The sequence below is a fragment of the Camelus bactrianus genome, chromosome 5 (assembly GCF_048773025.1).
Source record: "Camelus bactrianus isolate YW-2024 breed Bactrian camel chromosome 5, ASM4877302v1, whole genome shotgun sequence".
Classification (NCBI taxonomy): domain Eukaryota; kingdom Metazoa; phylum Chordata; class Mammalia; order Artiodactyla; family Camelidae; genus Camelus; species Camelus bactrianus.
Genome location: NC_133543.1, coordinates 92,904,524 through 93,048,702, shown reverse-complemented (window position 1 = coordinate 93,048,702; position 144,179 = coordinate 92,904,524). Strand labels below are relative to the sequence as shown.

General features: G+C 36.6%; 2 protein-coding genes across 5 annotated transcripts in view; one reads left to right on the top strand and one right to left on the bottom strand.

Annotated features, from left to right (window-relative positions):
• Positions 1-31,386: 31,386 nt before the first annotated feature.
• Positions 31,387-120,574, top strand: CUL3 (cullin 3). 3 transcript variants are annotated; one of them, XM_074364394.1, is made up of 16 exons: positions 31,387-31,828; positions 49,454-49,651; positions 71,090-71,203; positions 89,664-89,824; positions 90,767-90,881; positions 92,601-92,829; positions 96,909-97,054; positions 97,843-98,019; positions 99,211-99,381; positions 100,006-100,113; positions 103,755-103,879; positions 104,469-104,565; positions 105,669-105,803; positions 113,512-113,698; positions 117,418-117,563; positions 120,105-120,574. In XM_074364394.1, the coding sequence occupies exons 1-16, from the start codon at positions 31,763-31,765 to the stop codon at positions 120,234-120,236; spliced, it is 2,307 nt and encodes a 768-aa protein (XP_074220495.1). In that variant the 5' UTR covers positions 31,387-31,762; the 3' UTR covers positions 120,237-120,574. The 3 variants fall into 3 exon arrangements, with proteins under 3 accessions (XP_074220495.1, XP_074220496.1, XP_045368057.1); XM_074364395.1 differs by lacking the exon at positions 49,454-49,651 and having other exon boundaries at positions 31,388-31,828; XM_045512101.2 differs by lacking the exons at positions 31,387-31,828; positions 49,454-49,651 and adding an exon at positions 50,849-50,952.
• A 19,546-nt stretch (positions 120,575-140,120) lies between these two features.
• Positions 140,121-144,179, bottom strand: part of LOC141577750 (uncharacterized) — a 7,559-nt gene continuing 3,500 nt past the window's right edge. For both annotated transcript variants that reach the window (XR_012507188.1, XM_074364393.1), the window contains exon 2: positions 140,121-141,539. Coding sequence is in view for 1 of the 2 variants with exons in the window: in XM_074364393.1 (XP_074220494.1) it covers positions 141,476-141,539 (64 nt within the window). In the remaining variant the exon portion in view is untranslated. The remainder of the gene's footprint in view (positions 141,540-144,179) is intronic.

The following is a 144,179-nucleotide window of genomic DNA, read 5'->3' as shown; positions in this document are numbered from 1 at the left end:
TCACATAACACAAAGCCTACTTTATACATGAAACGTTGACTACTTCACGTAGTTTACTGAATACTATACCGAAAGTGAAAGACAGAATGGTTGCTAGTGTGTCGGTTGTTTACCCCCATGATCACGTGCCTAACTGGGAGCTGTGGTCACTGCCGCAACCTAAAATCGTGAGTGTGTCACACCCTATATCACAAACCCAGGAAAAGATCAAAATTCAAAATTCGAAATATGGTTTCTACTAACAGGGCGTCACGTTTGCACCACCATGAGGTGGAACATCATCAGTCCAACCGTCACAAGTCAGGGACCACCTGGACTGGTGCATGTTACAGCATGGATGAGCCTTGAAAACACTATGCTGACAGAAGCCAGGCACAGAAAGCCACATTTATATGATTCTATTTTTATGAAATTGCCAGAGTAGGTGAATCTACAAAGAGAGAATGTAGATTAGTAGTTACAGGGCTGGGGGGAAAGAGGACAGACTAGGGAGTCACTGCTAATGGGGACAAGGTGATGAAAATGTTTTGATATTAGGTCAATGATGATGGCTGCAAAATTCTATGAATATCCTAGAAACCACTGAATTTTGCACTTTAAAAGGGTAACTTTATGATTGATGAATTATATCTCAATTTTATAAATTATACATTGCTAATATAATATATTAATTCTTAATTTTAATTATTAATATTTATTGTTATTATTATTAAAGATTTAATTATTATTGTCATTATTTAGGAGTCTATTTCAATTAGTGAGTATTTCCCTGTGAATATGCTATAGTTCCTTCCCCCTCTATTCAAAGTTTCTCCCTAAAGTACTTAGAGCTGCCCTACCAGGCTTCTGGACAATAATACAGAAAGTAATTGGTATTTTAAAGAAAGCAGGTGTTGGGGAAAGGGTTGGAGTTCATAAACATGACGTCATAAAAGAGGTGGTCCCAGGGCCAGGTGTGTTGTGACATCACTTTTTATGCACAGTTGCACTTAGTGCTTATTTTGAGCCATTAATTTCACCTGGGTAAAAATGTGTATTTTCAAGAATGTGTGTGTGTGTCTGTGTGTGTGTGTCTGTGTGTGTGTGTATGTGTGTGTGTGTGTGTGTAAGGAAAATATGTGAAGATAGAACACAATTTTACCAGGGCTCTTGTCTTCTTGCCACTAAAGTTCACCAACTTCTTACCATTTCCCATGTTTTGGAATAATTTTTTCTTAATTTCTAGAAATTCTGCATAACCAGTTTTAAAAACTTCTGTCAGTAGATGAATGATGAAAATCTAATTTTAAAATTATATACTCTCATCATCCAAATGTGGCATAACATGTATTTTCTACCCACCAATTATTTTCAAACAAAAGGGAATATAATTTTATTTAGCTTGGTCACTTTTTCAGAACAGCTAGGGAATACACATCACACCAAAATATGTTTTTAGTAAATTCACAACATGAGTTTCATAGAGAATTAATTTGTTGTTGTACTAATTACTTTCACCACCCAAAGAAATAGCATGGAACAATGCATGCAAAAAGAATTCTTTTAAATAACTTCCTTCCGTGTAAAACTATGAATACAAAAGTGAAAGCAAATTAAAAAGCAGCACACGTAAGATGCTCTTGTTTTCTTGTTTGTAGTGCATAAGCGTGAAAAGAAGAGGAAGTGAAGGCTGTTATAGTAGCTGTCTCTGAGCAGATGGATGGCTCATCTGTGTCCTCTGACTTTTCTGTCATAGAGATCTCATAAAAGAGGATGGGACCAAAATGGCAAAGTAGGAAGACCCTGAACTCACCTCCTCCCAGGGACACACTAAAATTACAACTATTTACACAGCAACTATCTGTAAGAAAAACCTGAAGACTGGCAAAAAGAAAAGAATTTCCACAACTAAAGACATACAGAAGGAATCACAAGACAGGCTGGAGGGGCAGAGATGTGATATAGTCAGACCCACATCCCTGGGTCAGTGACTCACAAATGGTGGGACTATCACAACTGTAGAAGCCTTCCCCAGGGAGTGAGGGGTCCAAGTCCAACATCGGGCTCCTCAACCAGGGGCTCCTGCCCTGGGAAGATGGGTCCCCAGATGTCTGGCTTTGAAAACAAGCAGGGCTCATGTTTGGGAGAGCTGGAGGGTTACGGGAAACACCGACTCTACTCCTAAAGGGAGCACACAGAATCTCACATGCCTCAAGTCTAAGCCCAGAGGCAGTACTTTGAAAGGAGCCTGAGTCAGACCCGCTTGCTGATCTTGGGGAGCCTCCTGGAGAGACAGAAGGCAGTGGGGACTCCCCTGAAACACTGGAGGCAAGCACTTCTGGGAGCTGGTTCCAGCACAACAGCAGCAGCATTGTCAAGCACCATTTTGGAATACTCCCTCCAGCCTATCAGCACTGGGGACCCAGCCCCGGCCTCCAGCAGGCTGGCATGAGCATCAGGCCACACAGACAGACCCTACAAGACCTGGCCCCCCACCAGCAGGCTAGCAGCAGTCCCACACCCCCTAGAACTCACAGCCAATTTGTCAGGAAGCCTATCATACCTTACAGCAGGCCTGTTGCCTCCTCAAGAGAGATGGCCTCCCAGTCAACCAGGCCCGGATCCAGCCCCGGGATCCAGCCCCACCTACCAGCACGCTCACAGTTGTCAGCTCCACCACAGCAGAAGAGTGCATCCAGCCCTCATAGGGGGCACCCCTAGAGTATATAGCTCTGGTGACCAGAAGGGAGTGTGCTTCTGGGCCCCATAGGACATCTCCTACATAAGGCCAGTTCTCCAAGATAAGGAAATGTAACTAACCTACCTAACTCATAGATATAAACACAGACAACTAGGCAAATGAGATGACAGAAGAATATGTCCTTAATGAAGGAACAAGAAAAAAACCTCAGAAAAAGAACTAAATGAAGAGGACATAAGAAATCTACCTGATAGGTTAGGTAAGGATCATAAAGATGCTCACAGAACTCGGGAGAAGAATAAACATACCCAGTGACAATTCAAGAAAGAGCTAGAAAATATAAAGAAGAACCAAACAGAGCTAAAGAATGCAATAACCGAAATAAAAAATATACTAGAAGGAATCAACAGTAGATTAGATGACACATAGCAATTAATTGCCCATCTGGAATATAGAGTAGAGGAAATTACTCACTAGAACAAAAAAAAAGAAAAATGTTTTTTCTAAATGAGGATAGTTTGACACTTCTGGAACAACATCAAGCACACTAACATTCATATTATAGGAGTTCTGGAAGGAGAAGAGAGAGAGAAAGGGGCAGAGAATTTATTTGAAGAAATAATGGTTGAAAATTTCTCTAATCTGGGGAAGGAAACAGACATCCAGGTCTAGGAAGCACAGAGTCCTAAACAAGATGAACTCAAAAAGAGTCACATTATAATTAAAATGGCAAAAGTTAAAGATAAATAATCTCAAAAGCAGCAAGAGAAAAGCAACTATTTACATATAAGGGAACTCCCGTAAGAGTCTGAACTGACTTTCCAGCAGAAACTTTGTAGGCCAGAAGGGACTGGCAATGATATAGTCAGAGTGATGAAAGGGAAAAAGCTACAGTCAAGAATATTCTACCCAGCAAGGTTATCACTCAGATTTGACAGAGGAAAAGAGTTTCACAGACAAGCAAAAGCTAAGAGTTCAAGACCACTAAACTGGCTTTAGAAGAAATGTTAAAGGGACTACTCTACACAGGAAGACCAGAACTAGGAATATGAAAATTATGAAGGGAAAAATCGCATTGGTAAAGGCAAATATACAGTAAAGATAGCAAATCACTTACAAAGCCAGCAGCAAGGTTAAAAGACAAAAGTAGGACAATCAGCTATATCTACAATAAGTAGTTCAGGGATATGCAAACAAAGAGATGTGAAACATGCTGTCAGAAACATTAAATGTGGGGAGGACTAGTAAACATGTAGGGTGGTTAGAGTGCATTTGAACTTAGGAGAACATCGACTTAAAATAACCACGTACATATATTGGTTGCTATATATAAACTGCATGGTAACCACAAAACTAAAACCCATAATAAATACACACACAAAAAAAAGAGAAAGGAATCCAAACGTAACGCTAAAGATAGTCATCAGATCACAAGGGATGGAAGCCAAAGATGAAAGGAACAAAAAATAACTACAAAAACAACCAGAAAACAATTAACAAAATGGCAGTAAATGCATACCTATCAATAATTACTTTAAATGTAGAGAGACTAACTGCTCCAATCAAAAGACACAGAGTGGCTGAATGGATTAAAAAAAGAAAGAAATAAAGGAAAAAAGAAGACCAATTTACAGGCTGTTTAAAAGAGACTCATTTCAGATCTAAAGATACATATAAACTGAAAATGAGGAGTTGGTAAAAGGTATTTCACACAGTGGAAACGAGAAGAAAGCTGGGGTAGCGATACTTATATAAGACGAAATGGACTTTAAAACAAAGGCTATAACAAGAGGCAGAGAAGAAAATTACAGTTGTCTCTTGGTATCTTGGGGAGATTTTTCCCAGGAGCTCCTGGATATAGCAGAATTCTCAGATACTCAAGTCCCTCATGTAAAATGGCGAAGTGCAGTGCGCACAGCTGGCCCTCTGTGCCCGCAGATACAAAGCCATTCGGCCCTCCTGTGTCCCCATCCTGCTGTTCACCCTGCAGATCTTGGGATTAGGGTTTGTCAGCCCCCGTGTGTGTGTGTGTGTGTGTGTGTGTGTGTGTGTATAAAACCTATTCGTGCACTTTCTTTGGAGAACCCTGACATACTTACCAGATTACAGAAAATAGGACCCCCAGAGAACCTAAGAAACACAGATCATGCTACTTCCCAACTCTTAAAAGTGGCCTTTCTGGATGAAAAGTGTACTGGGGCTGGAAAATTGGTTTAGACATCCACTCTAATACTTTTACTAGAAACAATACTGAGAAATCGGCCTACATTTGCCCTTTTTTTCATATTTGTTTCACATCATCTTAAAGGAAGCTCAATTTTGACATGTAAAATAGCAGCTAATGTTTACTGTTCCTGTCCATCTGGTACAAATGGTCATGGTGTAAATTGTAGATAAAGGTTTGTTGATAAGTCAGCAGGTTTGCTAGTCCGTGAGAAGAGGCTGGTTTATAACACATCCTTCCAGCTGCGGCATAGAACTGCAACCACAATAAACAACACATGTACTTTTTTGCAGGTGAGTTGTAGATAAAAATACCAGGCAAGCAGCCACTGGGGTAGGTGTGCCAGGACTGGGCATCGTTTTTGCTCAATTCAATTGCATTTGACGAAGGAAGGTTTTTAATAAAATCTCAGAACGTATAGCCACGCCTGGTATTGGACTGGAGGAACAGAAGGATATTATCAAAGGAGTTTTATCACTCATGAGGGAAGCCAAAGACATGAAAATATCTGGGAAATAGGCAATTATTCGAGAGGGAGATTAAGAGCTGAATTTACACTTCCAGAAAAGGAACGATTTGATAATAAAGTCTAATGGAAACATGTAGACAGTGAGTACACATGCAAATAAATGGACAGTGGAGACTTTAACATAGCAGTGCTTTCCTCTATACATGGCTTTATCTGACACTTACATCTCCACGAGAGAAGAGCTACGGTCCTGTTTCACAAAATAAGAAATGGACAGCTTGGAGGAGTCAGTTGTTTTAGAATCCTAGACTCGCAATCAGGGCAACATACCACCTTTCATCCGTGTCCCATAAACGTTCCACTTTCCCCAGCCACTTACTTCATCGCGTTCATTATTTTCTCTGCAGTCCCAAGACAACAGTAACTGTACTTCCCAGTGAAAGTGCATTATTATGAAACTCATGGGGTAGAGTTTTTCTCTTTCTCTTTGTCCCTCTGAGGCATTCGCTGCCTGCAGGATGATTCTTCTGGACTTGAGTAGCCTGTGATGAGGGCTCTGTGTGAGTAGGGAGTAACGAGGAGACAGACAGCCCTCTCATAGACACCGCCTTGAGTGCCTTTGGCTGAAGCGACCTTAAAGCAGACCCCTTAAAGAGTTAATCCAAAGCTTGCAAACAAAACCAGACACAAAACAATTTGGCACACAGGGCAATTTTTTTTTTTTAATTAAGCTAAAAGCCTCTAGGTGAGACATAAACTCACCATAGCCCCGAGCTGTCTTACCCGTGGCTGCCTCTGATATGTGACACCTCTGTGGCCCCGAAAGCCCCTGAAGCAGTTCTTTCCCTCCAGAATAAGTGATGCTTATTCCGAAGCTGCACTGCATAGAGCATGAAGGGACTGAGGGTGGGATCAAATATTGTAGCCCTTGTCTGGATACTCCGTTCTTTAAAACCTCACTGTGGCTAAGATTTCATGTCTCACTTTGCTGGGTGAAGGGATTAACCCCATAACGAAGCATCCAAAGCTTTCAGAGGGTGCCCCCACCCCGAATCCCCCTTGTTTCCTATCTCCAGTCTCCCTTGAACCCCGTCTTCCCCTCTAATATCCCAATCCCTTGATCTTTTCCGGGTGCTTTTCATCCTCTCTAAAGAAATAACCAGGTAAAGTCCACATCCCCAGGCACTGAGAGCCAATGACAACAATCATGATAGTTAACTTGGGTAGAGTTTATACCATGTGCTTTCATACTGTATATAACACTAAGGCAACTGTTAGCCATGTTTTCCCTATGACAAAGTTGAGGCTCCAGGCACAGATTGACATTCTATAGGATCCTAATCTAAATTGCCTGTCCTGGGCCCTTGACCCCAGAATCTCTTCTGCCTTCTCCTCCAGCCATCTGGCACCCTCTGCTCTGAAAAGGAGAGAGCTGGACTTTGACTCAGGCTATGAAAGTCTGCCCCTGGGAAGGGAAGGCAAGGGGAGGGTGGCAGAAGAGAGGGAAGGCAGGAGTCTTTCTTCCAGGCTCCAATCCCACTCCTACCTGCTCTTACACTTCCTTTGCAAAGAAGCAAACCAAACACATCCACCAAGAAGACAAAAACCCATTTCCTTCTGAAACTTCATCTGGGGGATCTAGAATAGAAATTCATACATTCCCCATTAACATAACTTAGACTTTATTTCTTGCAAATTAATGCCCTAATCTTATGAGATCTGGAAAGCAATTGCCTGACTTTTCCTCAGATCACATCATGAAGAATCCATGTAAACTAGACAGTGACTAGTAAAAGGCTCAAATCACCTTTCCCAAGAGAGGAGGCGGGGAAAGGGAAGAAAGAAGTAGAGGAGGGTCTCAGTGTTCCTTTCCTAGTTGAATATATGATAAATTTCCATTAAACGTTGATGCATTTTTAATATGATGTCTTTAAAACTACACAAGAAGAGGAAAAAGGCACCCAGGACCTGCAGTCAGATGCAGAGCCCTCAGGGTCCAGGAGCACCTACAGATCTCAAACCTGGCTCTGTCCCCATGCGTCACAAGAGGCTGGCTTCTTTCAGGGAGGCTGGGCTGTGCAGGTCACCCAGAGAGCCTGCTAAGTGGCCTAAGCCTCCTGTCACCTGGAAGTCCATCCATGTGATGGTCACCTCGGAGGCTTTTTGTGTAAGTTAAATAAATGGATAGGAAAATAAATAAGACATACATGCATTCATACATTTGTAATGTATTCAGGGCAGAAATCCATTCAAAGCTAATTGCTAAGCAAATTAACAGACTAACTGAATTGCCCAGAAATTGTTACTTAGTGTGGGTAACATAATACAGTGTGTTAAATATAAACTATCGTTGACCCTAGAGGAACTTTTATTTAAGAAGAGGAAGAAATTATGCCTTAGAGCCTTCATTTTTTTTAAGCTCTTTACCATCTGTTTGGGTGAAAGACTATATAAAGGCCACTAATCACCATTATCACTAATTATCTGTCACTAGAAATCTTTTTCAGTTTACCATTAGCATTAAATTCTAAGCAAGAAGCAGGCTTATGAAATCCTAGAGTAGATTTTTATTCTCTACAGAGACAAGTAGTTTACAAAACACTTTTGAGATTCTAATGTGGACTCTAAATCCAAAAACAGGGCATCCAAGCCCATTTTACCTTTGTGCAGGGAGCTGCCTATTTGGTGCTCAGACTCAGAGCTGCATAATCCAGGCTCAGTTAGGTTCTGACCCAGTTAGGTTCTAGTCGGTTACCAGGGAGGCTCTGATAGCTGCAGAGGACTAGCAGGGGAGTGGTAGAGGCGACGGCCCTTGGCTTGGATTGCAAAGGCCCTGCAATTCAGTGAGTCTAGGCCCTGAAAGAGACAGGTTGTGTATGTCTACTAGACCATGAGCAAAACCCTCCCTCACTTACCCTGCTCCATTCACGCAACCACTAACACAAAGAGGGACCCGTAGAAGAAGCTTGACAAATGTTAGTTGTCGTTGTTTGTGGTTGTAGTGGAAGGACTCTTGGCTTTTTGGCTTGATTTTCTAATAAGTTGTTTCTAGGGATCAACTAATTTTATTTTAAAAGAGTTGAGATATTAGATAGTCCATCTTTTTCAAGAGCTTACTAAGCAGACTTGAATTCTAGTTTCCATATATCTAGTCATTTCGTGGCTTGATTTCCCTCTCTACACACTTAAAACTGTATTAACCTGCTATCCAACTCTGGAGCCCAGAACTTACCCAGGAACCAAAGAATATTTTCTAGGAAAACATGGCAGCTTTCCTCCATGGTGTGCCCTCCGGGATTACAGACACTCTGGAAAGTCTAAATGCCTCAGTTTATCTCTTATTATCCTTGACAATATGATACCATCCTATATTTCCAGCCCCATTGCCCAATTGTTACCTACATAAACCTTGGTCTATAATAAACTCAGACTATATAATGATCCCTGAACCTCAGAATTTAGTTCATCTAGAAAATTTACTGACCATATACAAAATACCTTTGCTCTGTATCTTTGTTCATGCCATTTTATCTTCCAGTAATTAATTTCTTCCATACTCCACTCACACTTTAAAGTTGTCATAGATAGTTTTTGGAAATTTATCTTCCCAGACTCCCTTTCTTGCCACCTGACACCATCCGCCCCATCCCACTAGGGCTGCTAAAGGAATGGGTTTAGGGGACCGTGTTTTTATCATGGATTCCTATTTCTACTCTCAGCAGAGTGAATCATGTTGGGTGCTTAGCTGACCCAAACTGGACCTATCAGATTCTTTTCTTGGGAATCTAGAAATAACACAGAGTCAATTCAACATAGAAAACTGTGTAAGACTCATCGAGGGTCTATTCTTGAGTCAGTCCCATGTTAACCCAAAGTTACATGCAAAACAAAGTTATGGAGCATTGCAGACCAAGGATAAGCAAACAAAGTCGGTTTGCCATACAGAAGAGAGCATGCCTTGCAAAATTATGCACGGAAGAATTATGCAGCCACTGAAAGGAAAAGCAGCGATGGTCCTTGGCAGCTCCCCAGGGTGCAGCTCCACTCCCAGCTGTATCTCATTTATGTGAGAGCTCCACTTCCTAAATATAAACCTTCTTTTCAATTGGAATTAATTTGAGTGGATTTCCATCCCTTACAACTATTGAGTTTTGCCTTTAAAAAAATACTCTCGCTCAGTTGACAACTCTTCCATGACACTTTTTCGACTTACCTCAGCCGAAACCGTTCTTGCCTTGCTATGCTACCTCGTCATGAGCTCCCTGCTTCTCTATTCTCACTGCCTTTCAGTTGCTGCATGGACCCCCCAGAGGCTTAATCCCCCCCAACCCAAGCCCTAGGATAGATCACGTTTTATTATCTGGGGAAATTGGAGAAACCTTAGTTTAACCACCTCACAGTGCTCTGCTAGGAGTTCGTGCTGTCAAACTTCAGCTTGTTTCTATTATCCAACTCCCATCTTTGTCCCCTGCTTTGATAATTTTGTATATGAGATCTTCCTAAATTGATTCCACCTTGCCCTGACCAGTTGTTTTCTGAAAATCCAGTTCAAAGGCAGGGTCTCTGTTAGTAACCACTTGGTATTGGCAGTGGTTCTCAAGAAGGGGGAATGATTTCGACACATGACCATGTCTGTTATCACAACCTAGGGGGAAGGGGCGTTACTTGCATTTAGTGGATAGAGACCAGAGAAGCTGATAAAATCCTTCAATGCACAGGACACCGTCCCACAAGAAAGAATCATCCAGTCCAAAATGAGAATAACATGAATAAAATACTGAAATTGAGAAACTCTACTTTAGTGGGCAAATAGCCTTGAGCCAGTTATGTAACAGAATTTCCCTCCATAAAATATGGGTATATACTTCCTGTAGGGTTATCATAGTACCTAACACAATGCTTTCAAAGCTTTTGGCACTTTGTCATGATTATGTTTGCACAATGAAAAAAGTTTCTTAAATAATTATGTCATTATCTAAGTATTCCTTCTTTACACCATCTAAACTTTCGGGTTAGAAAAATTCTTGGCAGTGATGGATTCTATGTTTACTTGTCAAATCTCTCGGGATTCTAAAGGCTTTGATCATATTTGTCTGTTGATTTTTTTAAATAAAATTTTTAAATAAAAATTTTTATAATGATAAAATATACATAACGTAAAATTAAAATTTTACCATCCTAACCATTTTTAAGTGTCCAGTTCAGTGGTGTTAAATACATTCACACTGTTGTGTAACCATCATCACCATCCATCTCCAGAAACCTTTCATCTTCCAAGATGGAAACTCTATACCCATTGAACAACCACTCCTCATTTCCTCTTCCCCCACCCCATGGCAATCACCAGTCTACTTTCTGTCTCTATTTGACTACCCTTGGCACTCATGTAAGTGGAATCACACAGTATTTGTCTCTTAGTGACTGGCTTATTGCACTTAGCCTAATACTCTCAAGGTTCAGACATGCCATAGCATGTGTTAGAATTCCATTACTTTTTAAAGGCTGAATGATAGTCTATAGTATGTATATGCCACATTTGGTTTATCTGTTCATCCATCAATGTACACATGGGTTGCTTCCACATTTTAGCTTATTGTGAATAATGCTGCTATGAATATGGATGTACAAATATCTCTTCAAAACCTTTCTTTCAATTCTTTTGGCTACATACCCAAAAGTAGAATTGCTGGATCACTGGTAATTCTATTTTTAATTTAATAAGGAACTGCCATATTGTTTAGCAGAGTGTTGTACAATTTTACATTCCCACCAACAGTACACAAGGGTTCCAATTTCTCCACATTCTCACCAACCTTGTTATATATATATATTTTAATAGTAAGCATCCCAATGGATGTGAGGTAGTGTCTCAGTGTAGTTTTTATTGGCATTTGCATAACTATTAGTGATATTGAGCATATTTCCATCTGATTATTGGTCATTTGTACATCTTCCTTAAAGAAATGTCTATTTAAGTCCCTTTGCCTATTTTTGATTTGAACTCTTTGGTTTTATTCTTGTTGCATTTTAGGAATTCTCTATATAGTCTGTATATTAATCTTTTATCATGTATATGATTTGCAAATATTTTCTCCCATTCTGTGGATTGCCCTTTAATTTGTTAATAGTGTCTTTTGATGCACAAAAATTTTTATTCACATGAAGTCCAATTTGTCTGTTTTTTTCTTTTATTGCCTTTGTCTTTTAGTGTCATGTCCAAGAAATCATTGCCAAATCCAACATCGTGAAGCTTCTGTTCCATGTTTTCTTCTAAGAGTTTGGTAGTTTATTTATATTCTCCTCTTGATTTATTTTTGAGCTTTATTTTTCTAGATAAAGTCTGTAGTCTAAACATGCTCTGGGTAAAATACACACAGATGTCTTACTCATCTATAAAATCTGAAGGTAACTAGCTCTCGTGCCTGCACTTGTGCACATGTGTGTATCCAAGTCCTTGTGCATCTGTGTTAGGGTATCATTGTTGCAAGAAATAGCAAAAGCATTTAACACCAGGACAGGAAAATATGAATCTATTAGATAGGGTAGGCTAATGACTAAACAAACAGACCCCCAAATTGATAGCTATTCAAACAAAATAGAACTTTTTTTTTGTTAATGTAACTTCCAAAGCAAATATTTTTGTTTGATGGCGAGCTTTCCTCAAAGTAATGTTTCAAAGACCCAGGCTCATATGATATCACTTACATATGGAATCTAAAAAAAGCAAACAAACTTATTTACAAAGCAAAAACAGACTCACAGACATAGAAAACAAACTTATGGTTATGGGGGGAAGGGGTGGGAAGGGATAAATTGGGAGTTCAAGATTTGCAGATACTACCTAATATATAAAAAATAGATAAACAACAAATTTATACTGTATAGCACAGGGAACTACATTCAATATCTGGTAGTAATGAGATATGAGAATATGAAAATGAACATATGTATGTTCCTATATGACTGAACTATTATGCTGTACACCAGAAACTTACACAACATTGTAAACTGACTATCCTTCAATAAAATATATATATGTGTAATTTTAAAAAGACCCATGCTCCTTCCTTCTTGTGCCATCTTTAATAAGCTGCATGTCCATTGGCATCAAGCTGGTGAAAAGGGACAGAGAGAGTAAAGAAGCTACATCTGCTTCTTAACTATCTAGAACAGGTTCTCAGGAAAAGGGCACAGGTAGGTTCGCCCAGCAAGTAAAATGTGGAAACACTACACGGGCTTGGCAGCTATCAACAGTCCCCAATTTTTACACTTTAAAGACTGTATTTACTTTGAGGCCTTTTGTAAGGACACTGTGTTGAATAGATGATAAATTTAATCCGAGAGTAATCTATTTAACTCACATCATCACTAAAGAAAACATGTAACTAATCTTTACTTCTGGGGTTTGTACCAGTGCCCAGAAACAGTCAACCTCATTGACAAGGCTTGAATTTTCAGCAGTGTACCTTGGGCTCAATACATACTCATAGAACGTCAGATTTAGCCATAGGACCAGGCTCATGAAATCAGACGCACAAATTATGTGAGGGCACAAAGTTAATAAATGGTGGGATACCCCCCAATATAACTCTCCTGTAGGACTGAAACTTACACATTTTAAAGGCATCCTCTGGAGTTTAAGAAAGGTCTCCAAGTAGCCCCTGTTAGGATATGTGTATATTTGACTTACAGAAATTACCAGATGTGTTTATAGTTTCAGGAAGCATTTATATGCCAGTCACTGTCCTAAATCCTTTATACCATTAACAATTTATCAGAAATGTTTTTTTTTTTCAGATTATTATCTTCCACTTAAGGAATGGCATACAGGGGAGTAACTTTTGTTAAAACGGGATTTGGTTAGCTTCAAAATATGTCCAGGGGCCCTGCACAGCCAGTATGTGCACTGGGATTCTGGCCATCAGGGAGGGAAAAGGAGGTAGGAGATGGTGAGGAAACAGGAGACAGGAGTGTCACCAAACACGCATCCTACCTCCTTTATTTTTCTGATAGAACTTGATTTTGACAATGGCACTCCTTTTGCTGGTCCAATTCCGTGGCCCTACTTTGAGGCTATGACCTTCAAAGTTAGCAAGCGTCTCCTAAGTCTCTGAGATTCTTTTGGACTTGTCTCAGTTCATGGATGACCTTCCAGAAATAAGCTGACATTTCTTGTGGCATTTTTAGGATGCTGAGTGGGGCTGGCTATAAGCTGAGCTGTTCAGGATACATCTTTGCTTTTCACTCTCCTCCAGATCTTACTCAGAATGCAGCGGGCGTGTGGGTCTGCCAGGAGGTGGCCTCCACTCCGCCTGTGCATTGACCATCTCCCACTGGCATAATGACCTACCTCCCAAGAAGCCTAGCCTATTCCTAAGGGGGATACTCTCACCCTTTCACAAGTAGAGGTGGGGTGAACGTGCTCCTGCCAGCTGTGCTCCCCTCTCAGCTTGGAATCCAGGCAAATTCCAGAGGGGGGCATTTTGCCAGGAAGTGGGATGTAGTAACACAAAGAGCTTAGGCATCTTCCACAACTTGTGGATGGTTTGGAGGGCTACGCATAAATCTTGATTGAATCATTGGCCTTGTAATTTATGTAACAGATAGTAGTTCTTAGCTCACGTACTTTCTAGCACATGTTCCTGAAATTAACATCTTGCACGTGTTAGATTGCACATGTTAGATTGCACATGCTAGATTATTAGTTCTATGAACGCAGGGACCACTTCTGTTTCAGTGTCTTGTTTTTCCTTGTGTCCTTAGAGCTAAACACTAATTGAATAAATGAATGAATGGATGAGTGAACAATGAATTTACTAATACTCTTGGTGTTATGTTGTCTATGTTGACTGTGCATCTTTGCAATAGTCATTTTTTCTGGGAAGAATAAGATCTGTTTTAGTTTATTCTGTTTTATCCGGGAACCACTTACTAAAAATTATTTGCTAATAAACAATTGCACAAGAACACCCAGAAATTTGAATTGTAGAAAATAACCCTTTTCTCTAAAGCATGGACTTCTTTTTTCCACTTGCCATGTGAAAATAAAAAATAATGGAAATCACACAGAGATAATAAACAGTATCTGCCCAGAGTTCTGTCATGAAAAAAAAAAAAAACAACTTCACATACCCTGTTTCATTTTATTTTTAGAGCAATTTTCTCCTAAATAGAGCTGGCATTATAATCTGTTTTATTGATAAAAGAGTAGCTGAAGACCCAGATAGTGCGTGTCTCCAATAAAACTAGAGGGGTTGAGATCACTAATTATAACGTGTGGCTTATTTTAACTTTGAAATCTGGGTACAGAATTCTGTCTCAAGTTACAGACACAATTGTAGCCAAAACCCTTATTTCATGTCTTACTCCTACACATCCCTCAGATCCCAATTCAAATGTGTCTTTCCCAAGGAAGTCCTCTCGCTAGTCCCCAGGCTGGGTCCAGTCTCCCTAGGACGTGCTCTCATAGTGCCTGGTAGCTTCATATGCGGTACGTACCAGAGGTGGCTCCTATGGGCTTTTTGGGTGACATTATTTGATTACTATCTTGTCTCATTAACCAGGAAGCATGCCGTTTTAGCACGGTATTCCTGGAGCTAAGCACACAGTAAGCGTTCAGCAAACATCATAGCATTAATAAGTAAAGGAACAAACAAATGTTGACTAAGAAAAGGTAAGCATTTAAATCATTTTCAGAGGATTTGAATTAATGTTTACTTCTCAGAAGAATTCAGAAGAATTTTAAACAGTTAAATAAATGTAGCAAAGAAATTAATTCAGTTATTACTAAGATACATTATTTTTATAGCTGCATATATGCACTAAGACTATTTAAAACATTTAAAACAACTTCTTAACATCCATAAATCTGCAATACAATTTAAACTTATTTTCAACTTGATTTATTTTATGGTTTCTTCCTAAAAGTAGAGGTTAAATTATGAATTTCATTAATTTTTCCTCCATAATGGTCTATTTTTAAGATAAAAATATTTGATTCACATTATTTATAGCAAAACATTTCATTAAAATGATGCTGAGGATGAAAATGGCTAGAAAATGTCAAGAATAAAAATAACATCATAGTACACATGAATCAAATGTATAGGAAATTCTACTCCCTATTTAGAAAAGTTTTATAGGGCAGTGAGATATCAAAAAAAAATTTTAAAGGTGGCTAATGGAAGTAAAGAAAGTTTACAAGTTTTTCTAACTTTCTGGTTCATGATAAAAATAAATGCCATCCAAACAGAATTCAATAAACAAAAAACCAGTAGCTAAAAATAAAACATGTCTCATTAAAACTGTCAAAATTTTAATGTGAAAAACTATGGTTATTTTTCTTTCAGTCTAAATACTGATAAGGTACTTATAGAAAGATTATAATTTTCTTATTTTTTTCATATTTACATATATACACATATATGTTATATTGAGATATCCTCAGATTTAGACAAAAAATAATAATACCTAAGTTAACAACTGCAAAAATGGGAAAAAAAAGGATTTTGGGGGAAACTCTTGAGATAATTTCCTTAATATAAAGACTTAATATAAAAATATATATGTCTAATATAAAGACATAAGTATATATGTTAAGGTGATTGAGTCCTTTAAATTAAGAGATTAAAAGTCAAAGCAGAGTAAGCCAAGAGGACTGTTTGGGCAGAATAAAAGGGAATGAAAGTCAGGAATTTTATTAGAGTGGGAAAGAGGCAGATCTATAGATCTTTAAAGAGATAGTTTCCATAAATATGTCTCTCCCTTAGTAAACTGTAATTTCCTACTCATGTGTTTAGCTTAATAGCAGAATTTTATCTTAATCGAAAGTTAAGTAGGCTTACTAAAATTCTTGAGTGTTTTGTTTTGGTGAATTCCATAGTTACTATGTTGCCAATTCACAGGAATCTGACATAAATAATACATAATGTTAGAAAATTGAGTTTAAAATACATTTCTCTTTTATATTCTCATTCCCATAATAGAAGAATAGAAAATTGAATTTAAAGCTGCTGTGTTACTGACACTTCAAATAAGATTTAATTAGTTTCTCTGACAAAGCTGTAAATCTTTAAATTAAAGAGTTCAGGAGTGCTTAGACCCATACATTCTCTAAAGAAATTTAAATAGGAATAATAAGTTTTAAGCACATCCTTCTTGGTGCTTCCCATGAGGCAGCCAATGTTGGCTCAAATGATAAATATAAATAATACTTGAATCTATAAGAGTCCATCTCAGGCATTTATTTGCTAACACAAGGCTTCTTGATGTTCAGGAATCAGAAGTCAACCTCCAGAATGTCAGAGAATGATATAGATGAAATCGTAAGCAATCAATAAATGTCATCTTCTTTATAACAATAGCCAACATTTACTAAATGCTAAGGAGATGCTATGGCCTACTTAAAGTATTTTACGCTGATTGAATCTTTAATTCTCCCATCAACCCTATGTGGTTGGCGCTATTATGATTCTCATCTTATAGAGGAGGAAACAAGGGCTTAACAGGTTGAGTGACTTCCTAAGAATATACTGATAGAGGATGTCTGTAGCAAACACAGTGGGTGTGCAACTATATTCCCTTGGCCTTATCAATGTAGTGCACACCCAGGCCGTACTTCCCACTGCCAGGGCCTCTGCAGGCCACTTTGTGCTGTATGCAAGACAGGCCAGGCAAACCAGAGCTAGAATCCACCCCAACCTCCTCCCAGGCACCTTCAACCACTGACAGAGGGGATTTGGTCCCTCGCCCCTCAGGTAGGGTAACTCAGAGGCACCTGCTCTATATTGCCTACTAAACTTTTGTCATCCACAAACTTACTTGAAAATTCATCATTTATTGGCTGTCTTCCCTCCCCTTTCTGATTTCCTCAGTCCTTAACAGTGAATTCTGGGATTACCTCCCAAATAAACTGTTTTCTCTCATATCTTTATCTCAGAATTTGTTTCTGGGAGAACCCAAATAACAAAGAGCCCGGACAGTCTGGTCACAGAGTCTAAATGTTTAATTACTATAATATATTGCCCATTCTCCCAAAAAAGATGACATACATTTTGTAAAAATTGTCTCAAGACATGGTAGGAGGAAGAATCTTCCTCTCCTTTTTACATCCCATTCTTGTCAAGGATCTTGTGAAGGGTCTGAGATTTTACTCTTCTTGCAGCAAAGAAATTGGCCAGCCATAGATTCATGAAGGCTGGTGGAAGACATGAGACTCCTGGGTCAGAGACCAGAGACACTGTTAAGCACAGCAATGGCAGTAGCTAAAGAATCAGCACTTGTACCAGCTCCCTGAAGCCCCTTTCCCACTGGGTGACATGGACAAGCCCAGATGGAAAACTGCACAAGCAGTGGATTGTGTTCCAGGAGAGAAACCTTGAGGTTAGGGAACCCAAATTTTTATACAGGACAATAAACTTGGCTGCTCTTTGCCCGAGAGAGAGACACTATCTCTGCTTTTCAAGGCTATTAGTTACACAAAAATCTTTGAAAATGTAGTCCATAATAAAGTCAACCAGTGCCTCACTTGAAAAGTCTGCAGATATGCAAGAGACCCGTGAAGAATCATCTTCTATGCTGTGAAATCAAGAAAGATGTTCACAGTTTCATCACACAAAGGAAAATATAACTATGCCTTACAGAAAATGAAAAAAAAAACAAATGGCGTTGAAAAGTTGTTTATTGCATTGTCTTCAATTTTTATTTATTTATTTGGTTTTCAAGGCATAAACCCATTTTCCTTTGATATCCATGACAATCCTGTCAGGTAAGTATTTTATGGCTGATGGAAAAATGACTCAGAAGACAGGGAACTTCACGGACACTCATCTAGTGAGTGGTGGACCCACAAGTTAAACCTAAGACTTCGTACTGCCAAAGCCACCGAACATTTGACCAATAGCATTGGAGCAGGTGAACGACTACCCAGAACTTAAAACCTAACAGATTTAGTGGGTCTCTTCATTTCTTCAATGCTGTGACACTCCCATGTCAGAATTTAGGGAGCAGAACTGAAGACATGAGTTGAGGTGAAGGGAGGGATGCAAATGGAGGAAAGGGCATAACTATGTCTTCTTTGTTTTTTGATGCTCAGTTTCCCCTTATCTACATTCAGTTTTTTTAAAGGTAGTTTGCACTGTGCAAATCAGTCACTGCTAAAGAAATAAATAAATAAATCCTAGAAACTCATGGTTTTGGAATTGAGCTGTGAAAAAAACTCCGTAATTATCAGAATTATAGCATTTTCACTCAAATAGCTGCAGTATATATTCATTTCAGAATTTTGTGCATTTTCCCCCACCGGGGAAATGTGCACAATTTCAGTGTATTCAAAAGCTCAGGCTAATGTTACATTTTTAGACATACTGTTTATAGCATCAGGGTGCCATTGTTTATGACATGTATGATACCTGAAGAAAAGTATATAGATCAAATTCTACTTTATCAAATTATGGTTGAAGTGCATTATGGAAATTTGTTACTTAAAGGAATCCTATAGTGAATCCTTTTTATGAAAAAACAACTGTATCCAGAGAGACATAATGACCAGTGGCAAAAGCCTTGGCCAAAAAGTAGGAATTCTGAGCTTCTTTGTGTCATTTGTCACAAGGGGTGGGGAAATTGAACTAGATAATCTCTGAATGTCTCCAATTCAGATTCCCCTTTCCTGGAGTGCAGAGATGAATGTGTTCGCTGTAGACGCAGATGGCTGTGGCTTGACTCTCAGCTGTGCTGCTTACGAGACATACACCTTCCTGCAAGTTTTGTAACCTTTTTACACCTTTTCCTAACTTATGAAATAAGGATAATAATATGTACTTCAAACAACACTTGTGAGTATTACATTAAATTAGTTAACACTTACTGCTTCGTACAATGCCTGGCACATACTAAGCATGCAATAAATTGCCATCAGTATCATTACTTCTACATTTTCACGTATCAGATTCATCTACTGTGAGACTTCTTATAGCACAGGCACATCCTGGACTCCTCTTTTCAGTAAAATATAACTATAAGTAATTTAATCCATGCATTCATGTTTTATTCCAACATTTTATTGAAAAATTTCAAACCCACTACAAAGTTGAAAGAACTATGCAGTGAATACCTATCTCCACCACCTAGGTCTTACAATTAACACTTCCCTAGATTTGTGCTGTCACATATCTATCTGCCTACTCCTATTTCCCTCCAGCAAGCCGTCTTTTTTAATACATTCCAGATTCAGTGGAAAACATCAGTACACACCTCTCTCCTAAATGTATCAGCCTGCATGTTGTTAAATAGAGTCCAGAATTTGTTTGAGGGCTTTTTTTTCCCTATTTGGGGTAAAACTTCATGTACAACAAAATTATGCATTTGCTTTTATATTCTGGGGTAATTTGAATATTCCAAACTGACTCTCTGGTGATGATAAATATTTTCAAAATTAAATCACCAATTATATTTGCTGTAACCTGTAACATAATGCATTAAAATGCCTTCAAAGTCCTGGTGCTAAAGGGCAATCTTACCTTACAGGTCAGGTAAACTGCATCGTTTCTCTTTGGTGGTGGTTTTATTTGGGCACATTCCGTTTGATCTTGGTGTCATGTATCCAAATCCATTTGTATATCCATTTGTAAACTATAATAAAAAGAAATTCTACCACCAAAAAAAAAAAATGTGTATCTATGTGTGGTGTTGGGTGTTAACTATTATTGTGGTGGTCATGTCACAATATGTACATATATTGAATCATTATGTTGTACGCCAGAAACACATGTAACGTTATAAGTCAATTGTATCTCATTTTTTAAAAAAAGAAGTAAATAAGTCTATAAATATGTAATAAGAAGACTTCAAAAAATAAGATGAATACCACAAATCAAAAAAATTAGAATGATGACAAAGGTGACGTTCTGGTTCTCCAACTTTTGTTTGATTCTACCACACTGAAGCACTCAAACTCAACAGTTCCCCATGTGTAACACCAAGGGAAGGATGCCTGAAGAGATCTCTTACTGAAGGAAGGGCTTTGGCAATCTCAAGTCTTATTGGGTGTATGGCAAGAAAAAGGATTTCAACAAAATTATACCCTAAAGTGTACCTGCTCAGAGTGAACTATAATTCACACTTACTCCCTTCCCAAGCCTCATAATACTTGAGGTACAAAGTAAACCCTGGGCAGAAAGAAAGTTCCGCTGTAGTTACTGTTAAAAAAAACATCAGTTAATCATAGCTGGGACCTTCAGATATATCTACATGTTCTGGTGAACTAAAGAAATTCATTTAGCTCCAAAATCTTTATTGAAACTTCAGTTCCTTTCTCTACTATGTGAGAAGGACATACTCAGCAAAACTCAATCTTCCCTAGCTAATTTATGGCTTAAAGTACATAGAGATGGTCTTAACGAGTAAAGATCAGAGTAACATGGATAGACTATTATTACATTTTCAGGCCATCACTCAAAATTGCAACACAATACAGTCTTCCCTCGGTATCCTCAGGGGATTGGGCCAAGGACCCCCATGGATACCAAAATCCATGGATGCTCATGTCCCTTATATAAAATGATGTAATATTTGCATATAACCTACACGCATCCCCTGACAAACTTTAAGTCATCTCTAATTTACTCATGATACTTAATACAATGTAAATGCTACGTAAATAGTTATTGGTGCATGGCAAGTTCAAGTTTTGCTTTTTGGAACTTTCCAGAATTTTTTTTCCCAAATATTTTCAACCCTTAGTTGGTTGATGGACTCTTCAGATGGAGAACACACTCAACCTGTCAGTCATTCACCAACATCTACTTAGTGACCCCCTAAGAACAGAGCACTCAGGAAGAAGACCAAAAAAAATTATTTTTGATCCTCAGCTTTTAGGCGGTTCATCCCATTATCCTATGAGGAACAGAGTGTGTGAAATAGATGATTCAGCATGAATACGACATGCTTGTGAAACATGCAGACTCTAGAATTGGATAAACCTGAAATCAGATAAAAGCATTTGAATGCCTCTCTCATGACGACTTACTGATGTGGTGACCTTAGGCAAATTACTTAACCTCTCTCAGGCAAGTCAAGTTACTTATCTCTTTGAGATACGACTTTCTGTAAAATAAGAAAAACAATAAAAGAAGAGCAGGTTTTTACTAAACGCTTATTATTTGCAAGGGGCTTTACGAAGATCATTGAAGGTTCCTTAACCCATTTAATTCTTTAAAGAATTTCATGAGAGTAGTTACTGTCTTTATCCCCTTTTGATATAGGAGCATCCAGGTCATTCAGTTAGTTAGTTTAGTGACAGGGCTTGAACCCAGAGCTCTTCATCATGATGCTAATAATACTGTGCACAGGATTGCTTTAAAGATGAAGCGAGCAAAGTTGAGGCATTAAAGTCAGGTGGTATATGTCCAATCAATGGTAGCCTCCTTTCCTTTGCAATGGTACCCAAATAAGAACACTTAGAAATTGTACTTTAGATGTTTTCTTATTTATTTATTATTTACTCATTTACTCATTTATTGAATTCAAGTATAGTTGATGTACAATATTATATAAGTTATGGATGTATAATATAGTGATTCACAATTTTTTAAGGTTAGGTATTTTCTTACTTTTAGGAATTTAGTGAATGTAAAAGCAAGCAAAACAATAATACGTTAAGACTAGATCTGACCTAAATATAAAATACTAACTTCTATTCCCAAAGGAAAATTTCCATGTTTCGCCAGCTCTTCACATCTTTGGGAGACAAACACCTCTGCTACCAAACAGCAAAGACAGAATCAAGAGCTGTAAGGGTTCCAGGATGGTTAATAAATGTTTTGGCATCAGTCAGGTATAAACATCTCTGAGCTAAACATCTGAACACAAAGTTCTCACAAAGCTACTCACTCCCTTGAGGAGGGTCTAAAATGAACCCAAGGTCATACTTCATTCTTGGGAGACATCTGGATTAATTTCCACTGTAACGTGGACAGGAGCCAATTGCTTACCAACAAGCAGGAAGTGAAATAAAGAGCGAATCCCAGGATTCCCCTCAGGAGCCAAACCAGGAGAAGAGGATATCCCAGAGAACCACACAGCCCTGCTCCCGAGAGCCCAAGTTCCTGGTATCTTCATCATATATACTGGCTCAAGTAGGGTACACGTTTGAACCTCATTGTCACATTATTTTCCCCTAGGGTTTATACAGACATGTTTTTCTTGTTGAAAATCTAAGCAGAATGATAAAGAAGTTGCTTTTACCTTTTTAAAGATCCTGCCCATCTAGGGAATTTGCTTGTTTCCAGGCACACTGAGCATCTATGATGTAATAATTAATGCTAAAGTGTTGGTGGCTTCATGTAGTCTTCTTCCCACAAGCATTTACTTTAGAAAAAAACTTTAGACATGCTTTATCCAAGAATGGAACTGGTGGCTTTGGGGCTCAGAGTGGAGTGCTCTGGGGTTGGGAGAGACAGCACTGAGCTCATAGCCAACAATCTTGCCCACCTCAGCAGATGGCTAGTTCGATCTCTCTGTGTTTTTGTGCATTTGGTTTCCTTTTTTTTAAAAAAAAATATGTATATTTTATGATTTGTTTTTTACATTTTTTGGAGGAAGGTAATTAGTTTGATTTATTTATTTATTTATATTTAATGGGGTACTGGGGATTGAACCCAAGAGCTCATGCATGCTAAGCACACACCCTACAGCTGAGCTATATCCTCTCCCTGGTTTGCTTTGTTTTGTTTTTAGAGGGGAGCATTTTGGAGGGAAAAGAGGTCTCCTCATTTCCTGTCAAGTTGCTCTATGTAGACATCCACCTTTGCCTCATTTGCCTGGTCTACAGAGCCCATGAAAGCAGAATATGGGCTTCTTCAGCACCTTTGAGAGACAAGCCTGTGACCCCCTGAAAGAAGTGTGCAGGTGTCTGTACAAATGTGCATACCCATAGTATCCTTTGAAATACGCCACACCTTTCTGTGGGTCCCTGGTGGTGATGCACTGCTCTTTGATCTCCTTATCTGTGTTTGAGAGCTACCTTTTCATTGTAGTTTGGGGCCTGAGATCATGCCTCTTCATTAGCCAAACAACCTTTTATTCACACACAAACACAGATAAACAAACTTACTAATTTCCATGTAAAATCTCTTCACACTGAGATACATAAATGTGCTCTGTACTAATAGATGGCAGTAGTTGACCCTCCAAATCTCTTCTACTCCAATGATTAGTGTAAACTATGCTCATGTCCCTTGCCACTGAGTGGGTTAAAACAGACATGTAACCTCGTCTTGGCCAATGAGCCTTGAGAGAGTCTCCTGGGACTGCTTCTGGGAACTGTTTCCTAGCTCGTTACACGGAGCCAAAAGAAACAGACAATCTCTCTTTTTCCTCTAGTCTGGACTTTGTTGTGTCTGTAAGTGATACCTGCACCGACTACAGCCACCTCCCCAGCAGCCCAGGGCCGGGGCCAGGAAGACTGCCTGCCATAAACCTGGGCTGGAGCCCTGATGTACCACGCCCAGAACTCATGCTAACTCTGGACTTCTTGTTATGTGAGATAACAGCCTTGATTGTTGTGTATGACAATTTGAGTTGGGTTTTCTGTTACCTGCCACAAAAAGTAATTTAGCTGATTCACGTGCACTATTTTTACGGACAACCTGAACTGTTCTCTTGCTTTGATAACTTCTGTTTGATTTGATAACTGCTAATATTCTTTGTCCAGACTACGTGCCAGGTGTTTATATAAAGGAGAGTCTGCTGGGTTGTTTTGAAATGTGATACTGCTTAGAATGCATTCATTTGTAATCCTTCTCTATCCCTACCCATGGTCACTTGTTACCACACTGGTTAGGTGCTAAATGTGTAAATTCACCAAAAACTGATGGTGAATGTGTTGATCAAACCAGAGCCACATAGATCTTTTTTTTTTTTTTTTTTACTTCTACAAGTGTGGACACAATTATGAAAAGAACTGCTTTCTTATCAATAGATATAAAAAATTCAGATAATATAGGATCATATTTTCAATCAAAATCTTAGGGATGAATTTAATTCACCGTGTACTTTTGTATGTTTTGTATGTTTTGGAAAGAAAGGACACATAAGACGGATCATGACAAGGGACAGTCAGGTTACATTGCTTCATGTGTTTATTTTTTAAAGTTTATTGTTTAACCTTAAAATAAGCATAATAGATTCAAAGTTTTAACCCTAGAATTGTGGTGAACCCACATCTTAAACTACAGAGAGAACATCTTAACAATTTAAAGCTTGTCAAAGATTTTGACATGGCTTGAAAGTCAAAGCCATCATTGTTTCTTCTTTTCAGTTGCTTTTAGGAGCCTTGCTGCTCCTGAGTCTCTCTGGGAGGACAGATAACTTGCGAGTATCCTCCACAGATAAGAGACAGCTAGTAAATAGGCCTGGGGAAGCAAAAGTGGCAGCGAAAATGAATGTTGATTGGAAAGTGATGTGATTGAGAGGATGAAAGTGTAGGTAGTGGATACAGATGACAGGAAGTCCATCAATTAAGGGGGTGATGGGACTGCTGTGGCGGCTGCAGGAATGAAAGACCAAAGAATGGTTTTAGAAATTAACCACAAAATAATTGTTAGTGTTCTCTGAGTTCAAACTGCATGCCAGGTGTTGTTCTAAATACTTCATCTCCACTGTTTCATTTAATCCTCACACTAGCTGTGTGATGTTGGCATTATTACTAACCTCATTTCACTGATGAGAATACATGGGGCTCACTTGATACACTGCAGAACTCAGATTAGAATCCAGGTAGTCTGGTCCCAGAGCAGGCACGCTTAACCACGGTGCTATACTATGTCATGGTTTAAAATATTAGCATACTGGCAATGCTCAGCCACTACTCATCTATATGATGGTTTTAATGCAAATTAGAAGAGTCCAAAGGGCCCTGCCCACCACCCAGTGAAATCCAGCTCCATAGCTTCACCGTTTAGAGGGCAGTTGGCATCTCTGATCAAGGAACCACCTGCTCCGATCTTCAGGTAATGACAGCATTTGCAAGGGCACATGCCTTGAGTACCAGCCTCTACTTACTTCCTCAGTAAGGCACCTTCTCACAGTGCACAGACTTTGCAACTATGTGAGCGGGGCTTTAAAAATGATCAAATATGTATATTTTACTTTTATCCGTCAAAAGTCTTTTTCGCAAGCACTTTACAGGAATATTCCTGGTTCCTTCTCCAGATCTATTCTCTACCCTTCCCCATTCTGCTGTGTGCTCTGGAAGGCTGACCTTTATGAGCTCCACCAATGGGATTACTGGCCTTTTGGCTTCCAGTTAGGTTCATCCGATAGGAGGCACCGGCCAAAAGTCCAAGGGAAGCGAAGCTGGGGTATTTCATCCCCTGGCTGCCTTTCTATTGAGCCAGTTACTTGGGTCCTCCCCTAAGGCCTCAGCTTGTCAGGCAGCCCTATCCCACAGGTACAAAGAGAATTCTCCATCCAGGTGCTGGTGGCCACTTCTCCTCTTGGCCCTTCTAGCCTAGAAGCAGTGCAAGGCTCCCTCTTGTTGCTAGTCTTGAGATGCTTCGTCACACCCTCATCACTCCCTAACTCTGCCCACACTTCTGTGAATAGTCCCCGAATTAAAGTCGCCTCAATTTCCCTGTTTGAGTGAGCCATCTGTTTCCTGCTAGGACCCTGACTGATACACAGAGGAAACAAAATGATTATTTTCAGCAAACATGGAATTGGGGGAAGGCATCTTAGGAGTCACAGAAACCAGGGGAGGTGGGAGAACCAGAGCTGGAGAACAAGCAGGAACCTGGGGACCTCCAGAAAGCGGAAGAGCAGGAATGACAGCACAAGTCACTCAGTAGGAAGAGCCTAGGCCACTAACTGTCACTGCCCACATGCTCACTGACTGTCCCTGTGACCTTTAGACACCTACTCAAGAGTTTCCAGGCAAAGGTCTTATGGCCTGAGTCCCTAGTGTACATCCCCAGGCTGAGCTGGGGAGTGGCTGCCATAATAGGAAGTGGATACTACTATCCACCGAGACCAGACCCAGTGAGTGAATCCTTTAAACTAAGAAATCAGGGTACTAATAGGAAGCACTCCCTCCTCAAAAGGACCAACCTGGCTACAATAATTAATAAAATAACGTGAAACTGCCTTAATAATCCAAGCATCTAAAGCAACTTTTCCCAAAAGCTGAAGGTCTATGCAGAGAGAGGTACTTCTCAACAAGGATTTCAGTAGCAGAGAAGAACCATAGCGAAAGGTCTCATAAATGAAAATTTACAAGGTTTTTAACTGGGTTAGATATAAAGTTGCTGGTTTCATCTTAACAAGGTGTCCATGTTGTCCCTTTCTTAGAACCACCCATTCAGTGGGTCTTCTGCTCAATAACCAGCCACTCAAAAACTAGAAGATTCAGATACCAAGAAGTTCAAATCAATTTAGTACTAGGAATTAACTGATTATATCAATTTGGGGCTAGAAATTGGCCCCAACATTTTTTTTTTAAATCTCTTAGTCTCTTAAAGGCTACTCCTCATCTCTACCAGTACACCTTTGCTTTGTTCAGATTCTGATTTTTACTAGTTGAAGATCTAAGAATAAAGAATACAATTTTACTGTGAACTAAATACAAACAGCTTACTGCAGAAGTTTAAAGATAATACTATTATATTATATTTGTTGACGTATTTATAATTCACACAATTACTAAATCTAGCATAAAATTTAGACTATTTAGTTTTACAGCTTTCTGCAACCATGTTTTATCTCATCTCCAAAATTAACTTACTTCGCAAAAAAAGAGCTGATGAGCTATAAATTTTAACATACACTTTACTTGTCAAGAATGAAAGCAATACATACTGGTAACTGTCCCCTGGAGGTTTCTTGATACAGTTACTGTTATCAGTAAGAGGAAATTATTTTTCTTCAAAATAAAATTACATGAATGCAATGCCTATAATTTTTAACTGAGAAGATATATTCTGTTAAGTTAGGTTAGTTGATTATATACACAGATATTTTTATTTTCAAAATATTAATTTACTGGATAATATGGAATAAACAGAATACTGTCCAGGGCAACTAGAAGGTTTCCAGAGTTGCTGTGAGATGATTTTGTTTAGTATGACAATGTCAAAAAAAAAAAAAAACCAAGATGGATTTTTATGATATAATAGGCATTTAAGATTTTCTTTTATTCAAGATATAACTTGTCTTATATGCTCATAGGTCTTATAGGCCTCTCGTCTTGGTGCTATATATAAAAGAAAGTAGTAAGGACAAAGTAAAAAAGGTGGATGAAAAAGATCTACAGTTTTCATAAATGCAACTGTCTGTGGTTATGTTCTCAATCGGATACTCCTATGCCATCATGTAAAGTACATATGAATGGTATTACTCTAAATATGTACAAATTTAATGGCCTACAGTACTTACCAGTTGCCTAATAGAGACAAGAAAGTGGAATATCTAGCCCTTTTTTTCAAGGAAGTGATAATATTTATAAATCTTCCCCTTCCAATTTGAAAAACATGCATCTTTCCCTGACACAAAGCCGTTGAACAGAACTTTCTAACTGGATTGGTAGATAACCAATACCTGCACAATCAAATCAGCAGGTATGATACAGTGATTAATGTGGCTTGGTAGCCTGGATACCTAGAAATTCACAGCCAAGAAGCTATTGCCTTTCACTGGCTTCTCACAGTCTGCACTGCCCATTTCTAGACTGGGATGTAGAAAAGGGACAGGTCCACTCAGCCTCCTGGCTTCTCTGACTGCACGCGCTCCACACGAACAAATGGAAACGGGGCCACAGTTCTCCTGTGTCAGGACACGGTCAGCATAAGTAGGAATACCAACCAGCAGGCATGTAACATCTAGTGAGTTCCTATTCCAGCGCTGCTTTCTCTGTTAGATCAGGTGGCAGTTGGCAGAAAAATGAATATCCTGAAAGTTCATTTGCTATTTGCAAGTCAGGGAATACTACTAGAACAGAAGAATGGTCAACTGCTGCTTTAAAGAGTATTTCTTAGACATTTTGAGGATGCTGTTTTCCTAGGAAGGAAAATCTCTGATTTCTGGACTGAAGTGTATAAAAAGTTGTTGCCAAATCCGACTTGGGTCCATGGTTTCCAAATTTTGAGGCGGGGAAGAAGGACTATATATTCTGTGATGGCAGTTCTCATACGTCTTAGTCACATTAGTGCCTGACATAGAGCAGCCATTAAAGAAATATTTCTTAAATAAGTGAATTAAATAAATGAACCAATAAATGGGCAATAGATTTTTGTATGGCAGTGGCAGACAAATTCATTTTGAAGAACTTTTCTGAGTCTTTGTGGTTAAAAGCCTAACAGAAGACGGTTGACAGTGATTCTTTTAGATGCAGCTAAATTTTGCTTAAGCAAAACCAAAATATGAAAATCTGGGTCCACGAAACAAACAAAGGGTGATTATATGCTTCACAGTTACATGGAAATATGCCTTAATGCAGGACGTTCTTAAATGCTGGCCCACGGTGTTTCCTCAGGTTCACACTGAAATGAGAAAAATCAGTTCAATGTATTGTTTTTCAGAAAGCTAAATTAACCAATTTAAAGAACTGTCCTTTATACACAAATTGACCTTCCTCCATTTCTGTACTTAAAATGTTTTTAAAAAATAAGATAATGAAGCTAGTCTATACTTTTACTTAGCTATTCCTGTTTAATGCTCTTACTTGCCAAAATAAAGTTGCCAACTCTACAAGATGGTTCCTTAGCTTTTTGAAAACTTTATTGGTTTGTGAATCCAAGTGTTGGAGATAAGCCTAATTTTAAAATAAGATTCATTTTATAAAAGCATACTGGGGGGGGGTATAGCTCAGTGGTAGAGCACATGCTCAGCATTCAAGAGGTCCTGGGTTCAATCCCCAGTACTTCCAATAAAAAAAAATTTTTTTTAAAAAGCATTCAGCATTTTTAAAGAAACTTACATATTGAATAAAGGAAGTTAGTGTAACCTGGGCCTTAATTACCCACGGTAATAACAGCCAACAGATTTTGAGTGGCTACTCTGTGCTAAGTACTGTTCTCAGAGCTTTTAAAAATGTATTAATCACCTAAATTTCATAGTAGCCCAAGGAGGAAGTATTATTTTTATCCCCATTTTAACAGATGAGAAACTCTAAACAAGAACAGTCCAGTCCTTGCCCCCAAAGACACAAAATACAGCCAGTAAAGCAGTAGAGCTGGCCCTGGGACATATAGTCTTACATTGCAAAGAAACTGGGCCATATGACACTATAACCAATACAAAAACATTGGTTGTTAATATAGTCTAATGATTATGGAAATGGAGGTTCAATCAGCATACAGATTATAAACTTCTATCCAAGACTCACAGTATCTCATATTTAAATCAGAGCCCCTCCCAATCTCACCTTACCAACACAATTCTTGATGACCTATTTTTAGCTTTTGTATTTACACAGATACTGCTTTGAGCAAAATCCTTGTTTCTTAAGCTCTTGTTTTGATTATAAAAAAAGTAAAATAAGAAAATAAAACAAGAAAATATGACGTTTCCAGTGGGATATTTCAACAAAGTAAGGGGTGAAAGCACAACACTCATAAATCTGGTTATCAGGATTAAGTTCATCCAGGGCAAATTCAACCTTATAGTGAACAAATCAAAAGGTATATTTCAGTTTACTTATTTTTTTTAAAAGAAGTATTAAAAACCCCCAGCTTCTGAACGCTTCAAAAGTATTAAACCCCATCTTGTTTTCAAAAAGGTATTAAAAATAAATTTTAAAAGTATTAAAACCCCAGCTTCCAAATGTAGATACCCATCCCAACAGTAGGTTCTTATTTAAAATGAGATCACAAACTTTAGTGGGAACTCACATATACCCCTGTAGAGTCAAAAATCCACATATAACATCAATTAGCAAATAGGTAAATTAGGAAGTAAAATTCATAATAAATGAAAAGCAAAACTGGTGAATCAAACTAGACTTTTGGACCACAATGTCAAAAAAAATTTTCCCCCAAACTTAGAGCAAACTGGAATCAAAGACAAAAGGTTTCAAAACCTGTCATTTTTTTTAATGTTAAAAATGACTTGGCAGTTTAAAGATAGGTTTTTATCATCCTATCTTCTATTCAATACCATTTACCAGAAATATTGCACTGCATTAAGGGAGTTGTCATTTTATTTCAACGGCAACGAAAAAGAGATTTTAACTCTAAAAGTCCTGGGTCCCTCAGGAAATATTACTGAATCAAGAGCTTCTTTAGTTTAAGGAAATTTTGTGGATAACACTTCCACCCCTTAATCCCGACAGCTGGAGTGTGCACATACAAGCCGAATACCTCGGGCATACAGGACCCTAATCTCTGACACTGAAGGTAACTCCTGCACAAACTCTTCTTTCAACTTTCTGGCTTCTGCTCAAGGACCCATCCCTAGTCCACATGCCCTAGAAAAACACAGGAACCAGTTCTAGGACGTGGTTATCCACCTAGCAGCCCACGCTCCTCCGTCAAGACTATCCTGCTACCTCCCTAGCCCAGCCCCTCCCCGCTCAGCCCCGCCGGACCCAGCCTACTACAGTCCCGCTCCTGCTCTCGGAACTTCCCCCGCCCCCTCCGTCCACGTGAACAGGACCCCCCCACCCGCTCCGCGCTCCACCAATCAGCAGCCACCTCCGCCCAGGATACGGTCACCAACGCTCCCCTTTCAAAAAGTCAGCTTACTCCTCCCGCCCTCAGTCCCGCCCCTTTCCCACCTCCCCGGCCCGCTTGCCCCTCCCACTTCCCCAACTCCCTGTTCCTCTCCTCCTCTCCGGTTGGCCCCCTCCCGCTCTCAGACTTCGCCCCGCCCCACACTGGGCCGCGCGCTCGCCCTCTTCTCGCGAGATCTGAGCGTCCCCGCCGCGGCCGCCCGCCTCCCCCTCCCGTCCTCCCACCCCCCTCCCCCCAATCTCTCCACTCTCCGGCTCTCCTCCCTCCCTCCTCCCCCCTCCACCCTCTGGGCCGGATCTCGTCTCGCTGAGGCGGAGGAGGAGAAGGAGGAGGAGGAGGACGTTCGGCCTGCGCAGTGAGATGTTTGTCCGTCGCCGCCGCCGCCGCCATCGCGGAGGAGCGCGATAAAGGGAGCCGAGCCGGGCGTGAGGGGCACCCCGCGGAGCCGCCGCGCCAGTGCAGACCCCCAGCCAAGCCCGAGCCGCCGGAGCCCGAGCCGCCGCCGCCCCCGCCGCGGCCGCCCAGGGGCCGGCCAGCTCCCCAGCCCAGCCCGGGGGCAGCGCCGCCGCCGCCGCCCCCAGCGTCGCCCCTTGCCTGCCCGCCCGCCTTAAATGTGACACCGGCGCCTCGGAGTGCGACCCGAAGCCGCCGCCGGGGAGGGGACGAGCACCATGTCGAATCTGAGCAAAGGCACGGGCAGCCGGAAGGACACCAAGATGCGGATCCGGGCCTTTCCGGTGAGTCTCTTCTCGGCGCCTGGGGCCCGGGGGCCGGGGGCCCGGCCGAGAGCCGCACGCGAGGCCCGGGCTGAACTCCCCCAACAGGCCGCAGGCCCGGCCTCCCCTCCCCCACGCCGCCGGCCGCAGGGCGCGAGCCTTCCCGGCAACCGGGAGGCGCGGGGCCCCGGCGCGGCCGCCCTCCCGGGCCGTTCCCCGCGCCCGGCGCCGCGCCCCCGCCCCGGAGCTGCGCCTCGGGTCGCCCCGCTGGCGTCGGCCGCAGCCGGGGCCCCTTCGACAGTCCCAGCACCTCCCCACGTTCCTGGGGGTGTAGGCCCAGCCCCAGCTCTCCTCTCCGCGCTCGGTTTTCTGGACTCCCAGCCCTGCAAGGATGGGGACTGTCGAAGTCCTCCTCGTGCGGGGCGTGTGTGTAACTTTTCACGTGGGGCTTCGCTGCGGTTGAAAAAATAACCCAGCCTAGAAGATGGCCAGCCAAACGTTTAGGATGATGAAGGGGACTGTCCTCTCCCTCTCTCCCTCTCCTTAGGAAGGGCTGTACCCTCAGCTTACCCCCGACGCAGTGACAGTGGTTCCACGTAATGCTCTGTAGTAATACACTAATAACATCGAGTGTGTTTATATCATCCACAAGCTTCCGAAGCACTTTACAAACTCTTGTGCGGAAATTGCCTTGCCACTCAAGAGGAAGCAAGCGAAAACAAACTAGACGATGGAGTCTCCATTTCTTAGCCCTGGAAGTCCAAAAGAATGAGTAGTCGCCACCCTGAGTTGCTTTACTCTAGGCTTTAGTGACAGCAGACATATTCTGTTTAGAAACTTTCTCTTTTAGCATTTCATTGAGTTACACGCTTGCAGTGTTTAGTATATAGGATATAACTTTGGATGTCGTATCTGATTTAGATAGCCAATGGCAAGCAATTAAAATGCACTGTTGGTAGAGAAACTGGACATACTTGCTCATGTCGCTACAGTAACAGGTACACGTCAAGACAGACAAACTAGCAATTGGACAGAAGATTTTAAAACGGTAAAACTAGAGAAAGACCTTGGGTTTCCTTTCTTAGAATCATAAACATTATATCCTGTGAAGGGGAAGAGAGGGTTTGTACTCAGTTTTTAAAGCGTGCTCTTTCTAAAGTGTAGTTTGCAGAGAGGGAACATTAACAGTTGTCTTAGTTTGAGTAAGAAACAGACTCGGAGAACTTGAGGACCACCCTGAATTCTTCAAATTTAAAAGAAAAAAATACATCTGATGCAGAATTCTGGACTTGTAATAACAAATATTAATGTCAGCGACTTCCTGCTTAATGTACATAAAGGTAGGATATACTCAGGAGAATGAAATGTTTTGATGTTAATTAAAGGAGTTTTGAATTTTTTGAAGTTTTTCCCTAAGTGAATGTGAGGAACTACAAAGAAAGTAAGAAATGTTGACAGAAGAGCACTAATGAAGTTCACTGGGAACTTTTCCCTCATAATGGAACAATGAACTGGGTTTATGAATTAGTGAGTAATGTTAGTTTTCCTACTAAATCAGTTCTGGACATTTTTAGTAGAATCTATAATTATTTAGAATTTTAAATAGTCTTATACTACGAGATTTTTAGGAAAATTTGCTATTCTTGAAGTCTGACTTTTTCTAATTCACATTATTACTAAGATGTGGAATAGGTCACATATGACACCAACTCACTTACGTTAATACTCTGATTAACCAGCTGTATCTTTATCTATGTGTAATCAACTCTTTGAGCTTGTGATTTGCCTGTTACTACCTGTCCTCTCATTCCTTCATTCATGCAACAAATACTGAGGACTCTGTGCCAGGCACCGTTCTGGGGGCTTGGGATATGTCAGTGTAACTTGAAAGACCAAGATCCCTCCTTGCTAGATCGGTATTGTTGGGAGGAAGTGGTGGGGGAGAATTTCATTATTCCCTTAGCTGAAGATACTACTATGTGACAGGTTACCACAGAGTACTGATTTTTTTTTAAGGAGCACTATGGTCATGAGCTAATTTGAACCCTTTTGGTCTATAACTTGTTGCCCTCAAAGTTTTTCTAAAATCCTTTAATGAAGTTTGTGAGTGTCTAGCGTTTGATAGTCATCAGTAGTTAATATCTGCTAATTTTTGAACACATAAGAGTTTTTTTAATTTGGTAAATATTGACATCACTGGTAAGTAGTTTCCACTGAAAAAAACCATTGTATTTTTTAATATGTAAATCTTAAAGTCATAGTTCCTTGAGCCCTCATTAAGGATACATACATACATACCTCAGTGGGGTGACATTTCACTAATATATTTGGTAAATGCTTGGGTACTTATAGACCTTCAGAATTTTTCTTTTCTTCCTGGTTAGCAGTCTTATACATAACTATATTCTGCATGGATTGCTAGTCAGAAGTAGTAAATGCATATTATTTCATAAAGAAAGTATTGTTTATGTGTATTCGTATGTACATACATACAACTATTGTATTTTACATTACCATCTGAGATAATATAGTTACTTTAAGGGAAATTGTAGTTTAACCGAAGGTCTCAATTGTTTGTTTCAGAGTGTTTTATAAAATTGATGTGTAAAAAGTATAAAATATATTTTGGAATTGTTTTATTTTCCTTGAAAAATAGTAAGTAAAGGTACAGGGTATTTTATACATGTGTAAGCCTACTCCAGGTATAGTCCCATCAGTAAAATCAGGTTCTTTTTAGTGCATATATTAAGTATGCCTTCCTCACTGATCACAAGAGTAAAAGTTATCCCATACCACAATTTTTAGCGAAACTTGAATTTTAAGTAGATCTTTTTACAAAATTTTAAGAGAAATTCGTTCTTTTTGAAATGAAAAAGTGAGGAACTTTCTATATGTACAGATGGTGATGAAGGAAATGTTTATTTCAGTTTATAGTGTTCCTGCAGTGGACAAAATATATGTCATTTCACATCTTTTTGGTTTTTTTGGTACCCAGAGTAACAGCAAGGGCCACAGAACTTTTTCAAGGAAGGAAGCTGTAGTTGTGAAACTGGAAACTATACGGATTTGGACCAGAGAATGCTGCTCCAAGGAGTTCCTGCTCTTCTTTCCTTGCTGTTGCCGTGTGTGTCACTCCTGAGCTTTTGTTGCACTATGTGGGGTTAGTTGCTGTCAGGTGAACCTTTTGTCCTTATCTTTGAAAAGCCATTCCTCACCATCTGTACTGTCCAGTGTTTGTCCACATGAGCTTGAAGAGTTTGATTGGATTGAAGAGGATATGTTTGAATGGAAATACTGGCCTCTCTGATTCGCCTTCCTTGCTTAGCCTTCACAGTTTAGGAGGCATATTATGAAAGTGAATGTCTTTAGACTGTGATCTAGAAATGTCTTCAGTTAATTGGTTTATAGAAGCTGCTAAATCAACGAATCTCTTGTTGTGATGTCCACGCCATAATTCTGAATACACTTCACAGAGCACTGCCTGTGTGGCGTGGACAGCTAATGATGTAGAGGTTGCTGTTACATGGGACCCATAAAGTGACTGACCGTATTAGAAAGTTTTAAGATTATTTGGGATGTAAATACTTAAGACCACAAGAATTTAACAACAAATGGGGACAGTTAATGTTTTTATTCTTCTTAGCTACAGTGATATTTGCTAGATTTAGGGGAGCAGCTTTGATCTTCATAGTAGGTTTCTCTTCCTTAGGGAAAGTAATTGTTGCCTAAAACTACCTGGGTTATACCTCCAGGAAGGCTGAATAATAGTCTCGGAAATCGCACAGAGTTGGGTATTAACTATAAGTGTGTTTTTCATTCTGTAGTATTTTCTTGTAGAGGTAAGGAGTCAGATGTAACATTCATTAAAATGTCGCTTTTACTTAGACTGATTTTTTTTACCCTGTTTAATGGTCTTAGGACAGGCAGCTGTGTTGTAGCTGTTAGTACCTCTCTGGCTTTAGAAGTTTAAAATAAAAGGATAAAGCAGTTGTCTATAAAGTGTCTTTTTTTTTTGTCTTAGCTCCCTAGAAAGTAGTTCAGAGGAGCCAAGAAAATTATTAGTACCGAAGTTACTGAATTTGCAACAGTTCTGGTAGTATAGAATAAAATGAGAATTTGACCTTTTAAATAATACACTAGTCATAAGGGCAATTCATTCAAACAAAATAAAATTTCCATTGTTTGTACATCATTCATTCATTATGGCTAAGTAATAATATCATTTCTTTATTTCAGCGAGATTGTATAATTAAGACTAGAAAAAGTAGTATGTCTTCCCTGTGTGTTATAAATTGGGAGATCTTAGAATTTTTTGCTGATATTTTTATTCAAGATTATCTGGGTGTTCTTTAACAGTTTTGTTATATTTTTATAAAAATTACTGGACAGTTTGTAGTTTTAAGTAATGCAACTTTGGAAATGATTCTCATTTGTCCATTGTTAAGTCAGCATGAAGTAAAGGTGCCACTAGTAAGAAATCACTTAGATAAAATATGAATTACAGTTAGTGTCTATCAGTGTATTGTGAAAACTATTTAGCTGTAGTCTGTCAAAGCTATGAATTCATTTTAGTAGCTTTTCTAATTATAAAAGTTATGTGTATTCATGATAGAAAACTTAATAAATATCTAAACTTATAAATAGGGAAATAAAAGTCACCCATAACCCTTCATCTTTTGGAAAAAAGCAATATTAACATTTTGATATGTTTCCTTTTACTCTTTCATATGTGGGTGAGCACACAGTAAAATTGAGGTGTGATCTTTTTATATGCTTCCTTTTAAAAAATATAGTATCTTACTATACATGTATTTCCATGTTAAATATATTGGAAACATGATTTTTAATTTCTACATAACTCATTTTCTTTACCCATTTCCCTACTGCCAGTATTTTGATTGATTCCAGCGAATCCGTATTTTCTCTGTTATGGATAATGCCACTGTGACTATTTAGGCACATAAATACTTGAGCCCATCCATGATTATGAAATTACTGAGCTAAACATAATTGATACATACTACCAAATTGACCTCCAGAAAGATAGGACTAATAGTAGTACCACCTATTGAATGATTATCATGTGCCACATGCTGTTCTCTGTACTTTGCATGTGTAAACTCATTTAACTTGCACAACTCTGTAGAATACTACTGTTACCTGTTTTACAAAGAGGCCTTGAGAGGTTAAGTAATTTGCTTAAGGTCATTTTGCTTGTAAGTGGCAGAACTAGGGTTGTTTCTAACCCAGGCAGCCTGGCTCTTAAGTGAATGCTTTAAGAATTAATTACACCTCTCAAGGTTGTATCACTTTTAACTTCTACCGTGTAGCAGGTCTTAGCGAACATATTATGTCTTTAATTTCATAGGTAAAAAAATAATGCTTTAATTTGCATTTCTTTGCCTGCTTGTAAGAATAAAACCATAGATAGTCCATAGAGAATTTTCATTTAGTTTTTCATCAAGAGTGTTCAACATATGTTTTAGAAGTATGACTAAAAGGTAAAGACTGAGAGCATAATAGTTAAGCATGTGGACTTTGGACTGCCAGCGTTTGACAGCTCCACCTCTTTCTAGTTGTGTTATCTGTAACAAGTTACTTAACCTCATCTAGCCTCAGTTTCCTCTTCTGTAAAATGAGAATATTATAGGACCTACCTTACAGGGTTCTTGTGAGATAAAGAAAATAAAGCATTAAAAGAGCACCTAGCACACGGTTAACTATTGGTAGTTATGCCTGCATTTAGCCATGATTATGCCACAGTTTATGCTTTTTTTTTTTTTTTGCCACAATTTGAATGTTATTTTTGCAGGTAGTTTTATTGGAATACTGTATACTTATTTTAGTGATGCTGCCATTTTTTGGTGCTTTATTTTTAGAACTTACATTTTGAAAAGCTTACAGAGTCAACTTGTGAACCACACTAAAAAATCAGTCTCAAAGGATATAGGTCTGCTCTGATTTAAGAGAATTCCACTGGCTCTTGGGAGGTGGGGAGTAGACTCAAAAGAGAAGTTTCAATAATGATTCTTACATGTCATTGGAGTAAGTGTAACCTTTGCGGAGTTACTTTTTTGAAGGAGTAAACACTCATTTGGTATGTGCATTCTAATATGTACATGGTGTTCATCTAAAAGTACGTTTTGGTTTTCTTATTTCCATCCTTTTTTCTTCCCTTTCTCCTCCACCCTCTTTTTTTGTTTCACTCATCAACTAGGCTGTTGTCCCTGCCCAAAGCTTATATCAGACACCCTTTTGAACCACAAAGTACTTAGTGTTTGACATAGTGTAGGTAGTTAGTGAATGATTAAGTGAGAAACTAGTCCTTAGATAAGTCGATGCAGGTAGTACTCCGAGATGTTTGAACTCTTTGCAACTACAAGTGAAGCCTTAAATTGTAGGTCATTAGTGATCTGAAAGGTGAATCAGCCTCATCTCCTAAAACAACAACGACTTGAAAGTCAAGGCAGTATGCCGTGGCGGTAACCTTGGATTGCCTGTCAGAAGACTTAATCTCATGTCTAGTCTTTTCTGTTTACTAGCTGTACTCTGCATTTCACTCCCTTCACCGTGACTCCTTCCGACCAGCCTACAGCCCTCGTCCCACTGCAGACTGACTACTCTGTATCATCAGCCTGTTTGGGGAATTTTCTTTACCTTCTTTTCATCTGAGGTTTGGCTTTGCCTTGAGGATACAGGCTCATCTTCTTGAATTGAGGTGTCTGTTTCCTTATAATCCTTGCATCATTGGGCCTAGGTGCCATTTATTGCCACATCTATCATCCTCTTTTATGGCTTGGGCTCTTGTGAACTACTCTTTTGAGTGCTTCTTGTGACCATCTCGTAATTTCTTAACACATGCTCCCTTAGTCACTGAAGACTTTAATACCTTCTGCACAGACGTTCTTGCTAGTTTAGATCTTTATCCATTGCATGTGTGGCAGAGTCATTCATTTAATTTGTTTTAAAATATATTTATTCAGTGTTCCTGCTAGGGGTCTGGCACTAAATATACAACGATGATTAAAGAGATCTGGCCTTTTCTGTATTACAGTGATCTTCACTCTGTCTTGGAGCTTGTCATCCCACCACTTCGGACATCTTTTAACTTCAGTATTACATTCTTTCCTAGCTCTTTATGTATTAGGTGTAGGACTTGAGCAAATCACTTACCCTCTGTTTCCTCTTTTGTAAAAATGAGAAGACAGTAGTACGTACCTCATAAGGTGGTTGTAAGGGTAAAATTAATACATGTAAAGTTCTTAGAATAGTGCCTAGGACATAGTAAGCATTATAAATAAATGCAAGCTATTACTATTAAATTATTCTGTCCTGCTTGTTGCTTGTGTCCTTCTCACATTAATGTGCTCTTAGATTTCAAGAAGACCCCTTTCATTCTCCCAAGCTGTGGTGCCTGTTACTAGTTGCCACTTCTTTCCTACTACCTCCCCAGAGCAAGGCCAGAAATATCAGCAAAAAGCCTCTTGAGTCATTTCACTCATCTGCCTTCACTGCTCATATTTTTTAGATTGTTGTGCACTCCGGGAGACAATTCCGAGACTGTGGTCTCTAACTTAACTGGACTCGAGTGCCTCTGAGCAATTTTTTTGTGTCCCTGGTAAGCTCCCTTTCCACTTTCTTACATGAGCTATTTCTCACTTTAATCAGAAGCTCTTAATTGAGAATTCTCTTACCTCTCTTTTTCAAGAAACTTAGCTACTAATGTTGTCTTGTGTAAGTTCCTTCAGCTTTCTTCCTTTTCAGTTATATTATTCTTTAACCTGTATCCTTACTCATTCTTGACTTCTTCCCTCAGGTCTCAGATAAAGAAGATGTTCCTTTTTCTTTCTTCCCTATCATGGCAACTACCATACTATCTCCCTTCATAGCCAAAAATCTACAAAAAATAGTATCTCCTTTATTAGAACATGGTTTTTTTTCAGAGGAGACAGCAGGGCTTTTTGTATTGATCTTTGTCAGTGCCACACAATAGTATCCAGCAGTGTTGAATGAATGAACTGACAGACTCTAGTTTTTCTCATCTTTAAGATGAGAATTTTAGCAACCTTTCTCACAGATTAATTGGGAGGATTAAAAGAGATAATATCAGAAAGTGCTTGCTAACAAACAGTGGCATCCGTCAGACAGAAGAATTTTCTAATCAGAAAGTCAGTAATTTCAACTAAAAGTAATATGTTTCATATAGGACAGTTTTCTCAAACTCTTACAGGGTCTCCAGGGACCCAGGAGGTCTAGGAGGAGTGGAGTAGGTATTTTCAAAAATCTCCCTCTAATCGTTTAGAGCAGTTTATACTTTGCTCTTTGTATAGAAGATTTCATTTAAAAAGTTCTCTAACCATTGCTTTAAAACCACTGTCATTAATCCAGGCTTTTTAAAGTCTAGAAGAGTCCTACTTTCCCAAGTTGACACAGTTAATAGGAAATCGAGAACTGATCCTGTAGTTGCCTTAACCCCTAATCCAGAGTTTTTACTGCTAGAAAGCACTCCTTTATTTTTAAGTCATTTTTAAAGTTGAAAATGTAATTAAGTAAGTTTTCTTAACTTCACTTTCATTTATTTAGTAATTGAAAAAGGAATGGACCTGAATTTGCTCTTTAGATGAGAAAGGTTACTGCTAAGCAAATGAATAGACTTTAAAGGAATATCTTTTAGCTACTTCACGAAAATATAAGATTCTTTAGAGATGCTTTTCTGTAAATGCAAGCCATCATTGCTAAGAGGAATTCTTTAGCATACTGATTGTAAGTCATTCTTATCTAAAGCTCTTAACTGAGTGACACTTAGCCTCTTGAGTTTGCCCTATCCTCTTGAAAGTAATCATGAAAAATTCTTTTTCACTTTTCTTTTCCAGTTTATTAATAGTATGAGATGTTGCTTTATAGAATTAGTAACTACAACTTGTTAAATGTCCACCTTGTGTTAGGCTCTGTTTTAAGCACTTTGAACTATAATTATCTCAGTTCCTCACAACAGTCTTCAGATGTTGTTTCTTCATAATCTGTCCAGGGGCTCAAGAGAGACATAGTAAAATGTGTATGTTACATATACACCTAGGGAAGGGCAGAGCTGGAATTCAGATCCCAGGTGTGTCTGACTCAAAAATTCATGTTCTATTACACCACAATGCCTTAGTTATTTTCTGTGAAGAAATTGCTAGATTCTGGAGTATTTACTTCCTTAATAGGAATATATTGGAAAGTTAATTCTGAGCTTGCCATTTAGATGACTCCCCAGGGACAGATCCAGGGCCCCTGAGGCTTACACAGTGCAGTGCTCTCTTTATGAAAAGAATTCAAAATTAGTTTCCCGACCTTAGAAGGAGCTTTTGCAAGCTTAAGCTTCATAAGATTCAAGGTATATGCACCTCTCATAAGGAATACAGTTATAAAAACTTTGAATCAATTGAAGTCTGTATTGTTCAGTAAAATTTGAGTATATAAGTTGCTTAAGGGGGTCCTAGTTTGTATGGACTTGGTTAAAGCAGTCAAAATCATAACCCATAAGGAAGATATATTTAGTGACATATTTCTAAGTTAACACTTTTTAAATTTTTAAGTTAAAGACCAATAATACACGTTTTGAAACTTTTTTCAGTTGTTAGAAAGTTATCTTGTTAAATATATGTTTAGAAAAAGTAATTCCTTAAAGTTAATATGTTTAAATACGTTAATATAATCTTTAATTTTTTGTGTCTTTCAGAATATGCTTAGTAGTAGTAGGTTAAATAATGAAGTGAGTTTTGAAGTACAAAGATCAGATACTGTAATTCACTTTTCCTCGTGGAATATGCAAATGAGACCTGAAAGAAGTGTATTCTGATGAATGTTATCACTAGCCAAATAAACAAGTGATTTGTTTACTCCTATTTGTTTTCATATTTTAATTTTTAAAAGCTAAAAAGGACTTCAGAGAGGATCTATTCTAATGTTATTTAATAGATGGGGAAGCATAGGACTGGAGAGGGTGATTTACCCAACTGCTCATGACTTGAATTTATGGAAGAACCATGACTAGAAGCCTGATTTTTGGTTAAAAGCTCTTTTCTCTAGAACAAACTGAAATAAGCAGATAGGCTTAATAATTCAGTGTTAGTACTAGGCTATTCAATTATAAAATGATTTCTTAATACCAAATACCCAGGTGACTTGAGTTGACACAGTGTAATGGAAGGATACTTAGCTTAGCTAAGGACATGTGGATTCCTTCATTGCTCTGAGAGATCATGGATAAGCTACTTAGCCTCAGTTTCCTCATTTGTAAAATGAAGAGATTTTAATTTGGGATTTTCTTAGGCTCATTACAGCTTTCAAAATTTCAGTCTAGGAGCTGAATTCTTGTGTGTTCTCCTGTGGCCTAAAACATTTTGTGTGATTTTGCAAAAGTCACTTATCTTTTCAGCCTTAGAATTCTCTTAAAAATAAGAATGGTGTATTTCAGTGTTGATTGTTAAATCCTAATATGAAGTAGTGGGAAAGTTAGCTGTGTTCTTACCTCTTTCTGAGTAATCTGTTAGTTTTAGAGAAATTTTGAAATTTGATACCAGGTTTTTGTAAAAATTTCCTATTATAGACCTTTGCTGTCATATCACATTTGGTTTAGTTAGGTTCATTCAGAGACAAAACTGGCAATTACACTGTTTCACATTTTTTTTTTCTCTTTCTTTGGATTGTGTGTAGCTGATACTAGTAATATTTTGGATTTAGTAGTATGTTGGGAAATACAGCACATGTTTTTATTATTTTTAAAGTGTTGATCTTGTAGATGTAATAACTTATTTACTTAATAGTGAGGGTCTCTAATTGTTCGAAGAGTTCTAGTCAAGTTAAATATTGTATTCTCTGGATAAAAGATATTTCATGGTGCCCAGTAACATCTCTTTATCGGTGAAAACAGCACCAAAAGGACAGTGACAAGCTTCTTGACTTAATGAGAATACTTAAGATTGCATCGTATTTGTTGTGGTCATCATCAGACTATGAAATGTTACACATACATTTTTAATATATGCAAAAGTCACTCGCAGAGATATAGTTGAAAGAATATTGTTAAGTACTTTTAAGTCACTTGTGACTTCACTGGACTTCTAGTAGGCTAATCTGAAAGCTTGGCCTTATGTCTTTGACAGAAATTTTCCAGATTTTCTAATTGATTTTTGAAAAACCTACTCATGTTGAGAACTGAAATGCAGATTAAAATAATTGAACCTTCTGTTGATGATGTAGCTTTCTCATAAATGTTGCTGTTGTTATATAGTGATATTAGAGGCCACTTGAATGTAGATCAGACTGAGTTTGATTTCACAGCATTGTCCCAGACTAATAGGCTCTTCTAATTGATAATCTTTTTCTCCTTCCTTGACATCAGTCATTACTTTGGCAGCACAATTCCACTCCCATCTTATCCTCACTTTTAATCAAGAGAAACCAGTTAACCAGACATCAGCAGGCTTAACTTTATGTTCAGGTTTAAGTCATTACATAAGGTTGAATGTCTCTTCTGTGTAGTAAAGAAAAAAAGAAATTTATTGAGCAAGTGTTGTGTGTCAGATACTTTCACAAACTTTCTTAATTGCCACATAATACATCATCTCCCATTTCTCTTGTTACAAGCAGATGAGGAAAGTGAAGTTTGGAAAGTTAAATTAACTTGCCCAAAGTCTGAGTATATTCCACTGAGCTGTTTTCCTCAAAGCTTGGATCTTTGGCTATATTTTTGATGGCTGAGAATGTTTAAAGATTAACTGTTGGGTAAATGGGATTATTGCTGATGTCATAAGTCATTGCATAGCCATTGGTCATCAAATAAGATCATCATCATTATTAACTATAACTGGACTGCATTCAAATCATCTAAGCATCATGCCATGTATTGTAAAGGATACAATAAAATAAGGGAAGAGAAACAGTATATTACTCTGAGGTGCTTATAATCAGGAGGAGGGAGCATCCTTCTGTCGTTTATGGCTTAGTTGTATTTGTCTAGAATATTGCCATTCTTCAAATATTTGTACCAAAGCAACTTTTTTGAGGCTGAAACTCAAAATTAAGATCAAGCATTTTCCCTTGTTTATTTTTTTTCTAGCTGTGTCATTCTGAATTGCTTGGAATTTCAAATTCTCACCCTTTTCCCCCACCCACCCTGTTCTAAATTTCTTATAGAAAATTATTCACAGGGGACTAAAGACTTCTTGTCCTTTGTAGTGGATGTGAAGAATACAGTTCTCTTCATTCTTGTTTTAATTGGCTCATGCTGTAGTTCTCTCCAACTCTTAGTAATTACAGAACCTTCAAGATGTGTAAGTATGTAATAGACTGACATCCTTTTAAATGCAGCATTTCGGAAGTTATGTTTTTATATTTTAAAGTAATGTAGATGAAAAACCAGAGATGTTTGTCAAAGAAAATAAAGATTGTTAGTGTTATTTTTGTTATTGATACTTAATAATGAGGGAATTATAATCCTGGATTAGGAGAAGGTAAGGGGTGAAGGTCACTTTTAAATAATAAAGTCTTGATTTGGTTTCTGAAAGCTCTCACTAAACCATGGGCATTTAAGAATACTCAATTATATCTTTCCTTCAAAAAGAGCTTTTTTTCCTTCTTTTGCTAAATGAATTTACTTTGCTGAACACTTTGTAACTAGAGCTTCTCAGGGAAAGAATACAGTACATAACTAATAATTAGCAGACATTAAATAATTAGCAGACATATGTGTGTGCACATTTTATCATTTTATTATTTTAATGAAGGATTGTTAACCAGATCCCTTCCTGAGTAAATCTTGCAGCCTAAGTAAGTAAATTTCATCAATGGGATTAAAATCCTGCTCAGATAATTTGGAATATTACTTTAAAAGACTGTTATTACTCTTAAGAATGTACATAATGTTAGGGCCTTTAAATGACTTTCAGTGAAGTATATAGACTGGTGTTTTTATGGTTAACATATTGATGACATTAGAATTTAACGTTTAGTCCTTTTAACAGTCATTAACAGTTAATGTTGTGTTCTCTGTCCAGGATGGGTGAGAAATTAAAGTTCATCAGTAACATAATTATGTTGCTGCTGTTGTTGGCATGTTCACTTGATGCCAAGACCAAAGCGTGTATATGTAGGAATTTGCACTTTAATTTCCTTCAGTGTATTGTTTTTTAGGCCTGTTTGATATAGGGAAAGATTGTAGCTTATGGATCTTCTGCTGAAGAGCCTATTCTATCCACCATTTTCCTCCTAGGTAACATTTATTAATAAAATTAATGATTAAGCAGTCTTCTGAGGCGTTTAGTTAGGTGAATGGGAAAACCTGAAAATACTACTTAATATATGAAATTTGAGAGGCTTTTGCTTATACATCATTGTACTTTATTTCTATTTGAAACAGGTATTTCATTATCTTAAAATTAAATTAATTGCTGTAATAAACTCAAAATATTTTTCCATATCATTGTGCTTAGTAATTCAAATGTTCATGTTTTCAAAGTTGTGTTGATACAACTTGGGTAAAACAACATTCCCCAGACATTTGTTTACAGCCTTCTAAGTGACATTGAAGAAAAATGCACAGTCCCTTAAGTATCTCATAGTCTAATTGAAGAAAAAATTTCACAAACATAATTGTGGAGCAGAATGGAAGTGTAGTGAGAGGTATAACCCGGGTGTCATGAAAGAGCTAAGAAGGAGTTGCTAGCTTTGCTTGAAGAGGTCAGGGAGAGATTTTTGGAGGATATGACACCTGAGGTGTGCTCAGAAGCCATATAAAGAATCAGCTAAAGAAGAGGCAGAAGAGAGGGTATGAAGAAGACCCAAGAGGGTGGTGTATGGAGGAGAGATGTGACAGTGGACAGGAATAACCTTTGGTTTAATGTTGCCAGGGAGTAAGTGTAAGACAGGGAGTAGTGAGTGAAAGCTGAAGTTAGGTAAGTAAGCAGAGACTAGTTCATAAAGTGTTATGTTTCTTTTAAAGCACCCCCCCCACTGTCCCCCACTGTTGTTAATGAGAGCTGGGTTTTGAACAGGGGCATGCTGCTCGTATGTTTATTTTAATTATGATTTTGAGGAAGATAGATTCCAGGAGGTTATTAGATTTCATGATGGCTGGAAGGCTGTTGCTGTTATCTAGATACAAGTTTTAGGACAGCTGTATTCAGGATGAAAGAATGGGAACATATTTGAGAAATACCTTGGGCCTGATGTTGGATTGTACTTGATGATTGGTTGAGAGGATAGAAGAGAGAGGAGAGAAGAAAAATTAAGGCTTATGCTTCCAGCTTGTGTAACTAAGTGGTTTGTGTTGCCACTGCTGAATTAGAGAATGCAGAAGGAAGATTTGGGTGGGTTTGGAGAGTGAGTTTACCAGGGATTTGGGGCGGGCATAAATTTGATCTGTGTCTGGAGCACTTGGTTGGACATGTCCAACAGGTAGTTTAGGCTTTGCAGGAACATCTAGGTAACAGTATAGATTTGGGAGCAATTAACATGTAAGCCAGTAATTTATCTTCTTTGAGATGTGGACCAAAATTCTTGGGAAATCTGATAAGAGCTAGTGACACACTATCCAGAAAAGAAGTGTGTATGTATTGTGTTTGCAAAATTTTATATGCAGTTTTAGGAGACCCCAGAATCTGTTGCCAGTCTAGAGCCTCGTAAATTTTGGAACCCTAAAAGTGTGAGTAGTAGTTGTAACCATGATAATGAATGGAAATGAATAGGGATCCAGTGTAGAGTGAAAAAGAACCAAGGACAGAGCTCTGGGGATTAAAATGATGTAAAGGACACTGGATGAATAGGAGAGAATAAATAGAGGAATATTGTTTCTGAAAGAAGGCTACATTTTACTGACTTGCATTGAGTATAGTTGTGCTCCTAACGTACTTTTGTGTTAACTATCTGTTTATTTGCTAAACTTGCAAACTATTTCTTTCTGACATTTTTTGCCTATAGAGAGTTTAGTAGATTCTATCATTTTTGGTTGATATGTGAGGGATTATACAGTAGTCCTTCGGTATCCGTGGGGGATTGGTTCCAGGACTCTCATAGATACCAAAGTATGAGGATGTTCAAGGCCCTTACATAAAATTACGTAGTACAGTTGGCTCTGTACCTGTGGGTTCTGTGGGAGAAGAGAGCTGACTGTACTGTGCCCTAGGCTGGGCTAAATTTTATTGACACTCACATATAATTTTCATGATACTCTCTTGAGATAGATACTGTTATTAATACACTTTATAAATGAGGAAATAGAAGTTTAGAGGAGTTAAGTAATTTTCCCAAGGTCACATGGCTTGTGAATTTAGCAAATCCACGATGCAAATCCAGGCCTGTCAGACAGCAAAATCTATTTTCTCGACTAACATACCATACTATGTTTACTAAGATAATCAGTGATCATGCTGTAATGTCACTTTACCCTATAAGTGTCGTGGAATAGGAGGTGAGTCCAGTGGTTTGGACTAGATTTGAGAATATGAGTTCTGATTCCAGCTGTGTGATTTGGGGTAAGTCATTTAATCTCTCTGGGTTTATTTTCTTCTCCTTTGTTTGACAACATTTGTACCTGAGCAGTCACCAGAATAAACATTGTCGTCCCATGTCTTCATCTCTGTCTGCAAAGAACAAATACTGAGGAAAGTACTACGTATAATCTTAGATTTTAAAGTAACTTTTGATTTATATATGTGAGAAATGATTCTTTTATTATAATGTAAGAGTATTTGTACAGTATTTGAAGCCTCTTAATTTATATTTTTAAAACTTTAGTTTCTCATAGAAAATGAGTAAAAACCTTTTTGTGTGTTTTCTATATTTCATGGGATCTTATGTCATAGAGCCTGAAAAGGTCATTTGAAGTTTTGTTCAACTGTTAGCAGTATAGTTATCTCTGGGGTTTTTAGTCCACATTAACTTTGCTCTTTCTTTGAAATTGTTTTGAATATTCTGTTTCATATGTTTGTTATTTAACATCAAGGGTGGTGTCTTTGTCTGCCTAATAGCCCTATACATATCCTGTCAGCACATTAAAACCACATTGTGCATATATATGGAGTATTTGAGGCCATCCTTATCACGTTGGCTTGTGGCTTTAATTTGTGAAAAATTGTAAATAGCCACATTTTATTTATAGTTTATATAGATGGTGTCCTGTTTATCAGGATATTGATGCAAATAGGTGGTAGTTTAAATGTTAGAGTAGATTTTCTTAAGGCCATTTCAAAGAAGTCTCTCATAGACCTGGATTTGAATAAGATTTGAGTAATAGGAAAGAAGTTGTTCTCTAAAGAGTTCCTTTTTCAGCTCTCCAGAAAAGATTAGAATAATGACTCAGTTTGAGTCATCTACTTAAGAATCCTCTTGACTGGGAGTTGAGCTGGTTTTTTTTGCTTGAGCAACTACAAGAACTATTTTGCCTACATACGCCTTCCTCTTGACATTCATATTCATTGGCTAGGACTTGGAGGGGATTCCTTTTTTTTTTTTTTAATACCACTTGATTGAGGTGTGATTGACATATGAAAGGCTGTACATATTTAATGTAGGCAATTCCATGAGTTTGGAGGTAAGTATTCACTTGTGAAACCATCACCATAATCTATGTAGTAAACATATCCATCACCTCCAAAAGTTTCTTCCAGCCTTTGGAGAGGATATTACGAGCTTAGTAATTTTTATCCATTTCAGGTCAAAAGTATGTGTGAAGCTGATGAGTACTTGGTACAGTGTTTTCCCAGGTTGTAAACACAGAACTTACAGGTTTTATGTGGCATAAAAAGGGCTGCTTAGTCAGAGATTAGTGAAAAAAATCAGTCAACAAGTATAAGTGCTTGTTATATACCAGGTATTATTTTATTGGCTGAGGGATTCATCAGTGAAGAAAATCCCTGCCTTTGTGGAGCTGACATTTGACTGGGAGGAGGGAGGCCAGGACAAGAAATAAAGAATATGAGGTTGGAATTTGAGGGTCACTACCAGGAGGAGGCTGCTATTTTAAGTAGAGTGGGCAGTTAAAGCTTCATTTTAAAGTGACAATTGAGCAGAGTTTTGAGGTTGATAAGTGAGACCGTGGAATCCAAACAGAGAAATGAGGAAAATAAGAGAATGCTAGGTGAAACAGAATGTGTGGTTTTATTGTTGTTTTGTTTTGTTTTAATTGCAGATCTTCTCTTGATCTTTAATTTGCTAAGGAGCTCTGCAGACCTTCAGGAGAGGAAAATAATGTTCATGTGCCCCATGTTTTTTTCATCATGGAACCCTTTCTGCCTCAGTATCTCTCTGAGCTTATATTCTACTAAATAAATGTAGGGAAAAGATGTCTTACACTTTTGGCTAAAGCAAGTATTAACATCAGGGCTTATGATTTTATTTAAAGTGGAGGGTTGTGCTGCAAATAAGAAAGAAGGGAGATCTTAAAAGGATTTTTAAAAAATTGATTATATCAGCTCTAAAAACTTTAAAAATGTATCCCTTTATTTCTGTTAAAATAGATTAACATCCTTGTAAGTTATGCAGATTATGATCATAGCCATATAATAAAATATTTACTGTATGGACAAATACAGAAAGATTTTCAACCATTGGTTTTTTTTTTTTTTTTTTTTTTTTTTGTCTCTTTCTCTCTTTTGGATATTACAGATGACCATGGATGAAAAATATGTAAACAGCATTTGGGACCTTCTGAAAAATGCAATTCAAGAAATCCAGCGTAAGAATAACAGTGGTCTTAGTTTTGAGGAGCTCTATAGAAATGCATATACAATGGTTTTGCATAAACATGGAGAAAAGCTCTACACTGGACTAAGAGAAGTTGTTACCGAACATCTCATAAATAAGGTATCCAACTTTAAAGGACTGTTGCTAACTATATTGAATCTAGAAGTATTATTTTTAAAGGTTACAGGAAGTCTGTAGAAATAGTAATCAATTAATAGCTGTATTATAAAACTTCACTTAAAACTTAAAGTCAGCTAAACCAGAATTTTTGATAATTGAGGGGAGGTGAAGTTTGTGATCTATGACAAATATAACCTTGGAAGCTTTTAATTTATAAATGCTTGTTTATTAATATGTTAATTACAGATTATTCTTTTTTCTTAAAATGTTTGATCAGCCCATTTTAGCTTTTTCTACTTCCTCTGTATATTTAAAAATAAAGTAAGACTACATTGTTTGAAAAATAATGTCTAAGACTTTTCACCAAGTGAAATTGACTGTTCATTTTAACTGAGTTTTATTACAGTGAATGTGAATTTTTTTTTAAGACAAATTAGTGTTGGACTGTTAACATTATAAAATGGTTCTTTTGTTCCAAAAAGATGTATTTTTTTTTTTTTAGAACAAATGTCTTTATAGAGCAAACTCTTCCACTGCAAGTATGTCTTGCCTTAAGATTGTCAGATAAAATGTGAAATACCACAGATAAATAAAAACTTTTCAGAGTTTTTGTGTGGTATTAGGGTCTTTGTTTTTTAAATTTTATTTTGAAAAAAATGGAAAAGTTGCATCAGTAGTACAATGATTTCTTATATTGTGGATTTATCAGTTAACATTTTGCCACATTTTAGTCATTCTTTCTGTTGGTAAATGTTATTACTAATCTTGGTATTATTATTGCAGAACAATTAGAAAGTAAATTTTAGATTCATTTACCCTCAGATACATTGGAATGTTTCTCCTGAGAACAAGGAAATTCTCTTACTTAACCAAAGAACAATGTTCAAAATCAGGCAGTTTAACATTAATATAAAACTGTGATCTAATACGATCCACATTCAGATTCACCAGTTGTCCTTTGTGGCAGTGATGTCCATTATAGCAGTTAGCAGTTTTCTTTTCTGATCCAGGATCCAGTCCAGGATCACCCACTCAATTCCTCAGCCTTTCTTTGTCTTTCAGCACATTGACATTTTTGAAGAGTATAGGTCAGTTGTTTTGTAGATTGTCCCTCAGTTTTTGGTTTGTCTGATTGTTTCCTCATGACTAGTTTCAGGTTATGCATTTTTGGCAGGAATAATACATAAGTGATGTTGTGTCCTCAGTGCATCACATCAGGAGGCACATGATGTCAGTTTATCCCATTATTGGTGATGTTAACTTTGATCACTTGGTGTCCGCCAGATTTCTCCACTGTGAAGGTACCTTTTTTCCCTTTGTAATTCATAAGTAATTTGTTCAGATATATTTTGAGACTGTATAAATATCCTGTTCCCCAAGAAACTTTCATGATGATTTTAGCATCCATTGATGATTCTTGCATGAATCATTATTACTGTGATGGTTACAAAATAGTCACTTTCTATTTCTAGTCTTCCTTCTAGAATTCTTTTTGCTTAAATGGGGTTACATAAGCAGGTAGCTAGTATCCCATGAAGCAAGACGATTGTGTTCTTCATGCATTCAACAGTTTTTTGTTAAATGCCTACTATGTACAACTTTCTAGAAAAATATAGTAGATGTGAAGAGATTCGATACTGTCCCTTCTTGGGTTTGTTTTTGTTTTTATTCTGATATGAGAGATGATTCATACATTTAAGTAACAATGTGAGACATTATCTAATTAAATGGCAAATGAGTTGTATAGACAATAAATGGCTTAGGAATTCAAATGAGGGAGAGATTACCCTGGGCTGTAAGATTTCATGGGAAAGGATGAAATTGAGCTGAGCCATGAAAAATTTGAGCTGTAAGTGAACAGTGTGGAAGGAGTCCCAGGATGGCAGATGTCACATGATTATACAGAAATAAACTTAGATGGTAGGTAGAGTTTGACTTAGGTGTTTAATAATTTATGGGGATTAGTGGAGTATAGTGTTGCAAAGTTTGGGAACAGATTGAAGAACAACTTAAATGCCAAGCTAAGGAATTTGGACTTAACAGTGGAGATTTTATTGGAGGTTGTTAAGTGGATGATAATGTGACAATATTTTAAGATGATTAAGATGAGAATGATATAAATGTAGACTTGGGGGGGTGTGCTACGCTAGATGCAGAAGAGCTGGAAAAGTCTGCAAAAGGCTAGAAATGAGTGGTAGTGTCAGAAATTCTGAAGTAAGACTAGGCAGAATTTGGCTACTGGGAGAATTATGGTGTCTCAAATAGAATTACTGTGAACTTATAGTGGAAAACTGATTTGGGATGGGTAGAGGAGATGACAAATTTTGTTTTAGATTATATTGGAAATTTTTTATAGTTAGAAGGCACCTTAGGAATCATTTTACGTGTGAGGAAATTTGAGTGTGAGATGGTAATAAGCTGTCCAAATAGAAATATGATGTGTTTGGAGATATACAGGTTTAGAGCTTGGGCAGGAACTGAAAATTAGAGATCAAGATTTGACATTTGGTAGCACGTACTGAGAAATACATGTTGAAGTTCAGAGAATGAAAGTCCCAGAGCCAAGGGATGACTCTTCAAAACTATGGTAAGTAGATGTGGGAAATGAAGACTAATTTAAGAAGCTTGGCGTCAAAAGAAAGAAGGAAAGTAGAGTGGGAGAATTTTGCTTAAAGCTGTTGAAGGAGAGAAGATTGGAGCAACTGAATTTTTGGTTGTAGAGAGAGTGTGGAATTGAACAGTGGAGAAGTAAAGGTAGAAGAGGGGCGGCTGGCTGTCATTTGCCAGAGATTCTATAGGGCATAATAATGATCCCAACTAACTTGTTTACTGTGTGCTAGGTCCAGTTCTAGTGCTTTTAGGTGTATTAACTTAGCTAATGGTCACAGCCCAATGGGCCTATTGCCTCTATTTTAAAAAGCAAAGGAACTGAGTGGCACAGAATTGGTGATTTGTCCAGATGCATGTAGCTGGTAGGTGGCCTAGCTGGAACAGTATTCAAGCAGTGTGGCTTCAGGCTGAGTCCTTGACTTTTCTATAAATCTGCTCCTGAGCCATAACTAATGGATCAGGGTGCAATAAATGTGCTGAAATTGAAGGTGCGTGTGGGGCTTCAGGTAAATTTACTCAGTGTTGGTAAAGCTGTAGTCCTTTACATTTAGTTCTTGATTTATTTATAATTAAAATGAAGGAATTGCAATAATATCTTTGAGATTCTTTAGTTCTAAAACTGTCATGAATCTAGTAATTAAGCAGTGCATCTTCTGAAAGTGAGTTGAGAGACTTGGAGTAGCTCCTGTGGGGAATATACTAAGGAATTGGCAAGTGAGGAGAAAGATAGCTCAGTAGGAGTTGGCCTGGATGTGTGATTTATCATGTTTTTTCTTTCTTTTCTTTTCTTTTTTTTTTTTTTTTTTTTTTTTGAAGCGGTGCTTTGCAGCTTGGGCACAGATGCAGAAAAAACATCTGCAGCTGTGTGCTTTGGTTGGGAATTGGCTCATCCAAAAAGTGAGGCGAGGAAGGGAGGCCAGAGTGTGAGGTCAGTGTTAAAAGTGACTGATTTTTGGACTCTGAAACATGGTTAGGTAGAAATTGAAGTCATGTGAACAATAACTCCATGGTAACTGTAAGAGCTTCAGCATGTTGTTAAGTCTCTTTAAGTGGACCTGTTTTTGAAGATTAACTGTCACTTCAAAATATAGGCAGTTCTAATACTCCAGAGAACATATATTCAACTTGATTATGCTAAAGAAATTAAAAATACATATACTAAATATTTATTTCTCTTACAGATATTAAATAATATAGCACTAGTTTCTGAAAATGTTCTTCTATTTTTTTTTTCCACAAATACTCATCTGACCACCTTAAACTACTCAATTTCTGACTAGGATATGTACCAATATCAGCATTTTTATTGATTTCTTTATTTCAGTTGAATTATGTTTTTGAACCTCTGCTAGTATCTATGCTTTAATTTTTGTATTTTCTATTGATCTTATTTCATTTTTACTCTTATTTTATAAGACACTTTAAAAATCATAAAATACAGTACTGCTGTCTGAAGGGGACACTGTCAAAGGAAGTCTTAGCTGACAGGGCCTTCTTGCAGTAGCCCAGAATGTTTGTCCCTGGTGTAAGAAGTCTCCATTTGTTCTACCAAATGGGGCTCAGGAAGGTTACTGATACAATGTGAAGAATTGTCGTTTGCATGGAAATCAGTACTGCCTGTTTGACTGGAAGGTAAGAGAATGGTTTAGGGTTCAGTGGTGTCAAAGAAACTGTCTTTAGTCTCACAGAATATATGCCTTTTTATAGTTCTGAAAGCATTACTGCATGGTCCATTCATTTTTTTGTTCACTATGCTTTTAATAGTTAACTGCATTGCCTAACAAATTTTTTTTAAGTGAAATTACTTTCCACTGAAGTGGACCTTTTAGTGCTATGATATAGACAGCCAGGACCTTTTTGCGTTGAAGAAGAATTGGAAGAAATACAGTGTTTACGTGCAGAGTTTGTTGGTTCTCTGATTTCAAGATGAGAACAGTGATAGTTCTGAGGAACGTTTTTGGTAAAGCAGAGTGATAGAAACTACCAGAGGGCAGCTGAAGGGAGGACAGTTCTTTGAGATGAAAGTAGTTGATTATTGGCTTTGGAAGTAAGTTCACAAAATTGAAGCAGGCATAGGAAGAGCTAAATGCTGTTTCTCTTTCTTAGTAGTGTATTCTTCCTATCCCTAAAGGAATGTTTCCCCAGTAAACTGAGACCCAAAGTAATTCAGGACATTTCTCAAGACCCCAAAGCAGAACGTGGGGTGTGTTGTGGCCTGTATGCCTCATCATAAGAAAAATCTTGTCTTATTTCAGTAAATATGGAAATATTTCAGAATTCACAGGGATTTTTTTCCTTTAATATTTTTTCTAAATAAAATACCTTTAAAAGCATGGTTATATTGGAGGAAAAGTTCTGCTGCTTTCCACTTGTAAGGATTTTTAAATTATAGGTCATTTTGTCAAAGCCTCAGAAGTATACTTACAGATTCATCATCACAGAATTCAATGTTCAAAAGTATTTATTATTTGCCAGGCTAGGACTTGGGTGTAAGAAATATATTGGTAAATAGAATGCATCTGTTCTCTACATCCATGGAACATATAAACAAGTTAAAAAATGTTTAGCTGTAAAACAAAATGAAGAAAACAGGATGCATAGTAGGGAAGAATAATGAGAACTGCATAGGCCAAGAAAGGGCTGTTTGAGGAATTGGTGATATTTAAACTGGGACTGTAAGAATAAGAAGGTGCTCATGAGAGAGCATTCTGGCAAAGGGAATGGTTATAGAACATTTTTTTTTCTGTAAAGGACCCGATACTCAGTATTTTCAGCTTTCTGAGCCATATGCAGCTCCTCACTCTCCTCTTGGAGCATGAGAGCAGCAGCAGACCATATGTAATGGATGGGCATAACAGTGTTCCAGTACAACTTTATTTTAAAAAGACAGCAGGACTTCCTTTGCCAGTCCCTGGACTAGAGAAACTGGGGTTCGGGGAAGCTTGTTGTGGATGGGGAATTGGGTTGGCTGTGGGAAAGAATGGGACAAGATGAAGTTGGAGAGAAGAGCAGAAGCTGGATCATGCCAGGCCTTGAAGCCATGCTATAAGGGCTTCCTGCTTAATTATATATGTACCTTAGGAAGCCATTCAAGAATTTTAAACAAGACAATGAAATCCAATGTAGGTTTTTAAAATATTTCTTTAGGTGCTATGTAGTGAATAAGTTACAGGGCCTAAGAGTTGAAGTGAGGGGAATAGGCTAGAATAATCCAATAATTCAGATGAGTGATAGTGGTGATTTACATCAGTCTAGCGACTGGAGACAGAGAAATGCTTTTCAGATTCAAGATACATTTTGGTTATAGAAAGCTTATTACCTGCAGATAGACTGATTGTATGGAATGAGGAAGAGAGTAGAGTCCAAGATGACTCTAGGTTTTTGGCTCTTGAACAACTAGGTGCTTCCATTTTTTGATACAGATTTGAGTTAGGAAAAGGAGCTCCATTTGAATAGATTAATTTTAAGATGCCAACAAAATGAGATATGTAAATCTAGTTCTCTGAGAACTTTGGACTGGAAATGTAAATGTGGGCATTGTGAACATATAGATGATAATTAGAGCCCTGGAAGTAGATGAAATCATTTGGGGGGGGTGGGGGTAGAGGGTTCCAGATCTGAACCCTGAGGAACTTAAACATGTCAGGTAGATTGAGGATGACAATGGAGACAGAAAAATGTCCAGTTAGTTAGTTGTACTTTAAGACTTAGCTCTAATCTTAAATTATGAAGTAATTTTGACGTCTGTTTAGCAGAGTTGTGGTTTTTACAGCTATTGTGTGTGTGTGTTTAATGTTAAAAGACAATTTTAAATTCAAAAATAGTGCTAATCAGTTCTGTTACTTGTGGGCAGGGTTAGGTTAGGGTGGAGCCATTTTTTTATTGTTTTTTTTTTTCAACTTTATTGAGGTGTAACTGAGAAAATTGTCAGATATTTAAAGGGTTTTTTTTTTTTGTTCGGCATTATCTCCTTTTAGAATATTCCTATTTGAGATTCAAACTTAATAGATGTCTCTAAGCCCATAATAAAGTAATGGAGGACTTGCCTTTTCTTCTGCCCACTCCTGGGTACTCCATGATAATAAGAAATAATAGAATTAATAATAGAAGTTTAATAATAAATAACTTAGAAGTAGATGCAGTGGGAAAAGTACTGCATAGAAAGTAGAGGGAGAATTGGACTTTAGGCCTAATTCTGCCACTAACAATCCTGAACAAATTACTAGATTTTTCTGGACTTCAGATTATTAATTTATAAAATGAGACTAGGATTGATTTTGTTAGCCTAAATGAGCATTAAAATTATATAATGATTATATGTCTTGATAATTTGGGGTTACTAAAAGTATTTCCATTTTTAATTGTTTCTTTAAGTCAAGGGAGAAACTTTCTTTGGTTTTAATGTGGCAAGAACTTTATTATCCCAATTTTGTGATACTTAACAGGTTTCTTAGATTTGCCTTATGCTTAATTGCCCCTTCTCCAAATTATTAGTCTATAGTAGTAAATAAAAAAAAAAATGACAGCCTCATAGGTGAGCTTATAAAAGCCAATTCTTATGTTTTGAAAGTTTATTCTCCGCTTAGATAAGTAGCTGAATAAAAATGTTGACTTTTTAAGTCTACCAGAACAGTTTTTCTTATTGCTAAAAAGAACATTTGTTCCAGTGGTTTCCAAAGTCTGTCTTTATATCTTGTTCTTCAAGTAACATCTTACTCTGATTGAGTGGGAAGAAGGCAGGATAAGAGGAGCTTCATCGTGCTCACTTTTCATTCATTCAGAAAACTGCCTGTTAAGGACCTATTATTACGTACCAGGCACTGATAATAAGCATTTGCGTTATATCAAAGATCCCCATCTTTCTGGAACTTATATTTTGGACTTATATAGTTGAATCTGTGCCTTGTAATCCTGATCAATTCTAAGCACTTTATTTTACAGGTAGGAAAAATGAAGCCTTGAAGGGGAAGAGTTTCAATTTTTAAGTGACTTTCTTGTTTGAATTTTTCTTTGTGAAGTTTCCTTGTAGAGTAATACCCTACTGTTTATATTTTGTATATAGGATCTCATTTGCTGGAATTGGTGTTTCTATGTAAACTATTTGTTCAGTATAGAGAGAGAATGGAAAAAACCAGAGATTTAAATATTTATTCATAGGTAAATTTATATGATTATGTAGTAGTACTAATTGCATGTGGAAACGAAGTTGGTAATTTTATAGTAAGCTGTGGACTGTTTTGTAGGCCAGTTAAACAGATACAGCTTTTTAAAAAATTTTTTTTTAAATTGAAGTGTAATTGATTTACAATGTTTTGTTAGTTTCTGGTGTAAAAACAGACCTAGCTTTCATAATAAAGCTTTTTTAGTGTTTTTCCTTTCTTTCTAGGCACATGTGAGTGAGTGTAGAGAGATTTTTAAATGGTGTTTATGTACAAAATATATTATAAATATAGTGACTGCAGTAAATTACGAAGGACATTAATAGAAACACTAGGGAATAAGATTTTCATTAGCAAAGACAGATTCAATTCAGAGACCCACAGGTACTGAGTCTCTACTGTGTTATATTCCCCTCCAAAATAGTTAAGATACCATGCCTGTCAGTAGGAAACCTCCCAATTTTAGTGAGGTAATCAGATTTTGAAGGGAAATTGTTCTGCCTAAAGAGTTCAGGGCACAGTAGAAAGAGGAGGTCACTTTTCATGAACCTTAAAGTATTATAAAAGAGTCATCATGTGAACAAAGGCAAAAGATAGTCTTGGAAGGGAAGATGGCATGAGTTAAAAAGTAGATAGGTATGAGCATTATTAGGTGGATCCGTGTGAGTGGAACATAAAGGACTTCACATGCATTTGAAGGAAATGAGAATGGTAAAGTTAGTTGGACTAGGTTTTGAGAAACATTGTATGTAGGGTATTTGGCTTTTATTCTATGAGTGGTAGGAGCTATTGGGTTTTGATCTTCAAAAAGAGACTGATTAAAGTGGAAAAGATGGAGTGAAATGTTTAGTAGGAGTGCCTTTTTGAGTGCTTCATTGCTACTTACTGTTTTGTTCTGCCACCTTGTCCTTTTTTCTAACTTAAGTTTGTAAGGAGAAATTGAAAACCCATTACTTTGAATGTTGGAGTTGCTAAGGGTGATGACAGGAGTCAGAAAGAAGAGAAAGGCTCTCAACTAGCTGTACAAACCATGAACAGTATGATTTGGAAGAGTGTCTTGAATACAAATAGGGTAATGCTAAAAGAGGAAGAGATTATTAGGGATAGGGTGGGGAATAGGCATTATTAGAGAGTCAGAAAGATAGCAGCTGTAGAACACGAGAGGCATAGGAAATCACATAGCTTCTGCTTTGAAAGGATTGGAAGAGAAGTGATGTTGGGGGAGAGGTCAGTTTAGAGTGTTACTTAACAAGTTCACTCAAGTTAAATACAGTTATTCCTACTTACATTATTGAGTAGACTGTTAGCACTGTGAGGGTGGGTACCCCTCTCTGTCTTGTTTTCTGTTGTATTTTCTAATGGTGTTCTGTTAATACTTATTGCATGAATGAATGAACAAGCTAGGACCTGTTTCATTGGTCTTTGTGTCTCTTGCTCTTAGTGTAGTTAGCACTCAAATAATTGTCTGTTGAAATGAATCTCTAAGAATAATACTAGCAGTCAAATGGAAACCATCATAGTTTATATCCATGGACTGCCAGGATCTGTTTTGTCTTCTGTGTGTAGAGTAATAATTTTACTTACCCGAGTTAATTACTGAATCAGACCACTTTAAGCAGAATGTATTATGCCATTTAAAAGTACAGTGTAATTTTTCGGCTGTTTACTTTTGATTTCTTGAGACCGGTGTCTGTCACTCTGCTGGGAACCAGATTGTGTGATCTTGTGAAACTATTTTTTCCCTCCATGGTGCTCAGGAGAATTACAATAAGACTAATTACCACATTGCTGTGTTTTGTGTATGTTTTACTATTTATTCTGTCATTGTCCTTGGTATTCAAAGATTAACTATGGTACTAGTGCTATAATGGCTTTTAATGTATGTCTTATTGTCTTAACCTTTGGGAATGCAGTACTTTGCAAGTGTGATAATCATACTGTCCTTCTGTGGTATATTGCTTTTTTTTTTTTTTTTCTGTTTTCCTTTCTAACCAGTAGGTTAAAGCTACCATTTTTTTCATGACATCACTTTGTCCTAAAATCCTAATTTTCCAAGATATTTTATTTTTAAAAATTGGGAAGAATATTTGAACTAAGAAAATATTTTTTAAAAATCTCAAATTCATGTTTTTTATTTTAACATGTAGCAGATTTTCTTTATGAAACTATGAAAATGTGTTGTCCTAACTGCCATCATATGCCCATGCTTTGAACTGCATGACTTCTCCAGTACTAGTCATTGATTTTACTTTGTATTGAGGTCATATGATTGCTCATATTAGGCTCTTTTCTCCCCTCCCCCATAGAGATTGTAAAGGGACTGAATGCATTTTGTATCCCCCATGGTGCCTAGCACCCTGCCTTGCTTGGAAGTAATCGTTAAACATTTGAATTGTCAGTTTGGGGAAATTTTTTTGTATCCTTTTGTATTAAGAGCTTCATTTTAGACACTTGAAGAGTAAGTAGGGAATATTGCCACTAGGAATGAATTTGATTTTGAAATTACAAGTACTGTGCTCTTTGTGAAATGCTTAAACTTGTATTACTAACTATGTATACATTAGTAAAATTACTTACAGAAGAATCTTCTGACAGCAATCAAGAAAAGTTTTCCTGCAGTGACTGTCTTATGTTTTGTTACTGATACTGGTATGATTCCTCTGAGTTTGCCACCTTTATTCTAAAAGTTAGGATAAGGAGAATAATATTGTCAGTCTATCTAGAAAATACCAAGAGGGCAGTGAATTTTATTTCATTCAAGAATCTCTTATCATTAGTGAGTTTTTGGAAGGTTTAAAATACCTGCAAAAGTTAAGATGAATTCTCCTGACCTTAGTGGAAGCTTGCTTTGAAATACAAAAATCTTAAGGTGGTTGTATGTATTATGAGATGGCAGCTTCTATTCACCAAACCTGTATGGAGGTTGACTCCATTATGAACCCCTCAAAGTATGAGATAAAAGAATTCCTTCTAGTTATCAAGAAGTTTCTATTCTTTAGAGGAAGGGAAAGCAAGAATCACGTGGAAATTGAGAATTTAGAAAATACTGTATAAAATATGTGAACATATTTGTATATGTGTTTTATGTCACTTGTTTCAGAAAATTTAAGGCACTTAGGAATTTTTTGGGCATCTTATTAAAATGCAGATTATGATTCATTGGGTCCAGCTCACAGATGACGATGATATTTACCATGATTCTGCTCTGTGCAGACCACAGTTTGAGTAGCAAGATTCAAATATGTATACGAATAATATTATGAATATGTAATACAAGTAATATTACAATAGCAGCAGATGCACATACGACATTTACTGTGGGACAGGCACTGTTCTAAGTATTTTGTGTATATAATTTATTCACACAACAGCTCCTTGAAGTAGGTGCTGTTCCTATTTTATAAAAACTGATGCACAAAGAAATTAAGTAAGTTTCTCAAGGTCACACATTTACTAAGTGTTGAGTCAATGATTTGAATCAGGCAGTTGGGCCTTTTGTCTGTATTCCTGTGCTCCCACTATTCACCATGTAATCTTTTAAATCAAGACTCAGCATAAAGGGAAGAGCTGTGGAACTTCTTTCAAACAATGTGTCAAGATTAGGAAAGATGCTCTTTCCACTCCATGGCTTGGCTCCCACTGAGATTCACTTACAGAGTAAGCCACTTTTATTGGTAAGTTTGTATCACGTCACTCTGGTGTGATGAAGTGAAAAATATTTTGAGGTCTTCAGGAATAATTCTTTAATGACATCATTGGAAAAACAGGATTTATATAACTGGTAAAATTTGTAAAGTGACAAGCCCCCAGATAACATGTGCAGGCTTTGAAAAATTCACATGTTGCAAGTAGAAACTTAAATGCTGTTTTTGATCATGGTGTATGTTGCATATTTATATAAATACTCTGATTCCATCATGTGAAACAAGCAATATGTTTTAGAATTTAGAGCCAACAAAGATACTTAGTACTTACCCAGTGGCTCTCAGTTATAGCACATCTTGTTTTATTGTGCTTATTAGCTTTACTGCACATTACAGATACTGCGTTTTTATAAATTGAGGTTTGTGACAACCCTGTGACTAACGGGTCAGTCAGGCGCCATTTTTCCAACAGCATTTGCTCACTTAGCGTCTCTGCCACTTTTTGGTAGTTCTCCCAGTATTTCAGACCTTTTCGTTACTACTGTACTTGTGATGGTGAGCTGCGCTTAGTGATCTTTGATGCTGCTGTTGAAATTGTTTTGGGGCACCACAGACTGTGCTCAAAGAGGATGGTGAACTTAATGCATGTTCTGTGTGTTCTGACTGTTCCCTGACCAGCTGCTCCCCTGTCTCTTTCCCTCTCCTCGGGAATAGAAATTCCTTGAGATGTAACAGTATTGAAATTAACCCAGTTAATAATCCTGCAATGGCTTCTTAAGTATTCAAGTGAAAGGAAGTGTAGGCCATCTGTCATTTTAAATCAAAAGCTAGAAATGGTTAAGCTTTAGTGGGGAAAGCACGCTGAAAGTTGAAATAGGCTAAAGCTAGGCCTCTTGCACCAGGTGGCCTAGTTGTGGATGCAAAGGAAAAGGAAAAGTTCTTGACAGAAATTAAAAGTGCTTCCCAGTAAACACACAAATGATAAGAAAGTGGAAGAGCCTTATTGCTGATATGGAGAATGTTTGAGTGGTCTGGATCGAAGATCAAACCAGAAACAACATTCCCATAAATCAAAGCTTAATCCCAAGTAAGTTCCTCACTGTCTTCAGTTCTGCGAAGGCTGAGGTGTGAGAGCTGCAGAAGGACAGTGGAAGCTAGCTGAGATTGGTTTCGACGTTTAATGAGAGAAGCTGTCTCCATAGCATAAAAGTGCAGGGTGAAGCAGCAGGTGCTGATGGAGAGACTCTAGCTAGTAATCCAGGATATCTAGCTAAGATAATCGTGAAGGTAGCTATGCTAAACAACAGATTTTTTTCAGTGTAGACAAAATAGCTTTCTATTTGAAGAAGATGCCATCTAGGACTTTGAATCATAGCTAGAGAGGAGAAGTCAGTACCTAGCTTCAAAGTTTCAAAGGACAGGCTGACTCTTGTTAGGGCCTAGTGTAGCTGTTGACTTGAAGTTGAAGCTTATTTACCATTCTGAAAATCCTAGGACCCTTAAGAATTATGCTAAATCTACTCTGCTGTTCGCTATAAATGAAACACAGCTTGGATGATAGCACATAGTTTGGTTTAATGAGTATTTTAAACCACTATTGAGACCTACTGCTCAGAAAAAAAGAAAAGATTCCTTTCAGAATAGTGCTGCTCCTTGACAAGGTACCTAGTTACCCAAGAGCTCTGATGGAGATGTACAAAAGATTAATGTTGTTTTCATGCCTGCGAACACAACATCCATTCTGTAGCCATGGATCAAGGAATAATTTAGACTTTCAAGTCTTATTACTTAAGAAATACATTTCATAAGGTTATAGCTGCCACAGATAGTGACTTCTCTGATGGATCTGGGCACAGTCAGTGGAAAACCTCCTGGAAAGGATTCACCATTCTAGATACCATTAAGAAAATTCATGATGTGGGAAGAGGTCAAAATATCAATATTAACAAGGAGTGTGGAAGAAGTTGGTTCCAACCCTCATGGATGACTTTGAGGGGCTGGAAGGGTAGAAGAAGTAACGTCAGTTGTGGTGGAAGTAGCAGAAGAACTAGAATTTAAAAAGTGGAACCTGAAGATGTGACTGAATTGCTGCAGCCTCTAAATAAAACCTTAATGGATGAGGAGTTAATTCTTATGGATGAGCAAAGAAAGTGATTTCTTGAGATGAAATGTACTCCTGGTGAATATGCTGTGAAGGTTGTTGAAATGACAAGAAAGGATTTAGAATACTACATGAACTTGGTTGATGGAGCAGCAGCAGGGTTTGAAAGGACTGTCTCCACTTTTGAAAAAGTTGTACTGTTGGTAAAAGGTATGAAACAGTATTGCATGCTACAGAGGAATTGTTCTCAAAAGGAAGAGTCAATTGATGCAGCAAACTTCATTATCTTATTTAAGAAATTGGCCACAGCCACCCAACCTTCAGCAACCATCACTCTGATAAGTCAGCTGCCATCAACACCAAGGCGAGATCTTCCATCAACAAAGATTATGACTCGCTGAGGGCTCAGATGATGCTTAACATTTCTCAGCAATAAAGCATTTTTAAATTAAGATATGTACATTGTTTATTTAGACAGAATGCTGTTGCACACTTAATAAACTATAGTATAGTGTAAAGATAACTTTAATATGCACTGGAAAATGAAAAAATTCATGTGACTCCCTTTTTTTTGTTTTTTATTTTGTTTTGTTTTCTGGAGGGGTAGGTAATTAGGTTTATTTATTTATTTATTATTGTTATTATTTTTAATAGAGATACTGAGGATTGAACCGAGGACCTTGTGCATGCTAAGCACACACTCTACCACTGAGCTATACCTTCCCTCTCCTTTATTTGCTTTATTTCAGTAGTTGGAACCAAACCCACAGTATCTTCAAGGTATGCCTCTATTTTACAGCAGTGAAAAACTTCACTTTTAAAATCATACAAAACCAATATAAATCATATTTAATCAGGGGAAACAGAGCTCACTCTGGAGTGGTACCAAGGCATCTCAGCGGAGCATTGCATGAATGCCAATGATCTACTCAACCCCAGCCATATTACAGGGAAGAGGACCAACGGACCATATAGGTTAAATAACTTGGTCAAAGTTCTGATTAGTAACTGCCCTGAGCAACTAACTGATTGTTTTAGCTCCTGGATGAACATTAAAATTCTGCAGGTTTATAAGAGGTCGCACCTCTTAACATTATAGTGTCTCTGTGATACTTTTAAATGGTTTTTTATTAGCACGTGTGCCATGTTATTCATGCCTCATTTTATGTTTTTAATACATGATGTGTATTTCAGTGTAAAATAATGCTAAATAAAAACATCGTATTTTCAGAGATTTGTCTATTTTGCGATTAATTATTGTCCTGAGTTTTAAGACTTTTTAAGAAGAAAGTCCTTTTTAGTAGTCTGTGCCATCATTAATTATATAGCTCAGTTCTGGTTTCAGTGAACTTTAGAATTAAAATCTTTATAACTCATTTTAGCTGATTTCTTTGTGTTACTTAGATATTTAATTAGGATTGGCTGGCTGGGATTTTGCCCCAGGCATTTAAATTTAGAGGGTGAAAAAATTTTCATTAATGATTAAAAACAATTACATGTGTGTTTTAGAGGGTGGGGGGATACTGTGTAGATTAATAATATCCTTCAACTCTCCAACAGCCAAAGAGTTGCTGGCCCAAGGTCAGCCTCCTTGTCCGTCCATGTGCTACAATCCTTGTAGCTCCCAGTCACTCTTGTGCCTGCTCGCCTCTCCGTGTCATCCCCCTTTCCATCCATCTCTTCCTCCTTCCTTTGCCAGTAATTTGATTGATTTGAAGATGTATTTTTTGTAATTTGGACATTAATTTATCAGTGAATAGGTGTTACTATAGTGTTGAAAAATAAAGATTTTCTTTTGATTTAGTAATACACTTTGTTTTTGCTAAGGGTGTAATAAAGAGGACGGGGAAAGCTATATTCACAGAAATGAAGAGTGTCATATGCCAGTTTGAATTACTGCAGAGGACTTTGTGAAGTTGATATACTCTAAATAATGAACAGTTCTTCATTGTTTGTCATTCAGGTTGCTTTTATGAATAAAGATTGTGGATTGTAGCTTATGTTTATAGTATAAGAATCATGAAATAGACCCCAACTTGAGAATCGTAATTGCTGCAAGTTTTAAAATGTCAATATACAATAAAATTAGCCTTTTATTTTTATACACATTTCTATAAATTTTAGCCCGTGTATAGATTCTTGTAACTGCTGTCATAATCAGAACGTCCTTCTCCCCAGAAAAATTCTGTCTTCCATTTATAGTCACATACCCTCCCACCCTTAATACCTGGCAACTGCTGCTCTGTTATCTGTCAGTATAGTTTTGTTTTCTCAAGAATGTTGTATAAATGGAATCATACAGTTTGTAGCCTTTTGAGACTAACTACTTTCATTCAGCATATTTTACGATTGAGCTAATCTGTTGTATGTATCAATAGTTGTTCCTTTTTATTGTTGAATGATACTCTGTTGTATAAATGTACCATAGTTTGCTTATCCATTTACCTATTTATTTGTTGAAAGACCTTTGGGTTGTGTGTGGTTTCTTGTGATATAAATAAAGTTAGTATGAACATTTGTGTATAGGTTTTTGTGTGAATGGAAGTTTTCATTTCTCTAGGATAAATTCCTAGAAGTAGGATTGCTGGGTCATATGGTAAGTGTATATTTTCATAAGTACTATCAAACTTTTTTTGTGAGGCCATATACTTTTTGCATTCTCACCAGCAATGTATGAGAGTTCTATTGCTTGGAATCTTTGTCAACACTTGATATTGTCAGTATGTTTTACTTTAGCCATTCTAATGGGTGTGTGTAGTGGTATCTAATCATGATTTTAATTTGCATATCCTTTATGGCTAATGTTGTTGAACATCTTTTCATGTGCAAAATTGCCTTTGTATATCCTCTGTGGTAGAGTGTTCAAGGCTTTTTCCCATTTTTAAATTGTTTGCTTTCTTTACTGAGTTGTAAGGGTTTTTTGATTTTTTGGTTTTATCCTGGATACAAGTTATTTGATATTTTCTCTTAGTCTATTTGTCTTTTTATTGCTTTAACAGTACCTGCAGAACAAAAGGTTTTAATTTTGATGGAGTCCAGTTTATCTTTTTTTTTTCTTCTGTAGATCAGAAGTTAGGTTGGAAGTTGACTCTCAAATGACATTTTTTCTTACATTTCATTCTAACATACCCTTTCTCTTTGAAACATGGTGCTTTAGAAATGAAAAGATAGAGCAAGAAACTTTTGTCTTAAAGTAAGGTTAATGTTGAATGTTAATTGATGGCTTAAAGAAATCAGACTCAACTGCATCAGGATTATTATTATAAGTGTATAAAAACGTTCATACTGAAGAACTTATGCAAAGAGAGGGAACAGAAATAGCTAGTGTGGTTCTTTTAAGTCAGTAGTTTCCTAATCCTGGCTGTGGTGTCAGAATCACCTGGGTAGCTTTAAAAAGAAAAACACTCAGATTCTCTTTCTTCAGGTCTTGAGTGGGTCCCCCAATTTTTTAAATAGACTTTATTTTTTCAGAGCAGTTTTAGATTCACAGAATTGAGCAGAAGGTACAGAGATTTCCCATATGCCCCCTGACACGTGTAGCCTCCCCAACTATAAATGTCTCATACCAGAGTGGTGTATTTGTCACAATAATGAATCTGTATTGACATATCATTATCACCCAAAGTCCATAGTTGACTTAGGGGATCATTCTTGGTGTTTGTTGTATGTTCTATGGGTTACCAAATGTATAATGAAATACCACTGTAGTATCATGCAGAATATTTTCATTACCCTAAAAATCCTCTACTCTGCCTATTCATCTCTCTTTCCACCTTAACCCCTGGCAACCACTAATCTTTTTTACAATCTCTTTAGTTTTGCATTTTCCAGAATGTCATATAGTTGGAATCATATGGTATGTTGCCTTTTCAGATTGTCTTTCACTTGGTGATATGTACTTAAGTTTCCTCCATGTCTTTTCATGGCTTGATAATGCATTCCTTTTTAGTGCTGAATGACATTCCATTATCTGGATATACCACAGTTTGTTTATTCACCTGCTGAAGGACATCTTGGTTGCTTCCAAGTTTTGGCAGTTATGAATAAAGCTGCTATAAACATCTGTGGGGTTTTATGTGGATATAAGTCATCAGCTCCTTTGATATTTATACCAAGGAGCATAGTTTGCTGGATCACAGAGTATGTCTAGTTTTGTAAGAAATTGCCAGACTGTCTTCCAGAATGGCTGTATCACTTTGCATTCCTACCAGCAATCATTGAGAGTGCCTTCATCTTCACCAGCAATTAGTGTTGTCATTGTTTTGGATTTTGGTCATTCTAATAGATGTGTAGCAATATCCCATTGTTATTTTAACTTGCAGTTCCTTACTAGTCAAGTGTTGAACATCTTTTTGTATGCTTTTTGCCATCTGGTATCTTTTTGGTAAGGTTTCCAGGTCTTTTGCCAGTTTTCTTAATTGGGTTGTTTGTTTTCTTTTTATTGAATTTTATAAATTATTTATGCATTTTGGATAACAGTCCTTTATCAGATGTGTGTATCTTTTGTAAATATTTTCTTCCAGTCTGTATCTTACCTTCTCATTCTCTTGACTGAAATCCGTTGGTCTCCAAATGATTCTAATTCTTTGCCAAGTTTGTGATCTACTCTTTTAAATTAGTCTGCATCTTGCTTTATTCTTTGCAAGGCTAGATGCCATGCATAGCCGTTAGTTTTCAATTACTCATTTAGCCTCTTTGTGACAGCTAGTCCATCCTACTCTCAACCTCCATGGCTTTGTTACTTGTTCTTCATCGTCTCACCCTTCAAATTCCAATTCTTCATCTGGATAATCTTCATGTGGATTTTCCCAAGTAATGATGCTGGTCATACTTGATCTGCAGGTCCCTATGGTTCTTGTACCACCTCTACATCAGAGTTCCTTCCTGTTTGCCTTTGATGGTGCAGAAACTAATGGTGGTTTTGTTAGGTTGTGTGAGGTTAACAGTGTTACCCACATGCATACACATACAGAGCCTCCACTTTGTTTTTCAAATTTCCTGTATTATGTTAATTTGTAAAAATAAAGGTTAAGCCTTTTCACTTAATGTGTATTTTGCTTTTCATGCCAACTTCCTTTTGAAAAGCATGTTTTAATGGTCATAAAGGTTGAATTTTATCTCATTCCTACCATTTTGTTGTGTGTGTTTGAACCAATATGCATTAACTTTACATACATCAGTACAAAAATATTTTTCTGAGGCAGTTTTAGAGGGACGGTTTTTTGCTCAGAGTGACCTGAATAATTAAGATTGCAGCAAGTATACCTAAGGGCTTTTAGTCATACCTGTGTGTGCATATGTGTAATCATTCAGAAATAAATATAACAAAATTAACTCTTAATAGCTGTTTTCTGCTAAGTAAAATTCACCGTGTTACTGATTTATCAGGGTAATTTTTTGAAGCATGATGTAAATAAAGCAGTTTTATCATTTATGACACATTGAGCTAGTTGATTGTATTTTTATTGTTGAAAGGCAGGTGTAACTATAGATGCTATTTAAATATTTCATATATTTATTTTATTAAGTATTAGACCATTGATTTCAGAAAATATGCCTTATTTTATAACTTTTTAAATTTAACTGTTCAGTTTTTCATTCATTCAACAAATATACCAAGCACATTTTTGTGTTCCAAAATCAGGGTGACTTTAATACAGCTAACATATAACTTGATTTTATAACAAAGGGGATATATAGAAGTTCACTTAAGTCCTTACAGATGATTGATTTCTAGATATTCTGGTGTTTGAAACATATAATTTTATTTTTATGTGGTGCAATTTCTCTAGTATTGTCATGATTTTAATTTAATTGCTACTCAAAGTTTAGTGCTTCAGTGAAAGAATAGAAAGCTTGATGAACTTTGTAAATAGGAACATTTTCAGCTTGCTGTGGGTTTTTTTGTTTGTTAGTGTTAGCTACCTTGGGAATTTGTATCTGACAAGTGGTAGACTTAATGAGTTGAAATAAGTGATATATTACCACTTTGCATGAAAGTATTTGTTTACACAGTACTGTCAACTAACCGACATGGATGTTAAATCACTTTTGATACAGTCAGCATATTTATGGAGTAATTTCTGGGTGATGTATTTGAAGTCAAGGAGCTTAGTCTTGTGAACAAAAGATTAAATATATAATAAAATTCTAAATTATATGTATACACTAGTGGCTTTCATACTGCATGTTTAGTAGAGTAGATTTATTGTCCCATCACTAAAATCTCTTACTGACTTCTTTTCCTCTAATATATAAGAAAAAGTAAATTAGATACAGTTTTCTCCATTTCACCTTACTCTCTCAGGTGTTGAGAATAATGTGTTATGTACCTTTTCTTTTAATCTTTGGCACTTCCAACAACTTGTTTGGTTCTAAGTCGAATGACATTTTGTTTACATGTGTTTATAATTCAGATTTATAGATATCTGTATATCTCAACACACATGTTAAGTAATTTGTTTCTCAATACCATGACTTAAGATTCTCCCCAACCTGGAAAAGTTTAACCACTACTACAGATTATCTATGGTAAAGAATGTTTAAAGATAGAAGATGTCTGTTTAGGCTGGAGTTACTGAGAGTTGAGCTAGACCATTGGATTGGTTGGATTTGAATAACTGAATGGGTTGGCAGTATAGTCCCAAAGCATTGTAGGAACTTAGAGGACAAACACACTGCTTTATGACAAAGCTAGACCCAGAGTCTAGATTCTGTTTCCTAGTCAAATAATCTTTCCATTGGACTGATAGTGTAGCAGGAAGAAGTAGTGGTCAGTCACCTTTTATTAGAGAAAGTGGCAATACGTGTGTGGACTATGGAAAGGAATTCCTGAATTCTTAACCAGATTTGCACTAGGAAGGCATTTCAGATTGAAAGGAACTTGATGTGCAAAGGCAGATATCCTGAAAGAGCTTACCCTGTTGGCAGTGGATCATGGTATTGGAGGCTGAGGATGAAATAAAGGGTCTTTTATATGCTAGGCACTGTTCTAGATATGGGAGGTACATGTGGAAAAGACAGAATCCCTGCTTCCGAGGAGCTTACATTTTAGTAGGAGAAACAATAAATATGTAAATATGTAATACACTAGTAATTAGGGAGTGATGAAGTACTATGAGGAAAAATAAAGTGCAGGGTACGAGAGTAGAGAGAGGGGTTGTTTGAAATAGGTGGTCATGGAAGACCTCTTTGTGGAGGTGCAGCTGGAGCAGAAAAAGCCAGGGAGTGAGCTGTGTGAATCAGGGCAGAGGAGACTCTCAGCAGAGCACGTTTGCTATGTGCAGCTCCGTGGTAGCTGGAGTGCAGTAAGTCGCTAGTTTATGCTCACTGAGTGTTTTCCTCGTGCCAGGCACGTGCTATTACTAGTGTTAGTTCAATCCTTAAGACAATCCTGCAAAATAGATACTATTTCAAACATAAGGAAACTGAAGCACAAAGATTAATTTACCCAAGGTCACACAGCTAGTCAGGGATCTGGGATTTGAGCCCAGGTAATTTGACTGCAAAATCAGTGTTTTTGACCATTCTTCCAAGGTGGAAGAGGGGAGATGTAGTAGGGAATTTAATTGGAGCAGTAACCTGGGGCCAGTTCTGTGGAGCCTTATAGTTCCTTTGTAAGTATTTAGGATTTTATGCTAAGTGTGAGGTTTAGTCATTGGAGGGTTGAGAAATGCCCAGGAGGTTGCTTTATGATTCTGAAGGTCAAGAGACGGGTCTGGACTGTACAAAACACATTTGTTAATTATCTATATACATAGGTTATATTATAGCTTGAAATATTTCTACTGGCCTGTAACATGTTTCTTTGATTTAAAATCGAAGATTCCACTTCATTATTTTGTTGAACAGATTTGTGCATGTATACGTATGAGTGCAGTGCGTGTGTGTATAAACAAACTGTAATGAACTCTTCTGTTAATAGGTGCGAGAAGATGTACTAAATTCATTGAATAACAACTTTCTTCAAACGCTAAATCAAGCTTGGAATGATCATCAAACAGCTATGGTGATGATTAGAGACATATTAATGTATATGGTAAGTAGAGCTTTTTTGTTGTTTTTCCTTTAAGAAGTTAAGTGTTTCAAAACACAGTGTCTTCTTTCTGTCACATTTAGTTGGATGGTGAGACTCAGTGTGGAAAGCTTTTGTTTGTTTAATATTCCCTTCGCGAGGACCAACCTTAGTATATTTGAGGTAAAATCTTGGTTGTTCATATATTTAATGATTAAAATGGAAAACTGAAAGGGAAAGATTTAGTATTTTTCTCAGTGTCTAGCACTTGTGCTTCAACATGAGAAATGCTGAAAAGCCCGCCTAACATCTCTCCTTGAGTGAGGGTGGCCGACAGCGTGGGAGGTGAAAGCTGGATGTTCTCTGGCAAGCTTTTGAACCCTAATGTCCTTACAGCTTCAGTTACGGGGATGTCATATTAAAACAAGTATTTTTGTAGTAGTTTTACTCTAATAGTTGCCATCTATCTCTCTTAACAGTAAATCTCTCCTAATAGTAAATCCTTGGAATATGTATCTATTTTATATATGTATTATAGATGTGTATTCCAATTTTCACGTATTCCTGTTTTTTGCTTTTTGTTTTTATAAATCATGAGAAATACCTTGTTCATCAAGACAATTTGGAAAACATTGACTTGAGCTAGGCTGTTTAATCGCTTTCAAGGAGATTAAACTATCAGGCTTTTTTTTTTTAACTTAAGTGTGATTATTAAGATCCATCAAGTTTAATTATTGTGTCTGCAAAACCATCAAGCCAGATAACTTGTCTTGTTCAATGTTTATGTTTGGAGATTGGTCATAATGATTTTCTTCTAAGATTTTGCTCTCTGCTTTTCAGATTTTTATTTCAGTTTCTTTCATTTTGATTATTAGTTGTAGTGGTGAGAGTGTGTCCTAGTTTCTTTTGGTGTAATAAAGCAGCGTTTGGAAAGAATTTCCAGTGAGAGCAAATAGCTGTAAAGTTTTTTGTTCTGCTGAGTGAGTTCAGTCAGGCCTATTGCCCCTGGTTTATAGGGCTTATTGACAAAGAGGGTCAGGGAGTGGGTACTTCAGTTTTCAGGGTTTTGATAAAAGGCTTAACAAGTTATTTAGCCTTTCTGAGACTCATTTTCCACTTTAGGATATAGATTCATCTTATGTTGACATTTTGAGGTTAATGAGATAGCTTGTGAAAACACAATGTCTGGGATTTAAATGTGAAATAAATTAGCTTACTGTTGCTCTCATTAAGTTGTAGATGTGGTGAGTCTTTAAATTCCAACACAAACACTGAGGTAGAAAATCACTTGTGATTTCATGGTCCATGTCTCATTGATAAAAGAAGAATTTTAAAATTGTATCTTACAGCATGCTATTTTTAATTTCAGTTTTATTTCAGTCCCCACCCCCTTTTCTGTTGTGGGAGTGGGCAGATGAAATCTCAGACTTTGAATCCTGGGTATTATGTGACCATAGTCAAGAAACTAATTAAGTTCATTTCTCAGCTTCTTCATTTATAAAATGAAAATAATATTGTGCCAGTTGGGTAAAGTCCCATGAGGCTTAAAGTAGCCACTCATGTAAAGCACTTACAGGGCCTGGACCATAGTAATGTGCTCAGTAAAAATTAACTGATGTATTTCCCTTCCTCTTTTTATCAAACCCATCTGTTAGTACCACAACCCTGAATAAAACCAGCAACTTGGGCTTCTGCTGGTGGAACCCCCTGCGGGAAATCTCACACAGGTAGCTCAGTGCCCTGTTGTCCATTGTCGGAAACCTCCAGCAGCCCTCCACACTGCCCAGGAGTCTCACGCTTCCTCTAGTCAGCTAGCTTATTCCGCCACTTTGAAACAACTATTTCTCTTCAGACCTCCAGCTGTCCTGCTAGTTCCCTTACTCTTAAACAGTCTTGCCTTCTGCCTCGCAGAGAGAAAGAGAAAGCATCAGTGGAAACTATATTCATTTCTTGCCTCTGAATCTGCAGTTTCACCTGTGTTTTCTTCCCTTTTGTGTTTCTCTTTTTCCCTCCTGCTTTAGTGGAGGGCAGTGTCTCCTCTCCTATCAAATGCCAGTTCCTCACCTGTGTTAAAAGAGCACCTCTCCTTCTACTTTGCAAAAATCCTGAAGTATTTTCAGATTCTGCCTTTTTACTGGTCTCTTACTCATCAGCCACTTGTATCTTCAAAATAAATCCCACTGAATTTTCTTTTGGACTCCTGCACTGCCTCCCAGGGTCTCGCATCGCCATTCACAGCTAAATGTCTCATGGGAAATGTTGACACTTGATGTCTCTTTTTTCTCATCTTTTATTCATTTTGTATGTGTTCCCATCTTGCTTCTACCTCAGCTCTTCTGTTCAGTCTTGCTCTTCCTAGCGTCACCATGTCTACACATCTCTGAAAGCAAAGCTCACTGCTAATCCTCATGCGCCTTGATTTTTCCAGCAGCATTGGCACAGATGACTACTCTTTTCTTCTTCTGACGTGTTGGGTTCTTAATTTCTGTGACCAAGCACTCCCTTGTTATGCCTCCTACTTTTCTGGCTGTTTCTTTTCAGCCACTCTTCCTCCTCCTCTGCCCGCCTTTAAATGGCAGTGCTCTTGGGGCTTAGTCCTAGTCCTTAGTCCTTCCTTCTCCTGGTACATATTATTTGCTTTCCTTAGCTCTCTGTGCTGCCTCTGTGCAGACGGTTCCCACATTATGTCTCCAACCTCATTCTGAGATTAAAAATCGTAAATTCGTTTGCCTAGTTTATGGACCCTTCATAGTCTGAGAGGTACTTCAGACTTGGCATTTCCACATGAGCTCATAATCAGTGTCATTCCATTTGATCATGACAGAAACCTGGGAATTATTTTTGTCAGTTTTTTCTCCTCTGTTCTAACATCATGTATTTCTAGAATCTGCGATTTCTTTGTTTTCATATCTACCCCACAAGACCCCAGAGCACCTTCACTTCTCAGTAACTAGCCATGCAGCATTCACTATGCTCTGCTCTATTCTCTTTTTCATATTGCTGCTAGAATTATTACTTTAAAGCATGTGATTATGTTACTGCCCTGCTAAAATCCTTCTCTCTCATCTTGGAATCTTCACACATATCTTCTGTCTGAAAATGTTTCCTCCCTCCGTGTGATTTGTTCCTACTTATCCTAAGTCTTAGCTTAAATTTCTGGTAAGCTTTCTCTGGCCCCTGCTATGTATGGCCCACTGTCACAGCCGCTCTCATTCTACCTGGTGCTGCCCCTTCTGGAGCATCTGTCACAGTCATTATTAACAACTGTCAGTACCGCCTTCCTCACTAGCCTGAACTTTATGAGGCTGATGTCTCTGTCACCACTGCATCTCCAACACCTAGCACAGCTCCTTGTACAAACTAGGCACATAAACCTTTGAATTAATGTGCATATTCTTTTTTAATGGATCACACTTTTTTCAAAATGCTTATTAAAAATATGCAGTCTTAGGTACAGAAAGAAATTAAATTATTAGTAAGTATCTTCATATCTATAAGGTAAGAATTCTTTCATCCTTCATTCTCTTTACCCTGCCTTTTTGTGTGTAGTGTTCTGGTCTTAATTAAATAAGTACTTTTTAAAATTAAGGTAAAATTTATATACATTGAAATGTGCAGAACTGAAGTGTATAAAATATTTTTGATGCATGTATGCACCTGTGTAACCAGTACTTCAGTCAAGATAAATAAATGCTTTAAATTTTCCAAATATCAAGAGAAATTTTCCTATTGATGTTTTATGTTATTTTCTTTGAAGTTTTTACCCTCATTCCAGACTTGTCATCAGATCACTTTATCTGCTAGATGGGACACATACGTGAGATGTATATGAGTTTTCTAGACAGATTTCTTCTTCCGATGAGTACTGGCTCTGACTGTTGGAATTTTAGATCTCAGGCTCAGAGAGAGATGAGAGAAGATGCTACACTGTCTACCCACCTGCCACCTACTCAGCCAGCTGACTTTTGCTCTTAACTAGGAGGTGTCTGTCTAAAATGCCCTGCCTCAGCATATAGACACCATGGGACACACAGACTATTGAAAGTGAAAATGGGATCACAGGTTACATGGAGGAGCCACTGGTCAAAATTTGCCTCCTGTACTTTGTTGTTGGCAGGTTCTGTGTTCTAAAAAGAAAAGTGTACAGATCTCTAGACACAGCATGTGATCTTTAGTTTCTGCCACTGTATTCCTTTCTCACATTTGAGACTTGCATCTCCTGTTTAGCCTCTGAAGGCATTGGAATTTGTAATCTCTGCTTTATTAGTTTGTTCATTTTTTTCTGTAAGAAATGTTAACATGTTAAACTTTTAAGGTTGATTTGGGACTACTTAGTATAAGTTTCCTTTTCCGTTTTTTAATTGCTTAAAAGATTAATGATTGGGAAAAGATCTGAGTATTTTATGGAGAAAATTTGTTATAACATAGCTTATATTATGGCTTTAATTATCAAAACAATACACAAGTATATTAGTGTTCAGTTAATTTTTTCCCCTTAAACTATAAAATGAATATAATATTAAGGAAAAATTAAATTTATGCATGGTGCTCCATAGGTTACTTTTGAGCAATTAGAATTAATGTCAAAGGAAATAGGAAAGCATTTCCTATTGTGATATGTAGGGTTAATGTAAGGTTAGTAGAGGAATTTTCTGCATAAGACTTGGTGATTTTCAAAGATATTTTCATATTTTTACTTGGATTTATATTTCCAGTCATTTTCACAAATATCAAAGATATAGTAGTAGTGCGGGTTTTCCTTGAAGACTGCAGGCTGTAAATTCAGAGGCATGGGGAGAGAGAGAACCCAGGAAAGGAGGATCACCGCTTCTTTGAGCTATTTGGAAAGTCATCAAGGATGGGTGACAGGGTGAGGTGGAATGTAGCAACTACTTTGTAAAGAGGAGAAAAGCTGAAGAACTGATGCTCCTGGTCTCCTTAGCAAGGTAGAAGATGGGACCATCAGCTGTGAGTGACAGAAGCATGTGAGGTGTTGAGGAATGTGGTAGGCTAAGTAGTGGACTCCCAGATGTGGCCGTGATTAATTTTTGGAACCTCGGGATTGTTACCTTATATGACAGAAGGATCCTTGCAGGTGTGATTCGGTTAAAGATCTTAAGATGAGGGGGTCATCCTAGGTTATCCTGGCGGGCCCAGTAGAACCACAGGATCCTTATAAGAGGGTTGCAGGAGAGTCTGAGTAAGAGAAGGCAGTGTGATGACAGGCAGAGATTTGAGTGACACACTTTGAGGATGGAAGAAGGGTTATAGCCAGGAAATACAGGTGGCCACTAGAAGCAGAAATAGACAAGGAAGTAGATTCCCCCTTCAGAGCCTCCAGAAAGAACCAGCCCTGCCAACATTTTGAATTTAGCTTAGGGAAACTTGTTTGAATCTTCTGAACTCCAGAACTGTTAGAGAATTTTAATGAGGTGCTAAATTTGTAGTCATTTACTCAACAACAGTCGGAAACTAACACAGGGGAAAAGTTTGTAATATCCACTGTGCTGGGGTCAGCTCTCTGTACGTAAGTGGATCATCCGTAGAGGATAATTTAGGTGAGTTGGCAAAAATTTTGTATGGTGGAGGCAGTCAGCAGCGTTTGTACTTTTTCCTAGGGTACATCGCAATCTCAGAGAAGAATATTCAAAAACTAAGGAAAACCCACTGATAGAATTTGCCTTATTGAGTATGGGGAAGAATTCTAAGATAGTAGCATTGTTAAAGTTGTTGATTGTGAGTCTGCTGTTTAATAGGCATGGCAAGTCACTCACAAGATCCCAGGAAACAGTATTAGGTGTTAGGGATCGGTAGACCTGTAGATACAGTGAGAGTGAAGAGCGGTTTAAGAGAGAGGAAGAAGCGGGTCTTTGATACCAGAGATATTTTCTGTCTTCTAATGAGGCTCAAGGTGTGCCCATATCAATATGTGGGTGAAGGGAATCCTGATAAGATGGGAGATGAAAATTTCAGCATCTGTAAGGAGTGTGTCAAGTTGGTCATTATTATGAATACTGCAGTTACCAAAGGTAATAGATGTCAAGGAGCAGAGCTGAGAGAAATAAAGTAAGCTATTTTCTGAAGCTACCAAGGATTTGTATGTCCTTGGAGGTCAGAAGGTAGGATGAGAACATGGAGATGGTGGAATTTGTGAGTCTGTACTTTCTCTTGTAGATTTTGTTGTTTTTAGGTCCAAAAAACATTTCTTCTTTACAGTATTCTAGATTGCACATTTAGACAAGTTTGAAAACAGCTGTATTCAGGAAGAGCACAGATAGGTTGCTTAAGTCTTCTTGGTGCTTTCTCTGCTTTCAAAATAACATCTTAGAAGCAAATAGAATCCAGTGACTTTTGAGCTGTTAAAGCTTCACACTTGTTCATTATTTTTACTGACCACTTTTGCAAGAAGGGTCTGTGCAAGACAGGTTTCCTATGTATGCTCTAGTTTTTGCATTTGTGACTGTCAGTGTAGTACCTTGACACCTTATGGTTAGGTCAAAAGCCAAGTTCCAGGCCTTTATGTAAAATTAAACCAGGGCAACATCATAGATGCTGTAAAGGTTAAGAGTGTTGTGCTTGATAATTAAGATTTCTTTCTTGCCTTCCATTTCAGCTTCTGTTTCAAACAAATTAATAGAACCATAAACAACTTAATTACTATGCCCTGTGAGGTGATTTTGTGTGTGTGCAGTGATGATGTGGCAATCTATGACATTGAGGTTAGGGGGGAAAATACTAATTCAGCATGAAGTATGCCCTGTGGTGCAGTCAGACATGGAGCACATACATGTATCTTGGTGTAGGAAAGGAAAGGAAAGGAAACTTCTTCCATAAAGGAGGCTGCTCCCAATACACATGTATAGGATGTTTGGAGTAGTGAGAAAAATACTCAGTGATGATGAGTTGAGAGACATTCATCTTTAATTCCTGTTTTGTCATTAATTTCCTTAAATCATGTAACCTCTCTGGCAAAGACTCTTGCTGCTTTATCCATAAGGAAAATACGTTTATTGAGTAAGTGCTCTGGTTCTTACCTTTTTGAAGTTAGAGATGCCTTGGAGAATGGTGAGAATTCCTGGGCTCTTTCCTAAAAGCAGGCATCTGTGTACCTGTTGTGTATATGCACAACACACAACACACACTTTTATATGCAGTATCAGGTGATTAAATGGGTTCCCTGAAGCCTATCTTTGGGATCTGGTTGAGGATGTATTGTTTAGATCATTTTAGATTTTAGAGCTCTTTTAGCTCTGAAGTCTTAATACCATTTTCAGGGTGAAAGTGGACCCCTGTATGTGGCGACTGGGTCGTGGTAATGAAGGGTAAAACGGGAGGTATGAGTAGCTTAGTGTTAAGTTGACAACAGTTTCTTTAAGAACTCTTAAAGTGGATTGATAGAGCCTCGGTTGGCTGAGTCTACCCAATACTATTCATAATAGTAGATAACACTTTCATGGCTTAGTGTGTGCTAGGCACTGTTTTAAGTACATTTAAGTATATTAATTCATTTAACTCTCACAATATTTTTTATTGTTATTTTTAAGCAGTAGTTTGGGAAAGTGAAATACATTTTTTTTACTTAAATTTTTTTTCTTTGAAACAGTAAAAATACTTTTCTGAATGCATAACAACAGATATCATTTATTACATGGCTGTATTCCTGTGCTAAATGTTTTAAATACCTGACCTTCCAGGTGAGTATTTACCTTTCCATTTTGGGAATGAATAAACAGATTAGATTAAGAACTGAGAATAGAGGAAGTAACTAACTTGCCAAGGTTGCACAGTTGCTACATTACTATTGTAGTGAATTGAATCCCAGTCTGTTTTGATTCCAAGGCTGATTACGGTCGTCACCACTTCGCTGCACCATGTCAGTGCAGAAGAATTATGTGTATTGACTCTGCTTTACAGAATTTATGATCATTTACCCAGAGTTGAAGTAGCATTCATTCACCTTTGTGCTTATGAAGATAAATTTATTTATTCGGCAAGTATACAATGAGTGTGTATTATCTGTCAAACACTGTTCTAAACAGCTAGGTTCTTTTTCTAGTTTTTTCTATCATTGGGCTGTTTTATGTTGTAGACATTCCATTTGGGCAGATAATCCTGGTTTCCCAAGCCTAATTTAAGAACAGTGGCTTTATCAAAGCATATTAGAAATCTTTAGTATTCTGCTTCTTTTCTCACTTTTTATTTTGAATCGTGTAATAAAATTCTCACTGAAGAAGTAACTTTCTAAGACCTAAGATACCTAATTGTTATTAGAAGTTATTTAAAACCATCATTATTTGAACACTCAGAAACTCAGCAGAAATATTAGAAACTGTAGCAGTTATTTTATCCACTTGACAGTATGCTAGCCTTACACTAATTTGAAAGTCCTCTTCTAATGCTTTAAAAAACACACTTGTTGATATATAACATAGATAAAACTGCATGTCTTTTTTGCCCAATTTTTTTTTTAAAGGTGGATTTTCTGGGGGTAATTTGTGGTAGTCCTTTATATGTTTTGGGTTAAACCCCTTTGTCAAATAATATATGCATTGTGAGATACCATCTTCCATTCTGGGCTTGCCTTTTCTTTTAATTGTGTCTTTGAAGAGAATGTTTTAATTTCAGTTTTTCAGTCTGCAGTTGTTGGATAAAGTATATGTATCCATTGGTCACATTTACTAACAAGTTCAGATCTTCCACATCTTTACTAAATTTTTTTGTCTGCTTGTCCTGTCAACTATTGAGAAATATTAAAATCTTCAGACTTGATTTTGGGTTTGTTTATTTCTCCTTTTAGTTTATGTATTTTGAGATCTTGTTACAAAGTGAGTATAAATTTAGGGTTTTAGCTTCCTATTGAATTGACTTTTATTTTTATGAAATATCCTTCTTCATCCTGAGTGATAATTCTTGCTTAACGACTACTTTGGTATCTTACGTTTAATGTTTGCATGGCGAACTTCTTTCCATCCTTTCCTTTCCACCTTTCTGTGTCCTTATATTTAAGGTGTGTCACTTATAAGCACCATATAGTAACATACTTCTTAACCCCATCTGATAATCTTTGTTTTTAAATTGAAAGGTTGAAGGATGTAGTTCATTTACATTTAATGTAATTATTGATACATTTGAGTTTATATTTGCCATCCTACTGGGGTTTTTTTCTCTTTGTCTTATCTGTTTTTTGTTGATTTTTCCCAGCTTTCTTTCCTTTTAGGTGAATCAAGTATGTTTTATTATCCCATCCCCCTCCCTGATTAGCTGTTATTTATATATGCTTTTATTGTTTTAAGGATTACCTTAGAGATTACAACATAGATCCTTATAGTTTACCTTATTAGTTTTTAGTTTTTGCTTTTTTTTAAAAAAAACACTTGTGGATAGTACAAGAGTCTTAGAGTATTTTGACTTCCTGGGTTTTTTTCCCCTTGGCTTTCAGACATTTGATCCTGAGATTTTTGTTTTGCTGGGGACAGGACTGGTAATTTTTCCAACACTGTGTATGGAAAATTGTAGAGTCCCTAGATGGTGATACTTTCTTTCAAAGGAAATGTAATTTTCTTCCGGCAGGCAGGCATGATATCACTGTGATCTAGTTGAAGCTGGCGTTTAGGCTTTGTTAAGGTTGGTCTGTGTTTTGCCTTTATTTACCAGGCATATTTTTACTCACAGGAAATAGCCCTTCTGGGGTCTCAGCTAAAAGCCCGAGTTATTTACCAGTTTGATCTCCACATTACTGTGCCTTGAGGTTTCAGCTTTTGTCTCCTCTTCACTGCAAGTCTGCCCACAGTCTCTGTTTAGCTCTTTAGCCTCGCAGTGCTGCTTTCTATTTGGTGTTTTGGTGTCTCACCCATGCTTAGGTGGTGTGTCAGGAAACATCTCGATGAAAATTGCAGAATTTCTGGTTCTTCTTTGCATTTCTCTCTTCTTCAGACTTTTACCTCGTGGTCTTTGCTGCTTAATAGCCAGCCCATCTGTGACTTTCTGCTTGGCTTCTTATTTCCAGTTCTCCAGATACAACAAATGACCCAAGGGAACGAGAGAAGGCAAATGTAGGGCTCCTCTCAGTATACTTGCCTTTTCTCCAGGATCCTGGCTCCGCAAGTCTATGTTGCCTTTGTTGCTCCTTGATACTCTTACACTGTTTGTTTGTTTGTTTGTTTGTTTGTTTTAATTGTTGTAAAATGCACATGACATAAAATTTATTATCTGAACCATTTAAAAGTGTATAGTTAGTTCTGTGATACTAAGTACATTCATACTGTTGTACAGTCATCACCTCCATTCATCTCTAGAATTTTTATGTTGCAAAACTAAAACCCAATATCCATTAAATGATAACTCTCTATTCCCCTCTTCTCTCACCCCCTGGTCACCCCCCTTGTACTTTCTGTCTTTATGAATTTGACCTCGAGCTACCTCGTGTAAGTGGAATCAGAGTATTTGTCCTTTTGAAACTCAGGTTTCATCCATGTTGTAGCATGAGTTCAAATTCCTTCCTTAAGTGATTAGTGGTTACCAAAGGGAAAAGAGGGGTGAGGAGGGCTAGGCAAGACAGGTAAAGGGGGTCAGCTGTGTGGTGACAGAAACTAAATTTTGGTGGTGAGCACGTTGTAGTGTATACAGAAGTCAAAACATAATGTTGAACACGTGAAATTTATGTAATGTTATAAACCAGTGTTGCCTCAACTTAAAAAATTCCCTTGCTTTTTAAGACTGAATAATACTCAGTTGTATGAATATACCACATTCGCTTATCTGTCATCTGTCAGTGGCCACTTGGATTGTTTCTACCTTTTGGCTATTTTGAGTAATGCTACTATGAAAATGGGTGTACAAATATTTCTCTAAGACCCTTCTTTTGACTCTTCTGAGTATATACCCAGGTGGTGGAATTGCTAGATCATATAGTAATCCTATTTTTAATTTTTAGGTAGCCACCATATTATTTTCCATAGCAGCTGCACCATTTTACATTCCCAGTAACGGTACTCACGCACTCCAGTTTCTCCATAGTCTCATTGACACTTGTTCTTTCCTTTCCTTTCTTTTCTTTCTTTTTTCTTTTTTCATAGTAGCTATCTTGATGGCTGTGAGGTGGTGGCTTTTTCTTTTCATCTTGCTTTTATAGTTCTTGCCAAAGGAGTCAGTCTTATAAAAGTTATTCTTTCAAGACTTAAAGTGGAAATATGTGGAATAGCATTTTGAGGTGGATGTTATTTTACAGATGAAGAAACACACAGATGTTAAGGTCACACCTAGTAAATGGCAGAGAGGATTGAAAACAGCCTATCTGGCTTTTAAATCTGTGCTCTCAACCACTGAATTATAATCGCTTCTCTAATACAGATCTTCTTTTCTAAAAGTCTTAATCTCTTTGCTTCGAAACCTTGAGGATGATTATGCTTATGGTTCTTTTTTATTATTATTATTTTAATTTATTTTTTCAGTTGGGGAGAGGTAATTTTGTTCATTCAGCATTTATTCTTAGAGGAGGTACTGGGGATTGAACCCATGACCTCATGCATGCCAAGCATGCAGCTCTGCCTCTTGAGCTATATCCTTCCCCACTGATTACTCTTATGGTTCTAACAGGGACTGTATTCCAGTGTTGTTGGTTTTTTCCCCCCACCATTACATTTATTAAATTTTGGAGTAGAGAACAGTGCTTGTATTTTGTGATTCAGTGCAAATACATAGCTTTAGAGAAACATGACTAGAGGTTTGATTTATCAGCTATCCTAAGATACAGTTCTTAAAATAAATGGGAATTATTTGAAAATACAATTTCTTGTAACTGTACTGTTTCAAAAGCTTTCACAGCCCTAAGAGGGAGATTTGGGGTCCATTTTATGGTGGCAGAAACTATTTGACTTTGAGCTTTAGTTGTCGAGCTAAATTTTCAAGCCAGGTTTTTAGACACCATATTCAGTGCTTTTCCATTCACTTTACCAGTAATATTGTTAAATCCAGAAATGTTAATCTGTGCGATTTACTATTTCGTATCTTACAGATGTTTTTCAGCAGTGTAGTCAGGCACTAGCATTCTGGAAAATATTGGGACAGTTCTTTAAACTTTGATCTGATTAACCTTTTTTGCCTACTGTAACTCTGCAGTAGAAACTTCTTTGTTGCTTTTCTGTTTATTTTTAATGTTCTGTTTCTGTCTTCATTGTGTTAAGCCATTTTAACTCATATGTATCTCATGTTTTCAAAGTGAACCCTGCTTGAAAACGCTCAAGTTTATTACTTGTTAATAGAAGACTACCTAGTGATTAAGCTTGGGGAAAGCAGGTTCAAACATTATTCTAAACCACAGTAGCTACTTGTTACAGAGCTATTTTCTTGTTTTTTTTTTTCTTTAATGAGTTTAATTTTTCAGAATTTATCTCTAGTTTATGAGTGGGAGATGTATTTAATATTTGTAAAGATTTTTAACCTCGTTTACATTCCTTTTTTTCTATTCTCTTTTTTAAAAAAATAAAAACAATTGAGGATTTTCTTACTTTGAGGACAAGAAACTGAAAAAGAATTAAGTTTAATTAACGATTTTGATAGTCGTTTGCTCGATAAACCAACTTTTAGACCTATTTGCTCCAATTTAAAAAATGGTCTTTGCCTAAATAAATAACCATTGGCCACAGTGCAATCAAGCAGGAAAGTGCAGATAAATGAGTACAAATCTGTAACTGCCCTTAGTTCATTTAGTGGTATTATTAAAAGTACTGAACTACTGGTATTTGAAGCAAAAATTTTATAAAGAGCTTCCTTACATTTGAGACAAGGATTGTTACATTTCTATTATAGTAGTACTAAGTTTTCCGAGTTGAATGTGACCCAAAGGTTAGTTTTAGAATTTGCTTCCCAAATACCTGTTTCATCTTACAAGCAAACATTGTTCAAATGAGACTAGATTTGAGTGACATTGAAAGGAGCTTATAATTTGTTCTCTCCTCAGGTGCACCATTGATTCCTGTGCCCAGTACACATGTATCCTCGTGTGCTTTTATTGTGACATAAAGACTGTTGGTTAAAAATATTTCCTGAACTATTTCTTGTGGGTAAAGTAGTGAGAGTTATTTTTTTTTAATTTTTTTATCAAATCTTTGTCATTGTTTTATTGAAGTATCACTCCATGAGTAAGGAAGCTGTTCAGCCCACTTAGAGAGTCACTCCTTGACTTTGCACAGGTTTAGCTTTCATAAGATCTATGTTTTTGCATAGTGTGTCTTGACACCTCTGAGATGCTTTTGCATGCTGAGTTTGATCTTTTGTTCACTAGCTAAATATTTAGGTGTCTTGGTGAAGCCATCAGTTAAGGGGAAAAGACAAATATTTGCCAAGATGCCGGAAATAGTGGTATCTGTGGCTTTGCAGGGTGAAGCACATGTAGGCTGCTGTCCTCTTGTCTGCTGGGCACGTAAAGAGCCCTTGGTCATGAGTAGGAATTTGCCAAAAGAGTTTTACGTGGGGATCAGCTGGTTCTTTCTTCTTAAAGCAGAGGAAGAAAGAATCCATCTCTCTCTACCTCAGCACCTACAGGCCTGCCTGTGTTAGTTGATGCTTTTAAACATGTGATACTTCCTAAATTTATCTAGCTTTATATTACGGTTGTTTTTGGCAGGCAAGTTGGTCGTACAAGAGCTATTCTTTTAAGACTGCAAGTGGAATAGCATTGTGAGGTGTGTGTTGTGTCATAGATGAAGTGTTTATGAGTTGGTTTGTCAGTTTAACTGTTCAGATGAAGTCAAATGCAAAAGTAATGTGACTTCCTGATTCTGAAAATAGGAGCAATGAGATGGTCCTGTCATTGGTTACTCACTCTCATCCCCTGGTCCATCTGACTTGTAAAGATTCTTGTCCACTTCAGGTTTGCTCGGCCTAGGATAGCAACTCCTATGAGAGGAAACCATAGATAGAGATTTGAAATGTAGTTTTATCTCTGTCGTGATGAAACTCACATCCCTTTAGTAAATCTAATGTTTGATTCAGACATTTAGGCTTTCAAATGTATTTTTAGAACATCTTATATTTAAAATGCCTATATTTTGGCTTTAAAAAGGCAAATAGAAACAACCACCAACTTTGTATCTCTGCTGAACTCTTTTCAGTAGATAAATGACTAATGTTGAACTCATACAAACTATTTTTTTATCAAATTAAATACTCACACAGAAACATATATGAAATAAAAAGTTCTGTAGTGATTTAATTTTTATTTCATTTTTAGTGATTAGGGTTAAATTGATACTGTATTACATAAAATTAGCCACTTACTTTTTAACAAAGATTCCTATTAGAATCTGTAATGAAAATGTGTCCTCAAAAGCTGATTTTTTTCTGATATTGCCAATAAGCAGCAAACAAAAGATTCAGCATATTTGTTCAGCAAATATTTTAATATATATCACGTGCAGATCACAAGTTTCTTGTGAATGTGTGCATGCATTGCTGTTTATGTATGAAACACATAAACACTCAGGTGTGTGTATGTATAGCTTTTATTTTGCTTGATGATAGTTAATCATTTATACCAAACATTTAATATAATTGACTATTCAGTATTACTAATTTAAGTAGTCATACTCAAGTTTGCAGGCTTTCCCTTCTATATTTATTAGCTCTCCGGTATATATAATCAAATTTTAGGGTTATTGGGTTTTCTTAATATTATGTCATTTAACTATAATCATTATATACACCTTGATAGTATTACATTAAAAGACAAAGGTTTAGCCCTTATACAGCATCATCTGTATTTCCCTTATCTCCAGTTGTCTTCCATGGACCTAAATTTTCTATGCTTTGCTCAAACACTTCAACCATGTGTTCTCGTCGTACCTGACTTTCTCTACTCTGAAGCATCATTCCCCCCTTATGCAGTATACCTGAAGAACTCATCAGCTGCACCTGGCTCCCTTTCTGCCTTTTTGCCAGAGGGCTTAAGATAGCAGGCATTATACGCCATACAGTTATAGACTTACCTACTTTGGTAGTGACAGCATCTCTGTGTTCAGGATTGAGCAGAGGGAAACCCAGGCCAGGGGAGACTGATAACAATTAGAAAGGGAAGAAGTAATAGTGAAATGTGTCTTGATCCGTGGTGTGTGTTAATTTTTTATCAGAGAGTTAAGCTTCAAAGGAAATCATATTATCGAGTTTTAGAGACTAAGGTCTTTACCAGCCCATTGTAAACCAGAACCAGATTGGATAAGTGACTTACTCAGGGTCACATCACCAGTTAATGGTAGAGCCAGAGATCATACAAAGAAATTCCTAACTTTGCATCCATTTTTGTATTCAAAAATTTATCATAACTGACACATCCACTTTAGAAAACAGTTTCACAGTTTCCATATGGCCCAGTACTTCTCCTAGAAATCCGTTTAAGAAAAATGAAATCATATGTCCCAACAATAAAGATTGTACCCAAGTGTCCATAGCAACATTACTCGTATAGACTGGAAACAGCCGGTGAACTAGAAACAGTCCCAAATATCCATCAGCTGACAAATGGACAAACTGAAAGTGTCACAGTCATACAGTGGAATACTATTCAGCACTAAAAAGGAATGAAATACTAGTCCGTGTTACATTAATGAACTTTAGCAACTTTATGCTTAGTGAAAAATCAGACACAGCAGATTACATATTATATGATTCCTCTTACATGAAATGTCCAGGAATGGAATTGTACAGAAAGAGAAAGCAGGAGTGCTAGAAGTGGAGATTGACTGCAGATGGGCTCGAGGGATTTTTTTTTCTTTTCTGAGTAATGGAAATATATTCTAGAGCTAGATTGTGGCAATGATTGCATAATATAGAAATTTTATGTAAATTATTGAACCAGGCTCTTAAAATGAGTGAATTTTATAGCATATAAATTATACTGCAGTAAAGCCAAAAGGGGGAAACATTTTTTAAAAATCTCACTTAAACACTCTTAATTTACTCTGAAGATTAGGTTGCTTGTGTCTTTTGTTTTGTAACCTTTTACCAAAAACAATAAAATCTGACCTAATTCTTTTGACATTTCTCTTAGTCTAAATTAAGAACATGTCGTTTTTTAAAAGGTTGATATCTTAGTAGACGTATGTTAAACTTGCTAATAATACATATATGATACATATATATATATATATGATGTTACATATTCCCTACAGGATGTGCTGAATGTCACGTAGGCATGTAGTATGGTTGGAACTTAACAGTACCTGCCAGAATCACCAGTACTTTCTATTCTAGCTGTGAAATAGCTTGACTGATACAATTCTCTCAATGCTGTTCCACTACTTTTCAGTGTATCTTCTCTATTTTGCTCTTATCAGTTGAGCTTTGCTTACTGGGAGTTACATTTGTTTTCAAACCTGTTTATGCTAATTGTACTTCTTGTTATTGCATAATTTAATATTGTGTAGATCAACAAAATAGTGTGGCTAACAATACAACTTGTTCTTTGGCAAACTAGATAGAATGTTTTGGAAAGACTTAACAAAGGCAAATCACTAAATATTGGGTAATTTGTTAATTTAAAAGACTGACTGAAGTAGAAATTGTAAAAATCTCAAAGGCTTTTACATTTGGATTGCTTTACAATTGTCTCTAGTTCATGATCCATCCTAATGAAACTGGAAGTAAAAATGCTAGGCAATTTATGTTGTATGGGTGTATGTGAGAAAGTCAGCATTGAGCTCTAATCACATAACTCGTGTTCAGAGAAAAAGTCTTTATCCCAAAGAATGCTTATATGTTTCAGATTAAAATATTTAAGGTACTGCTGTGTGTATGTGTGTGTGTTTATTAAATAGTTTTCCTCTTTTGCCACTTGAATTAATCAACCAGCTACTGGTTTTGATGGCCTTGGGTAAGAGTGATTCTGTATATGGTACTTTTCTGCACTATAGAAATTTATATTCAGAACTGTAAAAATCAAATTTATAAATAATTTGTGTAATAATTGGAATAAATATTTTCATAATAAGAACTCTCATTCTTTTGTAAAGTATTAGATTTATACCAGTTTTTATTGAATACATTTTGTTTTTTCCTGAAAAGTAAGCCAGAATCAGGATGTTAGTAGAGGAGTGTTGGGCCTGCAAGTCATGAGAGTATAAAGTAGCTTAAGTACATAGAAAACACTGAGAGCCATCAAAAAGGAGGGAGGGATGTGGTCAGGGCAAAACTCAGAATTTAAGATCTTGAGGAAGGAAGTTCAAGAACTTTTTGTTGAAGTCATCAATGAAAATTTTTGAACTTAACTAAAGTTGCTGTTGGGATTTGAAAAATGTGATACAGAATGTAGAAAGTGAACACCAAAGATGCTAATAAAAGAGCAGCTTTCTTTATAGCCATTAGGTATGTACCATTGTGTAAGATGAATGAAAGAAGGTTGGAGGCAAAATGTCTGTGAAGAGTGGTACTCATGGGGAATTTAATAAAAATTGGTTGGAAGGTTGATAATACCATTTTATGTTAATATGTTAGAACTTCTGTTATGTTTCTCTTTTAGCTTTATTTGATGTTGCTTGTTGTGACCAGTGTTCCTTTAAAAGTTCAGAGATCACAGCTTGCAGTGGGTCTTGTTTTTGGATTTGGAATGCTTTTAAGAATCTGGTAAAACCAATGGGCTCTGTTTCCAAAGTACTTATGTATGAACAAACACACAGTTATTTAAAAATTTTAGAAGTTCACAGACCCACCAAAGCCCAGAGAGATCCTGGTTAAGAACAGAAAGGAATTCTACTACTGATTAATCTTTTTTTGTGAATTAAAAACAGTAGTTTTATTTCAGTGTCTTTTGGTGTAAACATAGATTTTTAAAATATTGCACAAAACGGGACTTTTGTAGCCCGTATTTCTGGATTATCTATCTCTATAAAGTGAAATACCTGTAATTGTGTTGGTGAGAACTTGAAAGTAAGATGACTACCAGTAAATAATTAGAAATGACAGTAGATGGGAATGTTTTAATTATGTAATACTTCATGCTGCTCTGCTAAATCATTAGAGCCTTTTAATATTTACCAGTACGCAGTCAGCTTGAGTCACATGCATCTGTATTCATTCAGCTCTGAATTTTACTTGAAGAATATGATCTTTGAATATGGTTTTTAAGAGAGTAAGAGCCGTAGTTGGGCATGGAATGGGTCCAGGCATAGGCTGCCTGCCTTTCTCCTCTGCTTTCTGCTGACTTGCCTCTCTCCCTGGCGCAGTGCTTGCTCTTTTCCCCCATTTTTCGTAGGATAATGGACGACCACCGGCGGCCATTGTTTGTTTCAGTAAAAATTGTAAATTGTAAAGACTTACCGTCTTTTATATAGCTTGGAAAGTACTGAAAGATTCCATGTTACTTGAAGTGTTTCTCACCTGAGAAACTGACCTCTTTGGGAATTTTATTTCCTTTATTATTATAACTCACAATGATGATTTTTATGTTCACAAGCATTGTACTCATGTTTATATTATGATTTTGTTTTAACTACAGGACCGTGTATATGTACAACAAAATAATGTGGAGAATGTCTACAATTTGGGATTAATTATTTTTCGAGATCAAGTTGTGCGTTATGGGTGTATTAGGGATCACCTCCGACAAACGCTATTGGATATGATTGCAAGAGAGCGGAAGGGAGAAGTTGTAGACCGGTATAATAATCTTTTTACTCTCTGGGGTTTGGTGTATAGGGATTGTATCTTGAGAACCAATTCACTGTCATAATTTTATTTAAAAAAATAGAAGTTTGTCCATGTTATAAAAATCCTCAAAAACCTTATATCACAGTTAACCAAGTTAGCTAGATTTCAGCTTAAAAGTACACATTTATTTTTAGAAACCATCCTAAGCTTTTATCTGATATACTTTTTAAAAGCAAATCAGCCATTAGTCTCCTTTTTGATTTGTCATGTGTTTTTTATGCTGGCGTTTTGTTCTTCTTGCTGTTTGATAACATTTTTGTTTCTTTGTCATTGTCTGTAAGGGCTGTTGGCTAGCATTTATTCGTCGTAACCCCCGCCCCCAACATTGTTGTGGTGCCATTTTTGTGACTCTGCAGCCAGAGTGGCTGAAACATGTGAGACTGCTTTCTCTGCTTTTTTGTATTCAAAGCAGCTGTTAGATGAAGACTTGTAAAGTTCTTTTTATTACAGCTTTGGTGTTTGGTCAGGATTGCCCAGAAGCCTTCTGGTACAAAACATTGTATTGCCTATTAGTAACCATGTGTGCTCGAGCACTGTACCCTCTCTCTCCTCCCTGCTTCCTGATAAATAGCCCTTTTATTCTCTCTGTTTTTTAATACACAGAAATATTTAGGTATTTTAATATTTAGACATTTTAAACGTATTTTCTTTAAAAATTCTAAGTTACAACAGCATGAGAACAACTTCATACCAATAGCTGTACAGGCAGGATACACTCTCCAGTTCAAATTACTCCAAATCCGTACGTTCTAAATGACTTGCTTATGGGAGACTGGTCACTTTGGTTTAAAAAAAAAATGTTCTGAAAGTCTTTGTAGCTACTTCTGTTGCATATTTTACATGAATCTTTAGTGTGCTTTTATTATCAAGTGGTTTAACTTCTTTTGACAGAGGCGCAATAAGAAACGCTTGCCAGATGTTAATGATTTTAGGTCTTGAAGGACGGTCAGTCTATGAAGAAGATTTTGAGGCTCCTTTTTTGGAAATGTCTGCAGAGTTTTTTCAGGTAATCAATGAAGATAATAAGTGCTCTTTTCAGAAGTTCTTAAAATTCTCAAATGTAGTTACTAATCTTAACCCTTTGAACTTTTTGGACTGAGGCCCTTTGGGGAAGAGGGTGCAGAAAAATACCCTTCAGTGTGCCTACCCCACATTCTCACATTCCAGTGAAGGAACTTACTGAAAACAAACTGGAGAGTTTGGACTTACACACCTGATTTTTTTTTAATTATATGTATAAGACATATAAACTTACAAATAACCTTAACATTTTATTATATTTATGTTACTAATTATTTACCATAAATTCACAGGCAGTATGTCACCAATAAAGTCTCACTATTCAGGCTTATAAAATAAATATAGGTATTTGCATGGTTCCATAGTGCATATATGTCTTAAAAACTTTTGATACCAATTTGCAGCAGTATATATGACCCCAACCCAACTAAATTGCCAAAAGTGAAGCTAAACTGGTACTAATTTGTAATAAATGATAATAACAATGACTGCGTGCTATGACAAACGCTGAGACAGTATTTATAAGGTCGTGATAATCAGGCATTCTTCATGAAAGCCTCAACTATCTGAGCAGTTTTATATTGTGGCTAAAATAGACTTAGTTGAATATTTAAAGTTTTTACTTCAATAATAACCTTTTTAAAAAATAAATGAAGAGAAATTTACAATAATTCTTCAGTAAGAGCCGTTGGATGTATATAAAAAGGAACTTGGTGAATTTTTGTGTCATTTACCAGTAAAGAAACAAAGGTGAAATTGCTGTGCCCCTCCCTTCCCTTTAATCAGTTTGTAGTCTGTCAGGAAGATTTTTGTGGCCTGTGCTGGTGAGTCTGGACAGTGCTTTATGAGCTATTAATTTTATAATGTAGGAAGCAGTTGTTATTTTCTAATAACACAGCAACTAGTTCTAGATATGTTCGACAATATTTTTGACGTTTGCATTTGTTTTAATTTCCTTCATTACAGCATAGAAACACCATTAGATAAAATCATCAGGATTCCTAAATGTTCTGCAGTGACATATGTATACATATGTGTATATATATAAAATACAATTTTTAATAGTGAGTGGACTGATTGTCTCACCAAGATTTTTGTTTAATGTGTTAATACCTGTTCTTACTATCAGGTTAAAATCAATTGGGTTAACATTTATAATTTGCTGGAACTTCTGTAAGACTGGTGTTAGCAGACAAGATTAATAGTTATTTTAAAACTCTGTTTCTCAAACTTTATGTATAATATATTCCTTTGAGAGTGGAAGTGGGGTGGGTGGCAGAAGGACTTCAGTGACTAGGAGAACTAGCAAACTGTACGATAAATGTGATGAATCTTTCTAGGTGTAATTTTACAATAAAACAAATTGAAGAAGAATGTCCCACTCTCTTGGGGTCATATGCTTCATTCTGTACTTTTGACCTTCGCTGGCATGTGCTTACTCTTTCTGATACTTAGAATACACTGGCAAAGTTTGAAAAATGCTGCTGAAGGATAATGTATTAATATAGTCTTATGTAAGTAATGCTTTACAGGTTATAATTGGGACTTCATGAATATATATATATATAAGAAGACACTATGTAAAATGTTAATAGTGCTTATGATACTTAGTTTGGTTTATGAGAAACACTGTTGAAACCCAGTTGAAAGCAGAAACACATTTCACTTCTGTATTTTCTTTTTTAAATCATACTTTTATTTGCAGATGGAAAGCCAGAAATTTTTAGCAGAAAACAGTGCTTCAGTATATATAAAGAAAGTAGAAGCTAGAATTAACGAAGAAATAGAACGGGTGATGCACTGCCTTGACAAATCAACTGAGGAGCCAATTGTAAAGGTGGTTGAGAGGGAACTCATCTCCAAGCACATGAAAACTATAGTAGAAATGGAGAACTCTGGGCTAGTACATATGTTGAAAAATGGAAAGACGGAAGGTAAGTGTTAGGAAGTGAAAAATAATTAAATCCTTATAGTTCTACCAGGTTCTCATTATTTTTTTACCTCTAATAGATTACGAATGTCAGTTTTCAAGAAGCTGTGGTGTTTAACATTAATTTATCACTGTTGTTACTTTGATAGGATTTTACAGTAAAGCTTTACACTTATTAATGAGAATTTTAGATATTTCTAGTGAATCGAGTGGCTTTTTTTCTTTCCTCTTAGGTCTCCTCACTTTGTGTTTTTCTTAACCCAGAAAAAGAGTCTAGTGTTACTGATGAGGCCAACAAGCTCCTCACCTATTCCTGCACTTTGTTGTTACATACCAAGGGGTTTAGACTCTCTTCATTCCCACACTCTCTCCTGTAGTTTTTGTGATTCTTTTAAAATCTGAAGTTTCAATCTTAAAGTTTTTGTAGGCATTCCTTTGGGAGTTAATCATGATAAGGGTATCCAAAATGCAGAAATATGTGTCTTCCATGTTGACATATTTAGATAAATTAGTAGATTGGCTGGGGGAACTCTGAAGTATAGACTGAAAAGGAAGAAAGGAGAATTACATAAAAGTAAACATTCTGGAGATAACCATAACATTTACTCTTTGGCTATTTACATCTGTTTTCCTAAGATGGTATTTTGTGACGAGTACCCTAGAAGAAATTATAAAGAACAACAGTCATGTTGCCCTCATTTTTAATTTCTGCAGCTTTGGTTTAAAACTATAATTTTATAATATATATATACACACACACATATATGTGGTTTTAAAAAAATAAACAAACATGGTGCTCTTGCTATTCTGTTTCTTAGATCAAGTCTTAGGGATATTTTAACCACATACTACTTATAAAAGAGATACATACTGCCTGCTGGGTCATAACCTAGGTAGGGAATGAAAAAAAATTTTTTTTAAGTTAATTTAAAAGAGGAGAATGTAAAAGAAGGGAAAAAAAAGATAATGGGAAGAGAGGTTGTTCTGTGCTGCGTCTAGTAGAATCCTTGCCTTGTGTTTTGAAATGGTTATATTTCTGTATATGTGCTAAGTTCCTGAAAAGTTGTATGTAAATTTGTTGTTTTTATTAAACTAGAGACAAGTTACTTTTTAATAAAAAGACCCTTCTCGTAAACCTTTTTTGTAAAAGCAAAACAAAAGTCATTTTTAAGGATGTTTGTCATGTTTTCTAAAATAAGCTACTCCTGGATGTCTAAAGTCTAAGTCAGGGGTTGACAAATTTTTTTTGTAAAGGGCTAGATAATAAATATTTTAAAGGTGTGAGTCATGCAGTAAGTTACTCGTCTCTCCATTTATTTATTTATATATATGTGTGTGTGTATATATATATTTTATTGAAGTGTAGTCAGTTTATAATGTATCAGTTTCAGGTGTACAGCATAATGCTTCAGTCATACATGAACATACATATTAAAGGAACAAGTACAATGAGATAGACCTGGACAGTCTACTACTAGATCATGATTTCAAAAAGGAGGTGATGAAAGCACTGAGGGAAGTAAGAGAGATTATGAATAGAGACAGAGATTACTCATCTCTAGTAGTGGGGAAGTAGACATAGACAGTAACACCAGTGAGTAAACTTGACTATGTTCCTATGAAGCTTTTTTTTTTTTTTCTAACCATTTAAAAATGTGGAAAGCATTCTTAAGTTGTGAGCTGTAACAAAAAACAAGCATTGGGCTGTGGTTGGTCCATGATGACTCCTGTATTTGATGGTCACTGACAGATTAGGACTTTATGAAAAGCATTTTTCTTTACTTACACAAAATAAGGATCGATAAATTTTCTAATAATACTGTTTAGTTATTGAGTTGATGCTTTCTTACCCACCTTGAGGTTGTTGAGAGGGGGAAGATTAAATGGGCTTGGAGATCAGGGGCTAGGAACTGTTTGATGGAGTGGTTATTGGGCGTACCTGAATTATACCTGTAACCTGCCTGGAGACTTATGTTAAAGGCATTAAGTTTGCCTCTAACAATGGTAAGTGCTTAGGTATATAAATGAAGCAGCATAAGAATAGTTACTTACTGTAGTTCTCCATTTAGTTCTTAATGTTCTCAACAAGTAAGCAGCTTTCTGTGATTCTAAATTAAATTTTAAAACCTTGGCTTCAATTTTTCTGACTTTCCACTAGAAACTAAACTGCAAAGGATTTTAATTGTGCTAGGCCCTGCTCTTGAGCAGTATGTCAAGAATGTGTTAGAGGCACAACTCCACCATTTTGAAGCCAAATGTCTCAAAATCAGAAAGTGAAAAAGTTTTTTTCCCCACCATGAATGGAGGATGAGTTGGATTGACTATTAGATGCAGATAGCACTATGAAATTAAGTTCAAATGGTATCATTTTATTGTTTTATTAAATGTATACAAAAATAATGATACTTAATTTTTGAATGCCACGTATTTTTTCATTTTCTCTTTCACACTCTCCACTATGCCATACCTCTGTAAACAGTGAATTACATACAATGAAATTGTATTAATTTGCATACAGTTAAATACACAACACATGATGAAGCAAAACTAACAACACAGAAACAAAGTAGACAAGTCAGGAACTGTTTTATTAGAGGTATTTGATATGCTAAGTTTACTGTAGTGTAAGTCCATAAATTGCTGTTGCGTTTGTAATAATCTGTTTTTAACACGGGAAACTTAATTTATACCAAACGTGAGATTTGCTGTGTGTAGATTACTTTGGGCATATGTTATTAATGAAAACATTTTTTAATAAAATTTGCTTTTGAAAGTCACAAATTTTGAAACCATTTTTGTAAAATTTGCATCCAAGTATTTTTAAACTATATTTATCTTCAGTTTTAGGATCTAAATTGCTCTTACCAATATAGACCAGGGTAGACAAATTACAGCCTGTCTGCCAAATCTGACCCACCACTACTTCGGTTAAAAAAAATCAAAAGAGTAATATTTCATTACACATGAAAATTATATACATTTTAGATTTCAGTGTCCATAAATCAAATTTTATTGGAGCATAGTTGTGTCCATTCATTTATGTATTATCTACAGCGGCTTTCTGGCTGCAATGGCGAAATTGAGTCATTGCAGCAAAGACCATATGGTCCACAGGTTTAAAATATTTACTATCTGGTGCTTTACAGAGAACAGTTTTCCAGCCCCTGATCTAGAAACTGCCCTTCTAACTCCATTTTTAGAAGTTCTCGATTATGAAACCTTTTTATAGCACTGTAAAGTTTTGACACTCTAGTCTTCCAGAAAGTCCTTATTTGAAAGAAACACTGGACATATGGAAAAGCAGTATTTTAACTCCACATTTTAATCTTGTAAAAAATGGACAGAGTCCAAGGTTTTCATTCTAAATAAAAACAAGATAGTGAGATAAACCAATTTTTAAAATACAGATACTGGCTTAGGTCGTCACCTGGGAAATAATTTGTGATTGCTCTGAGGAAAATACCAAAGAATAGGAATTAATGCTTTAAGTTTCACATGAATTTTACCATGATGTACAGTGAAATAAATCCTAGTGTATTTAATTTTATTTATTGTCATTGGTGTCATTTGAACTTTTGAGATAGACATGCTTAAAAATATCTGTAAGATTTTAATTGGTTTTTAAATTTCATCCTCAGTTTTATTGACTACCAGTTATATACCACAATTAAAATGATCATTTTGATAGTTGTTTTGTAGTATGACTAGGTTCTGGGTTAGAATTATGTTAGGATAATTATGTAGAATTCAAAACTGCAGTTTTCATTTTCTGTGGCTTTGTTTATTATGCTGTTTAGACATCTTCACTTCCACATAAATTAAAATTTGATAAGACATTTTACTTTTGCTTTCAAAGTACGTCAGCTGTATTTTGTAAATTGCAATAATAACCATTAACTAGCTTATTTCCCTCCTTTTTTTCTGTTTTACTGGGGAGTTTTTTTAGTTTTTTATATGATCAGCAAATGATTGTGATGGGAGAAATCAGCTTCTTTAAATGTCACAAATCAGCATGAACAGAGATTCACACTTTTTTTTCTTAATCTTTAATGTAGCCAATTTGTGTGTTTATTCTGATTGCAGATCTTGCTTGCATGTACAAGTTATTTAGTCGTGTGCCAAATGGTTTGAAAACGATGTGTGAGTGTATGAGCTCCTATTTGAGGGAACAAGGTAAAGCCCTTGTTTCTGAGGAAGGAGAAGGAAAGAATCCCGTTGACTATATCCAGGTAAGTAAATACAGAAGATTCTCTTTGTCATAAAGTAATTTTGATAAGTGCTGAAAGGGTCACTTTTACTGAGCTATGTAGTATGTAATTTTTTTACTTAATTGTTCCAATGGTAAATTAATATGTGTAATTATCCTAACCATTTGAGAATTTTGCAAAGTAGTACATTTATATCAGGGAGCCAAACTCAGCTGCTTTTCATTTATGAGCTTGTCTGATGAAGACCTTTTTGAACAGTCTCAAGAATTCTTTCTACTTTTCTGTATGCCTTAATGATCATATATTTTAGTGTATTAGAAAAAATAACTGCTGTAGTAAAATAATTCTTGTTTCAAAATATTTTGCTTTCAGGCAATACTGCAAATATATTATGCCCTCAAGTTTATCATGTTTTAACATAAATAAGCTTTGTGTGTGTGTTTAAAGCTAATTTTCTCAGACTCATCCATTTAGTCAAGACAGAGGAAGGTGGGAACAAACAGTGAGGAAGATCTTTGATTCATCTTTAATAGAGTAATACATCAATGGAAGATAGACTGCTTCTCTCATCACTAATTTTTTTTATTGTTAAGTAATCAGTGAATATTTATTAATTAATGAATTTTATAAAATCAGAATTTGAGAAGAAATTTCGTAACAGAAACACTCAGCAGGTTAACTGTTTATAGCTCATGGCAAACACAGCACATTTATTAACAGCAAAATTAAAGATAAACGTGTAGTTACATGTGTACTGTTTATAGGAGAATTATTACTGTATACTAAATTTCTTTGTTTTTATCTGGAAGGGCTTATTGGATCTGAAGAGTAGGTTTGATCGCTTCCTCCAGGAATCATTTAATAACGACCGGCTCTTTAAACAAACTATTGCGGGTGACTTTGAGTATTTTCTCAACCTCAACTCCAGGTCCCCTGAATACCTCTCATTATTTATTGATGATAAGCTGAAGAAGGGAGTCAAAGGGGTAAGTATTAATGCATTTGAAAATACATTAAGTTTTATTTGTATATTTAAAATTAGGGAGTTTTGTAGATAAAAATTAAGTATAGTCCTCTGCTGTGTTTAAATGTGTGCTGTGATATTAGAAAGGATTGTTTAAAGTATTTGTTCACAAGTACTTTGGCATTTCACTTAATGTGTAATTGGCATCAAAAACAGCTACACAGCCATAGTTGTTAGACTGTGAAGGTTAGATACGCTATGGAGATAATAAGTAACTGGAAAAGAGCTGTCCATGACACACACAACGTTGCTTGCTCTCATCTGGTTCTGGGGGTTATGTATCAGAAAGTACTTGGGTACCAAGAATTTGACAGCATAGACTAGAATAGATATGAGAAAATAGTCTGAAAGCATATAATGAAGCTCAGTTTCAAACCTTTATAATATATTTGGGATCTTGGAATCTCACTACAGCACAGAAAATTAAAATAAACATTGTGAACACACATAAATTGGTCTCTTTGACTTCATCTTGGGATTTTTGAGACAAAGGGGAAAGCAGCAAAGGGCCACAGGTTTTATAGGTAGCTGTAGCAAACAAACAAGAGGAAGATCACCAAGGACACCGAATAGAAAAGACACGTCTGTGTCATCTTCCATAATTTTTAATATAAGCTTAACACAGCCTGCCACAGTATCATCTTGCCCTTACTTAAAAGATTAGGGGCAAGAGACCTTTTTACTTTAGGAATTATAACAAATTATTACACTTCTGTTTTCACAATTTAAATTTTGAATGAACTTAAATGAAAATATCTGTCTTTTGACCATGTACGTTTCTGCCTAAATATTATGCAAAGGCATTATAAGATTCTTTTTTGTGATTAAAATTTTAATTTCATCTGTTCTTAGTCATCCTTCAGTCCAGCCATGCATGTATCACTTCATGCCTCCATTTCACTGGTGGCCCACCAGGGAGTGGAATTCCATCCCAGCCCCTGATCAGTGTTGCACTGATGAGGATATGAGCTGGGCTGCTGTGTGAAGTAGGAAGCGCTTTCTCATTCTAGATCCTGCCTCCTGACATGGCTCAGCCAGATATTTGTGGTTGTTATCAAACAGTGTTGTTGTTAAACTACTGATGAACTGTGACGCTGTTTTTGTAGAACTAAAATTTTGTAATTGTTAAATCGTCTTTTAATTGATTTTTCAGCTAACAGAACAAGAAGTAGAAACAATATTGGATAAGGCAATGGTCCTTTTTAGGTTTATGCAAGAAAAAGATGTATTTGAACGTTATTATAAACAACACTTGGCAAGGAGACTTCTCACAAATAAAAGTGTTTCTGATGACTCCGAAAAAAATATGATTTCTAAGTTAAAGGTAAGGTAAAACAGAGTGGAGTGCACTTAACTAATGTTTATCACATGATTGAAGACCAGCAGCATGTGACTGGGAAATATTTAAATGATTTAAAATACTTATTTCTGTAAATTAATAAAGCTAGTCTTTTTTGTGTTTTGTTTGTTTGTTTTTTGTTTTTTTTTTTTGAGCAGGCCATACTCAGATTTGTTCAGGTTCTGGGACATTCACAGTGTACTGGAATTCCTTTTGGTGTGACAGTATATATTCACGGAGACCTGGGGGAGGTTTGGTACAAGGGAAACAATAAAGGGAGTATTACCATGTAATTCTGTCTCACAAAGTGTGGTCCACAGACTACCTGTACCCGTATTAGCTGATACAGGTGTTTCTTGTTGAAAATACGAATTTCTGGGCCCTGCCTTCAGTGAGGTGTATGGGAATCTCTGAGAGAGTCTGGGAATTTGCATTTTAAAGTAAAATCCTTGAGTTATTCCTAAACATACTAAAGTTTGGTGCCCACAGACATAGAACAGCTGTTGGAAACATTTAGAAAGGATGACAGTAACGTGAAAGAGTTTCTTTGTACGTTTTCTCATGGTAAAATCCATCATTTATTTGTGTATATTTGTTTTTCTTCCACAGACTGAATGTGGATGTCAGTTCACATCAAAACTGGAAGGAATGTTTAGGGATATGAGCATCTCAAACACAACAATGGATGAGTTCAGGCAACATTTACAGGCAACTGGGGTAAGATTCTTCATAAACTTCTACTTTGTAAATGTGTTTATGTAAAGTCTTTTGTAATGTGCATAGTCATTCATATATCAGAAAACTGAATGGCTGATGTTGTTTCTTTAAATGTCGTTGATGGCAACATACGTATCATCTACGAGTGCTTTAAAAATTATTTCCCCCATATAACCTCTTTTTCTAACTGTTAATCTTAAAATTTTTTTTTAATTCTTCTAAAGCTTAGTTTGTCCTCCCCACTTGAAGGAATGCACTGAAAATTTAATAAATACAGTGATTCTGTCATTAAAACCGTTACTGATTGTGGAAGGAATATCAGGCTTAGGCAAGCTTCCCAAGTGTTAATACTCTTGCTTTTACTTTACCCCTAGGATTGTGCTGTCTTAGAATTGTTACCTGACCTTCCTGTACTTCAGTATTTGCATTCTCATCTGAAAGATCAGGATAAAGGCCTGACATCCTCGGGGGCGGCGGGGGGAGGTGAACTGAGTATAAAAATGCTGATGTTAGTGTGTTATAAATGTGATTTTGTACTGTGACTTTCAGAAGGCAGTAGGCTGCAACTTACATGGCTTTGGAGTCCAGTGGGGTTTTTGTGAAGATTCAGTGGGATTAAATGATGTTCAAAATTTTCCCTTTTTTTTTCTTCTCTTCTCTCTCTCTTTTTTAAACTGTTTTTCAACTTAAGCTTAAGTTTTGAGAACTCCACATTTTTTTAAAGTTTTCTCACTCAGGTGACCATATACTACTTTCTAATTAAGACACGTCACAACCATTAAAAAAAAAATTTGGAGGTCTTTCTTTTGGTCTTTAAATATGAGATCGTCACTTCTGATCCTGCAGTCTCATCACAAATTATGTCAAAAATACCTAATTCTGTAGAAATGGACACTGATAACATATTAAGGCATTCTGACTCAGAGGGACTTCTGTTCCATGTCCATTATATAGATAGTTGGCTGATTGCCTCAGATGTTTATAGTGGAGAAGAGCTGAGAGAAGGAAAGAAATACATCTGTGATAAGTAGAAATTTGAATGGACAGGAACTGCATGTGATTTTCCTAGATGTTTTGTTTTTTAGATTGTTCAGGGATTTGTACTTCATTCTGTCCAATGCATGGATAAAATTATGTTTTCATATACGTTTTTTCTTCCGCAAATGTTACACATATTGAGAACTATAGGGAGATAACCTGGCCTGACTAAATGCTCTGTTGAAACCACCTAAGGGAATATTCCTGGACAGGTCTCACACCTTATTTTTTCAGTCTCAAATTATGTGTCTGTGATAGTTGAAGGCCTTTTGATAAGAAAATTAGGAGCTTTACTCTTGGCCACTTTGTTGCACTCATTTCATTTAAAAAAGAGGGAATGATTGTTCAATATCATCTCATCAGATTCTTTTTGCTTCTGTTATTTCCTGTTGTTATGAAGTTTGTGAATCTTTCATTCTTTCATTTTGACTATTCAGATATATCCTGCACTTCATGGTGGAATAGTTGTTCCGTAATTTGTTAACCTGTAAGTAGAGTACTTAATCAGGATGTTCAGAGTTAAGTATTTGCTGATCTAGCTGCCGTTTCCACTTTGTAAGGCCATTATTTGCATGCAGTTATTGGCTGGTTTGTCATTTTTTATGCTAAGGATCTTAAGCTTTAGGTCTCCTCAGCCTTAATCTTCTTTAGAAAGATTTGATGAAAAAGTGACAAAGTAATCAAAATAAATTTTGAGCTTTCTGAAATCTTTGAGCCCTTTTAAAACATCACCAGTCCTCAAGCAGACAGTTCTATATAACTTTCTTAAAGGTTCTTGGCCTGTTAAAATATATCAAGAAAGTGACTCTTTGTGGGGAGGGAGTAGCTTAAGTGGTAGAGCACATGCTTACCATGCACAAGGTCCTGCGTTCAATCCCTGGTACCTCCTCTATAAATAAATAAACCTAATTACCTCCCCCACTGCCAAAATAAAATAAAGAAAAAACAAAGAAAGTGGCTCTTTATTTACTTTTATTTACTTTAAAGTGTCATATAACAAATATTTTTTTAAATTCTAAATGCTTATGGTATATTTTATTTAAACAAGTCGTGCTTATTATGCTGAGGGAAACTTAAGTATTTGTCCATTTTTTTCCCTGTGTTCTATGTTTTTTAGTGGGGACAGGGGCAGGAAAACCACTTTGCTGTCCTATTTCTGTTTATTTATATCAGCAAATCATATCCTGACAGACCTTTCTGGTACCTCTGTCTCTGTAGACATGTGGCATTTTTTAATATAAGCTGAATGGCTTAAAAATATTACAAAGATAGCTAGAAAGAAAAGATCCAAACCATCAGAGTAATAGTTCTTTCTTCTTCTTTTTTTAAATTTAACAAATAACTCACTGTTTCTGTGCCAAGCATTGTTCTAGGCACTGGGTATATAGTAGAGAACAGACAAAAATTCCTGCCATGATAGAGCTTACTTTCCAGTCCAGGAGACAAATGATAAACAAGATCAGTAATCACATAGCATCTTAGCAGGTGATGGGAGATAGAGAGGAAATCTGTAGCAGGAAAGAGTGACCAGGGAAAGCCTCCTTTAAAAAAAAAAATGACATTTTGAGGAAAGACTTGCTTAGGGAGCAAGATGTGTGAGGATATGGGAAAAGAGATAAAAGACTATTGTCCCAGGTGGATTGTGGCCCCCTTCCCCACTTGCAAAGTACAAACAGTTCTCAGCCCGCGTCCGTTCATCACTTAAGAATCTCTGCTGTGATTCTCTCTCTTGTGTGTCATCTAAGAGTTCTAGTTTCAATTTCTTTAAAATGGAATAATCATTTAGTAGATACGTATGAAGAAATCTGAGTGTGGAGTACTACTTGATATTTATAAACTCTTTCTTAAAAATGAAAACTTCTCTTTTAAAAATGTATGTCACTAAATCACCCAAGTTAGATAAAAAGGGAATAATGGTTTAGAACAAGCTGTGACTATTAATAGTAAGGATAATATTTCACCCTTAAGAATTTCTGTTGATGTGCTTTATTGTTGTTTTCGTTTAAAAAGAAAAAATACCTAATTGTGATAGTAATGCTAACATATATTTTGTAGAGGTAGTCAGCCGTTATACAGATGCTTGTAGGGCACCTACTGCATAGAACTGGATCTGGTGTCCTGTGCACCTGCATGTGAAACATGAAGGTTTTGATCAGTGTAGTTGAAATGTGAATGGGATATTAGGAATATGTTGTTTCTGTGTTAAGACGGTTTAAAAAAAAAAAAAGAAGCTGAGATGAAAGGTATTATTATCCCAGAATATTCTCTGTAATGATACTGATACTGCCCCTTGACATTTTATCTTAAAAAATCTTAAGAGCCAGAACTTTGCATTTTTCAGTGATAGCAGTAAAGACTCTGCTCATATGCTAAGAACTATCCTTTGATCAGTATTTTAAAGTCAGCAATAATTAGAAATATTTGCCAGGATAGTTAAAATTTGGAAAACACTGGAATGGGTCTAACTTTTAAGAAGATATGTTTTATTTGTTAGATGTTGGATATGGAGATAACTGCTTTGGTAACTCTTAATACAGTGTCTGTATGGAACAGATAACACATCCTAACTAATTTGAGGGTACTGTTTCTCCTCTTTCACACAGGTGTCTTTAGGTGGTGTTGATCTCACAGTCCGGGTGCTCACGACAGGATATTGGCCTACTCAGTCAGCCACACCAAAGTGCAACATCCCACCAGCACCAAGACATGCTTTTGAGATATTCAGAAGGTAAATGAAGATCAGACTGTGTATTTTAGTACAAATAATTGAGATAAATTTGAGCATCAGTAGTGTCCCTGATTGAGGATGAATATACTCCATTTTTTATCTTATGTTCGAAAGGAGAATTTTCCCTTTATGCTTTTAACATGTAAGGATAAGTTGCATAAACTTCTGAGAAGAATGTTAAAAGTCCTTTCTGTAGCAATAGTGCATGGTTAGTAGTATATTTTGTATTGTTGATGTTCACCGCTAGCTTAGGGCGAGTTGCTTATTTTGGGTCACAGTGGAGAAAGCTGCTCTTAGGAGCAGCAGTGGCTGAGCAGCAGCCGGGGGCAGTAGATGTAGTGGGAGAACTTGTTTAGTGGACCACCTTTGTCACTTACTAAGCTAAGTTACTTAGGTCTGTCTTTTTCTCTCTCTTTCCCCCTACCTCTTATTTGTGGTTCCTTTTCTGTAAAAAATTGTAACTAAGCTTGATTCCTTAGGTTTCCTTTAGCTTTTAAAGTATACATACCTTTTTGTTAAGGGTTGGTAGTTTATAGTTTCAAATACATGAACTGTATGATTCTCTAAAATCTGGTTTGATTTGCTGTAGGTTTTACTTAGCTAAACACAGTGGTCGACAGCTTACACTCCAGCATCATATGGGCTCTGCAGATCTCAATGCCACCTTTTATGGACCAGTTAAAAAGGTAAATAATAATAGTTTGAACTTAAAATTAAGTTACTGAAGTGATTATTTCAGAATTAGCAATGCACCAGTGAATTGCCTTCATTTAAAAAATAATTTTTTTATATGTCATAGTGTGAGGTTTAGTGTATTAATTTATTTTCATTGCTTGCAATCAGGGTCATTTGCCTTAAAATGGCTAGATAATGAAAAGCTTCTTAAAAATATTAAAGAAAAATACCTGAGTTATTATCTAGGCAACAAATAACAATTTCATTAAATATTTTAATTAAAATCTTAGAACTTTTATGTAAGTCACTGTGAAACCAAAGATTTCTTTATGTTGTTGAAAATGCCTATATACATATTCTGATTTTTATATTTAATTGAAATGAGAAGTATTCCTTACAATTCATTTCATTGAATGTTTGACACTGTTATAATATTTAACCATAAGTGGGAAGGTCAAGAATATTAAAGAACTCAGCATTTAATTATTGCTTGCTTGTTTCTGTTTTAAAGAAAGGTTTTTTCCTTAATAGTCATGTTATCTTTTGAAGTTTTATTAAACAGATCATTAGGTTTTAAAAATGTAATTCACATGTTAATTGTTGAGGACCTAAGTTGCTGCTTTATACTTTTAAATCATAGAGCAAGAACAGGCTTTAAGGATGGCAGAGCTTTTCCCCCCTCATTCTGTGCTATTATTTGATCTCTTACTATGATCAGACCACACAGAAAGAAACCTAACCCTACTACTTTTGGTAGTGGTATAATGGCGGTGGTATCATAATTCCATCATTATCCCATTTTGTGCAGTTAAAATAATTTTAGCTATAAATATAAGGAATTATTGATTTATTACTTGCTCAGATACATTAAAATATTCATAATGGAGGAAAAAAATGGGACAGTCCTAAATGAAGACTTGGTGCGTGTGCATGTGTGTATACACACATGGATACACACATACTTTTTAAGTAACATTTCCTTTTTATATAGAAACGAGTTAACTGTCGTTTTGTTAAGGTGGTGGTTGGACATCACAGAGCTTATTTCTCACGTGTACTGTTGCTAGGAAATAATTATATATTGTTTCTATTTTTATATTGAAAAATTAAACAGGAAGATGGATCTGAAGTTGGTGTTGGAGGCGCACAAGTGACTGGCTCTAACACACGGAAGCATATATTGCAAGTCTCCACTTTCCAGATGACCATATTAATGCTCTTTAATAATAGAGAAAAATACACATTTGAGGTATGGGTTGGTTATGTGAATTTTAACCAATTGTATTATTTCTAATTCTCACCTGTTACTTGAGTCTTAATTTGAGTAGCCTCTGGGGTTACTATTATTGAGGAGGAGAAGGAGGAAGAGGGAGGGTGATTTGAGTAATAACCTTTCAAATATCATTAGAGGACAAAAACACAGTGTAAAATTGGGCTGTGGAACTATATGAACATCATACACTTACTGGGTCACATTTCATTTGGTCTTTTAAATCAACTTTATTGAAGTATAAGTTTTATATAATAAAGCATACCCCAGCCAAGTGCACAATTTGATGGGTTTTAACAGATAAAATGCCCCTGTGTAACAACCATCACTGAAATCAACATAGGCTATTACCCCCTCCAAATTTTTATATTCCTTTGCAGTCAATTCCCTCACACTGTCCCCTGACCCAGGCAGCCAGCAGGCTGCTTTATATCACTGTGAGCTAGTTTTGCCTTTCTAGAATTTCATATAAATGGAACCACATAACATGTATTGCTTTTGTCCAGCTTCTTTTACACAGCATATTTTTGAGATTCATCCATGCCGTTGTGTATATAGTTCCAATAGTTCATTCCTCTTTATTGCTGAGTGATAGTGTATTATATGGATCCACTACATTTTCTTCATCCATTCACCTCTTGATAGGCATTTGGGTTGTTACCAAATTTAGACTGTTAGGAATAGAGCTGAATGTTTAACATTTTAAAGAAACTGCCAAACTGCATCCCAATGTGATTTTACCATTTTATCTTCCTGTCAGCAGTGTAGGAGAGTTCTGGTTGCCCCACATCCTTCCCAAAATTCAGTATTGTCAGTATTTTAAGTTTTAGCCATTTTAGCTGGTATGTAATTATATCTATACATGGTGAATTTAATTTCTTTCCTTGACTATTAATGATGTTGAGCATTTTTTATGTATTCATATGCCACTTATATGTCTTGTTTCTTGTGTTCTTTGTTCATATCTTTATTGGGTTGTTTAAAAGTTCTTTATAAATTCTGGATGCAAATCCTTTGTCAAATTGTTGTGCTCTGTATTTTCTCAAAATCTATCATTTGCCTTTCATTTGCCTAACATGTTTCGAAGAGCAGAACTTTTTAATATTGATACAGTTTAGTGGCCACTTTCTTCTTTTATGGTTCATGCTTTTGGTATCCTATTTAAGAAGTTATTGGCACCCCAAGGTTGCAAAGATTTTATGTTTTCTTCTAAGTGGGTTATAGTTTTAGCTTTTATATTTAGGTCTATGATCAGTTTCAGGTTAATTTTTTTTGTATGGTAGAGGTAAAGATTAAGAATTAGTTCCTCCCCACACATAGGTATTCAGTTATTCATTTCAGTATCTTTTGTCAAAAGTACTGTTCTTTTCCCTTTGAATTACCTTGGCCCCTTTATTTAAAGAAAAAAAGTCAGTTGAATATATATATATATACACACACACACACACACACACATACATATATGTCTGTTTCTGCATTCTGTGATCAGTTTCATTGATTTCTGTATCTATCCTTTGTGCCAATTTTACGTTATCTTGATGGTGTCAACTTTCTTTTTTCACCCATCTTTTTTTCCTTGAAGTAACTGATTGTTATACTTATTACCTTTTCCTTTCTCCCATTCAGTCATGATTTGATTGAATTAAATTCAGTTAGTCTTTTCCCATACCTTTTAAGAGTAGGTTGGAGTTGAAATGAAGATCATGTGATTTTTATTAAGTTTAAATTAAAGATAAAGAATGAATATCTTTGAAAGCTGAATATTTCTTTATTTTTAAATTAAAGATAATGAACATTTTTAAAAGAATTACTACCATATTTATACTTAACTGAAAGCCAGTTTTCAGGTATAGGTGAACATACGAAAAAATAAATTTAACTTTGAAATGAAGATCAAGGTTGAATAATTCTATGCCTATTTTAATACTCATCTCATATTCCCTTTATGTGATGATGATATAAATAAGAGATGACTATTTTTATGTGATATACCTCAAGGAAGTATCTTGAAACCTAAGTGTTTTGGGTCAGTCAGTGGCTAAGTCAAGAGTTTTTGCTCTTAATGTATTTCCAGGTGTTTTACCTAGGTAATAACCTTAATGTTGAAGCATAAGTTATAAGTGATTGAATCCTAAGAATATTGATTAACAGAGTATGAGTGTCTTACTCAGACACTATGGGCCTTCTCAAACAGAGGTGGAATTGAATTATCTCTAACAGCTTGGGTGTTTTAATCTGTTGCTCTCATGGATAATGTATTTTAAACAAAACAAGCTACTTGATAAATGCTAGAGTCATAGTTTATAAAGAACTGGCAAAAAATTGTGGGATAAACAAAAACATAAATTCATTTTCTTAAGCCATTATTGGAATTGCCAGTACATTTAGTGATTCAAGCTTACTTTTCCCCTTTCCAGTCGGCTTGGGATCATTGAGGCTAATGAGCAGTGATTAGGTAGAAGGTAAAATTAAGTAGAAAATTCCTCTTAATATTTTAAGTTTTAGCTAAGTGATAAACCAGAAACTGGAGCATAAATGGCGTATATAAAATGCCATTCCTGTGGCTCCAGAACCTTCTGGCTGCCTGCCTCTCGAACCGGGCCATCATGACAAGGCACGTGAAGTTTGCTGTCTTTACTCAGACCGTGTGTTTATAGTCTTTGCATAAATTTTATTAGACAAGCCTTTTACAGAAATCTGCACAAATTAGAGGAGACAGTTAACTTTAATAATAGTTTAATAATTATTAAAGGAAACTTATCTTTGAATATTCTTTCTTTATGAGTTCAGTAAAATGGTGTATTTGTTACTTAATGCTGCATAACAAATCTCAAAACTTATGTTTTAAAATGACCACTCATTATTGTATTTTGTGGTTTCTGTGGGTTAGGGATTCAGGAGAAGCTTGGTTGGGTGATTCTGGTTTGGAATCTCTCATGAGGTTACATTAAGATATCAGCTGGGGCTTCAGTCATGTAACGTTTGTCTGGGACTAGAAAATAGTATTGCTATGAATCTTCTTCCACATGGCTGGCAAGTTTGTTTTTGCTCTGTTGGTACAAGATCTTAGTTTCTCTCCCCGTGGGCTTTACGAAACATGGCTGTTGGCTTTGTCCTTGCATCCTGGTGGTTAACTTTCCGTGGAGCGAGCAGTCTAAGAGACCCAGGCAGAACTTGCCTGGGTCCCAGCCTTTGTGACTCAGCCTTGGAAGTCACTCCTTTATTTTGTTGGTCACCCAAGTCAGCCGTGATACAGTGAGGAGACCACACAAGGTTGAAACATACCAGGACTGTTGCAGGCCGTCTGGGGAAACTGCCTAGAAAAGTAGCATTATTGTAGTGTCACATTATCCATTATAGTCAGGCTGCTAAGGCTTTTTCCTCTTTTTATATATTTTCTTGAATGAATAGAAGTCTGTATCGTGATTTAGAACAAGCTGAAATAAGGAAATACGTATAATGGTAGTCTATACCTTGAATTTTAATAACTAGCATGATTTCTGAAAGAGATGGATGTTAATACTTATTTTTCTGAATGTTACTAGACTTTTTAAAAATGTCTAAAAATGAGTCTGAAATGTAGAAGCTAATTGGGTACAGCAGCAAAATTAATGTCAGACAGTAGAATTTAAATAGAAAACCATTAAACAACAGTGATAATTGATATTTCATCAAGAAATTATAAGTCATTAATGTGACATAACTTCATATATAAAGGAAAATGGTTGGAAGCTAAAGCAGAAATAGACAGTCCCACAATTACAGATATCCCTCAGAGATGTACTGACTGACCAGACAATAGAAAGGGGGATACAGAAGATTTGAATAACACAGTTAACAAATTAAAATCAAAAGTTGCACAGGGAACTTTGAACTCAGAAAGCAGAACACACAGATTGTTCTTGGTAAATATCTGAGGCTGTCATAACCTTATTACCAAAACTGAGCAAGGAAAATTAAAAAAAAAAAGGAAGCCATAGGTTATTCAAAATATATGTACAAATCTTAGGTAAAATATTAGTAGCAAGTTATATTCAGCAGTGTATTGAAATCATAATCTACTCTGTCTAATAGAGTTTATTCCTGAAATACAGAGAAGGAATTTGTTAACAGATAGTTACTGAGATTTTATAATAATAAAATTTACTGAGCACCTGCTGTGTTGCCAGATACCATTTTAAGGACAAAAATCAATGATTTCTACAGATGTACAAAAAGCATATTATAAAAGTCAGTGTCCATTCCTTATTTCCTGATGCAGGCCTCTTAGCTACCTGAGAATAGAATGAAATGCCCTTCATGGCATAGGGTGAATCTAACGAGAAACCTAAGCTCACAGTAGTTACAGTAAAACATTAGACACCTTTCCATTAAGACTAGAAACAAGTTAGGGTATCTGCCTTTACTACTGCTACTCAGCCTTGTTCTGCAGGTTCTAATTAACACACCAGAAAAGAAAAAGGAGTAAAATTTGTAACTATCAGGTGCTGACAAAGTTTGTAGATGGTATGATTGTCAACTGTGGTAATCAACTGAGAAATTATTCTTTGAGGAGAGTTTGATAGAAAAGTTTTCCTGTAAACCAAGTTTATACATCAGAATTAATCAGAAAATGACATGAGGAAAGGGATATTTTAATAAGAATCATAATCTTCCTAGGAATCATTCTATCATGAAAGGTATAAGGCATAACACCAAAAAGGCAATAAAAGCAAAAGAATGTGAAAGGATAAATGTACCAGAATGGGAAAACTGTGTTTATAAAGGAGGGTTTTTTTTCTTTTAAGTCTCCTATAAATTCAGTGAAATCTCAATCCAAATCAGATTTCTTTACTGTGAAACTTGACAAGTTGATCCCAGAATTCATCTGGACAAGAAAATGCACAATAGGCAGAACTTCTTTTGGAGGGACAGGGGTTTAGGGCATGAGAAAGCCCAATAAGAAGGGGAGAAATTTGTCCTAATACCCAGACATCCCTCAAAGTTAAAATTGTTTTTAACATGTGTAGACAAATAGTTCTTTTGAACAAAATAGAGAGTGTAGAAAGAGATACGCATATAGAGAGGTGTTTGGGATGTGATAAATTTGCCATTTCTAATAAACTGAATTAAAATAATTGCTACTTCATTTGTAGGAATAGGAGAGTAGTATGGCAACCTTAGTTCCACATGTCATATCAAATGCAAAATCAAATTCCAGATAGATGTAAGCACAAAACTATAAATGTAATAGAAGAAAACAATATTTTGATAAGCTTGATATAAGAAAGGCCCTTTTTCAAGCCTATCATATAAACCACAAAGAAAAAGACTGACATATTTAATCAAGTTAAGAGTAATGAAACGTCTATATGATGAAATACCCTAAGTTAGAAGATGAGACTAGAAGAAATTGTTTATGGCATGTAACAGAATTGTAAACTAACATATAAAGAGCACCAATAAATCAATACAAAAACAGTTGAACAGAAAAACATGGAAGGAATATGAATAGATGAAGCACAGAAGAAGAGTTAAATACAAATATCTTGTAAACATGATAAGGTGATTTTTTTTCTCCTTTTGGTTATGGAAGTACAAATTAAAATAATGAAAATAAAATAAGCCCACTAGATGGGCAGAAGAAAAAGAAAATTCTATGTTTGAGAAAAGAGAAAGTAGATACTCACAGACTATTGTGAAGTTGAATAGTTAAGCAACTTGAAAGGCGGTTTGTCTGTATCTGTCAAATGTAAAAACTTTCTAAGTTTGGAGAAACAAGTGCATTTCTGGAAATCTACTTCAGAAGACCTGGCTTTTCTGCTCAAAGGCAGAAATGCATGCTTCATCACAAAATTGGATACAATCTCAGGCTCTATATTGTGATAGAACAGTACCATGGAATTCCCTGTAGCTTTAGTCTCTTTATGCTGACGTGGAAACTCACCAAGAAATTAATAGAGGAATTCATATAGTGTGATCCTATTTCTGTTTAACACTTAATACTAGTGTACAGGTTCATACCTGTATATATATGTAGATGTATTTTTAAAGGGCGTGGAAGAATACATATTGAATTGCAATACAGACAGTCCCTGACTTACGAAGATTTCACTTAAGATTCTTTTACTTTATGATGGTGCAAAGCAATGCTCATTCAGTAGAAACCTTACTTTGAATTTTGATCTTTTCCTGGAGTAGTGATATGTGGACCGATCCTCTTGTGATGCTGGGCAGCATCGGCAGCTGCAGCTCCCCGACTTACAACCGTTCTGTGCCAGACAGCCATTCTGCTTTTTACTGTCAGTACAATATTCAGTAACTACATGAGCTATTCAACACGCGGCTATAAAATAAATTTTGTGTTAGAGGATCTTGCCCAACTGTAGGCAGTGTAAGTGTTCTGAGCACGTATAAGGTAGGCTAGACTAAGCTGCAGTGTTCAGTAGGCTAGGTTCATTAAATGCATTTTCAACTCACTATGGGTTTATTAGAACATAACCCTATCATAATTTGAGGAAGATTTGTAGCTACCTCTGGGAATGATCTGTAGTTGTAAAGTATCAGCTAAGAAGGTATTTCTGGTTCTTTGAATGTGGTTAAACAATAATATATGTAAATAAGTCACTTTTAGCATATATATAATAACTACAGTTAACATTCTAATTATTAATAGCACCTATATCATTTGCTGGCATTAACATTTATATTTCTAAAGTAGGTAGACATACCGAGATGATTTGAAGCAAAGGAATGTGTATCATCACTAAAATTGACATTTCTTTTAATTCTCACTTACCTGACAGTCCTTTAGAAAAGCCTAGACTGTTTCTCAGAGAAGTGTGAAAGGGAGAATGGCTCTCTCCAGATCAGTTACATAATCTGATTATCACCACCTTTATGCCCACTCTTCCTGAGCTACTTTTGAGAAAGAAACAGCTTTATACAGTGAATCAAAGCGATACATCCTAATGTGAAGACTTGCTGCGTCATACAGCCTTGTAGATGCGCAGGGACTAAACCATACATGTGTATAATTCTCTCGCTGTCCCATTGACATAAGAATACAATGAATTCAAAAGTTATACATTCATTCTTTCCTGAACTTTTTTTTTCAGTATTACATTTTATTCATACCATAATGAGTAGCAAAAATTATCACTTGCCCCTCAAAACAGATTTGTATTGCTTTTCATGTTCAGTATTTATTACCAAGTATTCATATGTGGGCAGTAAATATGGTCAACTTGGATTGTCAATGTTTATTGTGGTAGAAGGCCTTAGCTCAGCTTACTTTGCTTCTTTCTGTGAAAGAAGTTGCTAAGCAAGAGAATACTGTGGATAAACTTAGAAGGAAGATTGTAGAGTATTTCTAAAATTAGCAGTTATATGTTGGTTAATATTTTATGTAAATATGAAAGCCGGTTCCCAATAATTTGCTGAATGACACTTCAGACTAGATTTCATATCCCTGCAACAAAAAGTTCATGTCTTTTAAATATTTTGTAATTTGAACCACCTTTTTCTCTAGTTTGTTCAAATAAGTGAGATTTTAGGGAAGTGTAATAATCAGGAAAAATTTTGTTGTAAATTATTTCTGTAATGAAATTACCTCTCTAACTACTGCATGGTCAATTTTACTTCTCAATAAACTAATCTACTTTAATCTTTCAAAAAGCCTAATTATGTCAATCTGATGAAATTTCAGGAAATTCAGCAAGAGACAGATATCCCTGAAAGAGAACTTGTTCGAGCCCTGCAGTCCCTCGCCTGTGGCAAACCAACACAGCGGGTTCTCACGAAGGAGCCCAAGTCAAAGGAGATAGAAAACGGTCACATATTCACAGTCAACGATCAGTTCACATCCAAACTGCACAGAGTCAAGATTCAAACAGGTATCTGGAACTGTATCTTTCTCTTAAAAATGATTGTATACATACTTCTTTTCTCTAAAAAGAAAACTCTTATATATTAGAGTTCTATTTTTTAATAAAGTAGTGCTTTTCTGGTGCTGCTTGACCACGTAGGCTTAGGAAATAAAGCTGCTTTTGGCTTAAGAAATAAAGCTACTTTTATTGATAGGTGTTCCTATCAAAGTGCAGTTGAATCTAAGTACAGTAAGCATTTTAAAAAGTAATTCGTAATGTGAACAAGTGTTTATTTCCATATGGTTTTCAACAAATGAAATGCAATTTTACGAACATGTTAGTACTTATAAAATGTTTGTAACTGGTTGAGTTAGCTAATAGTCAATGATGTCTACTTTTAAAACTGATATACAGATTTCTCAAAGTTGGAATCTGTTACCTATCTAAAATTTGATCTTTAAATGCAGCTATTTGTATCTTGAAAAATATTTTTTAAGTTTCAAACCCTTAAAAACCCATATTATCTCTCTAACTTAAAAACAGAGATGACCCTGTTGTGAATAGTTTTTAGTACAGCTTTTTTTTAAGGTTGGCGGTGAACATCCTATTTATTGTATACTTAACAATATAAGGTGTCTATTTTCCTTGTATTTCAGGGGAGGGGAAGTCACTCCACTTCTGCTGACGTTTAAAACTGTAATGTAATTTGCTACCTGGTTTTAAAACTAGTATTCAGTAAGCTTCCCAGTGTTAATGTATCCCTTACAGCTAATATATCTGTGTAGTAAAACAGTGTATTAAATAAGATAAACTTTTAAAGCGACTAAAATTTTCTGATTTAAAAATTGTTTTGTGTTACATATTAACAAAATATAAAGTCTTTCAAAAATTACTTTAATGTTAAATATACAATTGACTGCCAAATACATTGATTGAAGAACTTTGTATACACACTTTTGTTTTTCTTTTTGATCCTAATTGGATAGTTATGTTTTTCAAAGTAAGGTGGTATCTCGTTACAGCCTTGACTACTTTGTCCCATAGTTGCAAACCACAACATTGTATCTTATCTTCATCACCAAAACTGGTCCATGTCTTTGGACACAGATGTGTATTAAAAATAAAACAACTGTGCTTAGGAGAGTAGTGGAATAAAATATCTTTTTCCCACTTAATTTCCCATAAATATATGACTTTATAGTTTTGGGCAGAGACAGGTTTTGGATTTCAGGACTGACTTGTACCCCAGATTTGGAGGATGTATGGTAATACATACCTGCATTACGTAGCCTCACCCTGCTTTATCTTAAGTAAATGTCTTTGTAATCCCAGATTCCATCATACCCAGCAGATATTGTCAGATTTTTTTTTTTTAATTCTTATTATTTTACTATTATTTTAAAAAGTCATCTTCATGGAATTTTAACTTTTGGTGACAAGTGTGTAGGTATAGTATTTTAGATCTGATGAAAATAGGAATGTAGTTATATATGATGAAGAGCATAACTAGATGACGTTTTAAAGTTCTTTTCAGCTGTAAAATTCTGTAAAGAAAAATGTTTCTCATTTCGAAATGGCACTTAGATTATCTTGGCACTTATTGATATTTTGTGGAAGTTAAAATTGTCTCTGATGATAAATATTGGGACCACATAGGTCTTCATAAGTTGTCAGAATACATGCTTGCCTTTTTAAGAAAATATTCAGGCTCAAAATCAAATGCTCAGAGATTCTGATCTTACCTTTTTATGCTGCTTTTTACTGTAGTCAGTAATCAAAGTATAGGCAAAAAAGTGAAAAGCATTTATTCAAATAACACAACTTTTGAAACAAATTAGGTTTGTTATATTTTATAGTGATTTCCATAATTGACAGCCTTCCCCCAGCACCACCACTCACATCTGTCCTTTCCTCCTGGTACCGTTAGATACTTACGGACCCACTTACACAAGGGAACACCCATGTCATGCTCTTCGCAAGTGCAGAGTATTGTGCTGGGCTCTGGGAATGAGCTCCTGCCCTCACATTTTTAAAAACATCGTAATTCAGTGTTTATCACTACAATCTTCCCATTTACCTTGGAGTATATTTATTTAGGTGACCAAATTTAGATGAACCAAACGGATTGTTAAAAAAATTTTTTCCTCCACCATTTTATTTTATCTATTTTCATGTCTGCAGAAAAAGTGAAAAATGCTACAGTAGACATTGATAAAATGTTGCCGCATTTGCTCACGTGCCCTTGTTCCCTCCCTCCCTCCCTCCCGCTCCCTGTGTGTGTACCTGTATTTCCTACAGCATTTGAATTACTTCAGCCACACCGGTCTCAGAATACAGTTGTCTCAAAAATGCCTTTGGTGCTTTATTTTTTGGATCCAAGATTCTATCAAGGATTCTACATTACACTGATTTTAATGTCTCTTTAGTTCTATTTAAACTAATAAATACCTCTATCTTTTTTTTTCCTTATGACATTGAATTTTTGAAGAAAAGCATTTTTCTTTTTTAGTTGACTATTTTAATTTGCTCGTTTTTGCTAAGATATTGATTATCTTTAACTTGGGAGAAGATACTGAAAGAAGAATTCTTAACCAAAGGGATTCTAATTAGAAACAGTTGAGTGGATACACACACCAGAATGATCTTCTAAGTTGCACAGTCTGCTGTCTCATGGGCGTGCTCATGCCTGTCAGCAGTGTCCCATGTGATTGTTCTAATTTTTCAATTTCTGCTTCTGGAAACTTCACATCTATTGATGACCAAATAAACAACAAAATCAATTACCACTTTTCTTTCTCTGCTACTTCAATTAGAGCAAAGTTATAAGAGAAAAAGACTTTTATACTTAATTCTTTAGCAGTTGTCTTGGAAACTATAGAAAATAACAGAGTAAGACTTTTCCTAAAAGGTGGAATATACTTTACATTAGTGATAATGAGATTGTGACATAAAAATACTAAATGAATCATTGGCAAGAGGTACAAATGAATTACTTCATTGTTATGGTGACACATACTAAGTGACATTCTAGTGGTACTTTAAAATTTTTTATTTAGCTGACTAAATCTTAGTGATACAAGCTCTTTCCTTGTCTTAAAGATTGTAGCCACATTTCTCCTATTTGAGATGCTTTTGGTGAAGTTTAACTTGCAGTCATGGTGATAAAATGCTAGTTGACCTCTGCAAGTCACAAGCAATGAAAATTATTTACTGATAATTTTACTACTAAGTATATCCAGCTACCATTTTTCTTCCCGGAAAGGAATAGTGTTACTGTATAAAAATAAAGTTGGCTTCATTATCTCTGTAAAATTAAATTCCTAATATTTAAAAAGAATAATTTGGAATTGAAGGATTTTTCTGTCACTGCTTGTTAATTATTTAAATATTTATTAAACATTGAATTAGGCACTTTTGGGGGTTTTTTGTTTGTTTTTAGGGAAGAATAGTTAGGTTTATTTAGTTATTTTTATAGAGGTACTGAGGATTGAAGCCAGGACCTCATGCATTCTAGGCATGTACTCTACCGCTGAGCTATACCCTATCCCCTAGGCACTTTCTGAATGTTGACTTTAATTAATAAGTATATATATATATATATATATATTTTTTTTTTCAGAGGTTGAAATTGGTTTTTCTCTGTGGATAATACTAAATTATGTTGTTTGTTTAGAAACCTTGTTATTTTTCATTAAATTTGAAATTCACATAGTAATCACATGGTAATGTCTTTATTTCTCTTTTAGTTGCTGCCAAACAAGGTGAATCCGACCCAGAAAGGAAAGAAACAAGGCAGAAAGTAGATGACGACAGAAAACATGAGATAGAAGCTGCTATAGTGCGGATAATGAAGTCTAGAAAGAAGATGCAGCACAATGTGTTAGTAGCAGAGGTGAGGACCTTCAAACTGGATTCATGTAGAAAAGGCAAAAAACTTTACCAGTTCAAGTTTAGAAAAGTACTATATTTAGCTAATTTAAAATACAGTCTTAAAATTAGGAGACCATAGTCAAATAACATTATTAAAAGCATGGCACTTACTTGATAGTTAGACATAGCAATGTATCAAAATATTTGCACACTTTAAGAACTGCTATGCTTGTGATGAATATAATAGTGAACTATTGTCACATAAAAAAGAAGAAACTTTTTACTGCTATTTAGTACTTCTGTATAAAACAAACTACCTTCTGAAAAGTAATCACTTACCATTTATTGAGTGCATACATATTGCAAATTAGGAAACTAAGAGAGGGTGGAGGACCACTGAAGAAACCACTGAAATAGTGAGGTAAGAGACGATGAGGGCTGAATAAAGTTTTAGTAGAGGATAGAGAGCTGAGTGAAGACAAATGGGAAGTGGAATTGACAGCATTTACTGACTGATCATGGGACTTGAGAGGGAAGAGCAGAGGGTGACTTAGGTTTCTGGCTCAGATGGCTATGTAGAGGTTGGCCCCTTTGACTGAAAAGTGAGAGGCAACGTACTGCTGTGTTCCACAGATCACTTAATATCATTTTGTATAAGTTGACTTTATATCACATGGAAAAGGAAGAAAATTATGGGTGAGTGATCAGTAATGTCAGAAATCATTAAAAAACCAAATCAAGTAAACATTTAAGATGTGTTGGCAATTAGGTGACTGGTTCGTTTTCCACTTTTCATCGGATTAGTAAGAAGGGACATTCGATGGCAGTGCCTTGAGTAGTAAATGGAGGTGAAACCACCAAGTGAGTGACTTGTCCTTTGAGATGCTGGCTTGTGGGAAGGGGCACAGAGAGCAATACCAGAGGATTAAGTGTTGAGGGGCTCTAGATTTTGTTACCCTAGGTAGGAAGATACTGAGTCATATTTATATGCTAAGGATAAGGAAGGAATGCTTAAAAACAAAAGAGAAAAAAATGAGATGAGGGGATGATTGATATACCAAAGTCTAGAAGAGGAAAGACGAGGGGATTTTATAGCAGACACAGGTGGGTGGTAGTATGTTAACAGGGATGCTACTGAATATGCCTCTTCCTGAGAACCCAGGGCAGGGTGCAGGGTGGTTGTAATGAAAGGTGGATACAAGCATGTGTATGTAAGGTAGTGGGAGTTTGAAGAATTTCAAACTTTAATGGCCTGTTTTCCTGTGTAAAACAGGATGTGAGGTTATGGTGCTCAGGAACGTGCTGACTTTGAATGCTATAAATTAGTGTTACCAGTCTATACCAGAGATTGGCAACCTTTTTTCCAATGTCCAGTGCATGAGGGCAGCCATAGATAACAAATGAGAGTGGCTCTTTTCCAGTAAGAATTTACAACAGCGCAGTGGGGCTGTGGTTTTTTGACTCTAGGTGTACACAAAAGATGTAAAAACTACAACTTGACTCAGTGAGGAACTGAGTAGTGGATTTTTGAATGATGTAGTAGATGTAGAATGGATGTTTATGGAATAAAACCAGAAGAAACAGGAAGTTGAAAGTACTCTTGGGAATGTAGCTGAAGTGATCTTTCATGCAGTCTAGATCCTGTCAGAAAGGAGGTAAAGTCAAAAAAAAGTTACTAATAGCTTAGAAGAAGGGGTCAGAGGATTCAGGGTCTCAGGTGGGTTGAGAACAGATCTGTTGATACTGGAGTGATAATACTGGAAGGGTGATAAATTTTAGTTGGAGGGTGAAGTGCTGAAGTTTCAGATTCTGATAAGTTGCCAGTCCATTTTGGTCTGCGGAAATGAACTGATCCAACAGGAGTAAAAGAAAAGCTGGCTTATGGATGGATGGATGATCTGCAAGAGCGGCAGGGGGGATTAGGGAAAAGCATGTACTTCAGGGGCAGGAAGATTCAGATTCTCATCTCTGCTGGCTCCATTTACTACTTGTTCTTGTCAGTTTTCCTCTCTGGCTCATTTTCCTCATTTGTAAAGTGAGACAACCTACTTTGCAAGAATAAGAGCATTAAATAAATAAATACACACAAAACTGAGACATAGCGCATCAGTCAGGTTTTGGCTGCTGCTGTAGTCACTGTTTTATTATTATTGATGTCGTGATACCTAGAATCCTGACAGCTGTCGGGGAAAAGAAGACCAGCACCTACCGGGCATGATTCTGAAGCATCCCGTCTGCTCACGCAGTTAGCGAGCACCACGTAGTGAGGTTAAGTGACTTTAAGCTGTAGGCTGGTGTACGTTCATGCTGATGTACTCCAACCGACTCACCCACTAATCCACTTTAACATTCACACTCTGGTGTGAGGAGGTATGTTCTAACCGTACATTACATTTTTAAATAAAACCTTTTTAAGTTTCTGTATTTTTAATTTTTGTAATCAGATTACTCAAGTTGGATCTGAGTCTTAAAATGACACATCAGTTCTATTCAAAGATAAGAAGTTTTGTGTGTTTATATGCAATTAGTTTTTGTTTGTATGTTTTTTTACCTTCTCTTTTAGGTAACTCAGCAGTTGAAGGCTCGATTCTTACCAAGTCCAGTTGTTATTAAGAAACGTATTGAAGGACTTATTGAGAGAGAATATTTGGCACGAACACCTGAGGATCGCAAAGTATACACATATGTAGCATAAAATGCGTTCAGAAATTTGATTTATTATTGAACTGTACTCTTCGCATGGACTGGGAAGTTCTTTTAAATCATTAAATATTAAGACGACCATCTCTTCTATTAAATTACAGTACATGTTCTAGACCATTCAGATCAAGCCTTTACTCCCTTTGAGAGTTTTCAACATCAGTTGATTGAGCTTCAGGCTTTACAACGTTTATCCCTGTAGAGATCATCTTTACAGTTCCTCGGGAAAATGTGAATGTGCCGCGTTTTGTTTTCAATACTGTATGAAAACAGTTAAAAATAAAACAAAAATTTAGAAACTACAGCTTATTAAAATAAAATTGTTGGATTTCATTTCCCCAGGTCTTCAGTGTTCATGTAAATGTGTTTTGTAGTGTTGCTTAGCACTTTGCGCATTGTATAAGTTGGGTAACAAAAATGGTAAAAGAAATGACACAGTTCCCAGTTATCTTGCTCTGCTTAAGGCATTTCTTTATCTCGTCTTGTTTAATTTAAAAGGTTTGATAAATATACAGAGACCCAAGCATACAATCTGAGCATGCTTTATTCTGCCACTTGCACTTACTAATCTAATAACCTTATGACCAGGAACCTTTGTTTTGGACTCGGTACACACCCCAATTTGATTTTTCCCTGCTGTAATTTGAGATTTCCCAAATTCTTAAAATGATTAGGTTTTGTTCTGCATTATCTCTAGAGAAAGAAAATATTTTAGTATGTATAAAGTGTACAATGATTTTTTGCTGTTGTACTCACTGCTAATAGTGGATTGTATAGGGCAGTGTTTTTATTTCATTTATTGTAGAAAAATAAATGAATTTAGTATACACATATTCACTAATTCAAGTATGTCAGAGCACAAAGTTGGCAGCTGGTTGTATTTAATTCAGCCCCTTTGAAAAGCACATAGTCTACAATTTGTTTCTAAATATCTTAGGTTCCCCCTCTCTTAAATATATATTTTGGTGAAGCTGGGGTGCACTGTTAATTTTCTGTTTCAAAATGCATTCTAAAGATGCAATAAATATGGTTACCTTGATATTTTTAATAAGATCTTCAGTTCTTGCAGCTGTGTTTTGGAAAGTGATTAAGCAATATTTTTCAAACCTGATGATTCTTGGATATTTAGCTGTTTGTCCTCCAAAGAGTCATCATTTCATGTTTTCAAAGATGTGCTTTGTGCTGAAGATTCATGTCAGTTATCCTGTGCTTCCAACTTTCACCAATATTTTTTACCTGATCTGCCAAGGATTATAGTTTGCTTTATTTTAACTCCAGAGTATTTTTATCTTCAATTTTATTTAATTTTGTTTAATTTTGTTTTCATGAGACAATGTTTCAGATGTGTAATTGGGGCAAACCACTATAGATTTCTGTTGATAGAAAAATTCAGTGTTACTAATAAGTTCAAGTAACAAATTGACCCTTGGTTGACTATGATACTGTTGATACATTTATTAGAATGTATGTCTCAGAAGATGGTATCTGTTTAAATTTATGGTCACGTTACAACTGAATTCTAATATGGATTAAAAACTCCACATAAATATTTTTCCCCATGCGTCTTGGGTTATAATTTTCCTTTAAGACTTGCAAATATGCTCTTACTGCATTTAATTTTGTCTCCATTTGTACTGTAGAATTGTAAGCCTTATGCTCTTAATCTCTACATTTTCCGCTTTTCCAGGATGCAATTAAGATACAGATGAAAACTATCATAAACATGATTCTCAGGATACTTTCATCACACTTGAGCGAGAGGTCAGGTGTAACATGAAGGGTTTCCCTTTCTGATCTTCACATAGTTGGAATTTCTGTAATTACAGGGTGTTTATCTACAGGAAAATATTGGTATTTCAGGTTTCAGAAATTTTTTATTGGTCTCAATTCACAATTTAATGATATAACACTTTGGGAAACAGAGCATTCAGACTGTCAAGTTAATAAATATGAAAGATGTAAAAACTTTCATTTGAAATCTAAATGAGACATTAAAACAAAAATTTCAGTGCTGATTTGAACTATTAAAAATCAGTAAAGTTAAATTTATGACATTGTCTCAAGTATGGGTGTACAAATCAAATCTAGAATTTAAAGACAAACTTGTTAGTTTTGGAGTACAGGTTTGATATTTGTGCTTCTAAATGCTTATAAATATATGGAAACATTTCTGAATTGCAGTTGAGTTGAATGGCAGAAAATGATGCTGCATTGAAAAACAAAACCAGGTCACTTAAAACATTTTATATGTGTTTTAGTGCATTAGTATTATTTTAGCTCATCAAGCTCATAATGATACATTTGACATTGCCTTCTTTTCAGCAAGAGATCATTCATGCTCTTTTTCTTTGTTTTTTAATGTCTTAATTTCAAAGAATAATGAGTCCTAACCATTCATTTAATCCTGTTGATGTGAACAGATTTTGGTGACTTGAAGAATTTTAAGGAAGATGGACACATAGTTTTCCAACTGCACAAATTATGTACTTTTTGTTCACTTGTTAAAATGTAATCCTCTGCTACCATTTTTGAATCCAGGACAGTGTTTATTTTGAATTGTTATATATATAGTTATACTATTTAAAGATTGAAAATTCATTGCAATTAGGGAACACACAGCCTCACAAAATAAACTGTGGTTGTGATTGTAAGGATTCTTTATGTCAATGAATTTTAAAAGGGGATGGGGAAGGGATGCATGTCTCTAAAAGCTATGTTAGAACCGCCTGTGTAGCACTGTAAGCATAGACACGTGCCACTCCCAGTCCTCAAGATGCTGGTACGCTTTCTTGGTAAAAATCCTGTCCTAATGAAGCACTGTTGCTGTTCCATTCCCCCAGTGTGTATGTTGGATAGCAAGAAAGGCTTAGGGGACAACCAGTGATCTTAAGGTTATGCCTGCATCCCTAGGAGACTAGTACATTGGTATCATCTCAGGCTTCTAAATATTCAGTTCCTAAATTTGGAAAGTAATTTTAGTATGTTAAATCCAGATTACGTCTGGGTTTTGTTCACAGTGTTAAGTATATATTTTGAATATTAACAGGGTTTTTTATCTTTGCCTGCCTACTATAACTTCAGACTCAATTTTTATAGCCTTATTTTTCATGTGGTTGGTATCTGATGTACACTATTAGGTTGTCTCAGTCTGGGGAGGAAAGCTGTCACATCAAAACTGTAGATAGTGTATGGTGCATATAGTCAGTAAGTTCTGTCCTGTGTTGATAAGAATGCTAAAACATTTCAAGTTAGCAAATATAAGTCATTTCTATTCCCCAAAGCAGAAACAATTAGAAATGTTAAATAGTAATGACAAATTATTATTACTATGTGCCAGACACCGTTCTGAGTGCTTTTTGTGGGTTAGTTAATTTAGTCATCACGTGGGGTCTGAGATGAGAACTGTTGTTAGACCAGCATTGCCCAAGGCTACTAGTAGGAAATGGCAGAACTAGCAGTTGGACCTGAGTTTGATCCTGTTTGTGGCTCCTGTGCTTACCTTCCATGTTGCAAATTGACAGCATTTTTGTTTACGAAGTTACCATTTTGCTTTCTACCTCATTCATGTGAAGGAAAGTTATGGCAAGCTAAAGATAACCCATGAAGCATCTCAGTGTGGAACTTAAGATATTTTTATTGTCTTTATATTATTTGCTGATAGTTTTTAGTAAGTAGAGAAACAGGGCAGATAATGGCAACTATTCTGGAATCTTAGTGAATGTTTTACATACTTCAGTGGGTAACATGAATAGATGTTTTATGTAAATTAAAATCTTGAATTGAAAAAAAAAATTCTACTTACTACTTGCCTTTCCTATACCACATCATTTATTTATCCAAAAGTAAGAGGAGACATAAGAATGACAGTTTAATAAGTAAGGATGCAGAGATTGGTCATGAAGCTAACTCTCAGGAAGCATGAATAGCTTGAAAGCCCATTCATTTAATAGTTTTAGAAATAGCAAATTTGTAACTGGGCCATTGAAGTGATTTGACCCTCCCTGTCAGGGTCCTGTTGAACCTCCAGTGAGCCACACCAAAATAACCACATGCGAGGAGCTCAGAGGAACCTTATGTAATTTTTAGTGCAGTGAAGTTGTTGAATTTCAGTAGTCAGGTGAAGCATAACTCAATTAATACATAAAACAAGGATTTTTTTTTTTTTGCAGTGTAGGAAAATTAAAATTCTAAGTCTTAAAATTCTGCAGTTGTGATTTTTGAATAAATGCCTCAGCACAATGTCTGGCGTGTGGGTGTAAGCACTCAGTAAATTTCAAATGAATGTGCTTAATGATTCAAGTGTCTTGGAAGAAAGTCTGAAAAGAATTGAACTTCATGAAATTTGTACTGCATTGTTGAGGGTGTGACTGCTATTCATGGTGTGAGGATTATAATTTTTTACTTTTATAAATGCAAATCACTTGCTGTTTGGTTTTCAACTAGACAAAAAGTGGAAAATGTAGACCCAACTGCTGGGTTGTTCCAGGTGATACTAAATGCTGATGTTAAAGCCCTCTTGACTCACAACATCTTACGGAAAAGATTCAGACCAATGATAAAAAGAAACTCATCCACGAGCCCACTTGCAGTTAATAGGATGCAAGAATTTGGGCCCAAGTCTCTCTGATCCCAAAACCTGTGCTTCTAATGAGCTGCTAGTATGTCCCAGTAACTCATTTTGGGAGACACTGGACAGAAATTTATGAACTGAATTTAGATCTTTTGGAAGTTGATTTTCTTGGTGAGTATTTTGGTGAAAGATGGTGCTGACTTTTTTAGAAAGTGTTCCTTGGGGAATTTGATGTTAGGAGATTGTATAGATTCTACACGAGAAAAATTGGCAATATGGCTTTACATATCAGTGTGTGTGGTGTATGTGCTTTATTTTTCTGAAAAGTTTATAGAACTGATGTCAGATGTCAGTATCTGTAGAATTTTATTTCCTACATGATGCTGTCTTCTGTATTACGAAAAAATAACCACTAGACTGATTTTTTTTTTAATGGAATGGAGTTGTAAGCTGAAAGAGACAGAAAACTTACCTAAAGAGCGTGGAATCAAGTGAGGAAAATGATAAAATCTGCATTTTGTGCCAGAGTAGCCCTAGCAATGGGCAACTGGTGTGTGTCACTATAAAACAGTCAGATTCTGTCAAAACTGATACAAAAAGTCTGTGCATAGTATGTTTATAGTATCAGTTTTAAAAAATTCCCCCTCAGGCTTGCCTGTGAAGGTGTTTTGCAGTACTCCTAAGAAAAGCGTTCTTACTATTTTTTGACCAAAATTGGTATTATCCAAGTTTGTAATAAGGCATCTGTATTCATCAAACTGACTTAAGCTGATTAAAAATAATGCAGTCAATTCTCAAAGAAGTGAAGGGTTGCAGTAGCTTTTAAAAGCTATTCCAAAAGAGGGGTGACAAGAGATTTGGTGTTTAAAGGCTTAGCAGCGACCAGCATTTCCTAGGGAAGCTTGAAAATAACAGAAACTGCCCCTTGTAAGTTATGATTTCAGTAGGTCAGAGGTGACTCTTTTGTGCAGCTAAATTTAAGAACCATTGTTTTAGATTATATGTGTTACAATGAAGCATATAAATGCCCAGTTTTACTGATTAGAAGAGAACATCCATTTGATGTGTATGTGAGCTGTGAGATTTCCTTGCACGTCTTGCATGCAGTTATGAAGCCTCCGCAGATTATGGTAACACGTTGGCCAAGTCGAGAGGTTTGATTGCCAAGTGGCCGTCTATCCCATTAATGTGACTTGAGATTGCAACATAAAAGAGTGATTCAAGGAAAAAAGTGCCCACTGAACTGATTTGGATTTTTTTCTCCTATAAGAACCATGGTTGTGAATCAATTTAGTGAGATTTGGGTGACAAAAGTGGTATGTTTGTGTTGCCAGCCTTGTAAGATCATAAACAAGTGTAAACCATAGTTTTGACTATTGATCAGTGTAATCCAAATGGTGCAAAGTGTTTCCAGGGAGAGCAGTCTTTGGTTTGCTGATCATCCACTTAATCTGACATGAGGTAACTCCCGTAAGAACAGGATACTCCTAACTCCCTAACACTCAAACCTGACTTCTGGATTATTTCTCAGTGATGAACTTGCATAGAATCATCCATATTTTCTTGTACTAAAGCAAATTTTTTTTTTTAATCCTTGAAAACAAATTGAGACTCATAAAAATAGCTCCCTCATCAGACTGATGCATAGATGGAGTGAGATCTAAATGTGTAAGGAAACCCACGAACTCCTTGACAGGCAAATTAGAATTCTCAAGATTAGCGAAGCAGGGAGGGACCTTCCAGCCAGTATTTCGGCCCCTACAAGTGCACTTTGGAGATTTCTTGCTAATTATTGCTGTTCTCAAGACTCTGGCCACAGTAATAGCTGCTTCAACCTGAGTATGGATACACGGCCTATTAATGTTTATTTATCCTTATAATGTTTACTTTTCCATTGGCCTCAGCTGTAAATCTGGTGGTAGAACTGGATGACAAATGGCATTTCTGCCCTTGAGGGAGATTTTTTCCCTCTGTAGCTCCACTTAGAAGATTAGGAGCTTGAATTTATCTAGGGAGCAGCTGGTGGCATGCTCTCACTGTAGCAGCTCTTAGCATGGTACCTGTCAATTAGTTCTTGATAAATGCTAACTTCATTCCACTCATTAATAACAGCATTCACTTAGAAGACAATGGTTTGGGTCCTCCCCATTCTGTGTAGTTAACAGCCCTGCATACGAACCCAAGCAGTTGCATTAGTCTCGTTACACCATGCTGTAGTCAACATTATCTAGAAACTTCGATTTATGTGCTAAGCCAGTTCATACTATCCTTCCCTTGCCTTTGAACCAGTATATCTTGAAACAATAAGGTTTAAATTAATGATCTATTATGAAATTCCTGCACTCCTTAGAAGTCCCATTTTTCCTACCTTTTTTTGCAATCAGTATGAGCAAAAAGTAAGCTACTGAAAACAGTTATGTACAATACAATCAAATTGTTGAAATTCAGTGTTGTATAAATGTTTTTGCTCATGTATGTATGCATGTACAGTACACCCTGGAACAACTCGGGGGTTAGCAGTGCTGAGACCCTATTCCCCTTCCCAGTCAAGAAACAGTGTATAACTTAACAGTTGGCCCTCTGTATCCACAGTTCTGCATTGGATGATTCAACCAACTAAGGATCACATACTGCTATACAGATTTATTGGGAAAAAATCTGCATTTAAGTGGACCTGTGCAGTTTAAACCCATGTTCAAGGGTCAACTGTATGTGTATGTATGTACATGTGTGTGTGTGTGTGTGTGTGTGCGTGTGTATATATGCGCATGCAGATGGATATGGGTGTGCCCATTTGTGTGTGCATGATGAGTGACATGAGATCTTATCATTAGTAGGTATCTGATGTATAGATGGTTATTTGTTATAAATTATGAGATATATTAATTTGTCAAATGGCAAATCACAAAGTAATAAAATGAGTTGAAACCAATTTTACTTCACTACTTTTGCTAAGAAACAGTGTATTATTAAATATCAGTAAAATTCTATGTTAGGCAAAAAGTGTACACATACAAGCCTACTCAGAGGGAAATCTTTTTAATTGAAGTATAGTCAGTTTACAATGTTGTGTCAATTTCTGGTACAGCATAATAGTTCAGTCATACATACATTCCTTTTCATATTCTTTTTCATTATTGGTTATGACAAGATAATATAGTTCCCTGTGCTATACAGTATAAACTTGTTTATTTTCTATATATTAGTTAATATCTGCAAATCTTGAACTCCCAATTTATCCCTTCCCACTGCCTCCCCACCACCCCGCATAACCATAAGTTTGTTATCTATGTCTGTGAGTCTTTTCCTGTTTTGTAAAGAAGTTCATTTGTCTTTTTTTAAGATTCCACATATAAGTGATATCATATGGTATTTTTCTTTCTCTTTCTGGCTTAACTTCACTTAGAATGACATTCTCCAGGTCCATCCATGTTGCTGCAAATGGCATTATTTTATTTTTTTTATGATTGAGTCATATTCCATTGTATAAATATACCACAACTTCTTTATCCAGTCATCTGTCAATGGACATTTAAGTTGTTTCCATGTCTTGGATACTGTAAATAGTGCTGCTGTGAACATTGGGGTGTATGTATCTTTTTGAGTTAAAGTTCCCTCTGGATAAATGCCCAGGAATGGAATTGCTGGATCATATGGTAAGTCTAATTTTATTTTTTTTGAGGAATCTCCATACTATTTTCCATAATGGCTCCACCAAGATACATTTCCACCAACAGTGTAGGAGGGTTCCCTTTTCTCGACACCCTTTCCAGCGTATATCATTTATGGACTTAATGATGGCCATTCTGACTGGTGTGAGGTGATACCTCATTGTAGTTTTGATTTGCATTTCTCTGATAATTAGCAATATTAAGCATTTTTTCATGTGCCTATTGCCCATTTGTATGTCTTCATTGGAGAATTGCTTATGTAGGTCTTCTGCTCATTTTTTGGATTGGGTTGTTTGGTTTTTTCTTATTAAGTTGTGTGAGCTGTTTTTATATTCTGGAAATTAAGCCCTTGTCAGTCTCATCTTTTGCAAATATTTTCTCCCATTCTGTAGATTGTCTTTTTGTTTTGCTTATGGTTTCCTTTACTGTGCAAAAGCTTTTAAGTTTACTTAGGTCCCAGTTGTTTCTTTTTGCATTTTTTTTCCCCCTCTTGCCTGGATAGACTGCCCTAGGAGAACATTGCTAAGATTTATGTGAGATAATATTTTGCCTATGTTTTCTTCTAAGAGGTTTATAGTGTCTTGTCTTATGTGTAAGTCTTTAAGCCATTTTGAGTTTATTTTTGTGTATAGTGTGAGGGAATATTCTAACTTTAATGATTTACATACAGCTGTTCAGTTTTACCAACACCATTTGCTGAAGAGACTGTCTTTTCTCCATTGTATGTTTTTGCCTCCTTTGTCAAACATTAATTGACCAAGAGTCTGTGGGTTCATTTCTGGGCTCTGTATTCTGTTCCATTGATCCATATGTCTGTTTTTGTACCAATACCATGCTGTTTTGATTACTGTAGCTCTGTAGTATTGTCTGAAGTCTGGGAGGGTTATTCCTCCAGCCTCTTTCTTTTTCTTCAATAATTCTTTGGCGATTCTGGGTATTTTGTGATTCTATATAAGTTTTAGGATTACTTGTTCTAATTCTGTGAAAAATGTCCTGGGTAATTTGATAGAGATCACATTAACTCTGTAGATTGCTTTGGGTAGTATGGCCATTTTAACAATATTAATTCTTCCAATCCAAGAACATGGGATATCTTTCCATTTCTTTAAATCATCTTTAATTTCCTTAGTCAATGTTTTCTAGTTCTCAGTGTTTAAGTTTTTCATTTCCTTGGTCATATTTATCCCCAAGTATTTTATTTTTTTGGATGTAATTTTAAAAGGGATTATTTCTTTACTTTCCTTTTCTGATATTTCATTGTTAGTGTAAAGAAATGCAACTTATTTCCATATGTTAATCTTGTAACCTGCTACCTTGCTGAATTCTTTTGTCAGCTCTAGTAGTTTTTGTGTGGAGCCTTTAGGGTTGCCTATATATAGTATCATGTCATCTGCAGACAGTGGCAATTTTTCCTCTTCTCTTCCAATTTGGATCCCTTTTATTTATTTATTTTTTTCTTATGTAATCACTATGGCTAGGCCTTCCAATACTATACAAATAGAAGTGGTGAGAGTGGACATCCTCATCTTGTTCCAGATTTAAGTGGGAAAACTTTCAACTTTTCACCATTGAATATTATGCTGGATGTAGGTTTATCATAAATAGCTTTTATTATGTTGAGATATGTTTCTAGAAGGAACCCTTTTGGAAATTTGTTGTCTAAGAAATACTGAAGTTGTATTCATAGGTTAATTTCCCATGGTTAAGTGTATATTATCGGATATTTTGATGTAAATAACTTTCTTCCTTGTAAAAAATGTACATACTAGAAACACATAAACATATTAAAATGTCTACATATATACGAAAATGCTGCATTTATCTAGCACAGGTGAAGATTTACATGATTTATATTCTTTTTAGTTTAGTTTTTTTTTTTTTTAGGCTTTTGACTTACTATTTTTTATTAATAGCCTTTATTTTTTAGAGCTCAACTTCTGGTGTCAGTTTTCTGCAACTGTGATACACACGTCTACACCTTTTTGAAAAGAAGTGAATGGAAATATAATCTGATCTGTCTCCAATGATTCTGAGTCAGTGGGCATCAACAGTAGTAAAGTTTTATGCCTTTTGTCTGAGGCTTCTCTATGGCCTCCCTCCAAGTCTGGCTGCAAGTTGGCTCCTTTTTTCAGTGCACTTGCCTCTAACACCCTCCTTCTCCTGTGCAGAACAAAATAACTGCAGCGGCACAAGTGCTATTCAGAAGTAAATGAAGCTAAGACACCGGAAAGGGAGAAGTAAAGGGCCTGGCTCTGTGAGAGTTTGCAAGGCAATTTGGGTTTGGATTCTGAAGTGCAGGAGAAGTCTGATCTCTGGAATAATGACATGAGGCTGCGTAATGTAAAACTGCCTCTACGTCAACTTCTAATTCTTTAAGTTTCAGTCAGTCCAGGTTTACTCAAAATGAAACAAGCAATAGAAACATCTTGAAAAAGGAGTGAAGAAGTTGAAAGGGGACCATGGAGGATAGGGTGACAATACCAAATCCCATAAAGGGATTCATTCCCAGAACCAGAACAGTCGAGACTGGGTGTGTGCAGAGAGTATAAAAGATATGCATACTTTCAGACATTACCAATGATGGTGATGGAAACTTCCATTTGTCCACAGGTGGAATTTGGGTGATGGTGTTAAATGAACATTCCTAATCTTTTACTAGTTTGTGTATAATACATAGCCTACTATGTTTAAAGAATGTGAATGTAAACAAATCCCGCTACGTTACATTGAGTAATATTTAGATTTTTATAGAATTCATTTGCTTAACTGTGTTATATATCTTTAAATAGTCAACCGTATTTGATATGTATCTTTTATATATATATATCTTCTATATGCCAAGCACTGAAGATTCTGCAGTGAATTAAAAAAAGCCCTGCCCTCAAGAAAAGCACAGTGGGGAGAACTGTCAAATATAATAAATCATGATGTGATTAACTAGTTCTCCTCTGCCAGCTGACACCATGCTAAGCTCTGGCAGTAGAAGGGACTGAAGGGACATTGCAGGGGGACAGTTTTGTGTCCTGGGTCTGGTGGATCACCCACCAGCATCTAGGAGAAGCCCTTTTCCCCAGGCCACTGCTCTGCTTCCACTGTCTTTCCAGTGCTAGGTGCATGCAGGGCATAGCTCTCTCCAGCATTTGGCCACCACCCCCGTGCTTCATTAAGCCCTTGATTCAGGCTTGGCAGCTTGGCTGGGAACCTCAGACTGTGGACCTGCACCCCGGCCAAGATCTCTGCTCCTTCCCTCTCTCAGCCTGCCGTTCCCACCACGGGCACTGGGAGGCCTTAGCAAACCACTGTCTGACTGTCAGCCCTCGCAGCGTTCTAGCCGTCTGGACCGACCTGGGCACAGAGGTTCACTAGGTCTCTTGAGCCCCTGGTTCCAGCCATGCCCACGGTGGTGCCCCAGCCCCTGTGCATGCCCAGTCCCCTCTACACCCATCCCCTCTGTTGACCCACGGTAGCCTCGGGGGTCAGTTCCCCACCACCTTCCCACCGCGGACACCGTGTATCCCAGGCCTCACACCTGCTGCGGCACCACCTCTCCCTCTGCACGCCTGCCTGTCAGCCTTGGCTCACCAGCATCCCAGGGGCTGCTCCTGCCGGGTGATGTTGGGCCAGGAGCATCCTCCTCCTTCCCACAGGCTGCAGCCACACCTTAATCACTGAGGTCTGGGCCCCCTTCCAAGGCTGTTCTTTCCAGGTCCCTCCCTTGGCCCTGAGGTGCCCACCACCGTTCTTCTGCAAATCTTCACAGTTGCTTTCTCCAAATGGCTTAATAATTTCTTATTTTAAACTTTCCCTGTTAAGTTACTGTGTGGTATCTGTCACCTGATTGGTCCTGGACTGATTCAACCAAAGTTGAGTAGAGAGAGAAGAGGTTTAAGGATTTGAGCTCTGTGTCAGCTCACCGTCAAGAGGGCTGGGAAATGAGAGTGTTAGCAAGTGGCCAGGGAAGGAGGAAAACCAGAAGAATATGGCAGTTGTGTCATAGAAGCCAAGAAAAGAGCATGTTTGTAAAGCAGGAAGTAATCATGGGGGTATTATACACAGTGGAATACTACTCAGCCATGAAAATGAATGGAATGCTGTAGCAACATGGATGGACGTGGAGAGCGTTGTCCCAAGTAAAATAAATCAGACAGAGAAAGACAAGTACTGTATGATATCACATATGTGGAGTCTAAAAAATACAACAAACTAGTGGCTATAACAAGAAAGAAGCAGACTCAGAGATACAGAGAACAAACTAGTAGTTACCAGCGGACAGAGGGAAGGGGAGGGGGTGATTAGGAGAAGGGGATTAAAGGTACAAACTCTTAGGTATAAAATAAGATGCAAGGATCTGTTGTACAACATGGGGAATATAGCCAGTATTTTATAGTAACTATAAATGGAATATAACCTTTGAAAATTGTGAATCACTATATTGTATGCCTGTAACATATATAATATTGTATAGCATATATACGTCAATAAAAAAATTTTTAAAGGAAGTAATGAACTACGTTAAAAACTCTTGGTTATTCATGTATAAGAAGAACTGAAAATTAAACGCAGGATGTAGCAACATGGGGAGCATCAGTAACTTTCACAAAAAAGCAGAAAACTTAGAAAGAACATAGAGTTCATCTACCAACCACCTACCCACAGCACCCTTGACAGAGCTTTCACCCACATGTAAACACCCAGATTTGCTTGGAATATCATTATTTAGTTACGTTATTGTATTTAAGAAGTTTAGGGCTTTATTTGATTTGAAAATAATTAGAAGCATCAGTTATTGTAAGCACAGAAGGCAAAGAATATTGAGATAAGTCTTCTAACACTTCTCCTTATGTATTAATTTAGTTAACATTTACTGAGCGGCTTTTGTGTCGCAGGTATTGGTCTAGGACCGGGATGTGGCAGCCAAACAGGGAAGCAAAATGCTCTCGATCATAAAACTTACATGTTGGTGGGAGAAACAGGTACTAAGCTAGTAAACAAATGCATAAACTAGTGTTTTCAGAGCCATGCGTGCAATTAAAAAAAAAGTGAGCGATAGGAATAGTAGGAAGTTACATTAGAATTCGATCAGTGGTTGGGAAAGTTCTCTCCAGACAAACAGCATTTGAGCAAAGACCTAAATATGGAGAGAGGTGAAAAAAAAATCTCGGCAAAAAGCATTTTAGGTGGAGCATGTGACAAATAGAAAGGATCTGAGAGAAGATGTTTGTAGATTCAAGGGACAAGAGGAGACAAATAACTGAAGCTTGGTATGAAATCTGGGAGAGAAGTAAAAGATAAGGTGAAAAGGTAGGCTAAGGGATCTCTGGTTTCAGCCATGATGGAGTAACAGGGATGGGATTTACACCCTGGTCCTAAACTCAGAACTGTGACCCTTGAGAAAAGGGGACAAACCCCAAGGTTTGAAGAGTGCAAGATCAGCGCTTAGGGAGGTAAAATATTGGCTGGAATTTGTGGGTCATTGTCCAGAGAGGAGAGGGCCGTACCAAGAGAGAGCCCCAGACACTGGCAGATGAGTCGAGAGGACTTCGGCTGAGTATTGAGCTGACAATTCAAGAGAGGAAATACTCATGGCCGATTCAAAATGCCTCACAAATGTTTGGCAGGATTATTGAAAAAATTGAAACAAATTGAAAAACTGACATTTGACTTCTAAGAATAAAATAAGCATTTTCCAAAATAAATACAAAATAGACTTTGAGAATCACACTGATAATCAATCAGAATTATCACTTGCAAAACCAAGCTCCAAGTGCAATGCAGAGCAGTGTTGGCAAATTTCTGGGGAAAAATCATTGCCTGAGAGTTCCATACCAAACCATGGGTCATCTCTGTGGGCAAAAGAAAGACATTTTCAGACCAGCCATGGAAGTTTCTAAAAAGAATTACTTCAAAATTCTCCAGCCAAAGGTAAATGCAATTCTGAATTCAAATTTTAACAACACAAGGAAGGGAACACATAACATCCAATCAATATTTGAGAGCAGTTAAACTCAGGCTCCACCCCCAAACCGAGTGAATCAGAATTTTCAGTTTAGCAAGATTCGCAGGTAAGAAGCTGCACTCTTAATAGAATTCTGATCTCCCTCACAAGCCCCACTGCTGAGGAGTGGGGAAAATTTGAATTTTAGTCCAATTAAGTTTGATTCCAATTTGGTTTAAAACAATAATTTAAACAATCCCTAGGTTTAACTCAGTTCATTGGGGAAGAGGGGGTGAGGGCTAACTGCAGCCTTGTGGTTTCCCATCCCCTCTTTGTCTTTTTCTAACATGGTATCTGGAACTTGGGGTGGGGATAACAGAGTCATGTTATTTGAGGGTAAAAAGAGCCCTCAAATTGGTCCTTGGTTTGACACAGAAGGGAAGGGGGCAGGGCACAACCATTAAAGGAATGACACAGCCATGAGCACCAAGATGGTGGGAGAGTCAACGCCCAGTAGACCTTGAGCTTCAGCACATGCTCACTGTAATATGATGGCTGCTAAATGGTACTCCCACAGGTGCCATGAAGTTTCTGAGGCTGACCATAAAAGGTCAAAAAGTGAGTGATGGCTCAGTTCCTGGGAGTCCCAGCCCCTTCCCCAAAGTAGCTGGAATAACCCTCCCACTTGTTAGCATACGGACTTATCAAGCCCATAAAATCTAACACTCCCCGCACCGCGTGGCTGCTCTCCCTTCTGAGTGAGGTGGACTGCGCTCTGTCTATGGAGGGTGTATCTCTCTGAATAAATGTACTTTACTCACTGTGGCTCGCTCCTGACATCTTTCTCGCATGAAGCCAAGACCCACACTTGGCAGGGTGTGTCCCAGGGACTCAGCAGAGACCTGGGACATGGCTCTAGTCTTGCCCCACTTTTTTTTCCTGTTTCAAGTAGTGCGCTTGGGTCTGCTGAGAGGCGGATGGTCCTATCCTTCCCTGGGCTTCCTGCTGGTGCCTGGGTCTGGCCTCTGGAAGTGATGAATTCACAGTCTGTTCTCTCTGGGACCCAGTGGGGCCCACTGCCCCTCCCTCTTGCCTCATCAGCCTCCCTGCAATTTTCACTGAGGCTGAGACCCTCACTCACATCCTCCACCCGGGCTTTAGCTCAAGCAATCTGCCCCACGGCCTTTGTCCTGACCTGCTGGCTGTCAACTCAGCACCCTTCACCTCTCAGGATGTGAACGTGGATCCAGGCCACAGATTTAGATTCTCCCGCTGTGTCTACACTGCCGTCCCTTGTTATACCAGGGCTGCCCTGCACCTCAGACTCCTTCCACGGTCCCACGTGGGAATAGAAGCCCCATCATCATCTTAGCACACGTTTCCCTCAACAAGCCAAGGCCCCTAGAGAAACCTGGCCACACGTCTGACCCCCTCCTCCCATGTCACAGTCTCTCCTGGCCTCTTCATCTTGCTTTCCGACCACCTCCTCAGGGCCACGGGGGACTAACTCCTCTTTTACTTCCTCTGTTTAATACCTGCCACCTTTCTGATTCCACATTCTTGGTTAATTCCTACTGACAGACAGAATTATTTTCTGTGAACCTTGGGAAAAATTCTGCTTTGTGCTTCAGGCCTAGCATTTGATATATTAAACAGAATCAAAGGAATTTAGACATTTCTTTGTTTTCAACTGACTTTCAAGCATATTTGCCTATTGTCTTCCTGTAAAATGCCATTTAAATGTCAGAAACTGAAAATTCTTTGTTCATCATTACATCTCTTCTCTACAAATGAAGCTTAATAATTTTCATTTTCCAACATCTCTTGGTGGCAGATGAACAGTTTGGACTTCCATCTGTAGAAAAAGCACAGAATACTTTTAAGCATGGAAATAGTTTTAAAAACATTATCTCTATAATGATACATAAACTTCAAGGCTAAGCTACCTACTTTTTATAAGGTAGTTATGAGCTTTACAGGTTAAATTAAAATTAAAATTTAAAAAAATTAAAATAATTTTAAAAATAGAGTGGCATAATATAAAAAGTAAACAAAAATGTTAGTAAAATGTTTACAGTTCTACTTTTTCTGATGGCCAGTGAAGCAAGATGAGACATTAATAAATAAAAAGATAGGAAAATTAATTCCATTTGGAAACTTAAGAATGCTCTTCTAAATATCTCCTGTCAGGAAAGCAAAATTGAAATGATAAACTCATTAGAACTGAATGACAATGGGAATGTTGGATAACAGGAGTTACAGACTTTGGCCATAGTCATACACTAAAGAAAATTCAAGAGTCAACATTTTTATTATTAAATAAGAGACTAAGCTTTTAATTTAAGGACATTAAAAAAAATTACCCCACAACAAATCTAAAGAAAGGAAAAGGATATAATAAATATAAAAGTAGAAATTAACGATCAGCAAGCAAGAGAAGAAATAGTGGATAAAACTAAGAGTTTGCCCTTTGGTGGGAGTGAGGGGATTAACGATAGATGCATTTTTAGCGAAACAAACTGGTTCTCAAATTTATCTGAAAGAATAAATGGAGACCACGTGTTAAAGATGACAGGTTGAGCACATACGTTTAACCTCCACTCTCTCCTGAAATCCTATAAAAATGAGAATAAAGGTGTTTTTCTTTGCTGATTTTTGCATAAATTCTCAAGGCCAGAGAGGGCAGGAGGAAGCAATAACGAACGTTAGGATCACAAGGCAGGTGGATAATGGTCGCTGACTTAGCAGTTCCTAGAAAGCTGAATCCTAAACCTGGAGCAGAGAGAAATCAAGAAGCAAGCTGACTTACACGACAGACCTTTCAAAGTTGTAGGAATTGGATGTATCAAGAACATTTGAAAGTGGATGAAGAGGCGAAGCCAAAAACTGGACAGAACGGGTTCCCAATCTGTTTAAGAAGTTAGAATTTCAATATGCCCTCTACCATCTCCACCGAATCTTTTCACTGGCTCTCTCCCACCCCTAGAACTGGACTGGGGTTGTTTGTTTTCCTGGAGAGAGCAATGCAGAATGTACCAGAACAAGGTGAGGGTGAGGATACTTTGCTGAAAACAGGAGCGGTCCATGAAAATTGACACACTGAACATGAAACTTGCAACCTTCTTCCCCGACAGAGCTCTCAGAATGCTGGTGGCCAGACAGACACACCCCAAGCAGAATGGACTGGATTCCTCCAGGAAGGAAGATGTGCAGACTAAAGGGAGAGATACAAAGATACTGATGTCAGGGGTGACCTAAAGAAATAGCAAGACTCTGGCTTGGCATTTGGAGATTCCAATCTGCTTTTTGGTTTCATATTCCAACAGCCAAAGAAGAAATCATTTAATATGAGAAACCAAGACAGACAGGGAAAAGTTACTTGGAAGTCATGGAGAGACCTTCCAGGGAGAAGACAATTTCAAAAGAACTATCAACATCTTCAGGGGGCTAAAAGAGGATATGGTAGAAACAGAGTATGAACAGGATGCTCTAAGACAAAAAGTATTGAGAGAGCAAGGAAGGATTCTTAGAAATTAAAAATATCACGGAACTGACAGGTTCAGTAGAAGGACTGAAAGATGCAGTTGAGGAGATCTGCTGGAAACCAGGGAGAAAATAGGAGAGAAAAGATTATTGTGTTAGGTAGTTAGAAAGGTGGGGGCACCGGGCAAATATAGTGGAGGAGAAGGAAGATGGTCCAGAAGATGGTGGTATGCCCACCTTCTGCATACATGGGCTTTACTTTCTCTAAATGCTTGCCAGCAAGAAACCGGTTAGAACTTGACAGCCAAGACTGCATGGTAGCAAAAAGGACCTAACTGGACATGACCCAGTGCTCATTGTAATATAATTAGCATTAGGGCTTAGGCACCCCCCATGAGTTTTTCTATGTACATCGTGGGTAAGGACATGCGCAAGAGGGGACGAACATGATTAAGCACTCCAGGGGCAAGAGCCTTCAATCAATCAAGAGACCACCTCTAAGCCAGGGTGTAACAGAAGGAAGCAAACAAAGACCACTGCCATCCTCCCTTGGATCAGCCCATTCTTGGAGGTGTACGTTCCTTTTGCTAACAAAACCTTTAGAACCTTCCGCTACACAGCCCTTCCGTCTCCTGTCTGAATTCTTATCATTCAGATAAGACAAGAACTGGAGTCTTTTTCTTTTCCCTCTTTAGGGTAACAGTTGGAGGAATGGTCCAGGAGGTGGGGTATCTCAAATAAGAGGATCTCCAGAGTGGGAGAGCAGACACAAATACCGTCAGGGAAAACGTTCCAAGACACTCTCCTAGGACCAAATGATGCAACTTTTCAGATGGAACAGGCTTAACCAACTGCTCAGCATAGATCCAACCCAAAGTATATCATCATGAAATGAAACTGCAGAATACTAGGAACAAAGAAAAGAGCCCACAAGTTTCCAGAGAGAGGAAAGGAGAAATGTTTCACACAAACATCAGAATGCATTCTGTTTCTTGACAGCAAATTGAAAGCTAGAACACCATAAGGAAGTGCTTTCCAGATTCACAGATGAAACACAATTCTCCAATAACCAGGAGAAAAGCTACTCAATATAAGTAGTTAAAAAAAAAAAGGAAAATTAAAACAGCAATGCCTATTTTCCATTTTTATAATGGAAAAGTTAAAAGTATATTGATACTGTTCAGTGTTGGTAAAGATATAGGAAAACAGCTCAGGGTGTATTTGTTTGAAATAACTAAAATACACCAGATCCACCCTTATCTACCGAAAGCACCAAAGGTCATTCTGGTGTCACCTTGTCTTATTCTGGGCCTGGTATGGGATGGGGGATCTAAAAAACCCAGTGATCATTTAATTCATTCGTTATTCATCCAACAAACTTCATGTGTTTGATACTTTTATTATATTAGAAGCGGCATAATATAAAAAATAAGCAAACATTTTTGGAAGGAGTATGCACAGGCTTGTGATGATGAATGAGAGTCAATCTCACCCTCAAGGAGGTCTTGAGGTTCCTGCGAGTCTGGGCTTCACTCACCCAATCTGTAAAATGAAGGCATTGGACTTGGATGACTCAGTTTTGAAAGTGTCTTACGGCCCTATAACGTTATATTTTTCAACAGCTTAAGTATGTTTATAGACGCTATATACCCATCGAACTTTTGCATCACTACAGCATAAAGAAACCACGTTTATATTAGTCTTGCTCATAGTCAGTCGGGCTCTGTGGGGTACAGTGGAGTCCAAGTGATTCACAGCATCTCACTTCTCTACTTTTCCAGTAGAAAGTTGGCCTCACTCAGCCCTCTGTGATTAGATGTTCTATGAAAAGGTAAGGTTACATACAAATTCTGACATCCATTGTTTGAGGGAAAAAGACAGTTTTCTTCCCCCCAAGGAATTCCCCTAAAGTCCATATGATACTGATCTCCTCAAAATAATGGAGCATGTCCAATTGAAATCCCAGACTCAAGGCAATTTCAGCATTTGATTATCTATTCTAAGTCCAGTAGAAATATACCAAGGAAAAAAAATAGCAAGCTTTTTTTTAAAACAAGTTCAGATGTATTCCTTGTTGGCACACTTTCAAAAGGTATTCTAACAGGAAACGAAAATATTTCTAAAAATTGGTTAATGGAGGAAGAAAACCACCTAGGTATTTTAATAAATGACAAAGCTGTGCTGTAAATGAAAATTTATTTAGGATAATTTCAAGGAGCATGTAAAATAAAATTTAAAAATGCAAACATTATATTTTAAATAATCCTCAAATTGGCAAGACTGAAGATTTTGAAATTTACATTTTATATGTTCACAATTTTGGTTATAGAATAACCACATCTTTCATAAGTACAGAAACAGGAAAGAGGTTGCCTTATTTGGGAAAAATTGTTATTCCTTATGGGAGAGTTTCTCAAAGTGTCATCTATTAGCTGCCTCTCTCAGAACCTCCTGTGACGCTGGCTAAAAAAGGCCCTGCTGTTGGAACTTCCCCCTATGTGACCGAATCAGAACCTCTGATGGGCAGGCCTGGGAATTTTCAAATTTATCAATATCCACAAAGTTTTCTACATACACTACAACTTGAAAATCTGGTCTTAGAAAGCTATTAAAGTTTGTATGTAACTGTCATAGGTAGCTGGCATTTGTGCATGTTAGAATTTGTAAGTACATGTAATTTTTTTAAATGAAGAAACTTTGAGTCATGGTCCTGTATAGAAATTTGTGGATTTTATTTTACATCTAATAATTCCTCCTTGGCAATTATTTCAAGCCATCAAAAATGTGTGTATATGTATGTGTACATGTACTTATGTGTGTATATTTAAGTATACACACACACACACACATTAACTATTCATCAAGTTTCTTCTGCTGCCATGAAGTTGTCAGAAGCTTGAGTGGCTACGAGTCAGCCTGTCTAATAGAGAACAGGCATATCAAGGCAAGAGAGTGTGAGGGAAGGACAGGAACCAAGACCCGCATCCTGGCCGCTGTAGAAGACTGAACTGGAGATTTGCCTCGGGGATGCCACACTCTATTTTTTTCACATTCATGTGAAACATGGCAAAGCCCTTCACAAGAGAGAAGCAGGCAGATTTTCTTGAATGCCAGAAATATGGTGGTTGAAACAGAGGGAACAATGGGGGGACTGGTAGGCTGAAAATAAGAAGCCACTGAAGTTTCATTTTTTTACATTGAAGTATAATCAGTTTACAATGTGTCAATTTCTGGAGTACAGCATAATGCTTCAGTCATACATGTACGTACATATGTTCTTTTTCATTACAGGTTACTACAAGATATTGAATATAGTTCCCTGCGCTATACAGTAGAAACTTGTTTATCTATTTTGTATATAGTCGTATCCACAAATCTCAAACTCCCAATTTATCCTTTCCCATCCCCTTTCCCCTCAGTAACCATAAGTGTGTTTTCTATGTCTGTGAGTCTGTTTCTGTTATGTAGATAAGTTCATTTGTGTCATTTTTCTTTTTTTAGATTCCACATATGAGTCATATCATATGGTATTTTTCTTTCTTCTTTCTAGTTTACTTCACTTAGAATGATGATCTCTAGGTCCATCCATGTTGCTGCAAAGAAGCCACTGAAGTTGCAGAGTGAAACGTCAGACTCATCCTGGGAGAAAAATCGGATTAGTAAGTTTACATTAATTAAGGAAAAAAAAAAACACACCCTTTAACAACTGAAATTAAAATTAATCAAAATATCCTTTGCAGAAGTGATATTTGGATTTTTCCAAAGCACGTGGTTCTAGGTAATCACAGCTCTTTCCACTCTTACATGATTGACTCCTCTCCTCTCTACTTACGCTCTCCAGGTAAAACTATAGCATATCAGGACTAGTTTCTGATTTTAAACTCTTAAACTTCAAGTTGCCTGCATAAAAAAATGTAAAAATTTAAATTTGTGTAACTTTGAATGCTTTAAAGTAGCGAATTTCTCTGTACGATGTCTCAATACATAGCATAAATGGGTTTTTTGCTTAAAGCAGAGAAATAATACATGAATTTCCTTGAAGATTAATATTTTTCTCCATTGACTCTTGTCAACAAATGTTTAATTTTAATTGACCAAAATCACTCCCTATAGCATTGTTGAGTTTTTGCTACATTTTTGGAAAATAAGAGTGAATTATGGAAAGAGCATTTGTTGTTAATTTACCAACCACGTGTTAGTGTGACCTCAAGACAGACAGAGGTTTAAGCTCTCCGTTAAGCCTTGTGGATGGAAGGTTGGGCCAAACCGATGGGTCCAATCTGGCTCCCACACTGGGCCTCACCTGTGTGTCTGTTTTGTCAACTCTGAGTTCAGCCTTTGGTGGAGACTGTACGCTTCAGTTCTACCAGACATGGCATCATGACCTATTGTCAGATACAGGGTCACTTGATGCATTACATAACCCATCTGGCATTTGAATCTGCAACTCCAGGAATAAGATCTATTCCAAATCCAAAAACTGTAATAAATAGGCACTTGCTGAATCCACCAGGGGTCAGCACACCAAGCATCATCGCTCTAATATCAGTATGAGTTGAACCAAGAAAAAAATGATAAAGATTAGAAAAGCCAAATAACTCTTGAAATATGCATATACTCATAATTATTTTCCTGTCCCTTTCAGATAAGTTGCCATACTTGCTTGCTTTGTATTGTATTGATCCTCCCCTCAGAGGACCAAGAACTCAATAGCCAATAATTCTGATTTATGGTCAAGATGACTGTGTAGGTTATCCTTTCAAATCGTCCCCCTTGCTCCAAACCCACAGCACTGACAGATAGGTCATAAAAAGGGAAAACAATTAAAACAGACTCTGGATCCAAAACAAAATTTATGATCAGAAGTGCATCAGAAATGCAAAGCTATGAAGAGAGCCAATGCCACGCAAAGACTGTCATTAAAATAATTATCAAAGAATATACTTCACTGAAAGAAAAACCAGCCTAGAGGAAAGATATGGAATAATTAAAAAAAAAAAAAAACAGGGGTAGCACAGACATTGGTAAAGTGTAAGCAAATGTTTAAAAACTATTAACTTCAAAAAAAAAAAAACAACTTTGTTTTGTTTCAGAAGTACAAAACTAAAACTCCACATAACAATAAATTGAAGAGGTAATGTCAATGGGCAGATAAAATGTGCTAAAGGCTTTTTTGCTATCGTTCAGGACAAAAATAAAATTACTGAGCATTTTCAATTATTTAGAAAAATGTATGATCTAATATGCCTGTTTAAAATCTAAAGGCAAACAGTCCAAAAATAAAAACACTATCAACAGGTTCCTAACCATAAAGGAGGGAAATATAGAAATTTACAGTTCAATAGAATTCAGGAAAGGGGGAAGAAAAGAAACAAAGACAAATGATGGTAAACAGAAAAATCAAACTAAGAGAGTAGAAATAATTTTTATATTGATCATTAATACAAAAAATGAAAATGGAGCAAACTCATTAAAAAAAGAGGAGATTATATGATTAAATTAAATTTTAAAAACTAGGTACAGTATTCTTATAAGAGATACACATAAAATGAAACCACTCAGATAAGCAGAAACTAAAGGGATAAAAAATTTGCCCTATACAAATAATAAAAAGAATAACCCTAAGAACAGCAATATCAATTTCAGATAAAATACAGTTTATGGCAAAAACATTATATGGATAAAGAAAGAAAGAACTTAGTAATAAGAGGACTACATAGTTCTCAGGAACTTGTATGCACCAAAAAAAAAAAAAAAAAAAAGCCTTAAAATCTAGAAGGCAAAAATTAACCTACATAAAGAAAACAGACAAACCTATAATCATACTGGGAGATTTTTAACACATCTCTATGAGATACTGATTGGTTACATAATTTTAAAAAGTGCAAGGATATGGAAATAAAAATGAAATTTACAAGTTTGATGTAATGGATAATTTTCAAAAATATCTTGAAAAACTGACCAACACAGTAATAAAGTCTAAACAAATTTAAAAATATACAGGACATGGATCACATTCATTCTCTGGCTATACTGTAATTAGATGAGAACTCAAGAATAAAAAATAGCAAAATAAATAAATAATAAAAGTACTAAGGAAATAATAAATAATATACACACTTTTGGAAATTCTTCAATGCATTCCTGAATAATTTGTGAATAAATTTAAAGAGAGATCACCAATGGAAACTGCAGCATATTTAAGACTAGGATGATAATAAATTTGTTACATTCCAAAATTTGTGAAATGCAGCAAAAATAATTAGAATCACATTTTGT

Excerpts from the sequence above, each read along its gene's own strand:
- CUL3 (XM_074364394.1), top strand. The coding sequence starts at position 31,763 with ATGTCGAATCTGAGCAAAGGCACGGGCAGCCGGAAGGACACCAAGATG. Across the intron at positions 71,204-89,663 it reads GAGACATATTAATGTATATG|GACCGTGTATATGTACAACA; the intron begins GTAAGTAGAGCT and ends TTTTAACTACAG. Across the intron at positions 104,566-105,668 it reads TTTATGGACCAGTTAAAAAG|GAAGATGGATCTGAAGTTGG; the intron begins GTAAATAATAAT and ends AAAATTAAACAG.